General features: G+C 49.1%; 2 protein-coding genes across 5 annotated transcripts; both read right to left on the minus strand.

Moving 5' to 3' along the window:
- Positions 1 to 2,760: 2,760 nt before the first annotated feature.
- LOC119974744 (sialic acid-binding Ig-like lectin 14) lies at positions 2,761 to 76,614 on the minus strand. 4 transcript variants are annotated; one of them, XR_005462569.1, is made up of 6 exons: positions 76,529 to 76,614; positions 76,048 to 76,129; positions 64,322 to 64,690; positions 63,283 to 63,576; positions 58,925 to 59,160; positions 48,396 to 49,476 (listed from the first exon to the last, which is right to left on the minus strand). XR_005462569.1 is itself a non-coding variant. In XM_038813934.1 (5 exons), the coding sequence occupies exons 2-5, from the start codon at positions 76,085 to 76,087 to the stop codon at positions 2,853 to 2,855; spliced, it is 822 nt and encodes a 273-aa protein (XP_038669862.1). In that variant the 5' UTR covers positions 76,088 to 76,129; positions 76,529 to 76,614; the 3' UTR covers positions 2,761 to 2,852. The 4 variants fall into 4 exon arrangements, 3 of the variants coding, with proteins under 3 accessions (XP_038669862.1, XP_038669859.1, XP_038669861.1); XM_038813934.1 differs by lacking the exons at positions 48,396 to 49,476; positions 58,925 to 59,160 and adding an exon at positions 2,761 to 2,971; XM_038813931.1 differs by lacking the exon at positions 58,925 to 59,160.
- A 10,287-nt stretch (positions 76,615 to 86,901) lies between these two features.
- On the minus strand, positions 86,902 to 126,701 carry LOC119974743 (sialic acid-binding Ig-like lectin 13). Its single transcript, XM_038813930.1, has 7 exons — positions 126,617 to 126,701; positions 113,531 to 113,612; positions 106,824 to 107,189; positions 94,535 to 94,828; positions 91,169 to 91,450; positions 90,261 to 90,357; positions 86,902 to 87,142 (listed from the first exon to the last, which is right to left on the minus strand). The coding sequence occupies exons 2-7, from the start codon at positions 113,568 to 113,570 to the stop codon at positions 86,974 to 86,976; spliced, it is 1,248 nt and encodes a 415-aa protein (XP_038669858.1). The 5' UTR covers positions 113,571 to 113,612; positions 126,617 to 126,701; the 3' UTR covers positions 86,902 to 86,973.
- Between the last annotated feature and the right edge of the window lie 2,370 nt (positions 126,702 to 129,071).

Below are 129,071 nucleotides of genomic sequence, written 5' to 3' on the forward strand. Positions count from 1 at the left end.
CCCATAACTCCTGATCCCCTTATTAATCAAGAACCTATCTATCTCAGTCTTAAAGACACTTAGTGAATTAGCCTCCACAGCCTTCTGCGGCAAAGAGTTCCACAGATTCACCACCCTCTTGGCTGAACAAATTCCTCCTCATCTCTGTTTTAAAGGATCATCCCTTTAGTCTGGGATGGTGTCTTCTGGTTCTAGTTTTTCCTACAAGTGGAAACATCACATCCACTCTATCTAGGCCTTGCAGTATCTTGTAAGTTTCAATAAGATGCCCTCTCATCCTTCTAAACTCCAACGAGTACAGACCCAGAGTCCTGAAACGTTCCTCATATGACAAGTTCTTCATTCCAGGGATCATTCTTCTGAACCTCCTCTGGACCCTTTCCAAGGCATGCACATCCTTCCTTAGATACGGTGCCCAAAACTGCTCACAATAGTCCACATGTGGTCTGACCAGAACTTTATACAGCCTCAGAAGTACATCCCTGGTCTTTTATTCTAGCCCTCTTGACATGAATGCTAACATTCCATTTGCCTTCTTAACTGCCAACTGAACCTACACATTAACCTTAAGAGAATCGTGAACAAGGACTCTCAAGTCCCTTTGTGCTTCTGATCTCCAAAGCATTTCCTCATTTAGAAAATAGTCTATACCTAAATTCCTCCTTCCAAAATACATAACCTCACACTTTTCCAAATTGTATTTAATTTGCCACTTCATCACCCACTCTCTTAGCTTGTCCACGTCCTTCTGCAGCTCCCTTGCTTCCTCAATACTACCTGTCCCTCTACAGACCCTTGTATCATCTGCAAATTTAGCAACAGTGCCTTCAGTACCTTCTTCCAGATCATTAATGTATATTGTGAAAAGTTATGGTCCCAGCACAGACCCCTGAGGCACATCACTAGTCATCGGCTGCCATCCTGAAAAAGACCCCTTTATTCCCACTCTCTGCCTTCTGCCAGTCAGCCAATCCTCTATCCATGCCAGGATCTTACCCTTAATACCATTGACTTTTAACTTATTTAACAGTCTCCTATGCGGCACCTTGTCAAAGGCCTTCTGGAAATCTAAATAAATCACGTCCACTGGTTCTCCTTTGTCTAACTTCCTTGTTGCCTCCTCAAAGAACTCAAACAGATTTTCAGACACAACCTCCCTTTGACAAAGCCGTGCTGACTCAGTCCTATTTTACCATGCACTTCCAAGTACTGGGGGAGTGCTGCACTGTCAGAGGGTCAGTACTGAGGGAGACCTGTGCTTTCAGAGGGTCAGTATTGAGGAAGTGTTGCACTCTCGAAGGATCAGTATTGAGGGATTTCTGCACTGTCAGAGATTCAGTATTGACGGAGTGCTGCACTGTCAGAGGGTCAGTCCTGAGCGAGTGCTGCACTGTCAGAGGGTCAGTACTGAGGGAGTGCTGCACTCTCTTATAAACATAGTATGCACACACAAGATGGCACCTGCCTCCAGTATCTTCACAACATCATGTCCACACGTAGAATACCTCTTCCTGTATCAGAATGGGAAGGCTGTGGTGACATAGCACCACCACTGTCAGGAAGGTGTAACAACAACGTGACATGTTAACATGGGACATTTCCATTGTCAAGGTTTGCACTGGAATTGATATCATGGGGAAAATATGACAACAGCAATATTTGAGCCAAGAGCTTTGCATCAAAATAAGAAGTTTAACATGTAAGTATCCAGAGAACAGCCTGAGCATTTCAATCAATTGTGTAAATAAATGTAATATTGTTCATAACCCAAATGCTTCATGAAAAATGTGCAGCATTCAGAAAGCACATTCTGATTTGATTACAAAGTTCGGTGACGTCACATTTCTGTTCATTGCTATTCGACCCTGTTGGCTGCACACAGTGAGACAATGCCTTGGTTATGATGTTTCCACACAGCGGGACTGGGGAGCACCAGGGACCAGGAATAGTTTCAGCTTGCTGAGGAGGAGAAGGAGAATCTCTGGTTCCAGGTTCCTCTCCGTACATTAAGAAGCAGCATGCCGATGTTTCACTGCCCTCTGTCTGCTGATGATGCTCTGCTTGTAAATTGCTATTTATGCTGATAGAAACAATAAGCTTTTCAGAAACAGACGGACAGTATTAAAACAGGGAGGTTATGCTGAACATTTACAAAGCTCTGGTTAGGTCACAGCTAGAGTATTCTGTCCAATTCTGGTCACCACACATTCAGAAGGATGTGAGCATCCTCGAGAGGGGGCAGAGGAAGATTTACCAGAGTGGTTCCAAGGATGAGGGATTTTAGCTCCAAGGCTTGAGTTGGAGAAACTGGGGTTGGTTTTCGTGGAGAAAAGAAGATTGAGGGGCGATTTGATCGAGGTGGACAAGATGATGACAGGTTTAGATAGATAAAGACGGCTGTTGCCCTTAGCTCATGGCAGAAGTACTGGGGGGGGGGGGGGGGGGGGCACAGAGTTAATGTTTTGGGCGAAGGGGTGTGTGAGATTGAACTTTTTTTACACAGCGTGTGGTAATGACATGGAATCTGCTGCCCACGATGGGGGTGGAAGTGGAGACGATGAACGATATCAAAAGGAATTTGGACAGAGACTTGAGGGAAATTAACTTGTCGAGATATGTGGATAGAGCAGGGGGCATGGGACTGACTGGATTCATCTACACAAAGAGATAGCATGGACTGGATGGGCTGAATGGCCACCTTCGGTGCCGGAATGACTCGATGACACTAAAGTAATTCTAACCATGAACATTGACTGGTTTCATTGTAACTTAACCCAACACCACACGGTATTTGGCTGCACTGACAGATGAGATTGTTACTGCACAAAGCTTTAAACAGACTGAGGACTTCCTTAAACTGTTCGTCTCTCCCAGACACAAATCCCAGCGACAGTGATAACGACAACTACAATGAATATCACAGCTCGTATTCCCAGGATCAGGATCACGTCCAGATTCTCTCCTCCACTGTCTAGAAAACACACAGAAATAAATCATCATTTACTCTCTGCTTTCAATCTCTCACTCTGGCTGAACAATCCAACTGAATATCACTGCGACATTTGCTGTAATGTCGATCCATCCACTGGGATTAAATGGATCCTGAATGTTTTCAATGTAAACACTCTCAGAGTGGACAATCTGAACTTTCACCTTAGTGTGGAACATTGTGAGAATGGTTCATTGTCCACAAGTAGAATACCTCCAAACCACACACGCCGGCAGTCTGCTCGCGCCATACCCTGCAGCACATGCCAACACCCATACCCCCCCCCCCCCCCCCCCCATGGCCGGGTGCCCTGCATACCCAGGCCACTAGCTGCCCATCCCCTGTGTTGCCTGTGCCTGATTGCCTCAGAGTGCGCATTTCCTGTAGCCTCTTCCCCCCCCCCCCCCCCCCACCCCTCTCCAGGAGAAGGCAGCGCAAAACTGCAGAGGGAGGGAGAGCAGACGGAGGGAGTCCGCCGGACCTGCGGCCCTTCACCACTGTGGAACGACGGGCATTGGTCCTGGTTGGTGGGCCTGGAGAGTGGGCAGTCACCGAGGCGGAGGTCAGCATCGGGGAACCAAGTAAGCCCCAGCTGAGTTGTGGTGTCCCTACGGCACACGTGGCATCACCCGCACACTGCTTCCCCCCACCCCAGCACCCCATACTTCCACATCACCCCTCTAGCACGCAACCCCAGCACCCCACATCTCCACACCATTCCTCCACCACCCCACCCAGCACCCCACATCTCCACACCATTCCTCCACCACCCCACCCAGCACCCCACACCTCCACCCCACCCAGCACCCCACCCCACACCTCCACACCATTCCTCCACCACCCCTCCCAGCACCCCACACCTCCACCCCACCCAGCACCCCACCCCGCATCTCCACACCATTCCTCCACCACCCCACCCAGGACCCCACACCTCCACACCATTCCTCCACCACCCCTCCCAGCACCCCACATCTCCACACCATTCCTCCACCACCCCACCCCCGCACCCCACAGCTCCACCCCACTCCTAGCCCCACTCCTTTCCCACCCCCACACCCCACACCTCCACCTCCTCCACACCACCCCTCCACCACCCCACCCCACACCCCACACCTCCACCCCACCTCCTCCACACCACCCCTCCACCTCCCTACCCCCACACCGCACACCTCCACCCCGCTCCTCTCCCACCCCCGCACCCCACACCTCCACCCACCTCCTCCACACCACCCCTCCACCACCCCACGCCAGCACCCCACCTCCTCCACACCACCCCTCCACCTCCCCACCCCCGCACCCCACCTCCTCCACACCACCCCTCCACCACCCCACGCCAGCACCCCACCTCCTCCACCCCACTCCTCCACCCCACTCCTCCACCACCCCACCCCCACACCTCCACCCCACCTCCTCCACACCACCCCTCCACCTCCCTACCCCCACACCCCACCACCTCCACCCAACTCCTCCACCTCCCCACCCCAGCACCCGACTACCTCCACACCATCCCTCCACCTCCCTACCCCCGCACCCGACTACCTCCACACCACCCCTCCACCTCCCTACCCCTGCACCCCACCTCCTCCACCCCAATCCTCCACCTCCCTACCCCCGCGCCCCACACCTCCACCCCACTCCTCCACCTCCCTACCCCAGCACCCCACCTCCTCCACACCACCCCTCCACCTGCCTACCCCCACACTCCACCTCCTCCACACCACCCCTCCACCTCCCCACCCCAGCACCCCACACCTCCATCCCACTCCTCCACCTCCCCACCCCTCCACCCTACCTCCTCCACCCCACACCTCCACCTCCCTACCCCCGCGCCCCACACCTCCACCCCACTCCTCCACCTCCCTACCCCCGCACCTCACCTCCTCCACCCCACTCCTCCACCTCCCTACCCCAGCACCCCACCTCCTCCACACCACCCCTCCACCTGCCTGCTCCCACACCCCACTTCCTCCATACCACCCCTCCACATCCCTACCCCCACACCCCACAGCTCCACCCCACCCCTCCACCTCCCCACCCCAGCACCCCACACATCCACCCCACTCCTCCACCTCCCCACCCCAGCACCCCACAGCTCCACCCCACCCCTCCACCTCCCTACCCCCGCACCCCACCTCCTCCACCCCACCCCTCCACCTCCCTACCCCCACACCCGACTACCTCCACACCACCCCTCCACCTCCCTACCCCCGCACCCCACCCCCTCCACCCCACTCCTCCACCTCCCTACCCCCGACACTCCACCTCCTCCACACCACCCCTCCACCTCCCTACCCCCACATCCCACACCTCCATCCCACTCTTCCACATCCCTACCCCCACACCCGACTACCTCCACACCACACCTCCACCTCCCTACCCCCGCACCCCCCCTCCACCCCACCCCTCCACCACCCCACCCCAGCACCCCATACTTCCACATCACTCCTCCAGCAAGCAACCCCAGCCCCCCACCTCCTCCACACCACCTCTCCACCTCCCCACCCCCGCACCCCACCTCCTCTACACCACCCCTCCACCTCCCTACCCCCACACCCCACCTCCTCCACACCACCCCTCCCCCTCCCCACCCCAACAGCCCACCACCTCCACACGTGCAACGGTATGTCAGGTGGAGGTGGGAACCCCCGAAGGAGCAGATGGTAAGAGGGCGGGTCGACCCTAGGGACTAGCTGCCGTCCAGACCCGTCTCGTGCTTCTGGAGACAGCGGTCATATCGATGCTGGAGCTGTAGTCACAGAGCCAATGACTCCATGACTATTCAGTGCCTGCAGGGACAGGAGGTGGTGCCAACAATGCAATGCCACCCAGGACAACACTAAATGGGGGGCGTCCCCGGTGGAGGTCTTGGGGGTGAAAGCATCGGCTATGGGACAGGATGCCTGGGCCACTCTGTGCGGGTGGCGGGCAAGGCACATACCAGAGCAGCCCTGTCACATGCAGCCATGTACCAGGGCCACCTGGACATTGCAGCGGCGCTCCAGAGCTTGGAGCAGTCACAGCAGGTCATGGCTGTGGGTGTTGATGGCATTGCTCGGGCACTGGCTGACCTGAGCCATTCACAGAGGGATGTGGCACTCGTATTGTGCTCTAAGGCCCGGAGCATTGAGACTCTGTTTGAGACAAGTGCGGCCTCGAGAAATGGTAGTGCCAGGTGGCGGGAAAGCCCCCGGAGCTCGCTCTGGCTGCACCCTGTCCCATGGAGTAGCCTGGGGGGGCCATTCGGATCCCTGAGGGAGGAGGAGGTGATGGGGTCTGTGCCGGTGAACCCCGCAGGAGAGGTGCCAGAATACCGCAGCATCTCTGAATCCCCCCCCCCCCCCCCACATGTCCCTGGTGCATCTGAGGGGCAGCAGGCAGGACAAGGTGGCACCACGCCACCTGGGACACCTGAGAGACTACAGGGACCATCCAGGCCCTGTGCTCCGGAGGACGGTTGCCAAAGGGAGCCCAGGTCACATGGTGGGAATCGCAGCAGGCTGCCTCTACTCCTGATGTACCACCTGTGTAACCGCCCAGATGTAGCGTTAGGGCCCGTAAGGCCAGAAAGTTAGACACTAACTAAATTGGCACAGGTGTAGCACACAGGGTAGCGTTAGGGGCTACGGCACAAACCTGTAGAAACTAATTCACCTGTTCAAAATAAACACCTGGCCACAAACATTCCAACCTGCCTTGGCATTATGTCAGATGGCCATGAGGGCTGGGCTGGACTGGCTGCCCATAGGGGAGGTCGGATGGTGGGGCTTTGGGTGGTTGTTGGAGAGCCCCACGATAATCTACCACACATTGCCCAGGTCCCCCGGTACCCCTCCCTCTCCACCCTCCACCAGACCCTGTCCCCACCTCCACCACACCGGCAGCGGGATTCCCCATTCACCCGGCCGGCCAATGGGGCTTCCCATTGTGGACTACCGCACGCTGTTGGGAAACGCACGGGCGTGGGTGCACTGCTGGAGCGGCGAAGGATCCCACAGCATAGCTTTTATAATTATGAAAATAATATTAACATTTGATTATTAATACGGACTCTTAAAGTGCTGTGGGAATAAGAATCTTGCATGGAGTAATACAGTACAGAAGAGGCCCTTCAGTCCGAGTCTGCACTGACACAACTACACCAGTCCCACTTTCTAGCACTTGGCGCATAACCCCGGATATTACGACATTTCAGGTGTCCATCCAAGTACTTTGTAACGGTTGTGAGGTTTCCCGACTCTACTACCCTCCCGGGCAGTGCATTCCAGACTCCCACCACCAAAAAATGTTTCCTCAAATCTCGAAACTTCCTGCCTCTCACTTTAAAATTATATTCCCTTGTTGCTGACCCTTCAACTGAAGGGAACAGCTGCTGCAATCCTCCCTGTCCATACCCATATAATCTAAGACTCCTCAATCCGGTCCCCCTCTCAGTCTCCCCTGCTCTAAAGAAATCAACCAGAGCTTATCCAGCTTCACTTCAAACCTAAAATGCTCCAGCCTAGGCAACATCCTGGTGAATCTCCTCTGCATGCTCTCCAGTGCAATTACTTCCTTCCTGTAGTAAGGCATCCAGAACTTCCCACAGTTTTTACAGCTGTGGCCTCCCCAAAGTTTTGTGCAGCTCCATCATAACCTCCCTGTTCTTATAATCCATGCCACAACTGATAACCGCAAACGTCATGTATGCCTTCTGAACTACCCCATTAACCTGCCTTCAGGGATTTGTGGACAAGCACCCCAAATCCCCCTGTTCCTCTGAGCTTCTGAGTGTCCTGCCATTCATTGAGTACTCCCTTATCGTGTCCCTCCTGCCAAAGTACATCAACTCAAACTTTTTCAGGGTTAAATTCCACCTGCAACTGATCTGTCTACCTGACTAAACTGTCTATATCTTGCTGCAAACTAAGACCTTCTTCCTCACTGTTATGTTCCAGTACTCTGACAATAATTGAGTCGGCACACCAAAGAACATCTCGTTCTAGACTAGTCAAATGTATTATTGCATAACAAACTGTGGGTTGGAAACCAATCTTAAGAAACTGGAACAATCACAAATACAACTATCCATGACAACTTCTCCCACAGTCCCCCCCCCCCCCCCCCCCCCCCCCCCCCCGAGGTTACAGTGTCACATGATATAACTTGCCTGCCACCCAGCGGTCAAACATATTTACATGTACAATTGCTTATGCATATCACTAAACTCACTATTAACCACCCTGCCAATCTTCGTGTCATCTGCAAACTTATTCATTATCCCACCCACATTCTTATCTATATGGTTCATATATATCATGAACAATAAGGGATATAGCACGGATCCTGTGGTATGCCACTGGATACTGGCGTCCAGTCACTCAAACAGCCTTCTTCCTCCACTCTCAGTCTCCCACCCACAGCTGAGCCAATTTTGGATCCACCTTATCAAGTTACCTTGTATCACATCTGCTTTTATCATTTTTAGCAGTCTCCCATGTGGGACCTTGTGAAAGGCTTTGCTAAAATCCATATAAACTACATTACCTGCACTACACTCATCTACACACCCGATCGCCTTGAAATATTCAGTCAAATTTATTAGGCATGACCTCCCTCTGACAAAGCCATGCTGATGGTCCCTGATCAAACCTTGCCTCTCCAAGTGGAGATCAATTCTCTCCTTCAGAATTTTCTCCATAGTTTCCCGACCACTGATGTGAGACTCACTGGTCTTTAATTCCCTGATTTATCTCTACCACCCTTTTGAAAAGTGGAACCACATTAACTGTCCTCCAATCCTCTGCCACCTCTCCTTTGGCCAGAGAAAAATTAAAAGTTTGGGTCAGAGCCCCTGTACTTTACTCCCTTGTCTCCCACAGCAGTCTGGGATACAACTCATCCGGACCTGGGGATTCGTTCATTTTAAGCAGGCCAAAACATCCAATACCACCTCACGCCCTCTGTCAAACTGTTCAAGAACATCACAGTCCCTCTCACTGCATTCTTTACCGACATCCTCCTGCTCCTGATTGAAGAGAGGTGTGAAGTATTCCTTCAACCCTGACAAATGTTCAATGGCTCCACACACAGATTGCCTCCCTTGATCCTTCCTGGGCCCTACTCATTCTCTGGATATCCACTTTCCCTGGATATACTTACAGAATATGGTGGAATTCTCCCGAATCTAATTCAAGCGCTTTCTCAATTCCCCTCTTTGCTCTCCTAATTACTTTCTTCAGTTCCCCACTGTACTTTCTGTTCTCCACGCAGACATCCATTGATTTGTTCCCTTTGTATCTGCTAAAAGCCTCTCTTTTCTTTCTTATCCTGTCCTAAATATTTGTAGGCATCCACAGTTCCCTGGGCTTATCGGTCCTACATTTCACTCCAAAGGGAGCATGTTGGGCCTGTATGCTCTCTATTTCCTTTTTCAGTGCCCCCCACTGCTTTGCTGTGATTTCCCCCAAGAAGCTGCTCCCAGTCTTCCTTAGCCAGATTCTGCATTATCTTTATAAAATCTGCCTTCACCAGTTCAAAACCATTTTTTGCAGACCAGCTTTTTCCTTTTCCATAACAAACTTAATTTGTACTGTCTTGTGGTCGCTATCGCTGAAATGCTCCCTCATTGCCATACCCACTTTGTTCCGCAGAATTAGAACCAGCACTGTGTCGCCCCTTGTTGGACCTTCTACATATCTCTCCAATGTGGGGAAACATCCTCTCAGTATTTTCTGTGTCAATCCCCTTAAGAATCCTGTATGTTTCAATGAGATCACCTCTCATTCTTCTAAATTCCAGCGAGTAGAATCCCAACCTCTTTAACTTTTGCTCATAAGACAATCCCTCCATAGCCAGGATCATCCCGGTGAACCTTTTCAGGACATCCTCCAATCAAATAGTCGGTGCGATCTACTGCTGTGTTGCACCAGAAAGGCAGTGCCGCGTTGCCGGTAGATGCTGGGAGACTCCTCTTCCGGGATCCATCTGACTTACAACACCTGGTAAGATCTAATGTGATCTCGCGAGATGTTGCAATCTAAATCCCACCCATTATGGATAGGATCAGTATTTTGCAAATTACCATATTAGAATGAAACAGCTGGTCTCACTCTAATATGCACTTCACTGATCTACCCGAGGCGTTGGGATCTAAGCCCTTCAACTCTGAGACCTCAAGCAAGATCTGTACAGTGCTGGTCCCCACATGGAGGGACCAGATGAATGGTACTTCAGAGGTCTCCCAGGGGATTGAAGGGCCTCAGGTGCTGGTCCACTGTGCAGGGTGGCACCCTGCACTGATGGTGCAACCTGGGTACCTTGGCACTGCCAGGGTGCCGGGTTGGCATTTTTCCTGTGCCGGGTTCTGGCCCTGGGGTGCCCTGCGCATGTAAGGTAGGATGTAGGGGGCCCCTAGGACCCCACTGCAAGTGAGTTGGGGCTTTGTGAGAAGGTTCGGGGGTCAAGTTGGGGGGGGTCAAGAGATTGAGACGACTGACTCTCGGTGAACAGAGTTCCTCAGTGCAGGAAACCAGACAACATGCAGCCTCGGTAGGGCATTCCCCGCTGAGGTCCCGAATTGCAACAGCGTCCTAATCGATAGTGGGGTGTTTCTCAGTGTTGCGAACGCCAAGAAACATCCAACTAAACACACTCATCACGGGACCCTGTTGCACTTTGGTTCGATTGCGCCAATACCTTTCCCTAAATAAGGGGATCAAAACTGTTCACAATACTCCAAGTGTGGCCTTTCCAGTACCTTGGACAGTTGCAGCAAGACATCCCGACTCTTATACTCCAGCCCCCTTGAAATAAGGGCCAACATTCCATTAACCGTCCTGATTACCTGCTGCACCTGTGTGCTAGCTTTCTGTGTTTCGTGCACAAGTATCCCCCAAGTCCCTTTGTGCTGCAGCTTTTCTCCATTTCAATAAAACACTGCTCTTTTCTTCCCCCTTCCAAAACAAACAACTTCACATTTTCCCGCATTCTAATCCATCTGCCAACTTTCTGTTCACTTACTTAACCTATCAATATCTCTTTGCAACACTGTTTGTATCCCTATCACAAGTTGCCTTTTGTTATTACGCCCTGGGTGAGTGCAAAGGCAATTCCAGCCCCACAGATCCAGGAGTCACAACACAAGTGAATTGACCAATAATTTGTATGAAGTTTCTGAGATCTTTGGACCTTCGCTATTCCCATTAACTACAGGCACCAGATTTGTAAGTTAAACACAACTGTTTATTTATAACAGACATAAAGATGAAATATGCAATGATATCATGGAATAACGGCCTGCTAATCTGCTACCCCCTTTTCTGTCCTACCCTCTATCCAAGCACACACAATACAGACTATCACAGAGGGAGGGGAAGGGGTAAAATAATAGGAATTGAAAGGAAATGAAAGAGGAGTGTCCTTGCTTCCGATGGCAAGGTCATTTTTGCAGCAGGCTATCCTCCTAGGATATGGAGTGATTGAAACCAAAGGTGTATAGTTACAGATGATCTCTTGGCAGGTGCATTCAGTCAATATTCTCCGCTGTAGGATTCCCTCTGGGGAGTCACTTTAATTTGAATTAACCTGGGACTTCACACAGAAGATCCTCCTTGGGCTTGTTTAATTCTTACTTGTTTCCAACTCCACCAGAATTACCAACGGTCCTTCTGACTAATAAGAACAGTGTTCCTCACATGAGATTTTTAACAGTGTTTTTAAATAGCTGACCCTGCCTTCAGCTGCTGCTGGCGTGGATTTTCCTGCACTTCAATCTGGTTGTGCAGAGAGGAAGCCCTTGGGCGAGATTCTCCGCAAATGCGGAGAATCGTAAAGGCTGCCGTGGGACTGGCCGTGACCCACGCCAGCCTTTACGGCTACTTCCGGGGCCGATTCTCCCCCCTGGGCGGGGCTAGGAGCGCGGCCCCGTGCATCACGGCGGTGCGGCCTTTACGACGGTCGTCAAGGCTGCACGTCAATCGTCATGGCGGCTGATGCGGCCGATGACGTCAGCCGCGCATGCGCAGGTTGGACAACGCCAACCCGCGCATGCACAGTTGCCGTCTTTCTCCTCAGCCACCCGGCAAGATATGGCGGCTTGATCTTGCTGGGCGGCGGAGGGGAAAGAGTACGTCTGTTTTGGACGCTGACCCGACGATCGGTGGGCACCGATCGCAGGCCTGTCCCCTCCCGAGCACAGTTGTGGTGCTCCTGTGCCAATCGGGCCTCTAGATGCCCCAAACGGGCATCTGGCGCCCGTTTCACGACGACAGCAAGCAGGTGTGTTTGCTGCCGTGTTGAAACGGGCGTGAAGGCCCGGCCGCTCGGCCCATCGGCCTCGGAGAATCGCCGCTCGCCATAAAAAACGGCGAGCGGTGATTCGTGGCGTAGGGGGGGTGTAATAGCGGGAGGGCGTGAAAAATGTCGGGAGGCCCTCCCGCTATTCTCCCACTTGGCGTGGGGGCGGAGAATCGCACCCCTTTACTTTGGATCTTTCGACAGAATCCATCAGATGAGAGAGAGAGGGAGGGAGACAGAGAGAGATGAGGGCTGTGACCCTCCAGCTTCTGACAAAAATGAAAACTAAAAGCTAAAACAGTCTTGCAGAGGAAGGAACATTCCAGGGAAAACCTTCACCAATCACTGCCTGTCCTTGAGAAGAACCTGGCTTATGGGACAGCTCATTGGCCACCAGTCAAGTCCATCAAGATGTATCATCACTTATGTCAGACCAAACCGCACATCCTGCTGGAAATTCCTGTTTTAAATTAAAGGTAAGCTGCTTGGCTTTAAAGCCATTAACCAGCCATGGACCCAGACCAAGAGCAAAATAGCTTGACAGAAATTAAAAGGAGGAAAGGGAAACAGACAGGGGTTCTGTGTTGTCTGTAAATTTGGCTACAGTGTATTCGCTTCCTTCCTCCAAGTCATTCATACATATACATAAAAAAACAGTTTAGAAAATAAATAATTAGGGTTTAAAAACCAAATTAAAAACTAATTAAATAAAATAGACATCATGAGAGCAGGTGATGTGTTTCTGCAAGATTTGGGAGCTGGTGGATCCCATTGTGGTTCTGTAGTAAGTGTTGGTTGCTTGAGGAACTCCAAATCAAAGTTGATGAGCTGGAGTCTGAGCTTCGGACACTATGACAGGGGGAGGGAGAGAGTTACCTGGACATGTATTCCAGGAAACAGTCACACCCCTGAGAATAGCTAACTTAAATTCAGCCAGTGATCAAGGACAGGAGGGTGTGGCTGCGAGTGAGGCAGGTAGAGGGATCCAGGAGGTAGGGTTGCAGGAGACTCAGACTTTATCCCTGTCCAACAGGTTTAAGCATCTTTCTCCCTTCTCTGTGAACAGGGTTCAGAATCCTGAAGGTTGTGTTGCGTACGTGGTGCTCGGGTTCAGGATATCTGATCTGGGCTGCAGAGGAACTTGGAGTGGGAGGGTTTAGATCCAGTTTCCGTGGTCCATGTTGGTACCAACGATATAGGTAGAACAAGGACAGAGGCTCTGCTAAGCGGGTATGAACAGCTAGGAGCTAAATTAAAAAGCAGAACCAAAAAGATAATAATCTCTGGATTACTACCTGAGTCACGAGCTAATTAGCACAGGTTCAATACGATTAAGGAGGTAAATGCGTGGCTCAAAGATTGGTGTGAAATTAGCACCAGTACGGAGGAAGGGGGGCCTGTTCCGAAGGGACGGTTTTATCTGAATCACGCTGGGACCAGAGTCCTAGAGAATTGCGTAACTAAGGTTGTAGATATGACTTTGAACTAAATATAGGGTGGGCGGGGGGAGGGTTCAGTTGTCGGGGAAAGAGGAAAACCCAATTTAAAGGATAAGAGAAGAGTGCAGGTTAGCAATGTGGTGGATGGTGACCAGAAAATAAAAGTGAGGGATAGAATAGGTGAATGTCTTTATGCACCAAGAAATGAAAGAAGAGTAGGGAAATCTAACATAAAACAAATTTTAAAGCTTTGTACCTAAATGCAATAAGCATTCGTAACAAACTTAATGTACTAATGGCGCAAGTAGAAACAAAAGGTTATGACTTGGTGGGTTTACTGAAACATGGTTACAAGGAGACCAGGGCTGGGAATTGAATATCCAAGGGTACGCACCATTTCGGAAAGATAGGTTTAAAGGAAAAGGAGGTGGCGTAGCCCTGCTGGTGAGGAAAGTCCATGATGTGGAGATGCCGGTGTTGGACTGGGGTGAGCACAGTAAGAAGCCTTCAGTTTCTTCAGGCTTCACTAGCTTTCGGAGTACTGCTCCTTCCTCAGGTGAATCATTTACCTGAGTAAGGAGCAGTGCTCCGAAAGCGAATGATTCGAAACAAACCTGTTGGACTTTAACCTGGTGTTGTAAGGCTTCTTATGGTGAGGAAAGGGATCAGCGATGTAATGAGAAATGACATTAGCACTGGAAATCAAGCTGTCGAATCAGTCTGGGTAGATATAAGGAATAACAAAGGGAAGAAGTCCTTGCTATGAGTAATCTATAGGTCCCCAAACAGCAGTTCTACAGTGGGGCACAGTATAAACCAGAAAAGTCTGGGGGCTTGCAAGAAAGATACGGCAATAATAATGGGTGATTTTGATGTGCACATAGACTGGAGGAATCAAACTGGCAAGGGTAGCCTGGGGGCAGAGTTCATTGAATGCATCAGAGATTGTTTCCTGGAGCAATATGTTGGGGAACCAACCAAGGAGGAGGCAACTCTCGATTTGGTATTCTGTAATGAAGAGGGATTAATTAATGACCTCATAGTTAATGATCCACTGGGGAATAGTGACCATAGTATGGTAGAATTCAAGATTCATTTTGGGGGTAAGAGTCCCACACTTGCATTCTGGAATTAAAAAAAGGAAATGACATAGGCTTGAGGACAGATTTGGTCCATATAGACTGGGCAGGAAGGCTACAAGGTCGGACAACTGATGATCAGTGGCAGTTGTTCAAGGAGATACTCAATTCCTCACAACTAAAATATATCCCAGTGAGGAAGAAAGATGGGAAGAGGGGTAAAAACATCCATGGCTAAACAAGGAGGTCAAGGACATTATAAAGACTAAAACTAAGTTATATCATATTGCAAAGGACAGTGGCAGGCTGGAAGATTGGGAAACGATTATAAATAAACAGCATGGTAGCATGGTGGTTAGCATAAATGCTTCACAGCTCCAGGGTCCCAGGTTCGACTCCCGGCTGGGTCACTGTCTGTGTGGAGTCTACACGTCCTCCCCGTATGTGCGTGGGTTTCCTCCGGGTGCTCCGGTTTCCTCCCACAGTCCAAAGATGTGCGGGTTAGGTGAATTGGCCATGCTAAATTGCCCGTAGTGTCCTAAAAAGTAAGGTTAAGGGGCGGTTGTTGGGTTACGGGTATAGGGTGGATACGTGGGTTTGAGTAGGGTGATCATTGCTCGGCACAACATTGAGGGCCGAAGGGCCTGTTCTGTGCTGTACTGTTCTATGTTCTATGTTCTAAAAAGGATACTAAAAAAGTAATTAAAAGAGCAAAGGTAAATATGAAAAAAAACCTTGCACAGAATATCAAAAAGGATGCCAACGTTTCTACAGGTACATAAAAGAGAGTCACTAAGGTGAATGTTGGCTCCTTGAAAGATGAAACTAGTGAGTTAATAGTGTGGAACACAGAAATGGCAGAGATGCTAAATCAATACTTTGCCTCAGTTTTCATGGTGGAGGACAGCACAGTGGCACAGTTGTTAGTGCTGCTCCTTCACAGCGGCAAGGTCCCAGGTTCCATCCTGGCTCTGGTTCACTGTCCGTGTGGAGTTTGCACATCTTCCTTGTGTTTGCATGGGTTTCGCCCTACCACCCAAAGATGTGCAGGGTATGTGGGTTGGCTACGCTAAATTGCCCCGTAATTGGAAAAAATGACTTGGGTACTCTAAATTTATTTTTAAAAAGTTTTCACGATACATTAGTACCATTCCTGTAGGAGCAGGCAATTCTGAGGTAATAGAAAGGGTGGAATTTGGAATAATCAGCATCAATAGGGAAACGGTGCTCAACAGACTCTTGGGATTGAGGGCAGATAGGTCCCCAGGGCCTTCTGGCCTACATCCTAGGGCGTTAAAGGAAGTGGCAGCAGAGATAGTGGATCCATTGGTAATGATATTCCAAAATGTCATGGATACGGGAAAGGTTCCAGTGGATTGGAAAAATGTTAACGTAATGTCCTTATTCAAAAAGGGAGGGAGGCAGAATGTGGAAAATTACAGACCAGTTAGTTTAACATCTGTTGTTGGAAAATTGTTAGAATCAACAATCAAGAACGTAATATCAGGATATTTGGAAAGCGAAAACACTATCCATCAGAGTCAGCATGGTTTTATGAGTGACAAATCAGGTTTGACTAATTTGCTTGAGTTTTTTGAAGGTGTAACAAGCAAAGTGGATAATGGGGATCCTGTAGATATAGTGTACCTGGACCTCTGGAAGGCATTCAATAAGGTTCCGCACAGAAGGGTGAGATCATATGGGATTAGTCTCGATGGGTCGAATGGGCTAAATCTGCTCCTATATCTTCTGAACTTACTGGAAACAGTTGCGGACCCTGTGGAATCCCATTGGTTACAGTTCCCTGAAAAAGAATCCCTTATACCCAGTTGCTATTTCCTGCCCATTAGCCAATTCCTTATCCATGCAAACACCCTGAGCCCTTATCTTATGACTTATCTTTTTTTGTGACGTGCCTTGTTGATCACTTTCTGGAAGTCTAAATACAACACATCTATTGGTTCCACTTGTGATAAATGGACGATTTTAGGAATATTGTGTCATAATATATACACATGTATATGATGGTGCACAGACAGGCATTGATTGACACACAGGATGACTAGTGAGCACACAGAACACAGCAGCCAATCACCAGACAGGACACGGCCACTATAAAGCCAGAGGGCACTAGTTTTCCCACTCTCTTGAGATCCAGCCTCTGAGACAGTCAGAGCCCATTAACAACAACTAGAACATCCACCATGTGGTAGTAAGATAATCTGGTCAGGTTAGCCTCAGGTCTCCAGTCAACTCAGCATAGTGTCAACCCACAGTTAAAGTATGTATGATAGTTATGAGTTCAATAAAATTGAGTTGCATTTCTTTGAGTGTTGGAAGCCTGTCTCTCTCACTGCTGCAGTAAATGCAGTCCTTGCAAACCCAGTTTACCCATCACATCACATTGGATTCTAGATTAGGAGCAATTTAAGGGCTAAAAGCTTGGCTTATAGTGTGTTTAAATGTAGTGGTCATATTTTTGAAAAAAAAATTGTTTTTGCAGGACCTGGAAGCTTTTAGGAGCCAGAAGGTGAAATTAACAAAAGAAATGGTGTTTGTCATTCTGCGCTAAGGCACTGATTTGACTGTGGAAAGTCCCTGGGGAGTTAATGTGCCTCAGGCTGCAGAGTTGATTTGTCTTTCAGCTTGGGGAGATGAGGTCATTGCTGAGTGGAGCTAAGCAATACAGAGAGACATTTTGGAAAAAAAGCTTTGGAAGGAAGGGTTGAAGTCTGATCTGTCCACAATTCTCTCACAGCAGGATAGTTATAAAAGAGTAATAATATTTAAAGCAGAGCAGTCTTGTCTGAGGGCGAGGAAGTAGCCGAAACAAGCCAGGTGAACAAGCTTTTTGAAGATATTCAGCCAGTGTCTGAAGAGGTTCTAACAGGAGTCCAAATCTGTTTTGTAAAGCAAGTATTAGTCTCAGCAATGCTGATTTTAAGATGGGTTGAAAGCTTTATGTTTCTTTTGTCGTTGTTTCATGTGAAATTGAGTAGTAGTATTGAGGGACAATTATAAGCTGTTCTTTTCAGGTGTGAAGTTAAAGAGTTTAATATTGTATTTCTATTACAGTTATGTTTTTAATATATAAAATCCATATTTCGTCATGCGATCACCTCTGCAACAAATCATTCCTTCTGCATAGTCTTACAAATAAACTAGAATATTGGGGTTTTGGTCCAGCGTCCTGGCCTCTGTTGGGGTCTGGTCTTACATCACAATACTCTCTATCCACTCTGGTGAGACTTTTTCAAAAAAATTAGTCAGACCACAATTTCCCTTTCATAAAGCCATGCTGACTCTGCTTACTTAGATTATGATTTTCCAAATGTGCCACTATTAGTTCCTTAATAATTGATTTCAGCATTTTTCCAAAAATAGTATGAGGCTAATTGGCCGATAGCTATAGTTTTTGCCTCCCCTCATCCATAGGGGAGTCATATTGGCAGTTTTCCAATCCTCCAGTACTTCTCCAGAATCCAAGGATTTTTAGAAAAGTACAACCAATGCATTCACTATCTGAAATGAAATGAAAATCGCTTATTGTCACAAGTAGGCTTCAAATGAACTTACTGTGAAAAGCCCCTAGTCACCACATTCCGGCGCCTGTTCAGGGAGGCTGTTACGGGAATTGAACCGTGCTGCTGGCCTGCCTTGGTCTGCTTTCAAAGCCAGCGATTTAGCCCTGTGCTAAACAGCCCCTCTGTATCTCTGTAGCTGCTTCTTTTAGGATCCTAGGCTGCAAGTCATCAGAGCCAGAGGACCTATCAGCTTTTGTCCCATTAGTTTATCTAAAACTACTTGTCTAGTTATGGTGATGGTATTTCATTCTTCCCCCATGTTCTTTGGTTTTAATGGGATGTTCAAAGTATCTTCCACCGTAAAGACTGATGCAAAATATCTGTTTAATTCCGCTGCCATTTCCTTGTTCCCCATAACTATCTCCCAAGCTCATTTTCTAAGGTGTCAATCTTCATTTTCACCTCTCTCATCCTTTTTATATATTTAAAAAAGCTCTTGTCAGTTTTTATTTTCCTCGTGGGTTTGCCCTCATAGTTTTCTTCCGCTCTTTATTATCATTTTAGTCCCAAATGCTGGATTCAGAATTTTTTGCAGCCTTCAGGGAGATTACTGGTCAGTATTGAGGGAGTGATGCACAGTCTGAGGGTCAATGCTGAGGGGAGGCTGTACTGTGGGATGTTAAGTTCTGGGCGGCGCTGCAGTGTCAGATGGCCAGAACTGAGGGAGTGCTACACTGTTTGAGGGTCAGCACTCAGAGAGCATTGCACCGTTTGAGGGTCAGTACAGAGGAAGTGCTTTACTGTTGAAGAGTCAGCAATGAGGGAGCACTGCACTGTCAGAGTTTCAGAACTGAGGGAGTGTTGAACTGTTGGAGGGTCAGTACTGAGGAAGTGCTGAATTGTTTGATGATCAGCACTGAGAGAGTGCTGCACTGTTGGAGGGTCAGTACTAGCTGGTGCTGCACTTTCGGAGGATCAGTACTGAGGGAGTGCAACACTGTCAGAGGTGTAACAATATATACATTGTATGGGAGAGAAAGTGTTATCAGTTTAATGTTATTACTTCTTACCATTAGAGGTTGATCAAGTGAAGTCACATATATATCACGTGATGACCCTTGTTTCTGGGAGAAGGTGTTTAGGTGTGAGATAGAGTAGTTCTGTATTCGAAATTTCTGCCATTAGAGTTTAACATAGTTCATTTTAGCAACCTTACACTTAGGAATACGTTTGAATCTTTAGAAATGTTCCTAAATCAACTTTGTTAATTTACTTAACTTGATGTTCTTCGTTCAACACTATGCATTCAAGACATCCAGACAAACAAAACAGAGAACATCACATGCTGCCAGGTTGTGGTTCCTAAAGTACAATAGTAAGGTTGAGATAGAAAGAAAAATTCTCCGTTCGAAAAAAAACCTGTGAAGATCAAAATAAAAAAATCTCAACCAGACTCCGATCGGAACAACTTTGTGGAAGCCAGCAGCGTCAAAAAAGAAACTGCCAGGTTGCAGCTTCATGTCAGGTTTGCAGACTCCAAAGCAATTCAAGACATCAGTCAAACTAATTATAAATTGGCAAAATTTGAAACAACAGTTTGAACTTTATATCTTAGTCTCAGACCTCAAAGTGGCCAGTGATCACTGTCGGAGGGTCAGTGCTGAGTGAGTGCTATACAGTCAGAGGGTCAGTACTGAAGGAGTGCTGCACTGTCGGAGGGTCAGTACTGAGGGAGAGCTGCACTGTCAGAGGGTCAGTACTGAGGGTGTGCTGCACTGTCAGAGGGTCAGTACTGAGGCAGTGCTGCACTGTCAGAGGGTCAGTACTGAGGGAGTGCTGCACTGTCAGAGGGTCAGTACTGAGTGAGTGCTACACAGTCAGAGGGTCAGTACTGAGGGAGAGCTGCACTGTCAGAGGGTCAGTACTGAGTGAGTGCTGCACTGTCAGAGGGTCAGTACTGAGGGAGTGCTGCACTCTCGGACGGTCAGTACTGAGGGTGTGTTGCACTCTCAGAGGATATGTACTGAGGAGTGCTGCTCTGTAAAGGAGTCAAAATTGAAGGAGTGCTGCACTGTTCGAGGGTCTTAACTCGGTAAGTGCTGCAATGTCAGAGGGTCAGTCCTGAGGAAGTGTTGCACTGTTGGAGGGCCATTACTGAGGGAGTGCTACACTGTCAGGTGCTCAGTGATGGGAGAGCTCTGCTATATCGGAGGGTCAGTCCTGAGGAAGTGTTGCACTCTCAGAGGGTCAGTACTGAGGAAGCGCTGGACTGTCGGAAAGTCAGTACTGAGGGAGTGCTGAACTGACAGAGAGTCAGTCATAAAGAAATGCTACCATCTCGGAGGTTTAGTACTGAGGGAGCGCTGCACTGTCCGAGAGTCAGTACTCAGAAAGTGCTCTACTGTCAGAGGATATATACAAAGGGAGTGCTGCACTGCCAGAGGTTGAGCATTGGGGAGCACTGCACATTTGGAGGGTCAGTACTGAGAGAGCGCTGCACTGTCAAGGATCAATACTGAGGGATTGCTGCATTATCAGAGTGTCAGAACTGAGGGAGTGCTACACTGTTGGAGAGTCAGCACTGAGGGAGTGCTGCACTGTTGGAGGGTCAGCACTGAGGGAGTGCTGCACTGTTGGAGGGTTGGTAGTGATTTAGCATTGCACTGTTATGGGGTTAGTACTGATGGAGCGTTGCATTGTCAGAGAGTCAGTTCTGAGGGAGTGTTGCACTGTGAGATGATCAGTTTTAAGGGGGTGCTGCACTGTCAGAGGGTCAGTACTGAGGGAGTGCTGTACTCTTGGAGGGTCTGTCCTGAAGTTGTACTGAGCTGCGGTATGGTCAGTGCTGAGGGAGTATTGAACTCTCAGAGGGTCAGCACTGATGGAACACTCACCTGGCTGAGGGTCAGTAACTGAGTGAATGCTGCTCCAGCAGAGTGTCACTGAGGGAGTGATGCACTGCCAGAGAGTCAGTGCTGTGGGAGTACTGTATTGTGATGTTCAGTACTGAAGGTGGGCTGCACTGGGCTGTGGTCAATACTGCATGAACGATGCACTGTTGGAGGGTCAGTACTCAGGGAGTGCTACACTGCCAGAGGGTCAGTACTGAGGGAATGCTACACTGCCAGAGGGTCAGTACTGAGGGAATGCTGCACTGTCAGAGGGTCAGTACTGAGGGAGTGCTACACTGCCAGAGGGTCAGTACTGAGGGAGTGCAACACTGCCAGAGGGTCAGTACTGAGGGAGTGCTGCACTGTTAGAGGGTCAGTACTGAGGGAGTTCTACACTGCCAGAGGGTCAGTACTGAGGGAGTGCTGCACTGTCAGAGGGTCAGTACTGAGGGAGTGCTGCACTGTCAGAGGGTCAGTACTGAGGGAGTGCTGCACTGTCAGAGGGTCAGTACTGAGAGAGTGCTGCACTGTCAGAGGGTCAGTACTGAGGGCGTGCTGCACTGTCAGAGGGTCAGTACTGAGGGAATGCTGCACTGTCAGAGGGTCAGTACTGAGGGAGTGCTGCACTGTCAGAGGGTCAGTACTGAGGGAGTGCAACACTGCCAGAGGGTCAGTACTGAGGGAGTGCTGCACTGTTAGAGGGTCAGTACTGAGGGAGTTCTACACTGCCAGAGGGTCAGTACTGAGGGAGTGCTGCACTGTCAGAGGGTCAGTACAGAGGGAGTGCTGCACTGTCAGAGAGTCAGTACTGAGGGAGTGCTACACTGCCAGAGGGTCAGTGTTGAGGGAGTGCTGCACTGTCAGAGGGTCAGTGCTGAGGGAGCAGTACATTGTCAGAGGGTCGGTACTGAGGGAGTGCTGCACTGTCAGAGAGTCAGTGCTGAGGGAGTGCCGCACTGCCAGAGGGTCAGTGCTGAGGGAGCAGTACATTGTCAGAGGGTCAGCGTACACCATGAACTTATTGATGCTTCTGAAACTATGACTCAGCCTCCAGCATTGGCAGCAGGATGAGCAGCATCAAGCTTTGCAGCTGGTGTTGTGCAACCTCCAACTAAAATAAAATCCAGAAAACAAAGAACCCCGTCTCTCGTTTGGGAAATGAAACGTAGCAGACAGCTGCAAGAAAATATAAAGAGGACCTAGATTGGGACGGATGAAACCTCTCTGAACAATTTGACAGAACGAAACTGTAAATGAGCGCAGTTGCTAAATTTGATCTTCTTTGTTACAGCTATCTGAATTACTGACAAAATGAAATTGAAAATACGACTGGGAATATATAATCTGATAGCCATTATCAATACCTAGTCGATCCATCAAAGTGATACCTTCAATCAAGAAGGGAGATTGCGGTATACTCCAAAAGATGTAGGAAACTGTGACCAGGGACAACTGAACTTGACTATAGGAATGTTTTTTAAAATAAATTTAGAGTACCCAATTCATTTTTTCCAATTAAGGGACAATTCAGCGTGGCCAATCCACCTCGCCTGCACACCTTTGGGTTGTGCGGGTGAAACCCACACAAACACGGTGAGAATATGCAAACTCCACATGGACAGTGACCCAGAGCCGGGATCGAACTTGGGATCTCAGTGCTGTGAGACTGCAGTGCTACCACTGTGCCACCGTGCTGCCCGACTATAGGAATGTTTGCAATATTCGGATGTACGAGTGGACAGATAGGAAGTGTGAGAGGGAACATAACAGTGAGGTGGTTCAACACTAATAGAAAGAATAATAAAGACTTCCAGCTTGACATAAATGGAAAGTGGCTGTGTGGAGAATTCAGTGTCTTTCCGGCTGATGATGATGATTCCCCCAGCACTGAGCACCTGATAGTGTTGCGCTCCCTCAGTATAGGCCCTCTGACAGTGTAGCACTCTCTCAGTAATGACCCTCCAACAGTGCAACACTTCCTCAGTACTGACCTGTCATGATATGCAGACATGCAGATAATAATATACAGACAGGCACAGACAGGCAGCTAATGACACAGAGAACAGGACATGACCAATGAGCAGGCAGGGCACTCAGGGTCGGTATCTCACTATAAAAGGCACGAGGCACTCACACTCCACCTCTTTGAGGCCTCTTGAAGTAAAGTTTCAAAGTTGCAGGAGTGTACCGGCAGGAAGGAAGGTGGTCTAATGTGTGTCTACTTCAATGCTAGGAGCATCCGGAATAAGGTGGGTGAGCTTGCGGCATGGGTTAGTACCTGGGACTTCGATGTTGTGGCCATTTTGGAGACATGGATAGAGCAGGGCGAGGAATGGTTGTTGCAGGTGCCGGGGTTTAGATATTTCAGTAAGCTTAGGGAAGGTGATAAGAGAGGGGGAGGGGTGGCATTGTTAGTCAAGGACAGTATTACGGTGGCTGAGAGGACATTTGATGAGGACTTGAATACTGAGGTAGTATGGGCTGAGTTAAGAAACAGGAAAGGAGAGGTCACCCTGTTAGGGCTTTTCTATAGGCCTCCGAAAAGTTCCAGAGATGTAGAGGAAAGGATTGCAAAGATGATTCTGGATAGGAGCGAAAATAACAGGGTAGTTGTTATGGGGGACTTTAACTTTCCAAATATTGACTGGAAACACTATAGTTCGAGTACTTTAGATGGATCCGTTTTTGTCCAATGTGTGCAGCAGGGTTTCCTGATGCAGTATGTAGATAGACCAACGAGAGGCGAGGCCTTATTGGATTTGGTACTGGGTAATGAACCAGGACAGGTGTTAGATTTGGAGGTAGGTGAGCATTTTGGTGATAGTGACCACAATTCGATTACGTTTACTTTAGCGATGGAAAGGGATAGGTATAAACCGCAGGGCAAGAGTTATTGCTGGGGGAAAGGCAATTATGATGCGATGAGGCAAGACTTAGGATGCTTTGCCTGGAGAGGAAAACTTCAGGGGATGGATACAATGGAAATGGGGAGCATGTTCAAGGAACAGCTACTGTGTGTCCTTGATAAGTATGTACCTGTTAGGCAGGGAGGAAGTGGTTGAGTGAGGGAACCATGGGTTACTAAAGCAGTTGAAACACTTGTCAAGAGGAAGAAGGAGACTTGTGTGAAGATGAGACGTGATGGTTCAGTTGGGTCGCTTGAGAGTCACAAGTTAGCTAGGAAGGCTCTAAAGAGAGAGCTAAGAAGAGCCAAGCGAGGACATGAGAAGTCTTTGGCAGGTAGGATCAAGGATAACCCTAAAGCTTTCTATAGGTATGTCAGGAATAAAAGAATGACTAAGGTAAGAGTAGGGCCAGTCAAGGACAGTAGTGGGAAGTTGTGCGTAGAGCCCGAGGAGATAGGAGAAGTGCTAAATGAATATTTTTCGTCAGTATTCACACAGGAAAAAGACAAAGTTGTCGAGGAGAATACTGAGATATAGGCTACTGGACTAGAAGGGCTTGAGGTTCATAAGGAGGAGGTGTTAGCGATTCTGGAAAGTGTGAAAATAGATAAGTCCCCTGGGCCGGATGGGATTTATCCTAGGATTCTCTGGGAAGCTAGGGAGGAGATTGCTGAGCCTTTGGCTTTGATCATTAAGTCATCTTTGTCTACAGGAATAGTGCCAGAGGACTGGAGGATAGCAAATGTTGTCCCCTTGTACAAGAAGGGGAGTAGAGATAACCCCGGTAACTATAGACCAGTGAGCCTTACTTCTGTTGTGGGAAAAGTCTTGGAAAGGTTTTTCAGAGATAGGATGTATAATCATCTGGAAAGGAATAATTTGATTAGAGATAGTCAATATGGTTTTGTGAAGGGTAGGTCGTGCCTCACAAACCTCATTGAGTTCTTCGAGAAGGTGACCAAACAGGTGGATGGGGGTAAAGCAGTTGATGTGGTGTGTATGGATTTCAGTAAAGCGTTTGATAAGGTTCCCCACGGTAGGCTATTGCAGAAAATACAGAAGCATGGGATTCAGGGTGATTTAGCAGTTTGGATCAGAAATTGGCTAGCTGATAGAAGACAAAGAGTGGTGGTAGATGGGAAATGCTCTGACTGGTGTCCAGTTATTAGTGGTGTGCCACAAGGATCTGTTTTGGGGCCGTTGCTGTTTGTCATTTCTATAAATGACCTGGAGGAGTGAGTAGAAGGATGGGTGAGTAGATTTGCAGATGACATTAAAGTCGGGGAGTTGTGGACAGTGCAGAAGGATGTTACAAGTTACAGAGGGACATAGATAAGTGCAGAGCTGGGCTGACAGGTGGCAAATGGAGTTTAATGCAGAAAAGTGTGAGGTGATTCATTTTGGAAGGAATAACAGGAAGGCAGAGTACTGGGCTAATGGTAAGATTCTTGGTAGTGTGGACGAGCAGAGAGATCTCGGTGTCCATGTCCATAGATCCCTGAAAGTTGCCACCCAGGTTGAGTGGGTTGTTAAGAAGGCGTACGGTGTGTTAGCTTTTATTGGTAGAGGAATTGAGTTTCGGAGCCATGAGGTCATGTTGCAGTTGTACAAAACTCTGGTGCGTCCGCATTTGGAGTATTGTGTGCAGTTCTGGTCGCCACATTATAGGAAGGATGTGGAAGCATTGGAAAGGGTACAGAGGAGATTTACAAGAATGTTGCCTGGTATGGAGGGAAGATCATATGAGGAAAGGCTGAAGGACTTGAGGCTGTTTTCATTAGAGAGAAGAAGGTTAAGAGGGGACTTAATTGAGGCATACAAGATGATCAAAGGATTAAATAGGGTGGACATCGAGAGCCTTTTTCCTCGGATGGTGATGTCCAGCACGAGGGGACATAGCTTTAAATTGAGGGGAGATAGATATCAGACAGATGTCAGAGGTAGGTTCTTTACTCAGAGAGTAGTAAGGGCGTGGAATGCCCTGCCTGCAACAGTAGTCAACTCGCCAACACTAAACGCATTCAAATGGTCATTGGATAGGCATCTGGACGATAAGGGAATAGTGTAGAGGGACTTTAGAAGGGTTTCACAGGACGGTGCAACATCATGGGCCGAAGGGCCTGTACTGCGCTGTAATGTTCTATGTTCTATGTTCTTTCCACTGATGAACATCTGCAGAGTGAGCCAGGGTGTATGTACCGTATCACACCTCCAGCACGTGGCTAAGAGCTAGTCTGGTTCAGTCAGACAGAGTAACCACACTTAGGTTAGCAGAGAGTCAAACTCATAGAGAATTGTGCTAACTGTGCTACTAGTTCAATAAATCAGATTGAACTAACTTCAAGGTCTGGAGTATCTTTTGGTTAAAGCTGCATCCAGTTGCAGCCTGTGTTATCCCAGAGTACATAACATGACACTGGGGAAGTGCTGCATTGTTGGAGGGCCAGGACTGAAAGTGCTGCACCGATGCAGGATCTTTTGGCAGTGGTTCAAGGTAACTTTCAGTAACCAGGGAAACAGACTCAAGTCACAATCTAAAGCTATCAGCACAGTAAGGAATGAAATATTTGAACAGTGTGGTGGTATGATTTGCATAGCTGTCTGCCATTGGAGCAGAACACCGGCTTACCATTGGCCTTGGTCAGTCATGTGCCCCTCGACCGATTGGTTGAGACCAGTCATGTGACGGCTCTCCGACTGGTCGAGAGGCTGAGTTAACCACGCCTCCATACCAAGGTATAAATAGTCAGAACGCCTGGCGGTCGTCCATTTACTGTAGTCGACCGCAGGGCTAACTTCTAGCTTATTAAAGCCTAACCTTTGTACAGCAACTCGTCTCGCGTTCGATTGATGGCTCATCAAACAGTTTGTTAAAAAAACGTTTCTGTGATTAGCTCATCCTCTCAATTTCCCTTAACTAAATCCTAATTTAAATCATCAGCTGTTATTCTGATGATCTTACTCACTGTGTCAGTGTGTCAGTGTGTGGTTAGTAACTGAAACCTATTTTCACTATTGTGCAGCCACAACAGTTTCAGTCTTGGTCACCTCATCTGCACATTCTGTTCCCTTCAAATTCTGCCCCAATATCTCCTTCTATCCCCTTCTCTCCTGCTCTCCTTACCTTCTCTCTCTGCACCACCTTCTCTCTGTTCCCTCTCCCATCATCACCCATTCTCTCTGTCTCTCTTTTTTTCTCATTCTTCCTCAATATAAATCTCTGCTTCTCTCTGTATCATTCACTCTCTCTCTCCTTCTCCCCTTCCTCCCTCTCTCTCTGAATCACTCCCTTTTTGCTCCTCCAAGAGTCAGTGTCTCTGTCACTCCTTCTCCCTCACTCCTCATTGTTTTCTTATCTATCTCTCTCTGACTCTCTTTTTGCTCCCCTATTGTCTGTGTATCTTTCACTCTCTCTTTCCCAGTCTCCTGCTCGTCACCTCCAGTCATTTTCTCTGTTCCACCCTCTCTCACTCCCTCCTTCCCTATTTCTATCTCTCTGGTTACCGAGATGCCTGCCACTGGAAACTCGTTATTGACTCTATCCAAACCCTTCATCATTTTGAACGTCTCAATTCAATCTCCTCCTGAACATTCTCTGCTGTAAGGGAAACAATCTCAGCTTCTTCCAGTCTCTCCACATGAACTAAGGTCTCTCATCCCTGGCAGCCATTCCAGTAAATCTCTTCCGTACCCTCTCCAAGGCCCTGACATCCTTCCTATAGTGTGAAACGCCCAGAGTTCGACACAGTTCTCCAGCTGGTATTGAACCATGGGGAGAAAGAGAAAGAGACAGTAAAGAAGAGATGGTGACAGAGACATGAGAGAAAGATGGAGAGAGATGGAAACAGAGACAGGCTGAGGGACAGAGAGGTAGAGAAGAAAACAGTGAAATGATTATCGGCAATATGAAGGGCCTATCTATCAGTTCATAAAACCATAGAATCTTACAGCACCAGAGAAGGCCATTCGGCCCATCTAACCAGTGGCAGCTCTTTGAAAGATCTATCCAATTAGTCCCAACACCTTCTAGATCATAACAACTCGCTGTGTGTAAAATAAAAATTCACATCTCCCTCCCTCTGGTTCTTTTCTCGATTCTCTTCAATCTGTGTCCCCTCTGGTTACCCAGCCTCCTGCTGCTGGGAAACACTTTCTTCTTATCGACTCCATCCTGCACGATCGTATCAACTGTACATAAAATGTGAATCTGTCACTTACCTGTGTTCGGAGCAATGGGGCTGCCCTCACTGTCGAGAGGGCGTTGGAAACATCAACAACCCAAACTCAGGATGATATAAAACAGCGCGGAGATATGGGTGCACTTTGGGATGTCTAAGTCCTGCCTGGAGCTGAACTTCAGGCTGTGCGTTCCGTGGCAATGGGAGATGGGGGGGAAGTGAGAAGTGGAAGTTACTGATTTAAATATCTCGGAAGAAGCTGTCACTTTTATCGAAGTACAGATGAGGTACATTGACAGTAACGGTCACATTGAGAAGCTAACTACACTCACATCACTGTGTAGTCAGAGACTAATGTTTTCCACAAGATCATTGAGTTTTAGATATTAATTAACAAGTTGTGAAAGTATTTAATGTCTAACTTACCTACTCCACCCCTTACCTATCATTGGCTTTATTGGACAAATAGGAAAATCAAGATAGACCATTCAGCCCCGAAGCCCTACGACCCTCCCTATTTTCTAGCCCATTCAGTGCTCTCTATCTCTGTTACCTCTTCCAGCCTCTACAACCCTCCCTATCTCTGCTGTCTCATCCAGCCCCATTCAATACTCTCCATCTCTGTAACCTCTTCCAGCAATTACAACCACCCCTATCTCTGTAACATCCCCAGGACCTACAACTATCACTATCTCTGTAACCTCTTCCAACATCTATAACCATCCCTATCTCTGTAACCTCTTGCAGCATCTACAACCATTCCTATCTCTATAGCATCTCCAGGACCTACAACCATCACTATCTTTAACGTCTTCCAAACAATATTACCCTTCCAATCTCTGTATGTTCTTCCAGACCCTGCAACCAACCCTATCTCATTTACGTCTTCGAGCCCCTACAACCCTCCGAGATCTCTGCACTCCTCAATTCCGGTCTCTTGAGAATCGCCCAACTCCCATCACTCCACTATTGGTGGCCGTGCCTTCAGCTGTCTGGGGTCCCGAGCTCCAGAATTCCCTCCTTAAACCTCTCCACCTCACTCGACATCCACATCAATCTTGGACAGAGTTTCAGTATGTTCAGAGGAGGAATCTGCGACATTGTGAAGTGATGTGAACAGTGCAGATAATATCGACAGGGAAGAGGTTGCGTTGAATATTAGATCTTAAGGAGGCCATTCAGCCCTTTCCTTCTTTTAACATTTCATTTACATGTTTGCTGATGTGTATCTTGACACAATGTCCCCACCTTCATCCCATATCTCTTAATATCATGATCCAACAAAACTCCATGCATCCCAGATTTAATATGAACAATTTGGCAGAGTCTCGATTTCCGTTTGGGAAGAATGCCCCAGATATCTCTCATCCTTTGAGTTTTGAAATGTTTCCTAATTTCACCCCGGAAGGGTCCACCTCTCATTTTTAGACTCTGTCCCCAAGTCCGAGATTCCCTCAATCAGCGGAATACTTTATCTCTGTTGACCGTATCTGTTGGAGCAATAGAAACTGACATAAGATATTGCACAGGGAGACCATTCAGCTCATCGTGTAAATGTTGGGAGGGAGTGCTGCACTGCCGGAGGGTCAGCACTGAGGGAGTGCTGCACTGTCAGAGGGTCAGTACTGAGGGAGTGCTGCATTGTCAGAGGGTCAGCACTGAGGGAGTGCTGCACTGTCAGAGGGTCAGTACTGAGGGAGTGCTGCACTGTCGGAGGGTCAGTACTGAGGGAGTACTGCACTGTCAGAGTGTCAGTACTGAGGCAGTGCTGCACTTTCAGAGGGTCAGTACTGAGGGAGTGCTGCACTGTCAGAGGGTCAGTACTGAGGGAGTGCTGCATTGTCAGAGGGTCAGTACTGAGGGAGTGCAGCACTGTCAGAGGGTCAGTACTGAGGAAGTGCTGCACTGTCAGAGGGTCTGTACTGAGGGAGTGCTGCACTGTCAGAGGGTCAGTACTGAGGGAGTGCTGCACTGCCAGAGGATCAGTACTGAGGGAGTGCTGCACTGTCAGAGGGTCAGTACTGAGGGAGTGCTGCACTGTCAGAGGGTCAGTACTGAGGGAGTACTGCACTGTCAGAGGGTCAGTACTGAGGGAGTGCGGCACTGTCAGAGGGTCAGTACTGAGGGAGTGCGGCACTGTCAGAGGGTTAGTACTGAGGGAGCGCTGCACTGTCAGAGAGTCAGTATTGAGGGAGTGCTGTACTGTCAGAGGGTCAGTACTGAGTGAGTGCTGCACTGTCAGAGGGTCAGTACTGAGGGAGTGCTGCACTGTCTGAGGGCCAGTACTGAGGGAGCGTTGCATTGTCAGTGGGTCAGTACTGAGGGAACGTTGCATGGTTGGAGGGTCAGTACTGAGGGAGTACTGCACTGTCAGAGGGTCAATACTGAGGGAGTGCTGCACTGTTGGAGGGTCAGTGCTGTTATGTTCTTGTACAGAGACATTACTGACTCGCCGTACTAAATAACACCTCGTTCAAGACTAGCAAAGGAACCGATAGAAATAGGTGAAATTGTGTCAGTTCCTTGGCAAAAGGTTGGGATAATCTTATTCTACCTTGATGGTAAAGAATATTTGGTAGTGGTAGGTTATTACTCAAATTATCCAGAGATAGCACAATGAGCACATTGTGTAATCATGCAGACCTGAGGTAGTAATGTTTGGTAATGGAATGTGCTCCAACAATAAAGAATGGCAGGAATTTGTGCAGCACTATGACTTTAGACAAGTAACATCAAGTCCATTATACTCGCAATCAAATAGCAAAGGAGAAAAAGGGGTTCAGATAGTCAAGCAATTACTGAAGAAGGCTGTGGACAAATCGAACATCTTTAATATGTGGTTTATCGCCAGCAGAAATGTTGAGGAATCGGAAACTACGAACAACTCAGCCATGCCGTACCAAGCAAAGGCTGAATGAGAAGATAACAAATAGAATCTCAGGAGAAACAAAAGGAATATTATGACAAGTCTATTATATTACGTGATCGTAATATGTTGTAACTCTTTGCTTTACTTCCAGAATGGTCTGATGGTTAGGTTTCAATGAAACTACCAATCTTCAATTTAAAGCAAATTAGATTTAATGAATAACGAATATAAATATTAATGAGTTTTTTCACTCTACAGAACTATAACTGATGATAAAGTAAATCAGAAGAAGTAATAACTATGTTTAACTACACGTGCCAACTAAGCTATATCTCTCTCACACTCTGCTCTCGAGTCACTCCTGGTTCGAAGAGGCCCAAGATCCTCTGAGTTCACTAACATACCTGAATCGAGTGCCGCCATCTAGTGGTTGTCTAACACTATGATGTAGTTGTTAACCCTTTACATACCAGCAGACATACAAATCACTATAAAGTCTAGCAGGAGTCTGAAACTTTGAAACCAGGTGACATGGTGAAAGTGGATAATGCTGATGGCTGGTCAAAACGTGCAACGTATTGCAGAAAACAGGTCCAAGATCCTAGACTGAGATAACTGAGTGTGGACAGGTTTTAAGGAGGAATAAACAAGCACTCATAAAAGTGAAACAACCTGTTGCTGAACAGCAAGACGAGGATGTATAAGTTTACATTCATCGAAACCACTGAAAGGCTCAGAGTAATTTTGATAGGTGGATAAGGGCTTTGAAAATAGGCCAAATGTATGAAGCTCTCAGAGAAATTATACTTTTGGAGGAGTTTAAAAATTCAATTCCTGATGTAGTGAGAATTCACGTGGAAGAGCAGAGGGTTAAAACTGCGAGATTAGCAGCAGAAATGGCAGATGATTATGAATTAGTTCATAAATCAAACATTGGTTTCTGACATCAGTTTCAGCCGGTGAGGGATAGCAACTGGGGACATGAGAAATACTCAAGTGGTAAAGGTAAAGGTGATCTGATGGGAGACAATAAAGAGAGTGTACCTCAGATTAAAAAAAAGAAATCCAGAAGGGTGGAAAAGAGGTGAAAAGTTTCAAATGTTTTCACTGTAATAAACTAAGCCATGTAAAGTCACAGTGTTGGTGGTTGAAGAAAAGCACTGGGAAGCCTGATGTGGTAAAATAGGATAAGACAGTGGGATTTGTTAGAGTGGTAAAGGAAAGCCTAAGTGAAGCGAAGGAGGTGCAAACGATTGTACAGCCTGTTCAAGAAGTAATTGTAAAGAAAGTGCCAGATGTCTTTAAAGAATTTACTTGTGTGGGTAAAGTTTACTCATGTGTATCAGGCGGAGCAGGTAAAGAAGTCACAATTTTAAGAGATACAGGGGCTGGCCAATATTTAATGGTAAGAGATGAGGAATTACGTAGTTTGGGAAGAATGTTGCCAGAAAAGGTGGTGATATTCAGGGTGAGAGGAGTAGCGTTCCATTATTTAAGGTAAGGTTGGAAAGTCCAGTGAAGAGTGGTGAAGTGGTAGTAGGAGTAATAAACTATCTTGTCCAGGAATACAGTTTATCTTGGTTAATGATATAGCTGGATCACAGGTGGGAGTGATGCCTACTGTGGTTGATAAGCCAGTGGAAAATCAGACAACTGAAGGACTGAAGAACGAATATCCTGGGATTTTTCCGGATTGTGTAGTAACCCGGTTGCAAATAGATATGGACTACCCACAGAAATTCAATCAGATCAAGGATCGAATTTTACTTCAAAGTTATTCATAGAAGTTATGGAGAGCTTAGGAATAAAACAATTTAAATCAACTGCATACCATCCAGAATCGCAGGGAAAGTTAGAAAGGTGGCATCAGACATTAAAAACAATGTTGAGGGTGTATTGTCAAGATTATCCAGAGGTTTGGGATATAGGAATTCCATTCATATTGTTTGGAATTAGGGATGCACCTAATGAGTCTACCAAATTTAGTCCTTTTGAACTAATTTTTGTTCATGAGGTAAGAGGACCACTTAAATTGATTAAGGACAAATTGGTGGGTGAGAAATCGGAAATTACACTATTGGATTGTATGTCAAATTTTAGGGAATGATTAAATAGAGCAGGTGAATTGGCTAGACAACATTTGAAAGTTGTACAAAACGTGATGAAACGGGTAGAGGACAAGAAATCCAAAGTTCGTGGTTTTGTCAGTGGGGATAAAGTTTTAATGTTGTTACCAGTGGTAGGTGAGCCTTTAAAAGCTAGGTTTTGTGGACCGTATCAGATTGAAAGGAAATTAAGTGAGGTGAATTATGTGGTAAAAACACCAGATAGAAGGAAGACTCACCGAGTGTGTCATGTGAATATGCTTAAAAGGTACTTTGAAAGGGAAGGGGAGAAAAAGGAGGTTTTGATGATTCTAACTCAAAATGATGAACCAAATCTAGATGACGGTGAATTTGACAAACCTCAAATTAAATTGGAAATGTGGATGTTCTTAAAAAATGGGATGAATTGTTAAGTTAACTTCTAGAGGAAAAACAAACTGACTTGAAAGAGTTATTGATATCACATGGGCAAGTTTGTAGAGATAAATTGGGAAGTACTAAAATGGCTATACATGATGTAGATGTGGGAAATGCTGTTCCGATCAAACAACATCCATATAGACTTAATCCTTTAAAATTGGCACAGGTTAACAGAGAGATTGAGAGTATGCTGAAAAATGGCATAATTGAAGTGGGTTGCAGCCAATGGAGCTCATAGTGATGGTACCTAAACCAGACGGTACCCAACGGTTGTGTGTGGACTATCGAAAGGTGAATGCAGTTACAAGAACGGACTCTTACCCAATCCCACGTTTGAAGGATTGCATTGAGAAAGTGGGACAATCTGCTTTTATTTCCAATTTCCAGACCTGGAAAGGACATTTAAAACACCATATGAAGTTCTTCAAACAATTTCAGGAGGCGGGTTTGGTGATGAACCTAGCCGAAAGTGAATTTGGAGAAGCCCGAATCACTTTCCTTGAGTAGTTTCCGATACCCTCAAGATGAAGGGAAATAATGCGATTTCTTAGCATGAGTGGATTTGATCGAATCTTTGTGCAAAGGTTTTGTGGCGTGATTACTCCACTGATGAACTTGCTGAAGGAATGTCAAAAATTTCAATGGACAGCGGACTTTCAACAGGCATGTGACTGCCTGAAAGCTGTGATAACCGATGCTCCTGTATTGGAGAATTGCAAGGGACTCTGTGATCAGATTGAACTGAAGTATCTAACTTTAAAGAGAATTGCTGAGGCGTAGAGGAATGGATGGATCATGCATTGACTTTCTTGATCAAAGAGGCTGTCAATCGAGAAGGATTTTGGATGGAGGAAGAAGAACCGGAAAGATGGACTTTATTATTATGCCTGTTTGTGTGTGTTGGGTTTTTTTGTGAAACAATAAAGTATATTTACTGTCTACATTTCTTACTGGATGGTGCAAAACTGAAAAATGAAACCATCTTGAAGTTGATGGTTTATTTATTTTTTCTTGGGGGGAGGTGTCCTGTGAGAGTGCCTTTAAGAAATGGATGTTTAAGCAATGTACCTTTAAGAAATAGAGCACCTCATATTACTAAAGTGATGTCAAAGGGGGAGGGGGCAGCTGAGCTGAGCTCACTTCTGGTTTTGGTTTCAGTTTTGAAGAAAAGAGCTTGGGTGTGTCTGGGTTTGCAGTGAGACGGATGCGCTGTGATCTCTGCCATGAAAGACTATCTCTGAATCATTTGGGCGATTTAAACTCATAATAGTAATGTCTTTAACCTGATGTGTTTCTGTTTAAAGGTGTTAAGTCTCTTGGATGTCTAAAGGAACATTTTGAGGGATTATTTAGTGTTGTATTATTTTCGGGGTTATCTTTGAAGTAAGGGGTGTTAGGTGATCCAATGTTTATTTAAAAGGTTAAGTTGAGTTCATGGAATAAACATTGTTTTGTGTTTAAAAACTCACGTGTCCATAATTGTAATACCACACCTGGAGAACAAGCCTTGTGCTTCAAAAGCAACAATCCATTAAAGGTGGGGGTTGGTTGAACTCCATGATACATTTTGGGGTTCTGAAAATGCCTCTCCCATAACACCAGGACACCACTACCCAGGGCACCCCTACATAGGACACCCCTACCCAGGACACCCCTACCCAGGACACCCCTACCCAGGACACTGACACACATGACACCAAAATACAGGACACTGACACACAGTGGTCAGGTGGAGGCGAACCGCCACCCCAGAGTACCATAGACTCTGAGTCGGACAATGGGCACGACACAATGCCACTGCTATCTCCAACACCCTCCACCATCGCTGAGACCCTCACCTAGGTTGGGCACTTTAGGGATGAGGCATCTGGTACACTCACTGGTGCGCACAACACAGCCGTACCGGTACAGCAGGTGGAGGTAGGAGCAGCAGAGGGGCCGGGAGGTCGGAGGGCATCCTGGCGAAAGCGAACATCTGCCGCCCAGACGGGTCCCGGGTTCCTGGAGGTACCACACCCACCCATAGACCCGATGCAGCCACCAAACCTGGGACGAGGGAAGAGGATGATGGCTGGCCTGCAGCGGCTGCAGGTGGAGGAGTGCGCCCGCGTCCAGGAGCTGGGAGTGGTGCCGGTCATGCGTGCCACCCAGGCCAAAACCGCATGGGTGGCACCCGCGGTGGAGGCAATGGGTGTGACAGTGTCAGACATGGGGAGCAGGGTGCGAGGCCTGGGGCGTTCCGTGAGGGCGGCGTGTGTGGCCCAGGACATGGCTTCCCTCTCACAGGAAGCCATGAGCCAAAGCCAGCGGCAGATGGCAGAGGCGCTCAACACCATGGCCCAGTCCCAGCAGGCCATGGCGCAGTCTCAGCAGGCCAGCGCTGAGGGCATCGGCACCATTGCCCAGATGCTGGTCGGAGTTGCCCAGACACAGACAGGGATGGGCAACTTCCTGAGTTCCATGGCTGCAAACCCGCAGACCCTTGTCGATACCAGCACGGGCCTCCAGGACTGGGAGTGCCAGGTGTCGGGGGGGACGTCGGATGGCCGGTCCGTTCGCACCCCTGACCCATGTAGAGGCCCCGGGGCCATCGGGCACCCCGAGGGAGGACGAGGTGCTGGGACCCGTCTCGGGTCCCCCTGTAGGGGAGATCCAGGAACGCAGCACCTCAGACTCCCCAATTCCATCCCAGGTGCATCTGGTGGCAACGGGCAGGACAGGCTGGCAGCTCGCCATCCCAGTTGCCCGAGCCGCAGCCTGGCCCATCTAGGCCGGGCCAACCTAGGAAACGGCCGCCAAAGGGATTCCGAGTCAGAGGGCTGGAATCGCAGGAGTCCACCTCCAGTTCTGCTGTACCATCCGGGGAACCACCTCGGCGTAGTCAAAGGGCCCGTAAGGCCAAACAATTAGACACTGAATAAGTTGGCATGGGTGCAGGGCACAGACAGGTTTTAGGGGCTCGGGCACGTGTGTGGGCTGTTTGTTATTAAAATCACTTTATCACCGACAGAAGCTGTCTTTGTGCTCTGTCCGAAGCGTGTGGGGGTGTCATGTATGTTGAGCGCATGTGTGTGTGTGAGTGGTGGTCTTACGTCGGCCCCAGGTGAGTGTGCCCCCCCCCCCCTCCACCTGGGCAGCCCTCGCCATCCCCCCAGGCAGAGGAGGGGACCGTGTGCTGCAGTGTCACGGCCGCATGCAGGGATGGTCCGGGTGGAGGGTGGTACTGTGGCCATGGGTCAGACATTGTCCAATGATGTGGAGCCAGGAGCTCAGCGCAGAGCGGGTCATCATCATCCTCCATGGCCTGCAATAGACACGCTTCCACCGGCGACCGTGTGAGCCCGGCCCGTCGTTCCGCAGGTGGATCTGCAATCGAGGGGTGTCGTGCATGCGGGTGGGGTGGGTGTGGTTGGTGGGTGGGTGGGGGGGTGAGGGTGTTGGTGCTGGGTAGGTGAGGGGGGCGTGAGGGTGGTCGGATGTTGCCATGGTGTGCGGTATGTGGCCATACTCGCAGATTCCCACGCCCCCTAGTCAGTGAACTGGGCAGCCATCAGCCTGTCCCGTGCCCGCTGGCCCAGCCGGTAACAGTGGGCAGCCACCCGCCCATGTCCAGCCCGTCTGTCCTGACCATTGCCGCCATCCCCCTCATCTGGGGAGATCTGCGCCTCTTCCTGCTGCTCCTCCCCTTCCCCCTCCTCTGCCTGCGGCACATCGCCCCTCTGCCGGGCTATGTTGTGCAGGACGCAGCACACCACGATGATGTGGCTGACCCTATCTGGCGGGTACTGGAGTGTGCCCCCAGAGAGATCCAGGCACCTGAAACACATTTTAAACACGCTAAAGCACCTCTCTATCACGCCCCTGGTCGCTGCATGGGCATCATTGTAGTGTTTCTCCACGTCACTCTGCGTCCTCCGTATAGGCGTCATCAGCCACGACCGCAACAGGTCACCCCCGTCGCCCAGCAACCAGCCCCTCAGCCGGGGATGGCGTCCCTCGAACATGCCGGGGATGTAAGACCGCGACAACACGTATGAGTCATGAACACTTCCTGGGTACCTGCCGCAGACGTGCAGGATAATCATGCGGTGGTCACAGACCACCTGGATGTTCATGGAATAGGTCCCCTTCCTATTGGTGAACACGGCCCTGTTATCCGCAGGTGGCCACACGGCGACGTGCATCCCATCGATCACCCCCTGGACCATGGGAATACCGATTGCCGCAACAAAGCCTGCTGCCTGGACATCCTGGCTGCACAGGGAACTGGATGTAGCGGTCCGCAATGGCATATAGGGTGTCTGTCACTGCCCCGCTGCACCGATGCACCGATGCCTGCGAGATGCCGGACAGGTCCCCACTCGGTGCCTGGAATGACCCCGTGGCATTAAAGTTCAGGGCCACCGTAACCTTGACAGACACGGGGACACGGGGAGGGAGAGGATGTCCTCCCCCAGTGCAACGCGGTGCCATGTGTGCCAGCAGATGGCAGATGTGTGCCACGGTTTCCCGGCTCATCCGGAGTCTCCTCCTGCATTCCCGGTCCGTGAGCTCCTGATACGACGAGCGTTCCTCTGCAGCATGTTCCCCTGCGGCATGATCCTCTGTGGCATGTTCCTCTGCGGCAGCCAGCACTGCTGCGGCATGTTCCTCTGCAGCATGTTCCCCTGCGGCATGATCCTCTGCGGCATGTTCCCCTGCGGCATGTTCCCCGCGGCATGTTCCTCTGCCGCCTGCCCCTCTGCAGCATGATCCTCTGCGGCATGTTCCTCTGCGGCATGTTCCTCTGCGGCATGTTCCTCTGCCGCCTGCCCCTCTGCAGCATGTTCCTCTGCGGCATGTTCCTCTGCCGCCTGCCCCTCTGCGGCATGTTCCTCTGCGGCATGTTCCTCTGCGGCATGTTCCTCTGCGGCATGTTCCCCTGCGGCATGTTCCTCTGCGGCAGCCAGCACTGCTGCAGCATGTTCCTCTGCGGCATGATCCCCTGCGGCATGTTCCCCTGCGGCATGTTCCCCTGCGGCATGTTCCTCTGCGGCATGTTCCCCTGCGGCATGTTCCTCTGCGGCATGTTCCTCTGCGGCATGTTCCTCTGCAGCATGTTCCTCTGCGGCATGTTCCCCTGCGGCATGTTCCTCTGCGGCATGTTCGTCTGCGGCATGTTCCCCTGCGGCATGTTCCTCTGCGGCATGTTCCTCTGCGGCATGATCCCCTGCGGCATGTTCCCCTGCGGCATGTTCCTCTGCGGCATGTTCCTCTGCGGCATGTTCCTCTGCGGCATGTTGCTCTGCGGCATGTTCCTCTGCGGCTTGTTCCTCTGTGGCATGTTCCTCTGCGGCATGTTCCTCTGCGGCATGTTCCTCTGCCGCCTACCCCTCTGCGGCATGTTCCTCTGCGGCATGTTCCCCTGCGGCATGTTCCTCTGCGGCATGTCCCTCTGCGGCATGTTCCCCTGCGGCATGTTCCTCTGCGGCATGTTCCTCTGCAGCATGTTCCTCTGCGGAATGTTCTTCTGCGGCATGCTCCTCTGCGGTATGTTCCTCTGCGGCATGTTGCTCTGCGGCATGTTCCTCTGCGGCTTGTTCCTCTGCGGCATGCCCCTCTGCGGCATGTTCCTCTGCGGCATGTTCCCCTGCGGCATGTTCCTCTGCGGCATGTTCCCCTGCGGCATGTTCCTCTGCGGCATGTTCCTCTGCGGCATGATCCTCTGCGGCATGTTCCTCTGCGGCATGATCCTCTGCGGCATGATCCTCTGCGGCATGTTCCTCTGCAGCATGTTCCTCTGCCGCCTGCCCCTCTGCGGCATGTTCCCCTGCGGCATGATCCCCTGCGGCATGATCCTCTGCACCATGTTCCTCTGCAGCATGTTCCTCTGCGGCATGTTCCTCTGCGGCATGTTCCCCTGCGGCATGTTCCTCTGCGGCATGTTCCCCTGCGGCATGTTCCTCTGCGGCATGTTCCTCTGCGGCATGATCCTCTGCGGCATGTTCCTCTGCGGCATGATCCTCTGCGGCATGATCCTCTGCGGCATGTTCCCCTGCGGCATGATCCTCTGCGGCATGTTCCTCTGCGACATGTTCCTCTGCGGCATGTTCCTCTGACGCATGTTCCTCTGCGGCATGTTCCTCTGCGGCATGTTCCTCTGCGGCATGTTCCCCGCGGCATGTTCCTCTGCGGCATGTTCCTCTGCGGCATGTTCCTCTGCGGCATGTTCCTCTGTGGCATGTTCCTCTGCGGCATGTTCCTCTGCGGCATGTTCCTCTGCGGCATGTTCCTCTGTGGCATGTTCCCCTGCGGCATGTTCCTCTGCGGCATGTTCCCCTGCGGCATGTTCCTCTGCGGCATGTTCCTCTGCGGCATGTTCCTCTGCGGCATGTTCCTCTGCGGCATGTTCCTCTGCGGCATGTTCCCCTGCGGCATGTTCCCCTGCGGCATGTCCCTCTGCGGCATGTTCCTCTGCGGCATGTTCCTCTGCGGCATGTTCCTCTGCGGCATGTTCCTCTGCGGCATGTTCCTCTGCGGCATGTTCCCCTGCGGCATGTTCCTCTGCGGCATGTTCCCCGCGGCATGTTCCTCTGCAGCATGTTCCTCTGGGGCATGTTCCCCTGCCGCCTGCCCTTCTGCGGCATGTTCCTCTGTGGCATGTTCCTCTGCGGCATGTTCCCCTGCAGCATGTTCCCCTGCGGCATGTTCCTCTGCGGCATGTTCCTCTGCGGCATGTTCCTCTGCGGCATGTTCCCCTGCCACATGCTCCTCTGCGGCATGTTCCTCTGCGGCATGTTCCTCTGCGGAATGTTCCTCTGCGGAATGTTCCTCTGCGGCATGTTCCTCTGCGGCCTGCCCCTCTGCGGAATGTTCCTCTGTGGCATGTTCCTCTGCCGCCTGCCCCTCTGCCGCCTGCCCCTCTGCGGCATGTTCCTCTGTGGCATGTTCCTCTGCCGCCTGCCCCTCTGCCGCCTGCCCCTCTGCGGCATGTTCCTCTGCAACATGTTCCTCTGCAGCATGTTCCTCTGCGGAATGTTCCTCTGCGGCATGTTCCTCTGCGGCATGTTCCTCTGCGGCATGTTCCCCTGCGGCATGTTCCTCTGCGGCATGTTCCTCTGCGACATGCTCCTCTGCGGCATGTTCCTCTGCGGCATGTTCCTCTGCGGCATGTTCCTCTGCGGCATGTTCCTCTGCGGCATGTTCCTGTGCGGCATGTTCCTCTGCCGCATGTTCCTGTGCGGCATGATCCTCTGCGGCATGTTCCTCTGCGGCATGTTCCTCTGCGGCATGTTCCTCTGCGGCATGTTCCTCTGCCGCATGTTCCTCTGCAGCATGTTCCCCTGCGGCATGTTCCTCTGCGGCATGTTCCTCTGCGGCATGTTCCTCTGCGACATGCTCCTCTGCGGCATGTTCCTCTGCGGCATGTTCCTCTGCGGCATGTTCCTCTGCGGCATGTTCCTCTGCGGCATGTTCCTCTGCGGCATGTTCCTCTGCGGCATGTTCCTCTGCGGCATGTTCCTCTGCAGCATGTTCCTCTGCCGCATGTTCCTCTGCCGCATGTTCCTCTGCGGCATGTTCCCCTGCGGCATGTTCCTCTGCGGCATGTTCCCCTGCGGCATGTTCCTCTGCGGCATGTTCCTCTGCGGCATGTTCCCCTGCGGCATGTTCCTCTGCGGCATGTTCCTCTGCGGCATGTTCCTCTGCGGCATGTTCCTCTGCAGCATGTTCCCCTGCGGCATGTTCCTCTGCGGCATGTTCCTCTGCGGCATGTTCCTCTGCGACATGCTCCTCTGCGGCATGTTCCTCTGCGGCATGTTCCTCTGCGGCATGTTCCTCTGCGGCATGTTCCTCTGCGGCATGTTCCTCTGCGGCATGTTCCTGTGCGGCATGTTCCTCTGCGGCATGTTCCTCTGCAGCATGTTCCTCTGCCGCATGTTCCTCTGCCGCATGTTCCTCTGCGGCATGTTCCCCTGCGGCATGTTCCTCTGCGGCATGTTCCCCTGCGGCATGTTCCTCTGCGGCATGTTCCTCTGCGGCATGTTCCCCTGCGGCATGTTCCTCTGCGGCATGTTCCTCTGCGGCATGTTCCTGTGCGGCATGATCCTCTGCGGCATGTTCCTCTGCGGCATGTTCCTCTGCCGCATGTTCCTCTGCGGCATGTTCCTCTGCGGCATGTTCCTCTGCGGCATGTTCCCCTGCGGCATGTTCCTCTGCGGCATGTTCCTCTGCGGCATGTTCCCCTGCGGCATGTTCCTCTGCGGCATGTTCCTCTGCGGCATGTTCCTGTGCGGCATGATCCTCTGCGGCATGTTCCTCTGCCGCATGTTCCTCTGCACCCCGGCACTCTCCCCTCCTTCCCTGGCACTCGCAATGTCCCATCCTCACCGGCACTCGCATTCAACCCCCCCCCCCCCCCCCACAGAGCCCTCTCCTTGCCCCCTCCTTGCCCCCCAAACCCCCGCCCCCACAGCCCCCGCCCACAGCCTTCCCCCCCCCCCCCCACAGCCACTCCCCTACACACACTTCCCTCCGCCACACACACAGACTGCGGCCACGCCGTCACTCTCATAATATACACACAAGTATATGATGGTGCACAGTCGGACATTGATTGACACACAGGATGACCAATGAACACACAGAACACAGCAGCCAATCATCTTACAGGACACGGCCACTATAAAGTCAGAGGGCACTAGTTTTCCCACTCTCTTGGGATGCAGCCTCTGAGACAGCCAGAGCCCGTGAGCAGCAACATGGACATCCACCATGTGGTAGCAGGATAGTCTGGTTGGTTAGCCTCAGGTCTCCAGTCAACTCAGCATAGTGTCAACCCAGAGTTTATGTATGTTTAACAGTTGGTCGTTCAATAAAATAGAGTTGAATTTCTCCAAGTGTTGGAAGCCTGTCACTCTCACTGCTGCAGTAAACACAGTCCTCACAGACCCAGCTTACCCAACACATCAGTCACCTCTCCTGTGGCCACCCCCCACGCCGTGACCAACCTCCACGCTGTACGGTGTCAACCATCAGCACTGGTTGATGCCGTTACATAGGTGTTTTGATTTATGCCGACGTGACCCGTGGTCGCATCGGCGGGACTTCGCCCCATCCGGCTGAGAGAATACGGGCAGCCCCAGGGTCCGTAGTGTCGCGCCGGCCCCCGCCATTCTCCGAGGCGTGCGGCGCGATTGACGCCTCACCGACTTTTCAGCGTTTGGAGACTTGGGGAGACGGCGGGGGCAGGATTCACGCCGGCCCCCGGCGATTCTCCGACCTGGCCCAGCGTGGGGGGGGGGGTCGGAGAATCCCGCCCCTGATTACAGAGTTCAGTGATCTCACATTTCTGTTCATTGCTATTCAACCATGTTGGCTGCACACAGTGAGACAATATGTTGGTTATGATGTGTCCACACAGCAGGACTGGGGATCACCAGGGATCAGGAATCAGGAATAGTTTCAGCTTGCTGAGGAGGAGAAGGAGAATCTCTGGTTCCAGGTTCCTCTCCGTACATTAAGAAGCAGCGTGCCAATGTTTCATTGCCCTCTGTCTGCTAATGATACCCTGCTTGTAAATTGCTGATGGAAACAATAAGCTTTTCAGAAACAGACGGACAGTATTAAAACAGGGAGGTTATGCTGAACATTTACAAAGCTCTGGTTAGGTCACAGCTAGAGTATTGTGTTCAGTTCTGGTCACCACACATTAGGAAGGATGTGAGGATCCTCGAGAGGGGGCAGAGGAAGATTTACCAGAGTGGTTCCAGGGATGAGGGGTTAGACAGATTGTTAATCAGTAATGGGTTGAATGGTTATGGAGAATGGGTAGGATGGTGGAGTTGAGGCTATGATAAGCCACGATCGTATTGAACGGTGGAGCAGGCTTGAGAGGTTAAATTGGCTTCTCCTACTCCTTGTTTTTAAGTTCTTATGTTCGAAGAAAGAATTACTCTGTCTCATTCCACCTTCCAGCTCTTGGTCTATGATGGAACCATCAACTTAACGACCACCATCTCTCTCCAGGGACTATTGCTGGCCTCTATAATCCCCTCACTGAGAAGCCTTCAGACCTCTGATCTAACAAATACCCTATCCTGCAGGCTGTACCGCCTGCGACGAGTGGCTACAGGTTTACAGTCCTTTGTGAGATTGGCGAAGAGAGGAGGGGGGAAGATTCGCAGCGTAGCGAGGCTGCAGATAGTGAGTGGGGGCAGGGGCCCGCCGAAGCTGAGGGTGAGGCTCTTAAGGTTCACTGAAAATCTAGACCTAATGAGAGTGGCGTGCAGAGGCCGGGCAAAATGTAGAATTGAAATTTTGCATAGCTAGCGCCTCGGATTGTGAGTGTTGCGGCGGTGCGCCCCGGATCTGGACAGAATGGGAGCCTGAAGCGAGCTAGATAGTTTGCCGCACGGGGAAAACGGGGAGCGAACAGCATCTTACCAGGTCTGGGTGTATGAAGCTCTCAGTGATCCCAGAGTCGAAAAGAGGGTTGGAATATAAAAGCAGCGATGTGCTACTGAGCCTTTATAAGGCTCTGGTTAGGCCCCATTTGGAGTACTGTGTCCAGTTTTGGGCCCCACATCTCAGGAAGGACATACTGGCACTGGAGCGTGTCCAGCGGAGATTCACACGGATGATCCCTGGAATGGCGGGTCTAGCATATGAGGAACGGCTGGCGTTCCTGGGATTGTATTCATTGGAGTTCAGAAGGTTAAGGGGAGATCTAATAGAAACTTACAAGATAATACATGGCTTAGAAAGGATGGACGCAAAGAAACTGTTTCCGTTAGGCGAGGAGTCGAGGACCCGTGGGCACAGCCTTAGAATTAGAGGGGGTAAATTCAAAACAGAAATGCGGAGACATTTCTTCAGCCAGAGAGTGGTGGGCCTGTGGAATTCATTGCCGCAGAGTGCAGTGGAGGCCGGGACGCTAAATGGCTTCAAGGCAGAGATAGATAAATTCTTGATGTCGCGAGGAATTAAGGGCTATGGGGAGAATGCTGGGAGGTGGAGTTGAAATGCCCATCAGCCATGATTGAATGGCGGAGTGGACTCGATGGGCCGAATGGCCTTACTTCCACTCCTATGTCTTATGGTCTTATGGAAAAGGCATGGCATGTTGTACCCGTTGATTTGGACCTCTGCCATCGAATTTCGCAGATGCTTCGGGCGCGATTGGTCCAGGATGACTGCGCCGAGTTGCGGGCCACGTGACGAACGCCCGGGGAGGTTGTACTCTTCCGATGAGTTGTCCGAGCGTGGAGATGCAGGTCGGGCCCGTGGATCGCACGTAGCGGGCGGCGAGGAAGATGGTGTCCAAGATGGCGGCCCCCATGAGTCGCACGTGGCCGGCCGCGTGGTGGAGGTTTGCCAAGATGGCGGCCCCCATGGCTCGCACGTGGCGGGAAGGAGCAGGGTCGGGGCATAGGCCACAGTGTTTCGGGCCCCGTGGGGAGCGATTACTTCGTGCCGCTGGGGAGTTGGAAGCTGGGGCCCTTTTTGCGAGGCACACTCTCGCGTAATGGCCTTTCCGCCCGCAGCTGCTGCAGGTCGCGTTGTGGGCCGGGCAGTGCTGCCGCGGGTGCTGATGCTGGCCGCAGAAATGGCAGGCTGGAGCAGCATAGCGGCTGGCTGGAGCAGCATGGTGGCTGGGCGGCCGCGTGGCACAGGCCTGGGGGAGTCGCTGGTCGGGGGCCCATGATTGAGTCACGGGGTCCGCGGGGAACGAGGTGAGGCTGCGGAAGGAGACCCCCATTGTGGTAGCAATTTCCGCAGTTGTTTCTAATCTTGGGCCCCCTTTTCCAGCAGTCATTGGCACACATAATTAGACCTGAGGCTCGCTACAAAAACATCGCGTACAGCAAGTTCTCTATGTTCAGCCGCGGTAACCGCTTGATAGTTACAGTCATTTGATAGATTATTGAGCTCTCTTAAAAATTCGGCGAGTGATTCTGTAAGCCGCTGGCGGCGCGTCGTGAACACATGGCGTGCGTAAACTTCGTTAATGGGCCTTACATACATCTTATCGAGTATCGCTAGCGCTGCAGTATATGAACCGGCTGAGTTTAGTTGCGTAGAGCTTCTGTGGCTCACCCTCGCGTGCAGTGGACTTAACTTCTGTTCCTCTGTTGTTTCGGCTGTGCTCGCTTCTGCCAGGTAGGCCTTAAAGCACCGCAGCCAGTGGGAGAAGATTTCTTTTGCCTCTGCATCCTGTGGGTCGAGTTCCAGGCGTCCAGGCTTGAGGGCTGTTTCCATGATCGATCCTGATTGTTCTTAAGTAGATTAAATTGATGGAACCATCAATTCACTAGACACGTGCTTTAAGATATGAACAGTGGTTTTAATCTACTTACAACAGAGCCAGCCTGTTACCCGTCGAACTCTCGATGAACTGCAGGATGGCTCTGGACAAGGGTATTGATACAGTAGTCCAGGGGGAGGAGTCATGGGCGGAGCCAAGGGTGGAGCCCTGTACAAACTCCTGAGCATTCCCAGAGCTACACCCCCTAGTGGTCGGATAACGGATGCGCTTACAATGGTATTGGTAAATACAGTGTGAATTACTAAGTTACATTCACCACAGTCTATACCCCTGTTGGTAACAGCACCTCAAGTACAAATAAAGAACAAAGCAAATTGCAGCACAGGAACAGGCCCTTCGGCCCTACAAGCCTGGACCGATCATGCAGCCTGTCTGAATTAAAACCCCTTCCCTTCCTGGGACCACACCATCTATTCCCATCCTATTCATGTATTTGTCAAGATGCCCCTTAAAAGTCACTATTGTGTCTGCTCACTACCTCTCCTGCAACGAGTTCCAGGCACCCACTACCCTCGGTGTAAAAAACTTGCCTTGTACATCTCCTTTAAACCTTGCCCCTCACACCTTAAACCTATGCCCCCTAGTAATTGACTCTTCCACCCTGGGAAAAAGCCTCGGTCTATGCCCCTCATTATCTTGTAGACATCTATCAGGTCACCCCTCAACCTCCGTCGTCCCAGTGAGAACAAACCAAGTTTCTCCAACCTCTCCTCATAATTAATGCTGTCCATACCAAGCAACATCCTGGTACATCTTTTCTCCTTCTGGTAGTGTGGCGACCAGACTTGAACATGATATTCCAAGTGTGACCTAACTAAGGTTCTATAAAGCTGCAACATGACTTGCCCATTTTTAAACTCAATACCCTGGCCGATGAAGGCAAGCATGTTGTATGCCTTCTTGACCACCTTCTATACCTGCGTTGCCACTTTCAGTGACCTGTGTACCTATACACCCAGATCCCTCTGCCTGTCAATACTCTTAAGGGTTCTGCCTTTTACTGTATATTTCCCATCTGTATTAGACCTTCTAAAATGTATTCCCTCACATTTGTCTGGATTAAATTCCATCTTCTATCTCTCTGCCCAAGTCTCCAACCGATCTATAACCTGCTGCATCCTCTGACAGTCCTCATCACTATCCACAATTCCACCAACCTTTGTGTCGTCTGCAAAATTATTAATCAGACCAGTTACATTTTCTTCCAAATCGTTTAGATATACTACAAATAGCAAAGGTCCCAGCACTGATCCCCGAGGAACGCCATCAGTCACAGCTCTCCATTCAAAAATGCACCCTTGCATCTTCTATGACTAAGCCAGTTCTGTATCCATCTTGCCAGCTCGCCTCTGATCCCACGCGACTTCACCTTCTGTACCAGTCTGCCATGAGGGACCTTGTCAAAGGCCTTACAGAGGTTCATGTACACAATACCCTACCCTCATCAATCATCTTCATCGCGGCCTTGAAAAATTCGATCAAGTTAGTGAAACATGACCTCCCCATCACAAGACCATGTTGCTCTCGCTAATATGTCCACTTTTTTCCAAATGGGAGCAAATACAGTCTCGAAGAATCCCCTCCAATAATTTCCCTATAACTGAGGTAAGGCTCAGTGGCCTGTTATTACTTGGATTATCCTTGCTACCCTTTTTAAATAAATGAACAACATTGGCTATTCTCCAATCCTGTGGGACCTCCCCTGTAGCCAATAAGGATATAAAGATTACTCTCAAGGCCCCAGCAATTTCCTCCCTTGCCTCTCTCAGTATTCTGGGGTATATGGCATCAGGCCCTGGGGACTGGTCTACTTTAATGTTTTTCAAGACCCACTATACATCCTCCCTTTTGATCTCAACATGACCCAAACTATCTACACACCCTTCCCCAGACTCATCGTTCAACAAGAATGGTATTCTTGATTAATAAGGGGGTTTCTTGATTAATAAGGGGAACAGGGATTATGGGGAGAAGGCAGGAGAATGGGGATGACGAACATACCAGTCATGATCAAATGGTGGAGCAGACTCAATGGGCAGAACGCCCTCATTCTGCTCCTATATTTTATGGGGGATTTTAATTCCAAGGTTAGGTTTGGAGAAGCTGGGATGCTCTCCTTGGAGCGAAGAAGTTTGGGGAAAGATTTGATCGAGTAGGACAGGATGATGACAGGTTTAGATAAAATAGAGAAAAAAAAGCTGTTGCCATCAGGAATTTCGACCTCGCGTGACTGTCTGTGCAGAGTCTGCACATTCTCCCCGTGTCTGCGTGGGTTTCCTCCGGGTGCTCCAGTTTCCTCCCACAGTCCAAAGATGTGCAGGATTGGTTGATTGGCCATGCTAAATTGCCCCTTAATGTCCTGAGGTTAGGTGGGGTTACAGGGGTAGGGCGGGTGTCGACTAAATTATAAGTCATCACTTCGAGTTTTCGCCAAAGGTCGTTTAATTAAACACAAAGTTCATGGGGGGGTTGGAGAGACCACAGTCATTCCAATTGTCCCCGCTTTACAGAGGTAAAGGCAGGCAATTTATATGATACAGTAAGCAATATTTAGGACAGAAAGCATTCTTTAGATTAGCAAGAGACAGAAAACCGAGCAGGCCGGAGTTAGATTTTAATGACAGGCCTTGGGTTCCTTGCCTAAAAAAAATTATTATTATATGCTGTCAGCAAAACAATGTGCAGCTGTATGCTTGTTTACATTCTATGACCTACTGACTATTTCATACAGAACTCTTGACTGAAATAAGGCTAAATATTCATCATGCTTTGCCAAGTGCCTGTTTCCATGAAATATAGGCAAGCAGCTGGTTAAAATGAATACAGGGTATTAAGGCAACTAATACACCAACTAAAGTCCCTTCTACAGCGGGGGAGTGTGTCTAGCTGAGGTACAGACTTGATGGGCTGAACGGCCTCCTTCTGCACTGTAGGGATTCTAAAATTAGCTGATTGAGCAAGGACCAGGGAGAGGGACACAGATTTCAGGTTTCAGGCAGCGGGGTGATGTGTGGAGGAACTTTTTTACACAGTAAGTATTAATTACCTGGAACTCACTGCCTATAGGGTGGACGGAAGTGGAGACGATGAATGATTTCAAAAGGAAATTGGACGGAGACATGAGGGAAACAGACTCACAGAGATACGGGATAGAGCGGGCGGAATGAGCCTGGTGGGATTGATCTCCACAGAGGGTCAGCATGGATTGGATGGGGTGAATGGCCACCTCTAGTGCTGGAACAACTCGATGACGCTAAAGTGATTCTAACCAGGACCAGTGTCTGGTTTCATTGTAACTTAACCCAACACCACACGGTATTTGGCTGCACTGGCAGACAAGATTGTTACTGCACAAAGCTTTAAACAGACTGAGGACTTCCTTGAACTGTTCGTCTCTCCCAGACACAAATCCCAGCGACAGTGATAACGACAACCACAATGAATATCACAGCTCGTATTCCCAGGATCAGGATCACGTCCAGATTCTCTCCTCCACTGTCTGAAAAACACACAGAAAGAAATCATCATTTACTCTCTGCTTTCAATCTCTCACTCTGGCTGAACAATCCAACTGAATATCACTGCGACATTTGCTGTAATATTGATCCATCCACTGGGATTAAATGGATCCTGAGTGGATAATCTGAAATCTCTCCTTAGCGTGGAACATTGGTGAGAATTGATCATTGTCCTGTTTGACTCCCTGGCGTTGAGCCGCCCGGAAGGTGCGGAATCCTCCACACCTTCTGGGGCTAGGCCGGTGCCAGAGGGTTTGGTGCCACGCCAGCCGATATCAAAGGGCTTGGCGCCACGTCAACCGGCGCCGAAAGGCCTCCGCCGGCTGGCGCGAGTTGGCGCATGCGCGGGAATGGCAGCGTATGCTGGCGTCATCCCAGTGCATACGCAAGGGGGTTCGTCTCCGCACTGGCCATGGCGGAGGTCCACAGCAGCTGGTGCGGAGTGAGAGTGCCTCCACGGTACCCCCCGGGGCCAGATTCCCCCCGCCGGATGGACCGGCCTAAAACGGGCAGCCGCTCAGCCCATCGTGGGCCGGAGAATTGCCAGGGTGGGCCGCTGCCAGCGGCCGCCCATTCCTACCCCCGCCAAAACCCCGGCACCGGATAATTCGTCAGCCGGCGAGGGCAGGACTCACGCCACCCCCCCGGTAATTCTCCGGCCCGGCGGGGGGGTCGGAGAATTCCGCCCCTGGTTCATGATGCAGAGCGAGGCCAGCAGCGTGGGTTTATTTCCCATACTGGCTGAGGTTATTCACAAAATAATGTCACTGAACAGCTTCAGGGCATTCTGGAGAGGGAGGGAGATAAAACAGAGGTCATGGTACATGTTGGTACCAATGACATCGGAAGAAAGAGGGCTGAGGGGTTACATCAAGAATTCAGGGAATTTTCATGATATGCAGGCACACACACACACATAATGATATACAGACAAGCAGCTAATGGACACAGTAAACAGGACATGACCAATAAACAGGCAGGACACTCAGGGGTGGGATCTGACCATAAAAGACACGAGGCACTCACACTCCGCCTCTTTCCACTGATGAACATCTAGAGAGTCAGTCAAGAATGTTGTTACAATCTCACACCTCCACCACGTGGCTAAGAGCTAGTCTGGTTCAGTCAGACAGAGTAACCACACTTAAGTTAACAGAGAGTCGAACTCACAGAGAGCTGTGCTAACTGTGCTATTAGTTCAATAAACCTGATTGAACTAACTTCAAGGTCTGGAGTATCTTTCTGATCTAATCTGCATCCAGTTACAGCCAGTGTTAGACCAGTGTACCTAACGCAACATGAATTAGGCAATAGACCTCTCGGGTTGTAATCTCTTGATTACACCCAGTCCCACGTTCTAGTGAATACAGAAATAGGAGAATAGCACAGATGAATGCATGGCTTAAGAGTTGGTGCAGGAGGGAAGATTTTAGATTCCTGGATCATTGGGACCGTTTTTGGGGAAGATGGGACCTGTACAAGTGGGATGGTCTGCACCTTGTGGCGCTAACAATTGCACACAAAAGACTCGATACGGTACAAGAGAGGCTTTATTACAGTGAGAAGCTATTCCTTCGGCTGCAGCTGTAGAATGGCTTCTCAGGGAAACTTATGAATATTTATACTGCTCCCTGTGGGCGGAGCTAGCCGGCAGGGGCTTACCGGAAAACCTGTAATACAGGTACTGTCGTACATCCCCTAATGCAAGCACACACATATATACAGTGGTAGAGATCACCACATTCACCCCCTGTAAAAAATGAGTCCGGCGGGGGTGACGTGAAACTATAATACATAAACGTGATCTATTTACAGAGGGGGGGGAAAAAGAACCAAGAGTCCATCGGGCAACCCAGTGCCCGTCACAGGTTGAGTCGGACCGGCGGTCGGACGTTCCGTTGCGAGCGGCGCAGCAGTGGTGGCGACGTCTGCACAGGCGGTGTCGGCGTCGACGGCGTAGGTGCTGACGGTGTTGGCACTGGCAAATGGCGCGATGACTCCGGGAGCGAGACAAAATCTTCCATGTCCTCTCGTGTGGGCAGGGGAACGAGGGATGGACCTGGTGGGGCGGAATTCGGGGGTGCTGGGGAAAAGGAGAGTGGCGCGTGGGTAGGGAGGAGTGTGGGCATGGGGTCGGCACCCGAGGGAGCCAGGTCCCTGAGCGAGACTGTATCCTGGTGGCCGTCGGGGAACTCCACGTCGGCATACTGGGGGTTCGCGTGGGGCAGGCGTACCTTATCCACCAGAGGGTCTGTCTTGTGGAGTCTGACATGCCTACGAAGAAGGACTGGCCCTGGAGTAGCGAGCCAAGTCGGGAGCGACAACCCGGATGTAGACTTCCTAGGGAAGGCAAAAACACATTCATGGGGTGTACTGTTAGTTGCGGTGCACAGTAGCGACCGAATGGAATGGAGCGCGTCAGGGAGGACCTGCTGCCAGCGAGCGGCTGGGAGGTTCCTGGACCATAGGGCCAGCTGGACGGCCCTCCATAACGTCCCGTTCTCCCTCTCTACCTGCCCCTTTCCCCGGGGGTTGTAGCTGGTCGTCCTGCTGGAGGCGATATCCCTGCTGAGCAGGAACTGACACAGCTCATCACTCATGAATGAGGATCCCCTGTCACTGTGGATATATTCGGGGAAACCTAACAGAGCGAATATGGAATCCAGGGCCTTGATGACGGTGGCAGACGTCATATCCAGGCATGAGATGGCGAAGGGGAACCTAGAGAATTCATCGACCACACTAAGGATGTACGTGTTGCGGTCGGTGGAGGGGAGGGGCCCTTTGAAATCCACGCTGAAGCGTTCAAAGGGGCGGGACGCTTTCACCAGGCGCGCGCGGTCTGGCCGGTAGAAGTGCGGCTTGCACTCCGCACAGACCTGGCAGTCTCTGGTGACTGTCCGTACTTCCTCGACAGAGTAGGGCAGATTGCGGGCTTTGACCAGATGGTACAACCGAGTGACCCCCGGATGGCAAAGGCTCTCGTGCAAGGCACGTAGCTGATTCACTTGTGCGCTGGCACATGCACCTCGGGAGAGGGCATCTGGGGGTTCGTTGAGCTTGCCAGGGCAATACAAGATCTCGTAATTATAGGTGGAGAGCTCGATTCTCCACCGCAAGATTTTGTCGTTTTTGATCTTGCCCCGCTGCGTGTTGTTAAACATGAAGGCTACCGACTGTTGGTCAGTGAGGAGAGTGAATCTCCTGCCGGCCAGGTAATGCCTCCAGTGCCGCACCGCTTCAATGATTGCCTGGGCCTCCTTCTCAACAGAGGAGTGTCGGATTTCGGAGGCGTGGAGGGTGCGGGAAAAGAATGCCACGGGTCTGCCTGCCTGGTATAGAGTGGCGGCAAGGGCGCCATCTGAAGTGTCGCACTCTACTTGGAAGGGCAGTGTCTCGTCTACTGCGTGCATCCCGGCCTTGGTTATGTCTGAGCGAATACGAGCGAAGGCCTGTTGTGCCTCGGCCGTGAGGGGAAATTGTGTGGACTGGATCAGTGGGCGGGCCTTGTCCGCGTATTGTGGGACCCACTGGGCATAGTAAGAAAAGAACCCCAGGCAGCGTTTGAGAGCCTTGAGGAAGTGGGGGAGGGGAAGCTCCATGAGGGGGCGCATGCGGTCGGGATCGGGCCCCAGTAGTCCGTTTTGGACTACGTAGCAGAAGATGGCTAAGCGGTCTGTGCGGAACACGCACTTCTCCTTGTTGTAAGTGAGGTTGAGGAGAGATGCGGTGTGGAGAAATTTAGCAAGGTTGGCGTCGTGGTCCTGCTGGTCATGGCCGCAGATGGTGACATTGTCTAAGTACGGAAACATGGCCCGCAGTCCGTACCGGTCAACCATTCGGACCATTTCTCGCTGAAATACCGAGACCCCATTAGTGACGCCGAAGGGAACCCTAAGAAATTGATACAGTCGACCGTCTGCCTCGAAGGCAGTGTAGGGACGGTCCGATTTACAGATGGGGAGCTGGAGGTAGGCGGATTTCAGATCAATTGTGAAGACCCGGTACTGTGCAATCTGATTGACATATCAGATATGCGAGGGAGTGGGTATGCGTCGAGCTGCGCGTACTGGTTGATGGTCTGGCTGGAGTCCACGACCATCCTGTGTTTCTCCACCACCACTTGGGCCCTCCAGGGGCTATTGCTGGCCTCGATAATACCCTCCCGAAGCAGCAGCTGGACCTCGGACCTGATGAAGGACTTGTCCTGGGAGCTGTACCATCTGCTCCTGGTGGCGGCGGGCTTGCAGTCTGCAGTCAGATTGGCAAAGAGGGAGGGAAGGTCAACCTTGAGGGTCGTGAGGCCGAAAACGGTGATGGGAGGTAGGGGTCTGCCGAATTTGAGGGTGAGGCTCTGGAGGTTACATTGGAAATCCAGGCCCAGTAAGAGTGGCGCACAGAGGGTGGGGAGAACGTACAGGCGGAAACGGTTGAATTCAACGCCCTGTACGGTGAGTTTGACCAGACATAAGCCCCGGATCGGGACAGGGTGGGATCCGGAGGCCAGGGAGATCTGCTGGTTGGCAGGATGGACCGCAAGGGAGCAGCGCCTTACTGTGTCCGGATGGATGAAACTGTCCGTGCTCCCGGAGTCGATGAGACAGGAGGTCGCGTGGCCGTTGATGAGCACCATCGTAGAAACGGTGGCCAGGTTGCGAGGGCGGGATTGGTCGAGCATCATGGAGGCGAGTAGCGGGCGATTGACCGAAGAGTCCAACGAGTCCGATGAGTCGCGGCTGCGACCCGGGTCCCGTGGTCCCGTTCCAAGGGGAGGACAAAATGGCGGCGTCTGGAGTACCTGCGGAGAAGAAGATGGCGGCGCCCATGCAGCGCACGTTGCAGGGGCGGGGCAAGATGGCGGCGACCATGGAACGCACACGGAGTCGGAGGATGAAGCTGGCAGCACCATGGTGCGCACATGGCGGGGGCGGCGAAAGATGATGGCGCCCACTGATCGCACGTGGCCCCGGGGGCAGCGGACGGCAGGGCCCATTGCACGATCGGCTGCGGCGAGGGGGGGAGTTTGGGCGCGATAGCGGCAACTGCGCGGGACTAACACACCGCTGCAAAGTGGTCTTTCTTGCCACAGGATTTGCAGGTCGCGGTGCGGGCTGGGCAGCGCTGGCAGGGGAGCTTCTGCTGACCGCAGAAGTAGCAGCGGGGACCCCCAGGGTGCGTGGTGCGGCGAGCAGCGCAGGTGTAGTGCGCGGGGGAGGCTGCTGGGGGGGGGGCGGTTGCGGGGTTCACGAGGGGTAGGATGGGTGCGCCGCACGGCTGGCGGGGTAGGATTGCACATTACGGGAAGTGGCCGTCATTGAGAGCGCTAAGGTCTTTGTTGCCACAAGATCGAAAGCGGCCCCTTCCAGCAGTCGTTTCCGGATGGGGTCCGATGCAATATCCGTTACAAATACATCCCACATGAGTAGATTCAAATGTTCCATGGCCGAGACAGCCTGGCAGTCACAGTCCCGTACTAGAGGGATAAGAGCCCGCCAGAAGGCCTCAATCGACTCACCCGGTCGTTGAACGCGAGTGGCAAGTAAATGTCTCGCAAACAGAGTGTTCGTCGATTGAGCGTAATTCTCTTTGAGCAGTTCCATGGCCCGGGCGTAGGTAGGCGCATCCTGAATCAGCGGGAACACGCTGGAGCTCAGCCTTGAGTATAGGAGTTGTCCCTTCTGAGCCTCCGATGGTGCAGGGTCCGCTGAGGAGATGTAGGCCTCGAAAACAGCCAGCCAGTGGTTAAAGTCTTTCCTGGCGTGTGGCGACTGCTGATCCATCTGCAGGCGATCAGGCTTGATTCTGATGTCCATGATGTTGGAAAATCTCACTGTAATAAATTGAGGCCCTAACAATTGCACACAAAAGACTCGATACGGTACAAGAGAGGCTTTATTACAGTGAGAAACTATTCCTTCGGCTGCAGCTGTAGAATGGCTTCTTAGGGAAACTTATGAATATTTATACTGCTCTCTGTGGGCGGAGCTAGCCGGCAGGGGCTTACCGGAAAACCTGTAATACAGGTACTGTCATACATCCCCTAATGCAAGCACAGATATATACAGTGGTAGAGATCACCACACACCTAAACCAGAGCGGAATCAACGTTATTGCAGGTGGGTTTGCTGGTGCTGTTGGGAAGAGTTTAAACTAGTTTGGCAGACTGAGAGCAGAATATGGACACAGTGTAACATAGAAAAGCCAACAGGTCATAGGGAATACAGCGGCAGTAAGTTTCAAGAGAGTACAACAAGGCTGGAGTATTACAGGTAAAATAGATGAGATAAAGGTGATGATTGACACATATAATAGAGATCACAGAGACATGATTCAGTGAGGAGCAGGATTGAATATCCGGGGAAATAGTATCTTCAGGCAAGAGAGAGGAGGGGATAGAAGAGGAGGAGGCTTTGCATTATTAGTCAAGGAGGCAGTTACTGCGGTAAGGAGGGATGATATCTTGAAGGGGGCATCAAATGAAACTTTGTGGGTAGAGCTAAGGAATAAAAAAGGGACAGCTATGTTGCTCGGCGTTTATTATAGACTTCCAGATAATCAGCATAAAATTGTGCGCAATTCACAGAGGGTTCTAAAAATAATAAGTGGGTAATTATATTAGGTGATTTCAACTTGCCCAAAATTAATTGGGATAGCCATCATATTAAGGTCTGAGGTGGAGTAGAGTTCTTAAAATGTATACTGGAGAACTTTTATTTCAATATGTAGAGGATTCAACAAGGGACGGTGTAGTGTTGGACCTAATTCTGGGGAATGAAGCCAGACAGGTGGTTGATGTGTTGGTGGGGGAGCATTTTAGTGATAGCGACCTTAATATGGTGCAATTTAAATTTCTTATGGACAAAGAAATGGACAAGTTGCAAAAAAAGGTTTTGGATTGGGGGAGAGCTGATTTTAACAAAGTAAGGCAGGATCTGGCCAAGGTAGACTGGAAAGCGGTCCTTTTAGGGAAATCTGCAGATGAGCACTGGGGGGGGGGGGGGGGGGGGGGGGGGGGGTTAAGATGAAATGGGTAGGGTACAGGCCCAATAAGTTCCTTCAAGGGTAATGGGGAGGTGTAACAAGCCCAGGGAACCATGGGTGACCAGAGACATTCAGGATACGATGAGAAGGAAAAGAGAGGCTTTTAACAAGTACAAGGGAAGCAAATCAGCAGAGGCAATAGTGGAGTATAAAAAGTGCAAGATGGAGCTTAAAAAATCAATTAGGAGAGCAAAGAGGGGATATGAGAAAGCTCTAGCTGGTAAAAGTAGGACAAATCCCATGATATTCTACAAGTATCTAAATGGGAAGAGGATAACCATGGAAAGAGTGGGGCCCATTAAGGATCAAGGGGGAAATCTGTGGGTGGAGCCAGAGGACGTTGGTGGGGTGTTGAACAAATATTTCATATCTGTCTTCATCCAAGAGAATGAGGAGGTAGGAATGGAACTCGAGGAGAGAGATTATGAGGTTCTTGAGCAAATTGTCAGAGGGAGTGCAAAAGTACTGGAGGTACTGGCGGGCTTAAAAGTGAACAAATATCGAGGTCCGGATGAATTGTGTCCCAGGCTGCTGTGGGAGGCGAGGGAGGAGATTGCCGGGGCTCTGACCCAGATTTTTAATTGCTCTCTGGCCACGGGGGAGGTGCCAGAGTACAGAAGAACAGTTAATGTGCTCCCACTATTTAAGAATGGTTGTCGGGACAAGCCAGGGAACATCAGACCAGTGAGTCTCACGTCAGTGGTTGAGAAACCACTGTAGAAGATTCTGAAGGAGAGGTTCTATCTCTAATTGGAGAGGGAAAGTTTTATCAGGAATATCAGCGTGGGCTTTGTCAGAGGAAGGTCATGCCTAACAAACTTGGTTGAATTTTTTGAGCATGTAACCAAGTGTGTCGATGAGGGTAGATGTAGTTTATATGGATTTCAGCAAAGCCTTTGACAAGGTCCCACATAGGAGACTTATTAAGAAGGCAAATGCACATGGGATACAGGATAACTTGATACGGTGGATTCATAATTGGCTTAGTGGTAGGAGATAGAGGATGACGATTGATGGCTGCTTTAGTGTCTGGAGTAAGAAGTCTTACAACACCAAGTTAAAGTCCAACAGGTTTGTTTCAAACACGAGCTTTCGGAGCACGGCTCCTTCTTCAGGTGAATGGAAAGGCTTGTTCCTTTCAGGTTCCTTCAGGTGAATGGAAAGGCTTGTTGGAACAAGCCTTTCCATTCACCTGAAGAAGGAGCCGTGCTCCGAAAGCTCGTGTTTGAAACAAACCTGTTGGACTTTAACCTGGTGTTGTAAGACTTCTTACTGTGCTCACCCCAGTCCAACGCCGGCATCTCCACATCATGATTAGTGTCTGGAAGCCAGTGACCGTGGCGTACCACAGGGATCTGAGCTGGGCCCCCACCTTTGTCATTTATATAAATCAGTGAGAAGTCTTACAACACCAGGATAAATTCCAATAGGTTTATTTGGAATCAATAGCTTTCGGAGAGCAGCTCCTCCATCAGGCGAGTTCAATTCACATCATTCGGGACTTGTGGGAGGAAACCGGAGCACCTGGAGAAAGTCCACACACAGACACAGGAGAACATGCAGACTCCATGCAGACCTTATCAATTGGGGCTTGACTACAAAAGCAGGGAGGTCATTATGAAGCTGATAGAACTTTGGTGAGGCCACAGCTGGCGTACTTTGTGCAATTCTGGTCACCACATTATAGGAAGGATGTGATTGCACTTTAAATGGTGCATAGAATATTCACCAGAATGTTGTCTGGATGCAACATTTAAGTTATAATGAGAAGTTGGATAGGAAACGCAGGAACGAACAGCCACGTCTGCTTGTTGCTTTTGATGGTTGCGCCACGTACATCATGCGCATGCGTGTGGGGAGATGGGGAGAAGCACCATTTTCTCTAGACAGAAAGGGTACACCATGTTAAAGGAATAAAGGAATAAAGGGATAACAACTGCCTCTGCAGTGCGGTGAGCCTCCAAAAATTGATTTATCACCGCTGAAATTTTAAAATTACTATCTTATTTCCTTCTCTGGGGCAGCACGGCGGCCTAGTGGTTAGCACAACCGCCTCACGGAACTGAGGTCCCAGGTTCGATCCCGGCTCTGGGTCACTGTCCGTGTGGAGTTTGCACATTCTCTCCGTGTCTGCGTGGGTTTCGCCCCCACAATCCAAAAAATGTGCAGAGTAGGTGGATTGGCCACGCTATATTGCCCCTTAATTGAAAAAAATAATTGGGTAATCTAAATTTTAAAAAAATAAATTATCTCCTTCTCTGATTGGATGCCCCCATCCAATGGATGCCCGGGGCCAATGCACCGTCGCCCCCCCCCCCCCCCCCCCCCCCCCCTGCACTGTCTGGGAGGATGGTAGAGGCGGGTTGCCTCACATTCTTTAAAAAGTACCTGGATGAGTACTTGGCACGTCATAACATTCAAGGCTATGGGCCAAGTGGTGGCAAATGGGATTAGATGGGCGGGTCAGGGCTTTCCATGCACCACTGCAGACTCGATGGGCCGAAGGCCCTTTTTCTGCTCTGTAGTAGTCTGTGATTCTGTGATGAAAGACCACCTTCTTGACCTTGCGACTCGCCCGAGGTGTGGTGATCCTCAGCTTCAATCACAATCAGTCAGTTCTCCCCCTCAAAGAGAAAAGAAGCCTATCGTCAACAGGGACTATTACGTAGAAAAATTCATAAATGTTTAATGCAGGGTGGAAATCCATCTCAGACATCTATGCCGATTGGGCAGGATCACAATGGTCCCAACCTCCCTATGGTTGGATTTACCTTCCCTACTTAATAACCAATTCCTATCTTTACCCAAAGAGTCAGGAGAATCCGGAATTCACTCCCACAAGGAGTGGGGGGAATGTGGAACTCACTCCCACAAGGAGTGGGGGGAATGTGGAACTCACTCCCACAAGGAGTGGGGGGAATGTGGAACTCACTCCCACAAAGAGTGAGGGGGAAATTGGAATTCACTCCCACAAAGAGTGGGGTGAAACTGGAATTCACTCCCACAGGGGGTGGGGGGTAATGTGGAATTCACTCCCACAAGAAGTGGGGGGAATGTGGAATTCACTCCCACAAGAAGTGGGGGGAATGTGGAATTCACTCCCACAAGGAGTGGGGGGAATGTGGAATTCACTCCCACAAGGAGTGAGGGGAAACTGGAATTCTCTCCCACAAAGAGTGGGGGGAATGTGGAATTCACTCCCACAAGGAGTGGGGGGAATGTGGAATTCACTCCCACAAGGAGTGGGGGGAATGTGGAACTCACTCCCACAAGGAATGGGGGGATGTGGATTTCACTCTCACAAGGAGTGGGGGGAAACTGGAATTCACTCCCACAAGCAGTGGGGGGAAACGGGAATTCACTCCCACATGGAGTGGGGGGAATGTGGAATTCACTCCCACAAGGAGTGGGGGGAATGTGGAACTCACTCCCACAAGGAGTGGGGGGAAACTGGAATTCACTCCCACAAAGAGTGAGGGGAAACTGGAATTCACTCCCACAAGGAGTGGGGGGAAACTGAAATTCACTCTCACAAGGAGTGGAGTGGAATGTGGAATTCACTCGCACAAGGAGTTGGGGGGGGGGGGGGGAATGTGGAATTCACTCCCACAAGGAGTGGGGGGAATGTGGAACTCACACCCACAAGGAGTGGGTGGAATGTGGAACTCACTCCCACAAGGAGTGGGGGGAATGTGGAACTCACTCCCACAAGGAGTGGGGGGAATGTGGAACTCACTCCCACAAGGAGTGGGGGGAATGTGGAACTCACTCCCACAAGGAGTGGGGGGAATGTGGAATTCACTCCCACAAGGAGTGGGGGGGAATGTGGAACTCACTGCCACAAGGAGTGGGGGGAAACTGGAATTCACTCCCACAATGAATGGGGGGAATGTGGAATTCACTCCCACAAGTGATGGCTCGCTCACCACAACTGAGAAGTGTATTGGGGCAGCAGGGTAGCATGGTGGTTAGCATAAATGCTTCACAGCTCCAGGGTCCCAGGTTCGATTCCCGGCTGGGTCACTGTCTGTGTGGAGTCTGCACGTCCTCCCCCTGTGTGCGTGGGTTTCCTCCGGGTGCTCCGGTCTCCTCCCACAGTCCAAAGATGTGCGGGTTAGGTGGATTGGCCATGCTAAATTGCCCGTAGTGTCCTAATAAAAGTAAGGTTAAGGGGGGGGGGTTGTTGGGTTACGGGTATAGGGTGGATACGTGGGTTTGAGTAGGGTGATCATGGCTCGGCACAACATTGAGGGCTGAAGGGCCTGTTCTGTGCTGTACTGTTCTATGTCTATGTTCTATGTATTGCGGAGGGCCTGGTATTCAACAGGACAAAGCACAATCCAACAGGCAGTGGTAGTGAGAAGTGACTGAGGAGGATTCTGGATGAAGTAAGCTTGCTCACCACAACTGAGAAGGGATTGCGGAAGACCCAGTGTCAAATACATTTAGATTAGGAGAATGAGCAGGTTGCATATTACCTCAAAAATATGAATCTAAGTGGAGAAGAGGAACAACATGATCTGGTGAAACAAGTACACAAATCACTAAAATTAGTGATACAGCTGAACAAGGTGATTAAACAAACAAAACAAACACTCGCAATTATTTCAAGAGTGAAATAATCAAAAGTAACAGCCAAGCCAGCGGAGACCACCTCCTTTGAATGAATAAAAGAAAATGTTGAAGAAGACTTCTGGAGAACCTGCCATGTCCTGAGCCAAGCATCACCTTAAATGTGTCATTTAATCCTATTCTGAAATAATAAGGTCCTGCATCTTTCTGTGTGATATTGGTTATAGTCAGCGAGCAGTCACCATCTTTCAGGCTTCCAGACAGCCGGGCCCGATGGCGGAAACATGGCACGTCGTGATTGTGATCCTCGGAGTGAAAGGCTGCAGTTGACGTGTCTCCTTTCTTGTTATTACACCAGACTCCAACTTGAGATTGGTTTCGCGTATTTGATGGACTACTGCAATTACATGGAATCTGTACACACATCTGAGGGAGTGCTGGACTGTCAGAGTGTCAGTACTGAGGGAGTGCTATACTATCAGACGGTTAGTACTCAGGGTGTGCTGCACTGTCAGAGGGTCAGTACTGAGGGAGTGCTATACTGTCAGAGGGTTAGTACTCAGGGAGTGCTGCACTGTCAGAGTGTCAATACTGAGGGAGTGCTGCACTATCGGAGGGTCAGTACTGAGGGAGTGCTGCACTATCGGAGGGTCAGTACGGAGGGAGTGCTGCACTGCTAGCTGGTCAGTACTGAGGGAGTGCTGCACTGTGAGAGGGTCAGTACTGAGGGAGTGCTGTACTCTCAGAGGGTCAGTACTGAGGGAGTGCTGCACTGTCAGAGAGTCAGTACTGAGGGAGTACTGCACTGTCAGAGGGTCAGTACTGAGGGAGTGCTGCACTGTCAGAGTGTCAATACTGAGGGAGTGCTGCACTGTCAGAGGGTTAGCATTGAGGGAGTGCTGCACTTTCAGAGGGTCTGCATTGAGGTAGTGCTGCACTGTCAGAGGGTGAGTACTGAGGGAGTGCTGCACTGTCAGAGGGTCAGTAATGAGGGAGTGCTGCACTGTCAGAGTGTCAATACTGAGGGAGTGCTGCACTATCAGAGGGTCAGTACTGAGGGAGTGCTGCACTATCAGAGGGTTAGCATTGAGGGAGTGCTGCACTGTCAGAGGGTCAGCATTAAGGTGGTGCTGCACTGTCAGAGGGTCAGTACTGAGGGAGTGCTGCACTGTTAGCTGGTCAGTACTGTGGGAGTATTGCATTGTTGGAAGGTTAGTATTGAGAGAGTGCTGCCCAATTGCAGGTTCTGCACAGAGTGAGTGCTGGACTGTCGGAATGTCAAGACTTAATGACTGCTGCATTGTTGAAGTGTCAGTACTGAGGGAGCATTGCACTGCCAGAGGGTCAGTATTGAAGGAGTATGTCACTCTCAGAGGGTCAATATTGAGGGAGTGCTGCACTGCCGGTCGGTCAGAACTAAGGGATTTCTACGCTCTGGATGGGTGAGTACTGAGGTAGTGCTGCACTGTCGGAGGGCAAGTACTGAGGGAGCACTGCACTCTCAGATGATCAGTGCTGCGAGGGTACTGCACTGTTGGTGAGTCAGTGCTGTGGGAGTGCTGCACTGTCGGAGGGCAAGTATTGAGGGAGCGCTGCACTGTCAGATGATCAGTGCTGCGAGAGTACTGCACTGTTGGTGAGTCAGTGCTGTGGGAGTGTTGAACTGTTGGAGGGTCCTATTGAGTCATAGACTCATGTGTCATCTTTGTTACAAGGGACTTTCAGATATTTCCACTACCAAGTCTGTTAATAAACTCTACTCACTATTGTACCTTATATTAACCAGTACAATACAGTAAGAGGCTCTCCATAGAATTATCTATCTTCATTCTTTGTTGTCACGTGATCTTATTTAATTTCTGATGTATACCATTTATTTATATATTTACTCTTCGCACTTTATGTTATATTTCCCCCGAAGTCTCTGACACCTTAAGATATATGTACATTATTTACCTTATCCTCTTTCATAGTGGATGTTAAATCTGGGTCCCTTCCGCTCCCTCAGAAGGAGATAAATATTCCCAAGGCACTTTGCAAGGAGAATTCACACTGGAAATATTTCTCACTGAGAAGGACAATTTTTGTCTTCAGCACATTGCTGTTTGAGGGTTCATGCTCTGCCCTCTCTAAATTAATACAGCTCATATAGAATTCATTTTGTCCCTACTTACATTGCACAGTGAGTATGAGGGTCCGCTCCGATGAAACAGATGGATATCTCAGTCTACAGGTGAGAGTTTGTCCGTGGTGTCTGAGTGATGGGATCAGGGTCAGAACAGAAGTATAGGTCAGAGTGACGCCATGCTGAGTTACTGTATTTGAGACTGATCCAGGTACGTCAGTGGGAGTGTCCCAGGTTAAGGCAGGTGCTGTTCCGTTGCATGTTGTGTTGAAGGTGCAGCTTATGTCCACACGCTTTCCTGCAATAATTTCAGCCAGGAATATCCTGGGTTTATCTGTGAAATCTGACACACAGAGAATGGATATTTTTAGATAAATATAATGTGACGAGCAGTTCAAATAGAAATCACAGTCCCACAAGTGAAAGCCCCTTTCCAAAGATGGTATGAGAACAGAAAGATTACAATGATCAATAAAGTATTTCCCATTTTCTATCATAGAGGAGTGTCTGTCCTCAGGTTCATGCCCTTTGACTCTAAGACCATTGAATTGAGATTCCTTCGTGAGAGGGGAGGAGTTCAGGCTGAACTGGCTCATTACTTTACAGAAATCTGACAAATTAAAATTAAATCTGGACTAGAGCAAAATGGAAACTATCTGAACCATCACCTGCAACAGATGAGCAAATTATTGATCACATGGCTGTTTCTGGCATCACAGCAGAGACTTCATTTCAAGAATTATTTCACTGTGAATCGCTTTGGGATGTTCGGAGGGGGTGAAAGGCGCGCGAGAAACATGAGTCTTTATTTTGTCGATATGTAAACTTTTAAACAAGATTCGAGAGATCGATGGGAGTGGATAACCTGATAACATTGGTGAGCACAATCAATCAATTTAATTATTGATATTAAAGAGAGTATTAAAGGTTGCTTTAGGACTGAAGTGGAAATATCACCAGGTTATTGATAATCAGACACTGTGTTATAATAAGCTGTTTTTTGTGTTAATGTGTAAATGTCACAGTTTGTGATCTTTCCCATTGAGTATTAGATGTGAATTGTTGAGTAATTATAATACAGCACTTACCAGAAACATGAAGCCGTGTTGCAGGATAATAGCTATAGCCGAGACCGCTGTCAAATTCTATCCTGAAAAAATAAGGTCCCGTATCTTCCCGCCTGATGTTGTTTATTATCAGGGAACAGTCTCCGTCTTTCAGGTCTCCAGACAGCCGGGTCCGATGACGGAATTTTGGTGACTCATGATTGTGATCCTTGGAGTGGAAGGCTAGGGGAGCCCAGGGAATCTCTTCCTCAGTATTAAACCAGAGTGCACCTCGCGGTTGAGTTGCTAAATGTGACGGATAGCTGTAATGACATGGAATCTTCACACATGAACCTTCCTGCGCTGTCACCTCTCGTGGAGTGTCACCTTTCCACTCTTGTGACAGTCCAACTGGGGAGAGAAATATCAATATTTAACACTGGATGGTTTGTAGATCCACTAGACTCGATATCCACCCCCTCTGTCTCTGGTGCCCAGTGGCTGCAGTGTGGACCGTCTACAGGAATCACAAGAGGAATCTACAGAACTCCCCAATGTTTCACAATGGAGTTAGGAGAATCCTGGACACAGGAGTGGACAAGCTCATTCTACATTGGCTCACGATCCTCAGGATCCTGTTTAGTGAAGCCTGTCTGCTACAAGACATGTCCATTGAAGTATATTCTGTGCTGATTTGCAAAGCAGGAAAGGGCAGTCGCCGGGGTGGAGGTCAGCATTGGGCGAGGAAGGGAGAGCCCACTCATTTGTGGTTCCCCATGACATGTGTGCCACCCCCATCCTCGACCACCAGCCTTACACCCTCCCTCCAAAACACCCCCCGTCCCTCCTCCCCAACACCCCCCCCCCCCCTCCAGCATCCCCAATCTGCCCCAGCCCATGATACAATTGTGCGTCTTGTCTTGAGTCTTGCAGGAGCTGCTGGTGATGGGACGTGCTCCTCTGATATCCCCTGCCCCTGATCCCAACCATGGACAGAACCTCAGGTGCCGACCAGAGACAAGGACGGCACCGACATGGAGAGGAGCCAGTGACTCCAATCCCAGGACTTCCCAGAGTTTGTGTCCGGGAATAATACAGATTTCTCATCACAGCTGTCTCCAACACCCTTCACCATCCCCAAGGCACTCACCTTGGTAGCACATGTTAGTGAACAGGCTACTGGGGCACTATGTGGTGCTCACCACACGTATGTTCCGGTACAGCAGGTGGAGGTAGGAACGCCCGAGGGGGCGGGCGGTTGGAGGGCGGGCCGATCCCAGGGACTAGCTACCACCCAGACGGGTTTTGGGCTTCTGGAATGGACGGTTCCATTGATTGTGGAGTTGCCGTCACAGAGCCAGGGACTATATGAGGGGTTTTTGGCGAGCATCCAGTACCTGCAGGTGCAGTTGGACGAGTCCAACTACCTGCAGGAGCAGGAGGTGGTTTCGGCCATACGTGCCACCCAAGCCATGGTTAGCGTCCATGGTGGAAACCTTGGGGTGAAGGCTTTTGCCATGGATCAATATGTCCATGGCCTGGCGCACTCTGTGCAGGGGTTGGCCAAGACCCAGGACAGGGCTGCCCTGTCACAGGCAGCCATGTTCCAGGGCCACCTGGACATTACAGCGGTGCTCCTGAGCATAGCCCAGTCACAGTGGATCAAGGTTGAGAGTGTGGGCGTCATTGCCCAGTCGCTGGCTTACGTGGCATAGACATAGGAGGTGGCCCACTCCCAGTGGGAGATTATGCAGTCACTGGCTGATGTGGCACAGATACAGAAGGTGGTGGCACAGAGACAGCGTTATACCGCTCAGTTCCATACAGAGGTAATCCACTCCCTGTGCTCAATGACCGCGAGCATGCAGAACCTGATGGACATAGCAGTGGGCCTCCAGGAGTGGCAGTGGCAGTTGGCGGGAAAGCCTGAGGCGTTAGCTCCGCTCACACCCCTGTCCCTTGGAGTAGCCCGGGCACCATCGGACACGCCAGAGGAGGAGGTGGTGCTCGGGCCCGTGCAGATGACTCCTGCAAGGGAGATGTTGGAACACCGCAGCACCTCTGACTCCCCGCCCTCTTGTCCCTGGCACATCACATGGGCAGTGGGAAGAATAGGGTGGCACCATGCCACCTTGGACAGAAGCCAGGCTAATCTAAGTCTGGTCACCCCCAGAAGACAGCGGCCCTAGGGGATCCAGGCCGCAGGGTGGGAATCACAGCAGGCTGCCTCTACTCCTGATGAACCATCTGGGGATTCTCCTCGGTGTCGCGTTACATCCCGTAAGGCCAGAAAATTAGGCACCAGTTAAGTTGGCAGGTGTTCAGAGTACTGTTTAGCAATAGGGGCTAGAGCATGAATCTGTACATATGTTTTCACATTAAACCCCTGTGCACAACACTGCTACCTGCCTCGGTGCTCTGTCAGAAGGGTGTGAGCGGTAGGCAGGCCGCATGGGGGCACTGGGGCGGGGGCGGGGAAGAGGGGGGTGGATGGGCAGATGTTGGCGGTGGGCTTGGCCCAGGGACCGTGGTTCAGCCAGTGCTCACCGTTCCGGTGTGATACCACCTCCCCGCCACTGTCCCCACCTCCACCTTCAGCCCCCCCATGGATTCGATGGGACTGTGTGATGGAATGGCCAGCTCGCAAGCAGGGATCACCCAGGTGGACGGTGGAAAATGCTGCTGTGGGCAGGAGTCAGTCATTGTCAAACGAAGCGGAGCAGCAGAGCTGATCACAGAGCAGGTCGTTTTCACGCTCATGGACCAGACCCGCTGTTATTGCCTACCCAGGACCCAAACCCTATTGTGCAGCAGGTATGTATCACGGGGGGGTTGCAGGCGGAGGGCTGACCGGGAATGCGGGGAGGAGGGGTTGTGGGGGTGGGATGTGGTGTCCATGCCTCTGGCCAGTCCCCCTTCCCCCAGTCAATGAACCTGAAGGCGATTAGTGCATCCCGTGAGCCTTGGCCCTGATGTACACATTGTGCAGCCTCCCATGCCTGCCCGGGCCCCATGTCCTGCCCATCCTCGCCTTCCCCTGCATCCTCCTCATCAGACAAGGACTAACGTTCACCCTTATCCTCCAGCATGTCGCCCCTCTGCTGCGCAATGTTGTGGAGGACACAGCAGGTCACCACGATGAGGGAGACTCCCACCGCTATACTGGAGGGCCCATCCAGGCCCGTCCAGGCACCCGAATTGCAACTTCTGGAGGCTGAAGCACTGCTCGATCATGTTCCTGATTGCTGTAAGGCCGTTGTTGTGACAGGTCTCTGCGTGGGTCTGTGGCCTCCAGATAAGCATCATCAGCCACGACCGCTGTGGCTAACCACTGTCGCCCCGGAGCCAATTGCCAGATGTGGGGGAGGGAGTGGGGGGGCACCACGAAGAGGCCAGGAACCGTTGAGTGTGCCAGGGTAAAGGTGTTGTGCCCTCTGTCTGGCTATCGGGCACAGGCGTCCATGATGAGTATCTGATGGCCATACACCATCTGCATGTTCATCGAGTGGAACCCCTTTCGGTTTGTGAAGACTGGCCTGTCATCTGCAGGTGCTCGCAGGGGAACATGCATCCCGTCGATCACCCCCTGGACTCAGGGCATCTCGGCAACAGCGGCGAATCCTGTTGCCAGGGCATCCTGGTGGATTCGGTCCATATGGAAATGCATGTATCGTGCCAACTGGGCATAATAGGGCCTCCATGACGGCACAGATGCAGCTGTGCACCGAGCTCGGAGAGGTCCCCACTCGTCGCCTGAAAGGAGCCGTGGTGTATACATTCAGGCCGACTGTCACCTTGACGGCCACCGGGAGTGGGTGTCCTCCCCCATTCCCCCACGGTGCCAGGTGCACCATGATCTGGCAGAAATGTCGCACTGTGTCCCTGCTCAGCCAGAGTCTTCGACGCCATGCCCGGTCCGGCAGGTCCTCGAATGACAGGCGCCGCCGGTAGACGCGAGGCCTCCTGCAGCATCTCCTTTGCAGCTCCTCCTCCTCGGCCTGTTGAGCAGCTGGTTCTCCATCCTCAGTGGTTGTCTCCTGTTCCACTGGGACAGGCTCCGCTGCTGCAGCTTCCCCCTCCTCGGCAGCTCCAGCTCGTAAAGCCTCTGTGAATCCCCCAGAGTTGCAATGACTAGGAGGAAGGCCATCATTGCTGGTTTTATTCGAAAAACCATTGTCTGCAGGGGTGAAAGGCTGACATGTTGGCATGGTCATACTCCCATGCCCATCCAGGTCCACCAGGCTTCACAATGGCCCTGGTTGGCACCGCGAATCCTGCTCCGCACTCCTCGTCCTGTCCGTGCCCGGCACCGTTGGGACCCCTGGCCGTGGCGCCCAACCATACTGCCAGGGTACCATTGGATGGTGCGCCCCATGCTAGCAGTATGCTCAATGCCCCTGTCCGGCACCCCCTGTAGGGGCTGATGTGGGCGTTGCCCTTTGGCCTCGGCAGCGGGTGGCGACCGGTCGGGGGGTGGCATGGTGGAGGGTGGGGTGGGGGCTGGGGTGCAGGAGTGGTGGGGTGGGGGCTGGGGTGCAGGAGTGGTGGGATGGAGGGTGGGGGCTGGGGTGAAGGGATGGTGGGATGGGAACTCCCATATGGTTGGTGACACTCTGCAGAACCAGGGGCTGAAGTGTGTGGTCAGAGGGGTTTGCAGCAAGGTGGCTGCCTTTGCAGGCTGCGGCTATGGCGGTTCATGCCTGGACACTCCAATCCCCTGGGGGGCCAACCCAGCCCCATGGCCCAGTCTGCTGTCACCCACCCTGAGGCACTGGCAAGCCCCCCTCCCAGCACAGCCAGCCTGGCCAGCGTCAGGGCTTGCAGCCCACAGGCGTGCATCACCGTGTCCTACCTCCTCTCTCTCACCGTGATCAGCCACAGCGCCTGTTTCCTGATTTTTATAAGCAGAAGTGAACCTTGCCACCAGGAATTCTCCCAAGTGGAGGAGGAGAATCGCGGAGGCCCCGGAGAATGCTGGATCAGACCCGCTAATGATATGAAAATGCCGTCTACCGTAGGAACGCATTGATGCTGCTGTCGAGGGACCAAGAATTGCAATTTGCCAAGAATTCGCCGTCCGCCACGATATTGCCGTCAAAGCCGATTCTCTGGCCAATCGCGTTTCCCGATTCCGGCATGGCCAACGGAGAATCCCGCCAACAATCTTTTGAGCTGGGGTTCCATTCTGGAATCTTCCCGTTCACCAATAGGGATCGTCACACCCTCAAGAGGAAACATTCTCTCTGTGCCCACTCGATCAAAACCTTTGAGAATTTTGAAGGCCTCTGATAGATCACGTACCCCTCAGCCTTCTTTTCACAAGAACAAAGACCCAGCCGGCCAATCCTTTCCTGATAAAGGACACACAGGACAGAGAAAAACAGCAACAGTCGGATTCTTTCCATCCCCTCCCCCCCTGCTCCGCCCGTCAATTCAATCCTGCTGATATTGACAGTGCCGATGTGGAGAGGGTGTTTCCTCTTGTGGGAGAATCTGGAACTGGGGGTGGGGAGGGGGTCACTGTTTAATCACAAAGTGGTCGCTCATTTAAAACGGAGATGAGGAGAAATAGTTTCTCCCAGGGGGTCGTGAAGAAAAGGTGGTGGAAACGGAGGCCAAGTTTTCTGGCCAGCTTGCTGGGATGATCTGGTTCTGTTGACGGTGTACATGGAATGGGAATCCTCATTGTGGCTCCCACCACCATCCAATGGTGGGCTGCCTCCACTGGCAGTGAACATCCGGTGAATGGCACGGAAAATTCCGTCCATAGTCTGTGAACATTTTTAAGGCCGAAGTGGAGAGGATCTTGGGAAGCAGGAGTAGGCGATTGGTTATCGAGGGGTGGTGGGCAGGATGCAGATTTTCCACCAGGGAGGTGGAGGCATAGTGGTATTGTCATTGCACTAGTAATCCAGACACCCAGATTACTGCTCTGGGATCCCAGGTTCAAATCTCACCACTGCAGATGATGAAATTTGAATTCAATAAAAATCTGGTATTAAAAATCCAGTGATAACCATGAAACCATTGTTGATTGGTGTAAAAAGACATCTGGTTCACTAATGTCCTTTAGGGAAGGAAATCTGCCAATCTTACAGGGTCTGGCCTCTGTGTGACTCCAGGCCTGCAGCAACGTGGTTGACTCGTAACTGCCCCTCAAGGGCAATTAGGGTTGGGCAATAAATGCTGGCAAAGCCCACGACGCCACGTTCCATGAATGAATGAAAAAAAAAGTACCTTCAGATCAGTCATAATGGCCCTGTGTTTACATTTTCGTATGATCTACATCTAAACTCCATCTACCCGTCTTGGTTCCATAATCGTTAATCAGCGCAACCAATTCCAAGCAAATGAGCATTGGTTAGCACTGTTGCTTCACAAGGTCTCGCGTCGTTTCCCGGCTTGGGTTACTGTCTTTGCTCCGGTTTCCTCCCACAGGTCCCGAAAGACGTGCTTGTTAGTTGAATTGGACATGCTGAATTTTCCTTCAGTGTACCCAAACAGGCGCTGGAATGTGGCAACTAGAGGATTTTCACTGTAACTTAATTGCAGTGTTAATGTCAGCCTACTTGTGACACTAATACAGATTATTGTATTATTGGTATTATTATACAGCCTCCTGAAGTGCAGTGGCCAGAACCTGAATGGGTGGCCTTGTCGGGTGCTCTTTCAGAGGGTCGGTGCAGACACGATGGGCCGAATGGTCTCACTCTGTACTGTAGGGATTCTATGATTCTAGTTGCTTCAGATGCGATCCAACCAGAACTTTGTATAACCTCAGCACAACTTCCTCCCGTATTGATTCACTATTTCCTTGCCTGTCTTTTTGAAGAGTCATGTACAAGAGTGTCACCTCTGATAAAGAGTCCATTCCCACTCCTACTGATTCATATAGGAGGGGGGGGGGGGTATAGTGGTTAGCACTACTGCCTCACAGCACCTGAGCCGTGGGAAACGTGGGTTTCCTCCAATTGCTCTACGTTCTTCCCACAATCCAAAATGTTTGCAGGTTAGGTGGATGGGCCAATCTAAATTTGCCCCTTAGTGTCCAAAAGATGTGGAGCTTAAGTGGGGTTTCAGGGATAGGGTAGGGTAGTCGGCATAGATAGGGTGACTTTTTGAAGGGTCCGTGTCGACTCAATGGGATAAATGGCCTCCTTCTGCTCTGTAGGAATTCTATGGTAAATCTATTGTAATGTTTACCTCCACATTTCTGGGATCATCCTTGTAAATCTTCTCTGCACCATTTCCAAAGTCTCTATGACCTTTTTATAGTTTGGTCTAAAGAAGGTTTGATACAGGTTTCTAATAATAATAATGTTTATTAGTGTCACAAGTAGGCTTACATTAACACTGCAATGAAGTGGCTGTGAAAACCCCCTCCACTGCGGCGCCTGTTCGGGTACACTGAAGGGGAATTCAGATTGTCCAAATTACCTAACAAGAACGTCTGTCAGGACTTGTGGGAGGAAACCGGAGCACCCGGAGGAAACCCAGGCAGACACGGGGAGAAAGCCAGGAAATCGAACCCGGGTTCCTGGCACTGTGAAGCAACAGTGCTAACCACTATTATGCCGCCCACAACTTCGCTCCTTTTCAATACTATCCCTCCAGAAATAAAGTCTAGTGTTTGGTTTGTTTGTTTACAGCTTTGCTAAACTGTGATGTTCATTTTAACAATGATGTGACTGTATCCAAATATCCTGATTCTTCCACCCAACCTTATTCTGAAACCCTGGTTAACCTGGACATGGTGATGTCTGAAAAGAGGAGACCCAGACAGGAGACAAGGTGAGGCAATAGCAAAAGGACCCAAAAGATGAGTCTCAGACAGGGGACAGGAAGAGGGGACAGGATACAATCCCAAGAGAGGATCCCCAAACAGGGGACCGAGGCAGGGTACAGGTGGGGTGCTAGTCAAGTAGAAAGACGAGAAGACGAGCAGAGAAAAGAGCTCTAAGAAAAGCCCGAAGATTGAAGAAGGCAGCAGAATAGTGTTAATTCCGTGCTGTGGGCTGTTGAGACTCGATGGGACAAATGGCCTCCTTCTGCTCTGTAGGAATTCTATGGTAAATCGCCTTTGGACATAGACATAGACATAGAATTTACAGTGCAGAAGGAGGCCATTCAGCCCATTGAGTCTGCACCGGCTCTTGGAACGAGCACCCTATCAAAGCCCATACCTCCACCCTATCCCCATAACCCAGTCACCCCACCTAACACTAAGGGCAATTTGGACACTAAGGGCAATTTATCATGGCCAATCCACCTAACCTGCACATCTTTGGACTGTGGGAGGAAACCGGAGCACCCGGAGGAAACCCACGCACACACGGGGAGAACGTGCAGATTCCACACAGACAGTGACCCAAGCCGGGAATCGAACCTGGGACCCTGGAGCTGTGAAGCATTTGTGCTAACCATTATGCTACCGTTCTGCCCTTTAAAACAACAGGTAATTCGTGCACGATAAACCCCCAATCTTAATAACAGCCATGGGAATGGCTGGAGCAGTCATATTGAGCTGAAGTTAGGCTTGTGAGCTGGTGCTTGAGTTCATATTGGAATTCAGGAGGCCCGAGTCTTGGTAAATGAAAATGAAACCCTGTGATGCAGGCTTTCATTGAGATTGTCTGAGTGGTAGTGAATTTTAGAGAGAAATTCATGGTCAGATCGTCGGAGGTGAAGACTGGAAGCCCTCATGAGTGAGACAGACCTTAGAACATAGAACATAGAGTGCAGAAGGAGGCCATTCAGCCTATCGAGTCTGCACCGACCCACTTCAGCCATCACTCCCGTCCTAGCTCCGTAACCCAACAACCCCTACTAACTTTTTGGATACTAAGGGCAATTGAGCATGGCCAATCCACCTAACCTGCACAGTTCTTTGGACTGTGGTAGGAAACCGGAGTACCCGGAGGAAACCCACGCAGACACGGGGAGAACATGCAGACTCCGCACAGACAATGACCCAGCGGGGAATCAAACCTGGGACCCTGGCGCTGTGAAGCCACAGTGCTGGTCACTTGTGCTACCGTGCTGCCATTGATAAATACCTTCAATGAGATAGGTTTACTGAAGATATTTATTAATGCCTGGGTGGATTGCCATGAGGTCCATGAGATCTGCCTTGGTCCCATTTACTGTATAATTTGAACTGTGGGTACGAGACTACAATTTGCCAATTAATTCACATGGACTTATATGTTAGAGTATAAGGTAGGTATTGTAAATTGTTTTATCCTTCTGACCCTGAATAGTAACGTTTATTTTTGTTTGTTCAATCCCCGTGGAAATTTGGGGCTTTATTCTCTTAGCAATTGTTGTGAATCTGAAACTTGGTCAACTTTAAACAAAACTGAACTAACTGAAACTTGCCAAACCTTTGGGGATCTGGTCGAGGATCGTGACAATCTAGACTTGAACCTTCCAAGTAATACGTTTTTAAAAAATATATCCTCTAAGGAGAGCTGGATGTATGTTTGAAAGTGATGAATTTAGACGGCTAGAGAGATAGGACTGGGGAATAGGACAAGCTACATAGCTCTTTCAGGAGATGGTTCAGCCAAGATGGGCTGACTGGCCTCCTTCTGTGCTTTTAAATTCTATGATTCTATGTGGGCAGTGTCTGAGGAATCTCTTTAGATCCTCATTGTCTGAGGAATCTCTTTGCAGTCTCAATGTTTCAGTCTTCTCTTCGATCCTCATTGTCCAAGGAATCTCACTCGATCCTCATTATCTAAGGAATCTCTTGGACCACCGTTGCCGAAGGAATCTTTTTGGATCCTCATTGTCCAAGATATCTCTATGGATCCTTATTATCCGATTAACCTTTCTGGATCCTCATTGTCTAACATATTTCTTTGGATCCTCACGGTCTAAGGAATCTCTTTCTATTTTCATTGTCGAAGGGATTATTTCTGATCAAAACCCCACATAGTTGGACTGTTGATTCTGATGCAGCATTGGAGACTGACATGTCCCCAAACTCAGCACTGACCCCACTCCAGCAGACACTGTGAAACACACAAACAAAGTGCCTCTAGCCTGAGATCTGCGAGTGTCGGAGGTGTCTGCTTGTTGGATTATTAACCTTCACAGATTGTCTCACTGTGTTTTGTTTAAAACTGAACTGGGCCCCACACAAAATGCTGACACCAGAAACCTTGGCCGGGATTCTCCCCTACCCGGCGGGGCGGGGGGTCCCGGCGGGACGGAGTGGCATGAACCACTCCGGCGTCAGGCCTCCCCAAAGGTGCAGGAATTCTCCGCACCTTTAGGGGCTAGGCCCGCGCCTGACTGGCTCCCGTTCCGCCGGCCAGTGCGAGCGGCCTTTGGCGCCATGCCAGCCGGGGCCGAAAGGCTTTCGCCGGCCAGCGGAAGTCCATGCATGCGCCGGTGCGTCAGCGGCTGCTGATGTCATACCGGCACATGCGCAGGGGAGGGGGTCTCTCCCGCCTCTGCCATGGTGAAGGCCATGGCGGGGCGGAAGAAAAAGAGTGCCCCCACGGCACAGGTGGGCCCCCGATCGCGGGCCAGGCCACCGTGGAGGCACCCCACCAGCACCAGATGTGCTTCCCGCCGGCGGGAACGGCCTGTCAGCGGCGAGACTTCGGCCCATCGCAGGTCGGAGAATCGCCGCGAGGGGCCTGCCGACCAGCGCGGCGCGATTCCCGCCCCCGCCGATTCCCGGGTGGCGGAGAAATAGGGCCACGGCAGGGGCGGCATTGATGCCGGCCCCGGGCGATTCCCCGAACCCCGGGGGTCGGAGAATTCCGCCCCTGTATTCTCTGTTCTTCTCAAATATCCATGATTTCAGGAGGAAACCAAAATATTGCTGAGCAAGGAACAGTGATCATCAGATTGTAGAATTAACCAGCACACACATAGGCCATTCAGCCCATCTAGCTGTTTGAAAGATCGATCAAATTTGTCCCCACGCTCCCCTTGCTCTTTATCCCCATAGTGCTGCTATTTTTATCCTTCAGTTATTGTACCAATTGGCCTTTTAAAAAAAAATTCAAGTACCCAATTCATCTTGTTCCAATTAAGGGGCAATTTAGCGTGACCAATCCTCCGACCCAGCACATCTTTGGCCCACGCAATCATGGGGAGACATGCGCCGTGCTGCCCTCATCCAATTGGCCTTTTGAAAGTTTCTGTTGAATCTGCTTCCAGCACCTTTCGGGCAGTGACTCAGTGGTCTCCTTCTGAGCTGCAAAGTTCAGAGATTCTGAGAAATGTAAACTTTGCAGCAGATCAAAGATAATCATGAGAACTGGAAATATTTCACACCCTTTATACACTGACTGCTCTGCCTTCCTTCTCTTTTTCAGTTATCTTTCACCTTTATTGAAGTTTCCAGCGTGTTGAGAATGGACAGGAAGTATCCTAGCAGAGTACCAGCATCAGGAGAGACATCACCCTCCAGTTTCTGTGCCAGATTCTCTACTCAAATTATCAACCCCTGTCAATGACCTACTTACAGCAACAACACAATTTAAAAATTCTCCTCTAGTGCCACAACCCTCCCTATCTCTGTAATCTCCTCCAGTCCCTACAACTCTCTGAGATCTCTGTTCTCCTCCAATTCTGCTGTCGGATAGGGAATCAGTGTAAACAAGTGACCAAAGGGGTGATGGGTGAATGGGACTTAGTGTGGGTTTGTCCACTGGGTCACTGCTGTATTGGTTCCCAATCAGAGCTCAAGAATGATCTTTTACAAAGAATATTAACCATAAATCTGACCAAGCTGATGATGGTATTACCTTGAAGAAGTGACATGAGGAAGTAAGATTTCCCGATCATTGTCCACCTGCAGATATTTCATCAGCTTCTCACTCTCAAGCTCTGGAAGAGAAAGGAGTTAATGAGACCTCACCTCTTGTCTGACAGCTCTCGAGAGATCAGAGCTGCTTTCCGACAATGTCTTCACAGACTAATTTGATCCTGTGTGGGATGATAGGTGCTCAGCCGAGAGTTACAATGCTTTAAGAAAGAAAAACAATGAAGGACCTACATTTCTATAGAGTCTTTCACAGCCTCAGGATGTCTGAAAGCTGACTCTGCAAGTCACTAGTCCCTTGAAAAGAAAGAAGTACTGTTTGACAGACCTGAGCCTCACATCTTGTTGAAATAAGTAGAAATCTTTCAAAGGCATCTTTCATTGGAATCTGTCGTTATAAAGTCGCAACTTCAACAAAGAACAACGCTGTTCGTGGAAGTCAATCCAATCGTTACATTACTTACCTAGGACCTGCTCGACTGCCAACTCGCTGTTCAAGGGCTGAATGAGCTCTTCCTGTGCTGCTCCCTTTGTGTGTTTAATTAGAAAGAGTTGATGTGTGACTGTGAGTCAAAATGAGGAAGTTGGGTCAAAGTGAGAAAACAGCACTTTGCTTTGCCCTATCAGCAAACCCTGTGGCTCAATAACAATATAACAATATAATGGGATCAGGGGATGGCCATTCAGCCCCTCGGGTCTGCTCTGCTATTCTATAAGACCCTGGCTGGTCTGACTGTGGCCGTAACTCGATTTGGGTTTATTGTCGCGTGTACCAAAGTACAATGAAAACTATTGTTCTTTTACTCCACTCTTCTACCAGCCCCTCATCCCTAATCACTCAAAGGTTCACCTCAGCCTTGAATATACTCAGTGAGCCGCAGCCTCTGCTGCTTTCTGTGAGAGATAATTCCACAGACTAACAACCCTGTGGGATAAAAATAAATCCTCCTCATCTCTAGCTTCTCCTACAGGGGAAACATCCTTTCAGCATCCACCCTGCCAAGACACTTCAAATTCTTATATGTTTCAATAAGATCACCTCTCATTCTTCTAAACTCCAGTGAGTACAGATACAAATTCTCCTTACTTGAGAAAGGACGTACTGGCGCTGGAGGGTGTGCAGAGGAGATTCACTAGGTTAATCCCAGAGCTGAAGGGGTTGGATTACAAGGAGAGGTTGAGTAGACTGGGACTGTACTCGTTGGAATTTAGAAGGATGAGGGGGGATCTTATAGAAACATTTAAAATTATGAAGGGAATAGATAGGATAGATGCGGGCAGGTTGTTTCCACTGGCGGGTGATAGCAGAACTAGGGGACATAGCCTCAAAATAAGGGGAAGTAGATTGAGGACTGAATTTAGGAGGAACTTCTTCACCCAAAGGGTTGTGAATCTATGGAATTCCTTGCCCAGTGAAGCAGTTGAGGCTCCTTCATTACATGTTTTTAAGGAAAAGATAGATAGTTTTTTGAAGAATAAAGGGATTAAGGGTTATGGTGTTCGGGCCGGAAAGTGGAGCTGAGTCCACAAAAGATCAGCCATGATCTAATTGAATGGCGGAGCAGGCTCGAGGGGCCAGATGGCCTACTCCTGCTCCTAGTTCTTATGTTCTTATGTTCTTATGTAAATGGTTCAACCTTTCCTCATTAGACAATCCCAGAGTTCAGCCTCATGAACATTCTCTGAAATGCCCCCAATACAAATATATGTGTCCTTATGTAAGGAGAGATAAGCTGTGCACAGTGCTCCAGGTATGGTCTCCCCACTGCCCTATACAGATGGAGCAAGACTTCCTTACTTTTATAGCCCATTCCATTTTCCATAAGAGCCAAATTTCCATTTGCCATCCTAATTCTTTGCTGCACCAGCCTTGTAAAATTTTGTGATTCATATACAACGACACCCAAACCCCTCTGTACTGCAGCATTCCGCAGTCTCTCTGCATTGAAATTATATTTTGCTTCTGTCTCTTTCGCACGAAAATAGACAACTTCACACTTTCCCTCGTTATTTTCCACCTGGCAACTATTTTGCTTATTGACTGAAACTATTTATATCCCTCTACAGCCTGTGTCCTCCTCACAACTTGCTTTCCCACCGAGCTGACATCTTTCCCACCTACCTCAACAATACAGTCAGAAACTCTGCAGACAGTACAGTCAGTCCCTTCCTCCGAGTCACTCGTAGTTTGTAAATAGTTGAGGCCACAGCACTGATCCCTGTGGCACTCCCTTAGTTACAGTTTGACAACCTGAAAATGACCCATTTATCCTGACTCTGGTTAGCCAGTCCTCTGTCCATTCTAATATTTCACCCCAAAACCATCACATTTTGCCATGTATCTTTCGTGTGATACCTTATCAAATGTCTTTTGGAAATCCAAATACACATCTACTGGTTGCCCTTTATCCATCCTGCTTGCTACATGATCAGGGAACTCTAATAAATTTTCCAAACATGATATCTTTGCTCTAAAACCATTCTGACTCTGCCTGAGTGTGTGATGATTTTATAAATATTCTGCTACTGCCTCCTTGATGAATTACCAGACGTTTCCAGTGACAGATGTGAGCTAACTGAGCTCAAGCTTCCTGCTTTCTATTCCCCCCCCCCCCCCCCCCCCCCCCCCCCATTCTGGAATCGAGGTGTTACATTGTGGTCTTCTAATCCGCTGGGATTTCCATAATCGAGGGACTTTGGAAGATTGCAGCCAATGCTTGCACCACCCCTTCAGTCATTTCCTTTAAGACCCTCGGATTCAGGTCACCTAGCCCATGTGATTTGATAACATTTATTCCCATTAGATTTCCTCGTTTTTTTTCTTGTGATAGTGATTATTTTATTTTATATCCTATATTTGTCCCTTAATTTTCTACTGCTATGGGGATGGTTTTCGAGATGTCAGCCGTGAAGTCAGATATAAAATACTTGTTCAAATTCCCTGTAATTTCCTTATTTCCCATTACAGTATTAATTCCCCATTTCCATCCTCTATGTGTCAAATTTTTATTTTAGCTATTCTCTTAATTTACTGTTGGCGTACGACTAAACTCCACAACACAAGGATTTATTGTTTGCAATTTTATCCCATCCTTAGTTAACCATAGATTATGGGCGGGATTCTCCGACCCTCCGTGCTGGAATCAACTTGAGCATTTTAATTCCCTACGTTAATAAATGTAATATTATACAAAATGCAAACATTTTTTGCAATCCATCATGGAATGAACAAGCATTTAGAAAACTCTTTCAGATCAGATAACAAAGCACAGCAACATCACATTTCTGCTCATTACTATTCGACCATGTTGGCTGCACACAGTGAGACAGTCGCTCGGTTATGATGTGTTCATACAGCAGGACTGGAGTGCATTGGATTCAAAGGACATAATTATTAATTGACATACAATATATTTACTGCATGTCTGCTGCACATGAGCCCTGTCAAAGGAGCTTCCATGGTTCCATTCTGAATCGATGCAGATCAACAACAACTAGCAATTATATAGCGCCTTTAATTTAGTTAAACATGCCAAGGGTCTTCACAGGATATTTGTTTTAAAAACATTTTCTTAAGGTATTTATAATTTTATAATAATAACAGTAAACAGGACAAATACAAATATAAACATAGTACATAAACAATCTCCATCCCTAACAAATCCCACCTACCCTAACAGAAAATAGCCTAATCCCAGCCACCTACCCCACCCTCCCCTTTTTCTTATTGCCTCTGCTGACAGTTAGTTTTCCCAGAAGAAGATGACAAACGGCTGCCACCTCCGCACGAACCCTGGCAATTACCCTCTTCAGGCGAACTTAATTTTCTCAAGTCTGAGAAACCCACTATGTGGCTAACCCAGATCTCTGATTTTGGGGGCTTCGAGTCCCTCCACGCTAGCAATATCCGTCCCTGGGCTACCAACGAGGCAAAGGCCAAGACGACAGCCACTCTCGCCCCCTGGATTCCCGGATCTTCCGACACTCCAAAAATCGCCACCTTTAGACTCGGCACCACCTTTATATTAGCACCGTGGACGTGACATCTGTAAAATCCTGCCAAAGTCCCCTCAGCTTCAGACATGCCCAAAACATACGGATATGGTTTGCTGGCCCTCCCGCACACCTCATACACCTGTACTCTACCCCAAAAAAACCTGCTCACCTGGGCCACCGTCATGTGTATCCGGTGTACCACCTTGAATTGTATCAGGCTGAGCCTGGCACATGATGAGGATGTGTTGATTCCGCTCAATGCATCCGCCCACAGACCTGCCTCTATCTCCCCCCTAGCTCATCTTCCCATTTGCACTTTAGCTCCTCTATCTGAGTTACCTCCGACTCCATGAGTTCTTTATAGATATCCGAGACCTCCCCTCTCTCACCCCCATTCTAGAAACTATCCTGTCCTGTATCCCCCATGGCGCTAGGAGCGGAAAGGTCAAAACCTGCCTTCGCAAAAATTTCCGTGTCTGAAGATATCTAAACCCATTCCATCATTGGCAATTCAAATTTTTCCTCTAAATCCTCCATATAGGGAAAGCTGCCATCTATGAATACATCTCCCATCCTCTCAATCCCTGTTCTCTGCCATCCCTGAAACCCTCCATTTAGCCTCCCCGGGACAAACCGGTGATTGTTACAACTTGGAGCCCAGACCGATGCTCCCTCCACTCTCATATGCTTCCTTCACTGCCCCCAGACTCCCAGGGCCGCCATTACCACCGGGCTTGTGCGGTATCGGGCCAGCGAGAATGGCAGAGGTGCCATTATCAATGCCCCCCGACTTGTGTACTTACACAATGCCACCTCTACTCGCTCCCACTTCAAGGCCTGTGACATTATTGGGGGAAGAACACCCCTCTCCATTGCCTCATTAAATGCCCTCACCAGCAGCGGGCCCAGCATCTCAGAGAACGTTTTGTAAAATTCCACTTGGTAGCCATCCGGTCCCAGGGCCTTGCCCGACTGCATGGCCTACAGCCCCTCTGCTATTTCTTCAATCTCGATCGGGGCTCCCAATCCCTCCACCAATCCTTCCTCCACCTTCGGAAACTTCAACTCTCCCAAAACTGCTTCATCCCCATCCCAGCTGGGGGCTCCGACTATGAAACTCCTTAAACACCCCATTCACCCCTGCTGGGTCCAAGACGGTATTCCCTCCTCTGTCCTTCACTCTCTCTATCTTCCTGGCCGCCTCCCTTTTCCTGAGCTGGTGCGCAAGCATCCTACCGGCCATCTCTCCATACTCGTATATCGCCCCCTTCGCCTTCCACAATTGCTCCACTGCCTTCCCTGTAGACAACAGAACAAGTTCCATCTGTAGATTCTGCTGCTCGTTCAATAACCCTGAATCCGGGGCCTCCGAATATCTCCTGTCTACCTGGAGTATTTCCCCAATCAACCTATCTACCTCTGCTCTCTCCACCTTCTCCCTATGGGCCCGTATCGATATTAGCTCCCAGTGCTTCCCAAACCGTTGCTACCTAAACTTTCCTCGTATCATTTATTTCCAGATAGTTCTGGATGGACTCCCTTTCACGCCCGCACACCCCCTCATCCGCTAACAGTCCTACGTCCAATTTCCATTGCGGGCACTGACCACTCTCCTTGCTCACCTGTAAATCCAGCCAATGTGGGGCATGGTCCTACACAGCAATCGCTGAATACTCAGTATCAACCACCCCCGCCAGTAAAGCCCTGTTCAAGATTTTAAAAATCGATCCGGGAGTATACTTTGTGCACATGGGAAAAGAAAGAAAACTCCTTCGCTCTTGGTCATCCGAATCTCCATGGGTCTACTCCCCCATCTGCTCCATGAACCCCTTTAGTTTCTTCGCCACTGCTGGCAACCTCTCTGTCTTTGACCTTGACCTGCCCAACCTTGGATCAATGACCGTATTAAAGACCCCACCCCCCATGATCAGCTTATGCGAGTCCATGTCCGGGATCTTCCCTAACACCCGTCTCATAAACTCCACATCGTCCCAGTTGGTGCGTAAATATCCAGGAACACCACCGACATCCCCTGCAGCTTCCCGCTCACCATGATATACCAGCCCCCGCATCCGCAACTATTTTCCCTGTCTCAAATGACACCCGATCAGGATCACAACTCCACCAGTCTTAGGATCCAACCCCGAGTGAAATACTTGCCCAAACTACCCCTTCCTCAATCTAGTCTGATCTATTACCTTCAGCTGTGTCTCCTTTAACATTGCCACGTTTGCCTTCAATCCCCTCAAATGCGCGAACACGTGAGCCCTCTTAAACGGCCCATTCAGCCCTCTAATGTTCCATGTGATCAGCCTGGTCGGGAGGCATCCCGCCCTCCCGTCCCTGCTGATCAACCATCACCCTTCTTAGGCCAGCCTCCAGCTCGCATCCCACGCCTCCGTAGGCCCGCCCTCGGGCCCCCACCGTCCTCGACCTCCCATTTGTCTCCCAACAACAATCCCTCCCCTGTCAGCAGAGCAATTCCCAAGCATAACTTCTCAAGCATACTTGTCACATATGCCCCAGCATCCAATCCCTCGCTGCCCTCCGGGAGGCCAAAGATCCTCAAGTTCTGCCTCTGGGACCTATTGTCCAGGTGCTCCAATTTCTCCTGCAGCCTTTTCTGGGGGTCCCTCATCATAAGAACATAAGAACTAGGAGCAGGAGTAGGCCATCTGGCCCCTCCAGCCTGCTCCGCCATTCAATTAGATCATGGCTGATCTTTTGTGGACTCACCTCCACTTTCCGGCCCGAACACCATAACCCTTAATCCCTTTATTCTTCAAAAAACTATCTATCTTTACCTTAAAAACATGTAATGAAGGAGCCTCAACTGCTTCACTGGGCAAGGAATTCCATAGATTCACAACCCTTTGGGTGAAGAAGTTCCTCCTAAACTCAGTTCTAAATCTACTTCCCCTTATTTTGAGGCTATGCCCCCTAGTTCTGCTGTCACCCGCCAGTGGAAACAACCTGCCCGCATCTATCCTATCTATTCCCTTCATAATTTTAAATGTTTCTATAAGATCCCCCCTCATCCTTCTAAATTCCAACGAGTACAGTCCCAGTCTACTCAACCTCTCCTCATAATCCAACCCCTTCAGCTCTGGGATTAACCTAGTGAATCTCCTCTGCACACCCTCCAGCGCCAGTACATCCTTTCTCAAGTAAGGAGACCAAAACTGAACACAATACTCCAGGTGTGGCCGCACTAACACCTTATACAATTGCAACATAACCTCCCTAGTCTTAAACTCCATCCCTCTAGCAATGAAGGACAAAATTCCATTTGCCTTCTTAATCACCTGTTGCACTTGTAAACCAACCTTCTGTGACTCATGCACTAGCACACCCAAGTCTCTCTGAACAGCGGCATGCTTTAATATTTATCGTTTAAATTATAATCCCGTTTGCTGTTATTCCTACCAAAATGGATAACCTCACATTTGTCAACATTGTATTCCATCTGCCAGACCCGAGCCCATTCACTTAACCTATCCAAATCCCTCTGCAGACTTCCAGTATCCTCTGCACTTTTCGCTTTACCACTCATCTTAGTGTCATCTGCAAACTTGGACACATTGCCCTTGGTCCCCAACTCCAAATCATCAATGTAAATTGTGAACAATTGTGGGCCCAACACGGATCCCTGAGGGACACCACTAGCCACTGATTGCCAACCAGAGAAACACCCATTTATCCCAACTCTTTGCTTTCTATTAATTAACCAATCCTCTATCCATGCTACTACTTTACCCTTAATGCCATGCATCTTTATCTTATGCAGCAACCTTTTGTGTGGCACTTTGTCAAAGGCTTTCTGGAAATCCAGATATACCACATCCATCGGCTCCCCGTTATCTACTGCACTGGTAATGTCCTCAAAAAATTCCACTAAATTAGTTAGGCATGACCTGCCTTTTACGAACCCATGCTGCGTCTGCCCAATGGGACAATTTCTATCCAGATGCCTCGCAATTTCTTCCTTGATGATAGATTCCAGCATCTTCCCTATTACCGAAGTTAAACTCACTGGCCTATAATTTCCTGCTTTCTGCCTACCTCCTTTTTTAAACAGTGGCGTCACGTTTGCTAATTTCCAATCCACCGGGACCACCCCAGAGTCTAGTGAATTTCGGTAAATTATCACTAGTGCATCTGCAATTTCCCTAGCCATCTCTTTTAGCACTCTGGGATGCATTCCATCAGGGCCAGGAGACTTGTCTACCTTTAGCCCCATTAGCTTTCCCATCACTCCCTCCTTAGTGATAACAATCCTCTCAAGGTCCTCACCTGTCATAGCTTCATTTCTATCAGTCGCTGGCATGTTATTTGTGTCTTCCACTGTGAAGACCGACCCAAAAAACCTGTTCAGTTCCTCAGCCATTTCCTCATTTCCCATTATTAAAACTCCCTTCTCATCCTCTAAAGGACTGATATTTACCTTAGCCACTCTTTTTTGTCTTATATATTTGTAAAAACTTTTACTGTCTGTTTTTATATTCTGAGCAAGTTTACTTTCATACTCTATCTTACTCTTCTTTATAGCTTTTTTAGTAGCTTTCTGTTGCCCCCTAAAGATTTCCCAGTCCTCTAATCTCCCAGCAATCTTTGCCACTTTATATGCTTTTTCCTTCAATTTGATACTCTCCCTTATTTCCTTAGATATCCACGGTCGATTTTCCCTCTTTCTTCCGTCCTTCCTTTTTGTTGGTATAAACCTTTGCTGAGCACTGTGAAAAATCGCTTGGAAGGTTCTCCACTGTTCCTCAACTGTTCCACCATAAAGTCTTAGCTCCCAGTCTACCTTAGCTAGTTCTTCTCTCATCCCCTTGTAATCTCCTTTGTTTAAACACAAAACACTAGTATTTGATTTTACTTTCTCACCCTCCATCTGTATTTTAAATTCCACCATATTGTGATCGCTCCTTCCGAGAGGATCCCTAACTATGAGATCATGAATCAATCCTGTCTCATTACACAGGACAAGATCTAGGACCACTTGTTCCCTCGTAGGTTCCATTACATACTGTTCTAGGAAACTATCGCGGATACATTCTATAAACTCCTCCTCACGGTTGCCTTGACCGACCTGGTTAAACCAATCGACATGTAGATTAAAATCCCGCATGATAACTGCTGTACCATTTCTACATGCATCAGTTATTTCTTTGTTTATTGCCTGCCCCACCATCTCGTTACTATTTGGTGGCCGATAGACTACTCCTATCAGTGACTTTTTCGCCTTACTATTCCTGATTTCCACCCAAATGGATTCAACCTTATCCTCCATAGCACCGATGTCATCCCTTACTATTGCCCGGATGTCATCCTTAAATAACAGAGCAACACCACCTCCCTTACCATCCACTCTGTCCTTCCGAATAGTTTGATACCCTCGGATATTTAACTCCCAGTCGTGACCATCCTTTAACCATGTTTCAGTAATGGCCACTAAATCATAGTCATTTACGATGATTTGTGCCACCAACTCATTTACTTTATTCCGAATACTACGAGCATTCAGGTAAAGTACACTTATGTTGGTTTTTTTTAACACCTCCGCCTCCGCCTCCAGCACGGTTACCTGGTCCTCGTGCTCGGCCACCTTCTCCTCCGCCTTTTGGATCACCAGTCCGTGGGCTTCAGAACCCTGTTCCACCCGGTCAATCGAGACATGGACCAGAAGTGGTCTTATAAGAAGAAATAGCCGAGCAAAGAAGGCGCGTGCCAAACCTACAGCACAGGAAACCATGGCAGAGGTGTAGGATCCTGGCTTGGTGGCCCAGTGGTCAACAGTACAGTTGGTTAAATTCATTCAGGAGAGCTTCGCCAAGCAAAAGAAGGAATGTTTAGACCCGATCAAGGCACACGTTTATTAATCAGAGAGAAATCTGACCTGAGCCACATTAGGAAATGTTAGGTACAGGTGACCAAAACTTGGTCAAAGAGGTCAGTTATTTCAGAATGATTCATGGAAGAGATAAAGAGAGAGAGATGGAGAGGTTTAAGGAGGGAATTACAGAGCTTAGAGCCCCAGGCAGCTGAAGGCATGGCTGCCAATGGTGGAGCAATGGGAATAGGGGTAGTTCAGGACTGAATTGAATCACAGAGTGATGAAAATCTGGGACTGCGTATTTATCTGGGATTGGGGGGGGGGGTGAGAAGCATTGGAGTAATTCAGAAGTCCAATATGACTCTTCTTCCGGACATGGAAATTCAAACCGTTTCTCCCTGAGGGCGACGGAGAGAGTTCCCCTGACCACAGCTCTGCCACATTTCAGAAGGACAATCTTACTTTTCGCTGGAGTCTTTCACCGCTCCAGGACACCCCAAAGTGATTCACAGCCAACAAAGGACTTTTTTTTCTGGCTTTGTCAATGTTGTAATGCTGGAAATGTGGCCAGTCAGTTGCACACAGCAATGTCTGAGCAACATTGTAAACGTGGTCGGTAAACCTGCACTGGCTCACTGTCGCTAAACAAAATCGTTAACATGAACAAAGTGCTTCTCTCAGCTGACACTAGGTATTGCCAACATTGCAAACACAGCAGAAATGTACTTGTGGCGCAAATATATATGGCACATCGGAATTTCCCATTACAAATGAGCACACAGGATTTTAAAGTTTGTGAAGGACATATATGACACCAGGAAATGATGCTTTGAAGTTAGGAATTGCTCACTGGAATATATTACATTTTTTAAAATGTTTAAAATTGTCTGAGCATTTTAATTGCTTGTATTAATAGATATATTATCCAGAAATAACAAAGCTTTTCACAAACTTTGAAAGCATGAATGCAGCATTCAGAAAGCATCTTCAGAACTGATACAAAAGTTGTGCAATATCCTTTTTTTATTACGATTTGACCGTATTGTCTTCACACACCCCACATCCCCTCTCCCCGTTTCAGTTTCTCTGGAATCTGATCTCTGCGTATTCCATGACCTCGCTCCTGTGGACAGTCCTGTCACCATTGGGCCCCTTTGAGAAGTTGATTGTGGCGTAGGGAAGGTTATCGGGTTTGTCGGTGTGCCCTTGCGAGTGAAAGCAGCTGCAGCGACTCTCGTCCCAGGTACTGGAGGAGAAGGAAGGTCAAAGAGACATTGTCAAACTGTCATCTGAATTCCACAGTTTAAATTGGATTGCAGCTGACTCAAAACGATTAAACAGCATACAGAGCTCTGATTTCTAAATTCTCTTATATCTGAACCAGACAAGCAATCAATAAAAATTCGACTCGCAATTGGGAATGAAGGTCTACACAGGGTGGAAACATCAGGAGCTGAAGGATCCCTAAAATAAATGGACATCTTTGGAAGACCAGTTGAGATTCAGGTTAAAATTCTGTATTGATCAGTTAGATTTCTAGTAATTTCAACAACAACCTATAGAATCCATTGACCACTTTGTCAGCAGATATAGAGCAAAGGGTATGTACTGTGATTTTGCAAATGCAGAGCTAGCAGACAGAATTGGTGAGTTGGTGATCGCATCCACTCCCATGTAAGTTGTCCAGAAAGATCTGCTGGACAAGCCCAAAGCATATAACATCGAAGAGCTACTCAAGGATGAATGTATGTGTCAAGTGATAGTCGCGAATCAACACAGTTTACAGCTTTGGTGTTCAACCATCTGAGATGTGACATCAACATGCAGGAGATCAATTTCTTCAGCTTTATTTCTTCGAGTGCTGGCATATGTCCCAATCGGAGTGAAAGAGAGGATATTGAAGTCTGGCCAAGTCCTCAAGATAAGGACAATCTTCAAAATTGTTGAGGTCTTGTTAATTTCTTGTTTCCATACATTCCCAATTTTGCTCAAAATACATTTTTGCGAAAGTGGTTGCTGAGAAATGATGTGTTGTTCCTGTCGCACGAAGACCACCAATACCTCGCTAGGCATCTGCCAGAGAGTCATTATTAAAGGCAGCCAGGTCACCATACTGGGATATTGGTGACCTGATATTCTTCAACATCATCACTCACACATGGGCATAGATTAGACATGAAGACTCACAGGAAAGGCAGTCTCTTCATTGGGTATGAACCTTGATATAGGAGACATGTCAAGAACATATGCCAGGTCAGGACAAAGAACCACTGATTCCACATGCAGTTCCTACCCATTTTGATACAAAACCCCATCTGGCATCTTTCATGTCTATGGCACTGACCTCATTTTCATTTGTTTCTTCCTTTACCAAGAACCCATCCTGTGCGCACTGGCGATCAAACACCAATCTATTCTAATATATCAGCAACATCTGTTCTGCACAGTCTCAGTGCTAATTTCCGTTTATTTCATTTGACTCGAGAGATCATTACAGATAACAGTCCATAAGTTATTGGGAATGCATTTCAGGATTTATGTGGTCAGTGGAATATCAATCAGACTACTTCTTCTCCTTCCCCTAGATCTAATGCCTTAGCTGAATGAATGAGTTGTGTGGTGAAATATCTAATTCACAAATGTAGAGCAAGCAAGTTCTAGACATCGTAATGTTATGTGCGAGACTAATGCCTTCATGTACAACTGTTCCATTGCTGGCACAACTCATGTTTGGGAGATAAGTGTGTACAAATTGACCGACTGTTACACATTCTACTGTTTCAGAAACTAAAGAACAACTTTTAAAACCGCACCGACCTCCTCAGAAGACAAACACGGGACACAACTGACAGAGTACCCTTCGTCGTCCAGTACTTTCCTGGTGCAGAGAAACTACGATATCTTCTTCGTAGCCTTCAACACATCATCGATGAAGATGAACATCTTGCCAAGGTTATCCCCACACCCCCACTACTTGCCTTCAAACAACCACGCAACCTCAAACAAACCATTGTTTGCAGCAAACTACCCAGCCTTCAGAACAGCGACCACGACACGACACATCCCTGCCAGGGCAATCTCTGCAAGACGTGCCAGATTATCGACATGGATACCACCATTACACGTGAGAACACCACCCACCAGGTACGCGGTACACACTCGTGCAACACGGCCAACGTTGTCTACCTCATACTCTGCAGGAAAGGATGTCCCGAAGCGTGGTACATTGGCAAGACCATTCAGACGCTGCAACAACGAATGAACGGGCATCGCGCGACAATCACCAGGCAGGAATGTTCCCTTCCAGTCGGGGAACACTTCAGCAGTCAAGGGCATTCAGCCTCTGATTTCCGGGTAAGCGTTCTCCAAGGCGGCCTTCAGGACAGGCGACAACGCAGAATTGCCGAGCAGAAACTTATAGCCAAGTTCCGCACGCATGACTGCGGCCTCAACCGGGATCTTGGATTCATGTCGCATTACATTCACCCCCCACCATCTGGCCTGGACTTGCAAAATTCTACCAACTGTCCTGGTTTGAGACAATTCACACCTCTTTAACCTGGGATTACCCCTATCTCTGGATCTGTAAAGATTTGATTACCTGCAAATGCTCGCATTCCAAGCATTGTCTGGCATCTTTGACTTTGTCTGTATATATGTTTCTGGAACATATCTCTTCATTCACCTGAGGAAGGAGCAGTGCTCCGAAAGCTAGTGTTTGAAACAAACCTTTAGGACTTTAACCGGGTGTTGTAAGACTTCTTACTGTGCTCACCCCAGTCCAACGCCAGCATCTCCATATCGTAATAAATGAACCCATAGCATGTGAACCCAATCCCCTCCAAATGATGTATGTCTCATGTCTTGCGCAACACATAAATCCAAGGTATTATATCACTATAATAACAAGACATTTGTTATTGTAGTTAATTGGTCTCAACCAAGGACTTTGGCTATTTTAAATGGAATCTAATTTCCCACTGTGTTGTGACTCTGGGTCAAGTGGGAGTGGAACTAACTGCACACTAGCCCAGGGTGTTGTGACACTCCATGGCTCTACAATTTATTTTCCATTCAGCTACTTATTCAATTCCCCATTTAAAAGTTCCTATTCTATCTTTCCACCGTCCTTTCAGGCAGCACATTCTCGATCACAAGAATGATTAGAATTAGAATTCAGTTATTAGAATTCATCTGGATACAGGGCAATGAAAGACATACTCCCGATCATGAGGGAAAAAGCGATCTCTTGCAGGCATAAGGGGTGGCACATAATCCAAGGAAACTGATTACTGATTTATGCAAGATTGAAATAAATATTGAGAAATATTGAGAAAAAGATCAGCTTAAAGCTTCACACTTACTTTCTCACATACACGAAGATTAACATTCCAGCCAGGAAACAACTCAAGATGATCCCAGCCGTGATCAATCCTACTGTCCAGTTTTTAGAGTCTCTACCTGTAAAAACAGCCATTAGTTACTGTGTTACAGTTTCAGAATGATGCTCCGATGTGTCTCAGCAGCGACGCACTAACTCCATTTTTAAATATTCCTTCTTGGGCAATGCCAACGTTTATTGTTCATCCTTAGTTTCCCCTTGAGAAGGTGGTGGGGAGACTTTCTCCTGAACCACTGGCTTGAAACAAACTGGGAGACCCAGTCAGAGGGCAGTTAAGAGTCAGCCCTGTTGGTGTTTGAGACTGGAGTCACATATGCACCTGTTAAAATGGGCAGGATTCCTTTGTTTAAAGATTCATCAGTGACCTATTTTATATTTATAATCTCTATTTACAGATCGACCCAACACATTAAAATAATTGATTGTCAGATCACTATCACATTGTTGTTTGGGATCTTGCTGTGTGCAAATTGGTAGCCAATTTTCCCCATCACAACATGATTACCTGTCAAATGTATTTAATTGGCTGTAAAGTGTTTCTGGACAACCTCGTCATTATATAAATGCAGGTCTTCCTTTTAAATGTGACATTTACACAAAATTTTGATCAGTGTAATATATGAATATTAATCAAACTCCCAATTTACTCTGGACTGAAACCTGTTAATACACCGAGTCACAGAGGAGATATTCGGGATGGATGACCAAAAGGTTGATGTAAAGAGGTGTGTGTGTGGGTGCATGTGTGTATACGCATATGTGTGTGCATATACACACGTGTGTGTGCATGTATATGCACGTGTGTGTACGCACATTTGTGTGTGTATGTGTGTCTGTGTTTGGGAGATGTTGAAGTCTGTGTACACTCACGTTCCACAATGATGGTTATGGACCCCTCCACTGCTCCATGTTCATTCTCTGCTGCACACTCATAGTCTCCAGTGTCCCTGGATGTAACGTGAGGAATCACCAACCACAGCTCATTGTTGGAACTTGTTCTGTTCATTGTGACATTGAGATGTCCCCACGTCAGGTTAGAAGCTGGGAAGCTCGCGACAGAGCAGATTATCACTGCAGAGTCACCCTCAATTATATTGATGGATGAAGTGTAAATCATATCAAAAGAATTCATTGATAGATTCTGTGGTGCATCTAAAATTGAATAAAAATCATTCAACTTACATTGACTGTGAAGACATTTGAGAGACCATGAGGAAGCAAAAGGTGTGAAATCAAGATAGGTTCCTTCACCACAAAGCACATACTCCAGACAGACACTACGGTTCAGTACTGAGAGAGTGCAACACTGCTGGAAGGTCAGTATTGCAGGAGTGCTATCCTATCAGAGGGTCAGTACTGAGCGAGCGCAGCACTGTCAGAGGATCAGTACTCAAGGAGTGCTATCCTATCAGAGGGTCAGTACTGAGCGAGCGCTGCACTGTCAGAGGATCAGTACTCAAGGAGTGCTGCAGTGTCAGAGGGTCAGTACTGAGGGAGCGCCGCACTGTCAGAGGGTCAGTACTGAGGGAATGCTGCAGTGTCAGAGGGTCAGTTCTAAGGGAGTGCTGCACTGTCAGAGAGTCAGTACTGGGGAAGTGCTGCAGTGTCAGAGGGTCAGTACTGAGGTGGTGCTGCATTGTCAGAGAAGAGTCAGTACTGAGGGAGCGCTGCATTGTCAGAGAGTTAGTACTGAAGGAGGGCTGCACTGTCAGAGAGTCAGTACTGAGGAAGTGCTGCAATGTCAAAGGATCTGTACTGAGGGAGTGTTGCACTGTCAGAGGGTCAGTACTGAGGGACTGCTGCACAGTCAAAGTCAGTACTGAGGAAGTGCTGCATTGTCAGAGAGTCAGTACTGAGGGAGGGCTGCAATGTCAGAGAGTCAGTACTGAGGGAGGGCTGCAATGTCAAAGGACCTGTACTGAGGGGAGGCTGCACTGTTGAAGGGTCAGTACTGAGCAACTGCTGAACTATCACAGGGTCAGTACTGAAGGAGCGCTGCGATGTTGGAGCGTTAGTACTGAGGGATTGCTGCACTGTCGGAGGATCAGAACTCAGGGAGTACTGCACTGACAGAGGGTCAGTACTGAGGGAGTGCTGCACTGTCAGAGGGTCAGTACTGAAGGAGCGCTGCACTGTCAGAGGGTCAGTACTGAGGGAAGAAGCACTGTCAGAGGGTCAGAACTGAAGGAGCGCTGCACTGTCAGAGGGACAGTACTGAGGGAGTCCTGCACTGTCAGAGGGTCAGTACGGAAGGAGCGCTGCCCTGTCAGAGGGTCAGTACTGAGGGAGTGCTCCACTATTGGAGGGTCAGTACTAAGGGAGTGCTGCACTGTCAGAGAGTCAGTACTGAGGGAGTGCTGCACTGACAGAGGGTCAGTACTGAGGGAGTGCTGCACTGTCAGAGGGTCAGTACAGAGAGTGTGCTGCAAATTCGAAGGGTCAGTATTGAGGGAGTTCTTCACTGTCAGAGGGTCAGTACTGAGGGAGTGCTGCACTGTCAGAGGGTCAGTACTGAAGGAGTGCCGCACTGTCAGAGAGTCAGTACTGAGGGAGTGCTGCACTGTCAGAGGGTCAGTACTGAGGGAGTGCTGCACTGTCAGAGGGTCAGTCCAGAGAGTGTGCTGCAAATTCGAAGGGTCAGTACGGAGGGAGTTCTTCACTGTCAGATGGTCAGTACTGAGGGAGTGCTGCACTGTCAGAGGGTCAGTACTAAGGGAGTGCTGCAATGTCAAAGGATCTGTACTGAGGGAGTGCTGCACTGTCAGAGGGTCAGTACTGAGGGACTGCTGCACAGTCAGAGTCAGTACTGAGGAAGTGCTGCATTGTCAGAGAGTCAGTACTGAGGGAGGGCTGCAATGTCAAAGGTCCTGTACTGAGGGGATGCTGCACTGTTGAAGGGTCAGTACTGAGCAACTGCTGAACTATCACAGGGTCAGTACTGAAGGAGCGCTGCAATGTTGGAGCGTTAGTACTGATAGATTGCTGCACTGTCGGAGGATCAGAACTCAGGGAGTACTGCACTGACAGAGGGTCAGTACTGAGGGAGTGCTGCACTGTCAGAGGGTCAGTACTGAAAGAGCGCTGCACTGTCAGAGGGTCAGTACTGAGGGAGTGATGCACTGTCAGAGGGTCAGAACTGAAGGAGCGCTGCACTGTCAGAGGGACAGTACTGAGGGAGTCCTGCACTGTCAGAGGGTCAGTACTGAAGGAGCGCTGCCCTGTCAGAGGGTCAGTGCTGAGTGAGTGCTCCACTATTGGAGGGTCAGTACTGAGGGAGTGCTGCACTGACAGAGGGTCAGTACTGAGGGTGTGCTGCACTGTCAGAGGGTCAGTACTGAGGGAGTGCTGCACTGTCAGAGGGTCAGTACAGAGTGTGTGCTGCAAATTCGAAGGGTCAGTATTGAGGGAGTTCTTCACTGTCAGAGGGTCAGTACTGAGGGACTGCTGCACAGTCAGAGTCAGTACTGAGGAAGTGCCGCACTGTCAGAGAGTCAGTACTGAGGGAGTGCTGCACTGTCAGAGGGTCAGTACTGAGGGAGTGCTGCACTGTCAGAGGGTCAGTCCAGAGAGTGTGCTGCAAATTCGAAGGGTCAGTACGGAGGGAGTTCTTCACTGTCAGATGGTCAGTACTGAGGGAGTGCTGCACTGTCAGAGGGTCCGTACTGAGGGAGTGCTGCACTGTCAGAGAGTCAGTACAGAGTGTGTGCTGCAAATTCGAAGGGTCAGTATTGAGGGAGTTCTTCACTGTCAGAGGGTCAGTACTGAGGGAGTGCTGCACTGTCAGAGGGTCAGTACTGAAGGAGTGCCGCACTGTCAGAGAGTCAGTACTGAGGGAGTGCTGCACTGTCAGAGGGTCAGTACTGAGGGAGTGCTGCACTGTCAGAGGGTCAGTCCAGAGAGTGTGCTGCAAATTTGAAGGGTCAGTACGGAGGGAGTTCTTCACTGTCAGATGGTCAGTACTGAGCGAGTGCTGCACTGTCAGAGGGTCAGTGCTGAGGGAGTGTTGGACTGACGGATGTGCATTCTTTCAAATGAAATATGAAACCTTGAATACTGTGCCGTCTCAGGTGGATATAATTCATCCTAAGACATGATTTAATGGAGGGCTCACACTTGACACGATTGATAACTGAAGGCAGTTGTCCCAGTTCAAACCACTGTGCTGTTTGCAGGATTCTTGCTGTGAAAAATGGAAACTATTACACCTGATATAGAATGAAAGATACCCATACTTACATTGCACAGTGAGTATGAGGGTCCGCTCCGGTGAAACAGATGGATCTCTCAGTCTACAGGTGAGAGTTTGTCCGTGGTGTCTGAGTGATGGGGTCAGGCTGAGAACAGAAGTATAGGTCAGAGTGACGCCATGCTGAGTTACTGTGTTTGAGACTGATCCAGGTACGTCAGTGGGAGTGTCCCAGGTTAAGACAGGTGCTGTTCCGTTGCACGTTGTGTTGAAGATGCAGTTTATGTCCACACGCTTTCCTGCAATAATTTCAGCAGGGACTATCCTGGGATTATCTGTGAAGTCTAACACAGAGAGAATGGATCCTTTTAGATAAATATAATGTGACCATTAGTTCAAATAGAAATGACAGTCCCACAAGAGAAAGCCTTTTTACAAGGATGATATCGGAATAGAAAGATTACAATGATCATTGAAGAATTTCCTATTTTTAGACTTGATGAAGCTCTGTCACTCAGCTGAATGCACTTTCACTCAGTGACCTTTGATTTGACCACACTGGGTGAGGGCGGATAAACAGCTCACAGCTCGGGGAGAACAGGTTCATCACTTTGTCCAAAATCTTCCAAAGTTAAATTGAAACCTGACCCCAGCAGGACAGGAACAATTTGAAACCATCTCCAAAACAGCAGCTTAAACAGAATAAGAGTTCTCTTGAACCGGAATTATCAACTCTGTTTCTCTCCACACAGACGCTGACAGACCTGCTGAGGTTTTCCAGAATTTTCTGGGGGGTTTTCAGATCTCCGACATCTGCAGTGTTTTGCTTTCACTGGAATCAGGTGATCAGGTTATTGATCACATTGCTGTTTGTGGGATCTTGCTGTGCATCAACTAGTCACAAATCAATCCAGTCGGAAATCAGAAGGTATTTATTTACCAGAGTGTTCCGAATGAACATTCAGGAATTATTTCACTGTCTGTGAATCGATTTGGGATGTCCTGAGAAAGGTGCTGCAGAAATTTGATTCTTTTGTCGATATGTAAGACTTTTAAACAGGATTAGAGAGATCGATAAGAGTGCATAATCCGATAACATTGATATGGACTCTCAATACATTTAATTATTGATATTAAAGAGAGTATTAAAGGTTGCTTTAGGACTGAAGTGGAAATATCATCAGGTTATTGATAATCAGACACTGTGTTATAATAAGCTGTGTTTTGTATTAATGTGTAAATGTCACAGTTTGTGTTATTTCCCATTGAGTGTTGGATGTGAATTGTTGAGTAATTATAATACAGCACTTACCAGAAACATGAAGCCGTGTTGCAGGATAATAGTTATGGCCGAGACCACTGTCAAATTCTATCCTGAAAAAATAAGGTCCCGTATCTTCCCGCCTGATGTTGTTTATTATCAGGGAACAGTCTCCGTCTTTCAGGTCTCCAGACAGCCGGGTCCGATGGCGGAACCGTGGCAATTCGTGTTTGTGATCCTTGGAGTGGAAGGCTAGGGGCGCCCAGGGATTCACTTCCTCAATATTAAACCAGACTATTCTTCGCGGTTGGTTTTTCAGACACAATGGATAACTGCAATGACTTGGAATCTTCACACACGAACCTTCCTGCGCTGTTACCTCTCGTAGAGTTTGGCCTTTCCACCAGAAACGGCCCTAGGGTTGCTGGCACCCCGGGCAAGCTGAACTTCGGCGCCCTTCGGTTGGGGGGGGGGGCTCCGTTCACCGAGGGAAGGGGGGGGGCGCCGGAGTGACCTGGTACATGATCGGGACCCACCGATCGGCGGGCCGGTCTTTCTGTCGGCAGGCCTCCTTTCTTCCACCGGCGTGCCTGGATCCATCCGCCATGTTTGTGCGGGGCGGCCTGGGGGAGGGCGGCCACCGCGCATGCGCTGGTTGGTACCGGCCCAACTGCGCATGCGCGGGACCCGAGTCTTTTACGCGGCGCCGGGTCTCTGACGCCGGTCACACACTCCTTGATGGCGCCCCCTAGCACATGGCGCCCCGGGCGACTGCCCGAGTTGCCGGTACCTTGAGCCGGCCCTGCTTTCCACTCTTGTGACAGTTCAGCTGGAGAAAAAGATATCAATATTTACCACTGGGTGGCTTGTAGGCCCACGAGACTCAAAATGTATCTGAATTAGGGAGAAAGTCAATACTGAGGAAGACTGTGATCGCTGACTTTGGCAGGAAAAATAAAAAAGCTGAATATTATTTATTCTTTTATTTTAAAAGAAGAGGGACTACAGAATGTGGTGTAAAGGGATCTGAGTGTCTTTGTACATGAATTACAAAATGTTAGTATTCGTCTAGAGCAAGTGATTGGGAAGGTAAATGGAATGTAGGCCTTTATTGAAAGGGGGATGGAGTATAAAAGCAGGGAAATCTTGCTGCACCTGCACAGGGTGTTGGTGAGTTAACATTGAGAGTACTGAGTACAGTTCTGGTCTGCATGCTTAAGGAGGGATATTCTTCCATCAGAAACTGTGAATGTTCACTATGCTGATTTCTGTGGCTGGTGGGTTATCTTATGGGGAAAGGTTGAACTCATTGGAGTACTGGCCTGGAGCAGGTGGATCTGTCCATGGCAGCATCAGTAGACGTGATCGCTGTATAGTCCTTGTGGAGACAATGTCCCGTCTTCGCATTGAGGATACCCTCCATTGTGTTGTGTGACACGACCACCGTGCTAAATCGGATAGACTTCGAACAGATCTGGCAATTCAAGACTGGGCATCCATGAAGTGCTGTGGGCCATCAGCAGCAGCAGAATTGTACTCAACCACAATCTGCAACCTCATGGCCCAGCATACTTCTACACTTTCTGGGTCCGTATCCCTCTATTCTCATCCTATTCATGTATTTGTCAAGATGCCCCTTAAATGTCACTATCGTCCCTGCTTCCACCACCTCCTCCAGCAGCGAGTTTTAGGCACCCACTACCCTCTGTGTAAAAAAACTTGCCTCGTACATCTCCTCTAAACCTTGCCCCTTGCACCTTAAACCTATGCCCCCTAGTAATTGACCCCTCTACCCTGGGGAAAAGCCTCTGACTATCCACTCTGTCTATGCCCCTCATAATTTTGTAGACATCTATCAGGTCACCCCTCAACTTCCGTCGTTCCAGTGAGAACAAACCGAGTTTATTCAACCGCACCTCAAAGCTAATACCCTCCATACCAGGCAACATCCTGGTAAATCTCTTCTGCACCCTCTCTAAAGCCTCCACATCCTTCTGGTAGTGTGGCGACCAGAATTGAACACTATACTCCAAGTGTGGCCTAACTAAGGTTCGATACAACTGCAACATGACTTGCCAATTTTTATACTCAATTTCCCGGCCAATGAAGGCAAGCATGCCGTATGCCTTCTTCACTACCTTCTCCACCTGTGTTGCCCCTTTCAGTGACCTGTGGACTTGTACACCTAGATCTCTCTGACTTTCAATACTCTTGAGGGTTCTACCATTCACTGTATATTCCCTACCTACATTAGACCTTCCAAAATGCATTACCTCACATTTGTCTGGCTTAAACTCCATCTGCCATCTCTCCGCCCAAGTCTCCAAACAATCTAAATCCTGCTGTATCCTCTGACAGTCCTCATCGCCATCCGCAATTCCACCAATCTTTGTGTCGTCTGCAAACTTACTAATCAGACCAGTTAAATTTTCCTCCAAATCATTTATATATACTACGAACAGCAAAGGTCCCAGCACTGATCCCTGCAGAACACCACTAGTCACAGCCCTCCAATTAGAAAAGCACCCTTCCATTGCTACTCTCTGCCTTCTATGACCTAGCCAGTTCTGTATCCACCTTGCCAGCTCACCCCGATCCCTTGTGACTTCACCTTTTGTACTAGTCTATCATGAGGGACCTTGTCAAAGGCCTTACTGAAGTCCATATAGACAACATCCACTGCCCTACCTGCATCAGTCATCTTTGTGACCTCTTCGAAAAACTCTATCAAGTTCGTGATACACAGCCTCCCCTTCACAAAACCATGCTGCCTCTCACTAATACGTCCATTTGCTTCCAAATGAGAGTAGATCCTGTCTCGAAGAATTTTCTCCAGTAATTTCCCTACCACTGACGTAAGGCTCACCGACCTGTAGTTCCCTGGATTATCCTTGCTACCCTTCTTAAACAAAGGAACAACATTGGCTATTCTCCAGTCATCCAGGACATCACCTGAAGACAGTGAGGATCCAAACATTTCTGTCAAGGCCTCAGCAATTTCCTCTCTAGCCTCCTTCAGTATTCTGGGGTAGATCCCATCAGGCCCTGGGGACTTATCTCCCTTAATATTTTTCAAGACGCCCAACACCTCATCTTTCTGGATCTCAATGTGACCCAGGCTATCTATACACCCTTCTCCAGACTCAACATTCACCAATTCCTTCTCTTTGGTGAATACTGATGCAATGTATTCATTTAGTACCTCGCCCATTTCATCTGGCTCCCCACGTAAATTCCCTTGCCTATCCTTCAGTGGGCCAACCCTTTCCCTGGCTACCCTCTTGCTTTTTATGTATGTGTAAAAAGCCTTGGGATTTTCCTTAACCCTATTTTCCAATGACTTTCCGTGACCCCTTCTAGCCCTCCTGACTCCTTGCTTAAGTTCCGTCCTACGTTCCTTATATTCCACACAGGCTTCGTCTGTTCCCAGCCACTAGCCCTGACAATTGGCTCCTTTTTCTTTTTGACGAGGCCTACAATATCTCGCGTTATCCAAGGTTCGCGAAATTTGCCGTATTTATCCTTCTTCCTCACAGGAATATGCTGGTCCTGAATTCCTTTCAACTGACATTTGAAAGCCTCCCATATGTCAGATGTTGATTTACCCTCAAACATCCACCCCCAGTCTAGGTTCTTCAGTTCCCGCCTAATATTGTTATAATTAGCCTTACCCCAATTTAGCACATTCACCCAAGGACCACTCTTATCCTTGTCCAGCAGCACTTTAAAACTTACTGAATTGTGGTCACTGTTTCCGAAATGCTCCCTTACTGAAACTTCTATCACCTGGCCGGGCTCATTCCCCAGTACCAGGTCCAGTACAGCCCCTTCCCTAGTTGGACTGTCTCCATATTGTTTAAGAAGCCCACCTGGATGCTCCTTACGAACTTTGCCCCGTCTAAGCCCCTAGCACTAAGTGAGTCCCAGTCAATATTGGGGAAGTTGAAATCTCCCGTCACAACAGCCCTGTTGTTTTTATTCGTTTCCAAAATCTGTCTACCTATCTGCTCCTCTATCTCCCACTGGCTGTTGGGAGGCCTGTAGTAAACCCCCAACATTGTGACTGCACCATTCCCATTCCTGATCTCTACCCATATTGCCTCGCATCCCTCTGAGGTGTCCTCCCACAGTACAGCTGTGATGCTCTCCCTAACCAGTAATGCAACTCCTCCACCCCTTTTACCTCCCACTCTGTCTCGCTTGAAACATCTAAATCCTGAAACGATTAGCTGCCGATCCTGTCCTTCCCTCAACCAGGTCTCTGTAATGGCAACAACATCATAGTTCCAAGTACTAATCCAAGCTCTAAGTCCATCTGCCTTACCTGTTATACTTCTTGCATTAAAACATATGCACTTCAGGCCACCAGTCCCACTGTTTTTGGCAACATCTCCCTGTCTTCTCTTCCTCAGAGCCATAATGGCCCTATTCCCTAGTTCTCCCTCAATGTTTTCACCTTCTGACCTATTGCTCCGGTACCCACCCCCCTGCCATACTAGTTTAAACCCTCCTGTGTGACACTAGCAAATCTCGTGGCCAGGATACTTATGCCTCTCCAGTTGAATCTCGCTGGCCAGGGAGAACAGAAGTTGCAAATGGGAAGGACACTTCATTAGAATTTACGAGGACATCAGGGCAGACCTCGCCAGGAGACGGGCCGAATTTAATAGAGCGAAAGCAGCTCATCACAAGAGCAGAGTGCGTTTTGGTATGCTGTACCCAGCGAAACTCTGGGTCACATACCAAAAAAGAGAATACTTCTTCACAACCCCCGCCGAAGCAAATCAGTTTATTGAGGAACCTGGGCTGGAAAAACAACAGCGAGGGTAGAAATACGGGGCCCCAGGTAAGGGGCACCCCACCCCTATCAGGGCGAGCGCACCCTGATCAAAGAGAAAACTGCTACCTGAGGGATCACCACAGGTGGGAGACCAGGCCCCAGCATGAGAGAACGAGAGCAGCGGAGAAGGGAGAGCAAGCGAAGAGAGCGCAGAGTAGGATGGGGGAAGAGCAGACAGAAAAAACGCAGAGGCTGGGCAAAGGAGAAGCGAGACAGAAATTCCCGAGAGGGGGGTCACCATACTAGCAAGAAAGTTAACGCTGGGGACATGCAGCAAAGCAGGGCCGCAGCGTGCCCCCAACAGGGGGGAAGGCGCCAGGCAGGGACGGGGGGGGGGACCACTCAACAGAGGCGGGAGAACAAACGCGGATAGGAGCAGGGGAAAGAGGGACAAAGGAGGGATATACGGGAGGGGGGGGAGAAAAGGGGGGAAAGATAGGGACCGGGTAGGAGGGGGCACAGGAAGGGAAGGACCCGGGGGGTGGGGAACGCAGGGACAGTGGGACAAACAAGGTTAGAAAAGGAACAACAATAGGGCTACAAAGTGCCACAACAGAGGGATCGGAACAAGGAATCGCCGCAAGCATCCACCCAGTACGGTCGCTGGGCGAAGGGAGGCCCCAGAGCGCAGGGGACTACCTGCGTGGCAGTCGCACAGCGGGCGGCCATGTCGGGTGCCCCCTGGGCGAAGGGAAACCCCGGAGCGCAGGGACCCGACCGCATGGAGAGAGCAGCGACAACGGCCATCCTGGACGGCCCCCAAACAAAGGGGAACCCCGGAGGGCAGGGGCGCGTCCACCAGGTAAATATGGTTGACCCCGCAGGAGCGAGGGGACAGAAGCCCCCCAACAGGATAGTCACCTGGAACGTAAGGGGACTCAACGGCCCAGTGAAAAGATCCAGAGTCCTCACCCAATTGTTCCGGGACCTGTCCGTGGCCAATAAACAAGCAGAAGAGCAGCCAGGTAGCCAAGAAACGGGAAAGTAGCCAAAGTATGAGAGGGAGAGATAGACCGGGAGAGGGGGGGAGGGACAGCTAAATCTAAGAGGAAGGAAAGGTGAACCACAGCGCTAGGGGGGGGGGGGCGGGGCGGAGGTCAGAAGCGGGGAGAGGGGGGGGCAGAGGGGAGAGACAGGGAACAATAGGGGAGAGCCAGGGAAGGGGAGGGGGGAGGCAGGAAAACGTTAACAAACTTGGCATCCACAGGAACAGAGAAAATGGGGAAGACGGGAGAGCTGCAGAAGCGGAAGTGCGCACGAGACGACAACGTCAGTGAAATCCGTTCGGAAGAAGCAAGGATGCACGAACGGATGCCTACATATGTGTGTAAATAACTTTGCCAAGGGTACAGAGCTGCCGCTGTTGAGCGGAGGCACAATACCGTCTGCTGACTTCGCGGGGAAAATTAACACTTCAGCAGCAGCAGCGACCCATGGGGGGGGGGGGGGGGGGGCATTTCATTTCCTTTTTGTAAGGGGCGCATGCTCTATCCTGTTTTGAATTTACTGTTCATTTGCTAAACTGTTTATCGTTTAGAGGGTTAAGTTGTCCTGTTCTGTTGGCATGTTGCCCTTCTTTCTTTGTATTATTTTCCTTTTTGGAGGGTTTTGTAAACTTATTGAAAACTCTCAATAAATACATTTTTAAAAAATAAATAAATACAAATCACTTACCTTCCCAGGTTCTCAGATGCTCTCTGGTTCTCTCCTTGCACACATTACAGGCCAGAAGAAAGAGAGCGAACAAAACAGTAGGGAAAAAGCACCTTCTCCCACTCTACACCAAATTATCAAGTTGCAATTCCCACTCTGCGTCTCACTCTGGCTGTGTCTCCTTGATCTGCGCAACGCTTACTGAGTGCGCTTTCTGTCTGTCTTTTATACAGACCTCAGCTAACCAGGGTGACTCACACTACTTAAGTTTCAAAGAGAAGAATACAATGTGCATCTTTGTGCCCCTAAACAGGCCTCAGGTGACTGACAGATAACTGCCTCTCAGCAATTAGGGTGGGGGCAGCTTCAGCCAATCAGACACAGAGCCACACACTGCACTTTTAACTGAAAAACAGCAGAATTAGACTTACCACTTACCTTTCCTGATTACTTCACTGCACCAAATTACCAAATTACCAATGTGAGAGTGACTGCTCTTGACATCAAGGCAGCATTTGAGTATGGCATCAAGGAGCCCCAACAATACTGGAGTCGATGGCAATCAGGTGAAAAACTCTTCATTGGTTTGAGTCACACCTGCCACAAAGGAAGATGGTTGTGGTGGTTGAAGGCTAATCATCTCAGCTTCAGGTCATCACTGCAGGAGTTCCTCAGGGTAGCGTCTGAGGTTGAACCATCTTCAGCTGCTTCATCAATGACTGCCCTTCCATCATTTAAAAATAAAATTTGGAGTTCTCAATTTTTTTTCCCAATTAAGGGGCAATTTAGCGTGGCCAATTCACCTAACCTGCACATCTTTTGGGTTGTGGGGGTGAAACCCACGCAGACATGGGGAGAATGTGCAAACTCCACACAGACAGTGACCCGGGGCCGGGATCAAACCTGGGTCCTCACGCCATGAGTCAGCATGCTAACCATTGTGCCACTGTGCTGCCCCTTCCTTCCATCATAAGGTCAGAAGTGGGATTTGTTGCAGATGACTGTACAATGTTCAGCACCATTTGCAATTCCCCAGATACTGAAGCAATCCATGTCCAAATGCAGCAAGACCTCGACAATATTTAGGCTTGGGCTAACAATTGGAAACTTACATTCGTACCAGACAAGTGCTAAGCAATTACCATCTCCAACATGAGAGGATCTAACCATCATCCCTTGACATTCAACGGCATTACCGTTGCTGAATCCCTCACAATCAACATCCTGGGGATTACCATTGATCAGAAACTGAACTGGACTAGCCATATTAATACTGTGGCTACCAGAACAGATTAAAGGCTAGGAATCCTGCAGTGAGTAATCCAACTCCTGAATCCCGAAGACCGATCCAACATCTACAAGACACAAGTCAGGAATCTAATTGGATACTCTCCACTACCTGGACGACAGCAGCTCCACAACACTCAAGAAGCTCAACACCATCCAGTACTAAACAGCCCGCTTGATTGCTCCCCCTTCCATAAACATTCACTCCCTTCACCACCGACGAACAGTGGCAGCCGTGTGTACCATCTACAATATGCACTGCAGGAACTCACCAGGCTCCTTCGGCAGCACCTTCCAAACCCATGACAACTACCATCTGACATATACCTGGGACCCACCACCTGGAGGTTGCCCTCGAAGTCACTCACCACCCTGACTTGGAAATATATTGGCCGTTCCTTCACTGTTGCTGGGTCAAAATCCTGGAACATCCTCCCTAACAGCATTGTGCGTGTGCCTACATGTCAGGGATTGCAGCGGTCCAAGAAGGTAGCTTACCACCACCTTAAGACGGGCAACTGGGGATGGGCAATAAATGCTGGCCGACCCAATGGAGCCCACATCACTTAAATAAATGATTTTAAAAAGTTTAGAAGAATGATAGGTGATCTTATTGAACCATGTAATATTCTGCGGGGGTTTGACAGGATAGATACTGAGAGGATGTTGCTCATTGTGAGAATCCAAAACCGGGGGGGGGGGGGGGGGGGGGGGGGGGGGGGGGGGGGCTGAGATTCAAAATAAGGGGTCAATAAATGAAGACAAAGACGAAGAGGAATTTTTTTCCCTCAGTGAGTCATTAGTCTGGGTAACTCTCTTCCCCAGAAAACAGTGAAAGTTTTGGGTCATTGAAGATATTTTAAGCTGATTTAGAGCTTTGATCAATGAGGGAGTCAAGGGTTACGGGGAGACTGTCAGGAAAGTCGAAGTTGAGACCACAACTAGATTAGCCATGATCATATTGAATATTGGGGTATGCTCGAGACGTTGACCTGCTAAGCTAAATTTTCTCATTGCCAAACAGGTTCAGGAGAGGCCCGGGCCCTGGACAGCCAACCTGTGGGGCCTCAGTATAAACCTATTACCGGCAAGATTCCCCCCGACAGACTAAAAGGGGACTGGTCATCTTGAACTCAGTAAATATGGAGAAGGTTAAGAAATAAACAGCAGTGAATTGGGTGACTCTGGTTTATGGAGGGGAGAATGTGCATTTGAATAGTGAAGCCTGGTGGTAAGGAAGACATGGATGAGAGTTTCAGCAGCAGATGAGCAGAGACAGGGTGAAGTTGGGCGATATTCCGGAGGTGCAAATCAGCGGTCTTGTGATGGCACGGATATGAAGTCAGAAAATCATCTCAGGATCAAATGATGATCTCACTTTTATGACAGCTTAATTGCACCTTTTGCTGCCACAAAGTCTGTTTGTCTTTTGAACCAGTTTCAAAAGAAAATCACTGCACAGGATGCATACACATCCTAACACAGGCTTTTAAAACATTACTGCAATAAATATATATAATATAATATAGGTCAAATTTCTTACATCCATCACAACACCTCATTAAAAAAATGAACCAGCAATATGAAAAGATGGCTTCATTTTCCAAAGCCTTTTAACTTTAAACATTACTAAGCATCACTAATGCTCTATTAGGTACACATATTATTATATTTCGGCATGCAAATTTAAACATGATCTATTTCAGTCTCCCTTTTCTAACTTTGAACATTCCATTCTTTTCACATCTCAAAGTCATGATAAAGCAGCTGAAATTACATTTTCCCTTCCTGTAAAATGTACAATTTTTAAGTTGAATGGTTGGAGCAATAAATTCCATCTAAACTCTCTTGCATTTCGATCCTTAAACTTCTCCAAAAATGTTAATGGATTATGGCCGATATATACAATTGTCTCCAATGAAGTGTTAGCAGCATTAATGCCAAAATGTTGCAATGGCGTGGAGCAACCACACTGCTAAAATGTGGCAAGAATTTCCTGTAGAAATCACTCATTCCCAAAGATCTCAGAACTTCTCTTCTCGTTGACGTTATTGGCAACTCCAAATAGCTTTCATTTTCACATTCTATGGGGGCATCTGACCATGTCCAACTGTACGGCCTAAGAATGTGAATTGAGCACTCTCAAATTCACTTTTAACCAAGGTTGTCACCAAACCAACCACTTGCAGTTGATCGAACCTTTAAATATTCAAAATGCTCCTTCCACATTTGACTAAACACCATCAGATGTCTGTGTATCCTGCACAATTCTTTCATCTAGAAATGACCTTTTTGGTTAGTCTTTGGAATGTTGTTGCAACAGTCTTATTCTAAATGGCATAACTTTAACTTGATACCATTTGGCGTTACGAAAGCCGAAACTTCCTTTGCCCTGTCTGATGAAGGTACTTTCCAGTATCCTTTAAGTAATTTAAGTTTGATAATGAAATTTGCATGTCCCACCTTTTCACTAGTCTTCCAAATGAGGAATAGGATACAAATCTGACATTGTAACTGCATTGACGTTTTGACAGTCCACACACAATCATTACCTTCACTCTGGTTTTGGTCAAGCAAAACCCATCACAGTACAAAAATTACTTAAATAAAGTTATAAAACACAGGGTTAATGCCATTCTCTGGCAAGAGAATTTTTTTGGAAGACTGCTTAAAGAGAGAGAGAGAGATTCTTTGCATAAAAAGGTTGCAGATCCCTATCTGTCAGACTAATGCTGAATCTGACAGTCTACAAAAGCTCGATCTTAGTGACAGAGAATCCATGAGTTGTCAGCAGGCGGAGCTCTTTGAGGAGAATGTTTTCTCTGCGGACATCAGGAGGAGAGTGAACTCACAGGAGAGAGAGCACGATGAGTTAAGGTGGAGACTGAGTGAGTGGAACAGTGAAGATATCCCAGTGGGAACGTTGTTATCGTCTCTGGGAGGACAATAGAGAAGGGGATTTTGAAAGGGAGGTGAGAGGGTGGGACGCAGTGAGATGTTCAAAAGAGGAGAAAGTGACAGACGAGTCGGTGGGGGTGGGGGGAGGTCAGGCCAAGATGTGATTTGGACATAAACACCACACAAGGTCCATTCCCCTTAGATAGAGCTATGTTAAAACTATGATGTTGATTCAATCAAACACAGTAAACTAATGGATCTGGAAGTAGAAATAGAAAATCATTAAAAACAGTGATGCTGGTTAACATGGCCACAAATCCAGAAAATCAAACATTGGGATGTGTTACTACCCATTGAGTGTTGGATGTGAATTGTTATGTAATTATAACACAGCACTTACCAGAAATGTGAAGCTGGGTTCCAGGATAATAGTTGTAGCTATTTTGGCTGTCAAATACTATTCTGAAAAAATAAGGTCCTGCATCTTCCAATTTGATGTTGTTTATAATCAGGGAACAGTCTCCGTTTTCCAGGTCTCCAGACAGCCGGGTCCGATTGCGGAACTGCAGTGTCTCGTGATTGTGATCCTTGGAGTGAAAGACGATAGATGATGGTGACTGTTTCTTGCTTTTGTACCAGATTCCGACTCGCAGATGGTTTGCCAAATGTGATGGGTGTGTGTAATGACATGCAATCTGTACACACAAACCTTCCTGCGCTGTCACCTCTCTTGGAGTGACATAATTCCACTCTTGAGACAGTCCAACTGGGGAGAGAAATATCAATGTTTAACACTGAATGGTTTGAAAATCCATGAGACTCGATTTACACCCCATCTATTACTGGTGCCCAGTGGCTGCAGGGTGGACCATCTACAGGACACAGAAGGAACTCCCCAACGTTTTACAATGGAAGGAGGAGGATCCTGGACACAGGAGTGGACAACTTCATTCAACATTGGCTCATGGTCCAGATGAGTGATGTCAGTCTTCCACCCAACACAGAATCTACAATACAAACCAAGTGAGATACATTCAGTGCCTCTTTAACAATGCAGGAGAATGGATGAGGAGCCCTCGGAACTCCCAAAATTATCACCATCATGAGTCATTGATGAGCCTCACCTTCCTGGATCCTCACTGTCTCAGACAGAGGTTCTCATTGTAATACCCCTTTCAGGGATAGCAGCATGACATCAATAGAGAGGAATTGTGTCATTTGATCCAGACTCAGTATCACTTTGGCCTGTGAGCAGAACACAGCACACACAGCTCTGCCGCTGGTGTCTTCAAGCTTTCCATCCTGTCTTATCAGTTGTCAGGTGCTTAGTTTTTAAAAATAAATTTTGAGTGCCCAATTCATTTTTTCCAATTAAGGGGCAATGTAGCGTGGCCAATCCCCCTAACCTACACATCTTTGGGTTGTGGGGGTGAAACCCATAGAAGCACGGGGGAGTGTGCAAACTCCTCACGGATAGTGACCCAGAGCTGGGATCGAACCTGGGACCTGTGCTAACCACTGGACCACCATGCTGCCCTCTCAGGTGCTTAATTTAAATAAATCAACCCACAACATATTTACACAATCCCTTATTGGTGCATTTATATCATCTTAAAAACACATGATGTTCACTCGTGGTCAAACATTCTGGCAGCAAGAGACAGTACAGGTACGACACGGTGAACAGCCTGAGTTCACTTACATCGCATGAGACCACCCTCGACACTTTGGTCAGACCTCAACAGAATGGCAGTATCAGAGAGTGTTGAAATCACAGCCTGGCTGACTGTGGAGGAAATCTCTGAGGACAGAAACATGGACATGAAGCCACTAACAAACCAAAACATGACCGTGATGTGCCCAGTGAGATGATGAGTGACATTTCACTTTCCAGGCTTATCCTCAAATGGCTGAAGAATAAATGGAAGATGTAATGATTTCTCTCGGCACACCAGATAAATTAAAATGTTAGAGTTTGTGCAACAGTTGTGCTTGATAATTATTGGGCAATTGTTGAACAATGTCACATGTTTCAAACTGTCCGTCTCATGAAAACTTAGATATCTTCAAACCATCCAAAGTGTTTGCCAGGATTTGAATCAGCTGTCCTCAGAAAGTATTTGCTATTTGCCAAGATTGACACAGTGCATGCACCAACATTCAAACCCTGTGAATTCTACAAAATATGTATCTGCAGACATGGAAGGTCATGGCGAAACAAACTGATATGAAACTTTCAGTGAACAGTGGTTCACTAACTCCATGTGCATGTTCCATAGTCCTGGGTTGCAAGTACCATCAATTCTACTGGGTGTCAGAAATATTCTACACTGTACAGACTAATGGCCCAGTGATCAAATGTCCACCAGCATTTTGCAAAATGCAAATTCCAGCAACTGCAAGAAGAAAAGACGAAAGATACAATACGACAAAAACTTAATTCCTTTATTTCCCATTTCTTTTACTTTGTTGTTATCATTTATTATCCATGGATATTTAATGGAAATGTAGCTTTAAGTCAAGCAGAGGAAGTGAACAACTCAAAAGTTTCAAATAGCACACTGTGCTATGAGGGTTTATATTTTGAACAGAAGAGCTCAGACTTTCTGGCACCTGAGAGTTGGGAGGCATTTGGATTGAAAGGTTGGCTTGTAGCCAATGGATTGGCTAAGGGCCGTATTCTGCCCGGTGACATTGTTTCAGCCAGGTGGGGGTTATCAGAGGACACAGAGAGAACGTTCTAGACTCCGAGTGAAAAATATGTGAGTTGTTCTATCTCAAACAAAATGTTTCTTGGCTGATGTTTCTGAGCCTGCAGTGAGGTTTTGGGATCCTGATAAATCTACAGTGAAAACCATTATAGACTGAAAGCAAGACAATCCAACCGTAAGCCGAAGCTAAAAGACTCACTGGAAGATGTTCATCTGAAACAGAGACTTTTATCCTTTCACTATTCGTAACATTCCTTTTTACACCCCTCCTTCCCTCTGTGTTTGTCTGTCTTGTGTGTGTGTAGAGGACAGGGAGTGTCAAAGAAGGGAGGTTAGGAATTAGACAATAATTAACCAGCTGTATTTGCTGTCGATTTAATTATAACTATTGTAATTAATAAAAATTAATTGTGTTTGAATTTATAAACCTTGTGATTGGACAGCTAAAGGCCAAAGTCTGTGGGTATTTTCTTAGAATTAATTGTTAATTTCAATTGTGTTGTGACTCCGTGTCAAGTGCGGCTCAAATTGACCGTGCACTAGCCCAGGGTGTCATAATAGTGTCCACAGTCATGTGACCCCATTTTGGCCATATTGGGATAATTTAGGAATCTCCCAGGAATCCTTTTGAAGGAAGACAGACCATCATTCCGGAATCTTCATGACCTGATATTTTTGCACAACTTGATCACTCACACATGGGCATAGATCAGACATGAAAATCGCAAGAGAGACAGCCTATTGGCCTGGTTTGCCCAATAACATTGAGTCATCATAGAATTTACAGTGCAGAAGGAGGCCATTTGGCCCATTAAGTCTGCACCAGCCCTTGGAAAGAGCACCCCACTTAAGCCCACACCTCCACCTTATCCCCGTAACCCAGTAATCCCACCTAATGTTTTGGACACTGAGGGAAGTTTAGCATGGCCAGTCCACCTAACCTGCACATCTTTGGACTGTGGGAGGAAACCGGAGCACCTGGAGGAAACCCACGCAGACACGGGGTGAACGTGCAGACTCCGCACAGACAGTGACCCAAGCCGGGAATCGAATCTGGGACACTCTGTAGCTGTGAAGCAACAGTGCTAACCACTGTGCTACCGTGCCCCATCATCAAGAAGTATGAGGCACGTCAGTACCATATGGGGCCTCACGGTAGCATGGTGGTTAGCATCAATGCTTCACAGCTCCAGGGTCCCAGGTTCGATTCCCGGCTGGGTCACTGTCTGTGTGGAGTCTGCACGTCCTCCCTGTGTGTGCGTGGGTTTCCTCCGGGTGCTCCGGTTTCCTCCCACAGTCCAAAGATGTGCGGGTTAGGTGGATTGGCCATGCTAAATTGCCCGTAGTATAAGGTTAATGGGGGGATTGTTGGGTTACGGGTATACGGGTTATGTGGGTTTAAGTAGGGTGATCATTGCTCGGCACAACATCGAGGGCCGAAGGGCCTGTTCTATGCTGTACTGTTCTATGTTCTATGTTCTATATGGCAGGTCAGCACAAAGAACCATTGGTTCCACATGAGGTTCCTACCCAACCTCTGCCCAAAACCGGATCTGAGTTCCTTTGTGTTCAAGGTACTGACTTCACCGTCATCATCAAGTACTTTGCGAAGAATCCCATTATTCAACAATAAGTCAAGCACAACTGTTACACACACTTTAATTGCTATCTTCAATTTATTTAGTGTGTCCAGAGAGACCATCACATAAAACAGTCTGCAAAATATTGGTCAGCCAATTCCGGATTTGATTGAGTATTGGAATATCGATTACACCAACTCTTCTTCTCATTACCCTCGATCTAATAGCCTAGCAAAATGAAGGATTCACCTGGTGAAGTCACAAATTCTCAAATGTAGACCGAGATCTACACATTGTAATCCTACACCCGAGAGTGACACCTTTAAGCGCAACTATTACATCGCTGGTGTTACGACATCCTGAGCAGTGCACAGTAAATTCCATGCCCCCTTGACCTGGAGACTCAACACTATTGAATTAACCAATAATTCTTCGAAAAATACCCGCAATCTTTGGCCCTTGGCTGCCCAATAATTACAGTCACCAGGTTTGTAAATTTAAACACAATTACTTTTTATTTATAATAAGAACTATAATGAAATATTCAGAAAATACAACTGGTTAACTATTTTCGAATTCCTAATCCCTAATCCGCCAATTTAACTTGCCCCCACCCTCAACATGCGCACTCACACACACACGGCAGACAGACACAGGGCGGAGAAGAGGGGTGTAAAAATAATAATGAAAGGGATAAAAGTATTTTTTCAGATGGTTGCCTTATAGCACATCTTTCTTAAATTTAGTCTTTCAGTTTGAGGTGTTCACTGTGGAGTCATTCATTCAGATTATCTGTAGGTTCAGAAATAAAGCAGCTCAGAGAATTTCTGGAGCAAGATAGAGAGAGGAAGGGAGGGAGGAAGGGAGAGAGAGAGCGAGAGAGGGAGAGAAGAGGGGGAGGGATGGAGAGAGGGAGAGAGAGAGAGAGAGAGAGAAGAAGGGGAGGGATGGAGAGAGGGAGAGAGAGAGAGAGAGAAAGAGGAGGGAGAGAGCAGGCATTCACTGCTTCCTTGAACGTCCAGGGCCAACTCTGCTTTTCTTTGGTCTCTGGAATTCATCCCGCTCAGGCAGGATCCAATCACCACCTGTTACCGGGTAGAATACTACCATTTCGGCAATTCACTGGCCACCAGCCAACCAATCGAAGCAAGTCACACCCCATCTCGGGTGCCACTAAGTCTGAGTTCTGTTACTCGAAAACTAGCACTATATGCTGTGTTGCAACTTTTAGAACTCATAAATCTCTCTGCTGTTTCACTTAAAAAAAACATGGCCATTAAGCATCCATATATCAAAATGATAATGGCACAAAAAGAGTGGGGAAATGAGGGAATCAGCAGGAAAGACCCTTATGTTGGCAGAGCACATTTTTGATAGTGCGCACCAATTTACATCCTCTTACTCATTCTACTGTCTCAGAAACTAGAGTATAACTTATAAAACTGCAAGAGAAGGTAGCCAACGTGCATGATAACAATGGAGCTACAGAACTGCCACGTTTACAACTGGGGCAACAAGTTAACGTCCAGGATCCCACAGAAGGTTAGTGATAACCAGCTGAGGTGACAAAGATTTGTTCAGAACCAGGGCCCTATGAGATTATCACGCACAAAGGCAATGAGCCGTAAGTGAGGAGGAACCAGATCCATTCCAGCTCCTCAGCCAGCGTACAGTCCTAACGCATCGAGGACAAGATACCAAATTAAACCAGGAACAACCTCCGATAATGACAATCCCACAGATTACTGAGTGCAATGAAAGAAACCTCCAGACAAGGTCTCCATTACAAGATCTGGGCATAGCAGCAGATTTCCTCAGCCCTTTGGAGACTCATAGATTCATTGGCTCGACACATTTCTGTAATGGTAAATAAACATGAACAAGATCCCAGAAGCCCCTTGTTTCCTGTCCTTCTGAAACATCCATGACTTCAGCAGGAATCTGCAGAGCTTTTGATGTGGGTCTTAAATCATCAGACAGAGGCCATTCGGCCATCATGTCTCTGCTAGCTCTTTGAAAGATCTATCCAATTAGACCCCCTACCCCCTGTCTTTCCCCCATAATCCTGCCAATTTTCCCCTTCAGTTATTGATCGCATTGGCCTTTTGAAAGATTCTGTTGAAACTGCTTCCAGCACCTTTCGAGCAGTGAGTCAATGGTTTCCTCCTGAGCTGCAAAATTCAGAGATTCTGTGAAATGTAAACTTTGCAGCAGATCAGAGATAATCATGAGAACTCGAAATATTTGACACCTTTACACACTGACTGCTCTGTCTTCCTTCTCTTTTTCAGTTATCTTTCACACTTATTGAAGTTTCTAGCAGGGTGAGAATGGACAGGAAGTGTGACGCTAAGCAGCCCGTCTCTTCTCAGAGCTGCTGTGTTGTTCTCATGGGGAATTCTGACTATAATCAGAAAAAGACACCAATTTCAGTCCATTTGCTATCGGAGTCCTGACATCAGGATAGAGTTCACCCCCCCAGTTTACATCTCAGATTCTCTACTCAACCCATTACCCCTGTCAATCACTGACCTACTAACAGAAACACTTTGACTTTAGGATTCTTCCATAACCCCTGCAAACCTTCCCATCTCTGTAACATCCTCCAGTACCAACAACACTTGGAGATGTCCGAACTCTTCGCTGTCACACAGGGAATCAGTGTACATCAGATAGCACAGGAGTGATGGGTCAATGGGACTTGCTGTGTGTTTGTCCACTGGGTCACTGCTGTATTGGTTCCCAATCAGAGCTCAATAAGAATGATCTTTTACAAAGATGATTAACCATAAATCTGTCCGAGCTGATGATATTACCTTGGAGAAGTGTCAGAAAAAAGTAAGATTTCCCGATCATTGTCCACTCCCAGATATTTCATCAGCTTCTCACTCTCAAGTTCTGGAAGAGAAAGGAGTTAATGAGACCTCACCTCTTGTCCGACAGCTCTCGAGAGATCAGAGATGCTTTTAGACAATGACTTCACAGACTAATTTGATTCAGTGTGGGATGATAGGTGCTCTGCAGAGAGTTACAATGCTTTAGGAAAGAATTATCTCACTCAACTCAGAAGCAGTAAGTCCGGATATCGAGTTCCCAATCCAGAGCCTCGACTCCCATTTGCCTGCTCAACACACCCTGGAAACGTAACGGAGACAGCACTGCACTGTCAGAGGTCCAATAGTGAGGTGAACAAGACTGTTGGTGGGTCAGTACTGAGAGAGTGCTGCACTGTCAGAGGGTCAGCACTGAGGGAGCACTGCACTGTCAGAGGGTCAGCACTGAGGGAGCACTGCACTGTCAGAGGGTCAGTACTGAGGGAGTGCTGCACTGTCAGAGGGTCAGCACTGAGGGAGCACTGCACTGTCAGAGGGTCAGTACAGAGGGAGTGCTGCACTGTCAGAGGGTGAGTACTGAGGGAGCGCTGCACTGTCAGAGGGTCAGCGCTGAGGGAGCACTGCACTGTCAGAGAGTCAGTACTGAGGAACTGCTGCACTGTCAGAGGGTCAGTACTGAGGGAGTGCTGCACAATTGGAGGGTCAGTACTGAGGGAGTGCTGCACTGTCAGAGGGTCAGCACTGAGGCAGCAGTGCACTGTCAGAGGGTCATTACTGAGGGAGTGCTGCACTGTCATAGGGTCAGCACTGAGGCAGCACTGCACTGTCAGAGAGTCAGCACTGAGGGAGTGCTGCACTGTCAGAGGGTCAGCACTGAGGGACTGCTGCACTGTCAGAGGGTCAGCACTGAGGGAGCACTGCACTGTCAGAGGGTCAGTACAGAGGGAGTGCTGCACTGTCAGAGGGTGAGTACTGAGGGAGCGCTGCACTGTCAGAGGGTCAGCGCTGAGGGAGCACTGCACTGTCAGAGAGTCAGTACTGAGGAACTGCTGCACTGTCAGAGGGTCAGTACTGAGGGAGTGCTGCACAATTGGAGGGTCAGTACTGAGGGAGTGCTGCACTGTCAGAGGGTCAGCACTGAGGCAGCAGTGCACTGTCAGAGGGTCATTACTGAGGGAGTGCTGCACTGTCATAGGGTCAGCACTGAGGCAGCACTGCACTGTCAGAGAGTCAGCACTGAGGGAGTGCTGCACTGTCAGAGGGTCAGCACTGAGGGACTGCTGCACTGTCGAGGGTCAGTGCTGAGGGAGCACTGCACTGTCAGAGGGTCAGTACTGAGGGAAAGCTGCACAATTGGAGGGTCAGTACTGAGGGAGTGCTGCACCGTCAGAGGGTCAGTACTGAGGCAGCACTGCACTGTCAGAGAGTCAGTACTGAGGGAGGGCTGCACTGTCAGAGGGTCAGTACTGAGGGAGTGCTGCACTGTCAGAGGGTCAGCACTGAGGGAGCACTGCACTGTCAGAGGGTCAGTACAGAGGGAGTGCTGCACTGTCAGAGGGTGAGTACTGAGGGAGCGCTGCACTGTCAGAGGGTCAGCGCTGAGGGAGCACTGCACTGTCAGAGAGTCAGTACTGAGGAACTGCTGCACTGTCAGAGGGTCAGTACTGAGGGAGTGCTGCACAATTGGAGGGTCAGTACTGAGGGAGTGCTGCACTGTCAGAGGGTCAGCACTGAGGCAGCAGTGCACTGTCAGAGGGTCATTACTGAGGGAGTGCTGCACTGTCATAGGGTCAGCACTGAGGCAGCACTGCACTGTCAGAGAGTCAGCACTGAGGGAGTGCTGCACTGTCAGAGGGTCAGCACTGAGGGACTGCTGCACTGTCGAGGGTCAGTGCTGAGGGAGCACTGCACTGTCAGAGGGTCAGTACTGAGGGAAAGCTGCACAATTGGAGGGTCAGTACTGAGGGAGTGCTGCACCGTCAGAGGGTCAGTACTGAGGCAGCACTGCACTGTCAGAGAGTCAGTACTGAGGGAGGGCTGCACTGTCAGAGGGTCAGTACTGAGGGAGTGCTGCACTGTCAGAGGGTCAGTACTGAGGGAGTGCTGTACTGTCAGAGGGTCAGTACTGAGGGAGTGCTGCACTGTCAGAGGGTCAGTACTGAGGGAGTGCTGCATTGTCAGCGGGTCAGTGCTGAGGGATTGCTGCACTATCAGAGGGTCAGTACTGAGGGAGTGCTGCACTGTCAGAGGGTCAGTACTGAGGGAGCGCTGCACTGTCAGAGGATCAGTGCTGAGGGAGTGCTGCACTGTCAGAGAGTCAGTACTGAGGGAGTGCTGCACTGTCAGAGAGTCAGTACTGAGGGAGCGCTGCACTGTCGGAGGGTCAGTACTGAGGGAGTGCTGCACTGTCAGAGGGTCAGTACTGAGGGAGTGCTGCGCTGTCAGAGGGTCAGTACTGAGGGAGTGCTGCACTGTCAGAGGGTCAGTACTGAGGGAGTGCTGCACTGTCAGAGGGTCAGTACTGAGGGAATGCTGCACTATCAGAGGGTCAGTACTGAGGGAGAGCTGCACTGTCAGAGGGTCAGTACTGAGGGAATGCTGCACTATCAGAGGGTCAGTACTGAGGGAGGGCTGCACTGTCAGAGGGTCAGTACTGAGGGAGAGCTGCACTGTCAGAGGGTCAGTACTGAGGGAATGCTGCACTATCAGAGGGTCAGTACTGAGGGAGGGCTGCACTGTCAGAGGGTCAGTACTGAGGGAGGGCTGCACTGTCGGAGGGTCAGTACTGAGGGAGTGCTGCACTGTCAGAGGGTCAGTACTGAGGGAGTGCTGCATTGTCAGCGGGTCAGTGCTGAGGGAGTGCTGCAATGACGGAGGGCCAATACTTAGGGGCTGCTGCACTGACGGAGGGTCAGTAATGAGTAACTTCAGTGGAGTTTTAACATTAAGGAGAGAGTGTGGAAATATCTCTTCATGGAGTTGGTTTTGAAAAATATTTACAGGATGTAGGTATCACTGGACCAGCATTAATTACCCACCCCGAGTTGCCCTTGAGAAATTGTTTGCGGCTGCTTTCTTGTACTGCTTCAGTCCCAGTGTAGGTGCATCCACCGTGCTGTTTGAGAGGCAGTTCCATGATTTTGACCCAGTGACAGTGAAGGAGTGACTGGTATATTTCCAAATCATGACGCTGAGTGACTTGAAGGGGAATCTCCAGCTGGTGTGGTTCCCAGGTATCTGCTGCTCTTGTCCTAATAGGCGGCAATGGTCCTGGGTTTGGAAGGTGCTGCCTCAGGAACCTTGGTGAGTTACTGCAGTGCATCTTGTAGATGATGCACACGGCTGCCACTGTTCGTCAGTGATGGAGAGAGTGAATGTTTGTGAATGGGGTGGCAAACAAGCGGGGCTGCTTTGTCCTGGATTGTGTTGAGCTTCTTTTTAAAAAACTTTTATTGAAGACATTTTCAAATATATACATAACAAAGAATCACAAAAGCCAACTGTGGCAATGGGAAACAACACCCCACCTGGTTACACCCCCCCTCCCCCCAACAAATACTCCCCACTCTCCCAGCTGCCACCCTGGCACCTTTTCTAGTTTTTCACACAAACCCCCAGCCCAAACAGAAAAAACAAAACCCCTTCTCCGTTAACGACTTCATACCCCTTCAAGAAGTCGATGAACAGCTTCCACCTTGAGGTGAAGCCCTCCACTGCACCTAGAATGATGAACTTAATCCTCACCAAATACAAAAGCTCTGCCAAATCGCTGACCCATTTCCCTGCCCTCGGCAACTCTAAGTCCCGCCACGCAACAGAATCCGTCTCGGGGATATCAGGGGGGCAAAGGCCAACATGTCGGTCCCTCTGCCCACCTGTACTCCCGCATTGTCCGACGCTCCAAATATCGCCACCTCCAGACTAGGAGCTACCTCTACCCCCAAAATCTTTGACATTACATCCGCAAATCCCATCCAAACCCCCTCAACCTCGAACATTGCTCAAAACATATGGACAGGTATTCGCCACCCTCCCCGCGCACACCTATCTACCACCCCCAAAAGGAACTAACTCATCCTGGACGCCGTCATGTGGGCCCTTTGCCACTTTAAACTGGATGAGGCACATGGCGAGGACACATTAATCCTCCGCAAGGCTGCACTCCATATTCCAGCCCCAGAGCCCCACCAAGCTCCTCCTCCCACTTTCTCCTAACCTGCTCCAAGGGAGCACTCTCTATCTTCAATACCCTATATACCTGAGACCTTGCTCTCCCCTATCTCATCCTCGGACTGGGGTTTATCCTGCAGCACTGGGAGTGGCAGCATTGGAAACAAAGGCACCTCCTTTCCTCATGAAGTCCCTAACTTGCAGAAACCTGAACCCAATCCCTCTTGGCAACTCGTACTCCTTCTCCAGCTCCTCCAGGTCTGCAAACGTCTCTCCGACAAACAAACCCCCAAAATATTCTATCCACACCTGCCGCCACTCCCGGAACCTCGCATCCACCCTCGCTGCTGCAAACCCGATTATCGCAAATCGGCGCCCGCAGGGACATACCTTCCATTCCAAAATGCTGCCGACACTGGCTCCACACCCTCAGTGTTGATACCACCACCAGGTTCGTGGAGTACCTAACCGGCAAGAACAGAAAGGGCACCAACAACAGTGCCCTCAAACTGGTCCCCTTACATGAGGCCTCCTCCATCTGCCCCCAAACTGACCACTCCTGTACCGTCCATTTCTTAACCGTTGCGATGTTTGCTACTCAATTTTAGTTTTGCAAGTTTCTCAACTCTACTCCCCACCCCCACCCCCCTCCCCCCACCCCCACACACACAGCTCCCTCTCCAGGAACACCCTCCTAACCGACGGAGGCTTCCCCACCCACACAAACCTCAAAATCACCCCATTAATGTTCCTAAAAAAGGACTTGTCAGGAGGTTCTGGAACACAAACAAAAATTTTGGCAGTACTATCAGCTTTGCCTTCTTGAGTCGGCCTGCCAACGGCAAACGCAGCACATCCCACCTCTTAAAGTCCGCCTTCATTCCCGCCACCAGCCGCTCCATGTTCAGCCTGTGAAGTGGGCCCAACTCTGCACCACGTGTATCCCAAGGTAACGAAAACTCGTCCCTACCAATTGGAGTGGCAGTTTTACCAACCTCCTCTCGTGTCCCCAAGCATTCAATGGGAACTTTTACCAATGTTAAGCCCATACCCCGAAAAGTGGCCGAACTCCCCCAAAATCCCTATGATCCTGTTGAAGCTCCCAACCGGGTCTGAAATGTACAACAGGCAGGAGATCATTCTCATACAAAGAAACTTGATACCCGACCTCCCCCCTCTCACTCACCCCCCCACCCCTTCGAGCCCCTAAGCGTCATTGCCAACTGCTCAATCGACAGGGCAAAGATCAGTGGGGAGAGGGGGAAGCCCTACCTTGTCCCCTGGTGCAATTCAAAATATCCCGAGTTGACCTTGTTAGTCTGAACACTTGCCTTAAATGCCTTATACAGCAGCTGAACCCAGCCCACAAATCCCCGGCCAAACCCGAACCGCCCCAGTATGGCACTCCACCCAATCGAAAGCTTTCTCCGCGTCTATTGCCACGACCACTTCAACTTCTCTACCCACCGGGGGCATCATAATTACATTAAGTAACCTTTGTACACTTGGTGGCAGCTACTGCCACTTCACAAATCCCGTCTGGTCTTCACCTATCACTTCCGGAACAGAATCCCCTATCCGCATCGCTAGCACCTTCGCATCTACATTCAACAGCGAGATTGGGCGGTACAATCCACATTGCACTGAGTCCTTGTCTTTCATTAAAATAAGTGATATTGAAGTCTGAGACTGCAGGGGGGTGGGGGGGCTGGACGGGAGTGGGGGGGGGGGGGGGGGGGGGGGGGGACGGAGTTCTCCTCTCTCCATCAACTCATTATACATCCTGACTAGTAGGGGCCCCAGCTCTGACCCAAATGTCTTATAGAACTCAACTGGAAACCCATCTGGACCCAGGGCCATCTCTGCCTGCATCGACCCCAAACAGTCCATCACCTCCCTCAACACGATTGGGACCCCCCAGCCCCTGCACCTTCGCCTCCTCCACCTTTGGAAACTCCATCCCATCCAAAAGCCGTCTCATCCTTTCATCCCCACCGGAGGCTCCGAGCTGTACAATTTCCAGTAGGAAGTCTCAACAACCCCCCCACCCCCCCACCCACCTCCGGCCCTGATACCACCGTGTCCCTATTGTCTCTCATCCTCCCAATCTCCCTCACCATCGCCTGCATCCTCATCTGGTACGCAAACATCTGGTGGCTTTCCCCCCGTACTCATAAACCACCCCCACCCCCCCACCCCCACCCCCCCCCCCCCCCCCGACCCCCCCCCCCCCCCCACCCCAGACTCTATTCAATTGTCCCACCACCTTTCCCATGGACACCAACCCAGACTCCATCTGAAATCTCTGCCTCTCCTTTAGCAGCGCCTCCTCAGGCATTGCTCAGTAACTCCGGTTCACCCCAGAATGACCTTCACCAATCTCAACCTCTCAGCCTGCTCCACGCTCTCCTTCTGCGCCCGAATTGAGATAAATTCTCCACTTACCACCACCTTCAGTGCCTCCCACAGCGTAGAGGCAGAAACCTCCCCCATCTTATTTTGCTCCAATAATTCCGGATGGCCACCCTCACCCTTTCGCAAACTCCCTTATCAGTCAATAGCCCCACATCCATCATCCACTGCAGCAGCTAGGCATCCCCCTTTGCCAATGCAGTGCATGGTCTGACACCCCAATCACCGAATACTTTGATCCAACCAGCCCCACCATCACACCAGATCTAAGACAAAGAAATCAATCCAGGAGTATACCCGGTGCACATGTGAAAAATACGAAAGCATCTTCACCCTCGACCTCTCAAACCCCCTATGAGTCTGAAGGCCCCCCCCCCCCCCCCCCCCCCCCCCCCGCCGGTGCATTTCATAAACCCCAACAGCTCCTTTGCCATGGTGGAAACCTTCAGGAACCTAGGCCGCAACTGGTCCAACCCAAGATCCGGAACCGTATTAAAATCCTTCTCATTATTAGCCGGTGCGTGTCCAGGCCAGGAATCTTCACTAAAACCCACCTCAGAAATTCTACATTGTCCCAATTTGGAGCATATGCGTTCACCAGCACCATGGGCAACCCCTCCAACCTTTCACACACCATCACAAACCTACCGCCCGGGTCAGTCAGACCACCCACCTCAAAAACCACCCTCTTATTGATCAACACTGCCACCCTCTCGTCTTCATATTCATCCCCGAATGGAACACCTACCCCAGCCAGCTCTTCCTCAGCCTCGTCTGATCCCCCAACTTCCTCTCCTGAAGAAATAGAACGTCCGCCTTCAAATCCCTTAAATGCACAAAAATGCGAGACCTTTTAATCAGGCCATTCAAACCCCAAACATTCACATAACCAACCGGGTGGGGGGCTCTCTGCTCACCCCTCCCTCTCCGATCAGCCATAGCCCCTCTTTAACCAGCTCGCACAGGTCCACACCTTGCTCACCCTGGGCTCTCCCCAAGATGTCTGCTGCCATCTCCCCTTATTGAAATGTGCCACATGAACTCCACCCACATCGGCAGCCCCCCTACTCCCCTCCACCCCCCCCCCCATAAACAAAGAAAAAGAAAACCCAGCACTTCCCCTCCCCCACTCCCTCCACAGCTTGACCTCCCACTTCACGCACGTTAACTAGCCAACTAGCTAGCATGGTGGCTCCTAATCAAACTGTCGCCTACCCCCCTTTCTCCCAGCCACCATTCACTCGCACTTCCCCAAGACACCCTTTACCCCCACTTACCCACTCAGCATCCAAACACAGTAAGTACAACAATCTGCCCGGCGTACACACCCACAATCCCCAAAGTTCAATGCCCTCACACTACTCCCAGTCCATGGTCTCATAAATTCACTTACCTCCTCCAGTGAGTAGGTATCTGTGCCAGATGACAAATTCTCTTCTTTTTCTTTAGATTCCGCACTATGAACATTAACCTGTCTAGACGCCTGTTTGGCAGATTTAAATGCGAGTAATGATCTGCACTGAGCAGCAAAATAGTTTAAGTTGCCACATTGTGAGCATTGTTTTCCTCTGGCAGGTCATTTGTTTTGGAAGTGGGAGGTTCCACACCTTGAATACGTCATGACGTTGATGTCATTACGCACAACACATCTTCGCGCATGCGCAGATCGCCTCTCATCAGTCTCGCATTTTTTTCACAAACTGTGCATGTTCAGTGTTTGAGTCCGCGCCCGCAAGATGGCTGCCAACCGAAACGTGCATCTTCTTCAACTGCGACACCGCTTTTACACACTCAACCTCATGGTGGATTTTCGCGCCCATTTCATGGACATAATACTCTTGGTACTGATTCTTGCATTGTTGATGAGCAAGGCATTTTTCGATTGCTATTTCTAACGTTAAATCTTTTTGTCTCAGTAATCTCTCTCTCTGAGGTGCTCATCATTGATACCAAACACTATTTGGTCCCGAATTAAAGAATCATGCAGTGCTGGAAAGTTCCAGGATTGTGCAGCAGTCTTAGATCTGTTCCAAAGCTGTTGAACAATTACCCCTTGTTTTGTCATCTTTTTATGAAAAATTAGGCGTTCAAACGTCTTATTAGTCTGCATCTTACAGTGGTCGTCGGATTTACATCAAACTTCGTTTTGTCCTGACCCACAGAGTATTGAAGGGCAGCACGGTAGCATAGTGGTTAGTACAATCCAGGGTCCCAGGTTCAATTCCCGGCTTGGGTCACTGTCTATGCGGAGTCTGTATGTTCTCCCCGTGTGTGCGTGGGTTTCCTCCGGGTGCTCCGGTTTCCTCCCACAGTCCAAAGATGTGCAGGTTAGGTGGACTGGTCATGCTAAATTGCCCTTAGTGTCCAAAATTGCCCTTAGTGTCATGTGGGGTTACTGGGTTATGGGGATAGGGTGGAGGTGTGGGCTTGAGTAGGATGCTCTTTCCAAGAGCCAGTGCAGACTCGGTGGGCCGAATGGCCTCCTTCTACACTGTAAATTCTATGAAAAGAGTTGTAAATTTCTATTGCATTTTGACCAGCCATAGATAATAGCAGTGTAATTTTGCAAGCATCGTTGCATTAGTTAAATCAGTTGGTTCCAGGTAAATTAAATTTGAAATTGCTGTTTAAACAGCCACCAGTTTGAATTCAAATTACTGGTTATCCTTAGGTGTCGAGGAGCTTGAGTTTTGCCCATCAAGTCATTTGTCTTCGAAGGTCTTGTTTGTTGATGCTTCTCGAGTCGAATAGCTGCTGAGGTTTCTTCTTTTTCTGATCTTACTATATACCAGCCAAAACCTGGTACCATGTTATCGTTTCTTTTTGCTTTATGTTTCCAGAATGATCCGATGGTGTGATTCTCAAGAAACCACCAATCTTTAACTCAAAGCAAAATAGGTTTAATGAATAACGAATTAAATAATGTTAAGTTTGTTCGCTCTTACAGAACCACAACTAGTGAATAAGTAATTCAGAATAAAGTATTAATTATATTTTACAACACGTGCTAACTATGCTATCATCTCTCTGACACACCGCTGTCTAATCACTCCTGGTTCGAAGAGACCCAAGATCCTTTGAGTTGACATATTTATACATGAATCTAGTGCTGCCATCTAGTGGGTGTATTCTATATGTACATATCACTAAACAGGGCAGCCTTGACCTGATTCAACCCAGCCTGCCGCTTGGCTAACTCCGTAGCCAAGCCCTGGTAGATCAGCAAGTACACTTCCTTCCTCGGTGCACTTTCTCATCTCCTTCGCCCACCTCAGAAACTTCTCCTTATCAAGAAAACAATCCAATTGCACCACCATCGCCCTCGGCTGCTCCCCCACCTTTGGCATTCCCCTCAATGCTGTACGCTCGATCCAACTCGGGGGGGCTGGTCAAAGACACCCTCCCCCACCAAGTTCTCAAACCTATTCACTGCATACTTTGTGGCCTGCATTCCCTCAACCCTTTAAGGGAGCCCCACAATCGGGAAATTCTGCCTCTTGGAGCGATTCTCCAGGTCCTCCACCTTCACCCCCAGCCGCTTCTGCCCCTCTTTCACTAGCACCACCTCTGCCTCCAATGAGGCCAGCCAGTGCTCATGTTCCACCATCAACTTCTCCACCCTCTGGAGCACTGAACCCTGCACCTCCAGCCTCTGCTCCATCCTCTCAATAGCCGCCCACAGTGGCTCCACCACTTTAGCCAGGTCCTCTGAGGTTTCCTGCCTGTGCTGCTGCAACTTTGCATTCAAGAAGTCCACTAGTTGCTCAGTAGATCGCATGGGGGTGCAACAACATCCCAGATCTCTCCGTCACCTTTCCCTCTGTTGTACTTTAAAAGAACCTCCCGGCCAGACTGCTGCTCTTGCTCGTTACACTCCTCGTCTGATAAGCCATAAATCGGCCACATCGGAGGAGCACTTCTATCCCTCAGTGTTCACACACCTCACACCAGCAGACACCCCTAAAGTGGATGAAACAATTCGTCCTCGAGCGGAAACCACCAAATCATAGAATCATAGAAACGTTACAGCACAGAAGGAGGCCATTCGTCCCATTGTGTCCACAACAGCGCTAGGATACCCAGGTGCCCTTTCTAATCCCACCTTCCTGCACCTGATCCAGAGTCCTGTGGCTTAGAGCACTTAAGGTGAGTTGTGAAGAGCTCAATTTTGTCCTGAGTCCTGTGAGGAATATTTGTTTTTAAATTTAGAGTACCCAATTCGTTTTTTCCAATCGAGGGGTAATTTAGAGCGGCCAATCCACCTAACCTGCATATCTTTGGGTTGTGGGGGCGAAACTCATGCAAACATGGGGAGAATGTGCAAACTCCACACGGACAGTGACCCAGAGCTGGGATCGAACCTGGGACCTCGGCGCCGTGGGGCAGCAATGCTAACCATCCTGTGAGGAATATTCAGGCAGGAAGTAGTTGAAAAGCACTCTCTCTCAGCTCTCTCTCCCAGGCGATGTAAGAGGCCCCTAGCCAGATCTGTGGAAGGCATTCCTATTTAAAAGACGGCTGGCAATAGCCAGACCTGTTAAGGGGAACACTGGAATGAAAGACTACGAGCAAGTTTTCTCACCAGGTCTGGAACAGTTTCATCCTCTGCCTGAATGGCTGGGAAAAGCCAAGTCTGAGGACTATCTTCACAATACAGTCAGAGTCTCTGCGCAGAGATCAGACTAGCAGAAAAAGCTGTAAATCTCAGGTATGGAGCTCCAGTAATATCTCAGTGAGATAGGGGCTGCATCTGGTGGTCGAAGGATAGAATTGCACCAACATGAATCTGTGTAATTCGATGACCCAGAGGATCGCATTAGGAGAAGACGGGAGCTAGCAGAGACCACAACATCAGCAGCGAAGATTCAACTCAAAACCATTCCTTCAATTCCCATTTAATCCATCCCGCACCTCTGCACCATGTGTCTGGGTGCACGGTGGGATGGGGTTTGGGGAATAGTTAGCCCATTGTTCCGTTATTTCTATTATATGTTCATCTTTTACTCTTGTTCTAAGTAAACAGCTTGTTAACGTTTCACTCATAAATCTGTAACTCATTGGAGCAGTCAAGAGTTAAAGATCTCAGGAAAATACACAAATTATTGGTTAATTCACTTCTGTTGGGACTCCGGGGCATGTGGGGTTGGAACTGACCGTGCACCACTCACCCAGGGTGTCATAACACAGGGCAACACTCTCCCGACTGGATACAATTGTGCCACCACCTCTGCTGGGTCTCTCCTGCTGGTGGCACAGGACATACCCAGGGATGGTGATGGCGGTTTCTAGGATATTATCGATAATCTGATTCCGTGAGTATGTTTACATCAGGCTGTTGCTTGACTAGCCTGTGAGGCATCTCTCCCAATTTTGACACCAGCCCCAGATGACAGTAGGAAGGGCTTTGGAGGGTTGACATGGCTGGGTTTGCCATTGTCATTTTTGGTGCCCCAGTCAATGCCAGGTGCACCACCTGGTTTCATTTCTTTTTGTTCCATTTGTAGCGGTTGAATGGGTGTAAATTCCAGGAATGCGGCAGGAGGGAAGGGCTGAGAGGAGTGGCTTGGAATTGCTTTCGGAAGGAGCAATCACAGAGATGATTGGTTGAATAGCTTCCGAAATTGCAGTAACCACTTTCGTTCCGAGAATTTTTGTCAATCTCAGCCCCATCAGAATGTTTCTGGTAAGATGTAACGGTGGAAGAAAGAATTTGAGGAACAAACACTGTTTCTGAAAGTTTATATATTTAGTTCATCAAATTGAGAAGTTTGCATTTCATTTCATTTTTCTTTCTCATTCCCACTTCCTAATTTAGACAATGGTCAGGATTGCAGTAATTTGCACAGCACTCGGAGTGTTAGTACTGAGGGAATGTTGCACTGTTGGAGGGTCAGTTATGAGGGAGATCAGCACTGTCAGAGGGTCAGCACTGGGGGAAATCTGCTCTGTTATAGGGTCATTCCTGAGGGAGGTCAGTTCTGTCGGAGGATTGGTACAGAAGATGATCTGCACTTTCGAAGGGTCCATACCGAGGGAAATCTGCATTGTCGGAGGGTCAGTACTGCAGGAGATTTGCACTGTTGAAGGGTCAGTACTGAGAGAGTGTTGGACTGTCGGAGGCTCAGTACTGAGGGAGATCTGCACTGTGCGAGGATCAGTACTGGGAAATTACTACAATTGACAGTGTCAATACTCAGTAGTGTTGCACTGTGCATAGAGTGATAAGACTTTTAGGAAGAAAAAAAATGAAGAACGTGCATTTCTCTAGCACCTTTCACCACATCAGGACATCCCAAAGTTCATGTCTCTTCCTCGGCTCTTGAACTAGAAAGACGTTCTGTACGACAGACTTGAGCCTCAGACCCAGATATCAATACTAAGTGGAAACCGTTCAAAGGCATCAATCATTGGAACCTGTCTTTATAAATTTGCAACATCAACAAAGGACAATGTTGGTTGTAGAATTCCAATCATTATGTTACTTACCCAGCAGCTATCTGACTGCTCGCTTGTGGATTAATTTACGACACGCTCTTCCTGGTCTGAATGAGCTCTTCCTGTTCCGCTCCCTCTGTGTATTTAATTGGAAAGTGTTAATGCGTGACTGTGAGTCAAAATGAGGAAGTTATCACAGTGATGAAACAGCATTGTTCTCTCAGGAAGAAAATCCCACAGACTAATAACCTTTGAAATAAAAAATCCTCCTCACCTCTGTCTTACATGGGAGACCTGACATTTTGAATTTGTGCCCCCTTGTTCTAGATTCTGGGGGCGACAAGGGGTACAGTGGTTAGCACTGCTGCCTCACAGTGCCAGGGACCCAGGTTCAATACTAGCCTTGGGTGACTGTGTGGAGTTTACATATTCTCCCCGTGTCTGCGTGGGCTTCCTCCGGGTGTTCCAATTTCCTCCCACAGTCCAAAGATGTGCAGGTTACGTGGATTGGCCATGATAAATTGTCCCTTAGTGTCCAACGGTTAGGTGGGGTTATGGGGTTACAGGGAGAGGGTAGGGGATTGGGCCTAGTAGGGTGATCTTTCAGAGGGTTGGTGTCGACTCAATGGGCTAAATGACCTCCTTCTGCACTGTACGGATTCTATGGTTTCAGGACGAGGGGAAATATCTTCTCAGCATCCACCCCTCTTCAGACCACCTCAGAATCTCCTATGTTCCAATAAGATCACCTCTCATTCTTTTAAACGCCTGTGAGTATAGACCCAACTTGCTCAACCTTTCCTCATTAGATGAATCCCCTTCATCTCCGGAACCAGCCTAGTAAACATTCTCTGAACTGCCTGCAATGCAACATAGAGGAATAAGAGCGATAATATATGCAGCTGGGGTCAAGGCATTGGGGGCAACGGCTTTAGCTATGGATCTGCATGTCCAAGGCCTGGGGTATTCTGTGCAGGTGGGGTCCCAGGCACAGGACAGGGTTGCTGCCTCACAGGCAGCCAAGTGCCAGGGCCACCTGGTCGTTGCAGTGGCAATACTGAGCGTGGCCCAGTCATAGCAGACCATGGCTGAGAACATTGGCGACATTGGCCAGGTACTGGCCGACATGGTGCAGACACATAGTGAGGTGACCCAGTCCCAGAGGGAGATGGTGCAATCACTAGCTGATGTGGCGCAGTCCCAGACGGAGATGGTCCACTCTCTGTGCTCCATGGTCACAAGAATGCAGACCCTGGTCCAAACCTGGGCTGGCCTCCTTGCCATGCAGTGCGAGTTGTCAGGGGAGCCTCAGGGGATAGCTCCACTCGCACCTAGTCCCATGGAGTAGCCCAGGGGTCATGGGGCCCCCCGATGGAGGAGGAGGTGATGGGACCCGTTGCTGTGACTCCCGCAGGGGAGGTGCTGGAACACTGCAGCACTTCAGACTCCCCCTCCATCCTGTCTCTGGTGTATCTGGTGGGCAGCGGGCAGAGCAGGTTGGCACCACGACACCCAGGATGCCCGAGCAGCATCGGGGCCCATTCAGGCCCGGTCTCCCCAGAACACGGCCGCCAAGGGGGAACACAGGGCGGGAATCACAGCAGACTGCCTCCACTCCTACTGTACATTCTGGGGATTCACCAAGACGTAATGTTAGGGCCCGTAAGGCCAGGAGGCTTGACACCAATTAAGTTGGCACGGGTGCAGGGCACAGTTTAGCTGTATGGGCTGAGGCACTAACCTGTAAATTCCTTGTCACATTAAACACCCGTTCACACTGTTATAACCTGCCTTGGTGTTCTGTCAGAATGGTGTGGAGGCGGGCCGGTCTGGGCGGCCAGAGAGGAGATGCAGTGGTGGGGGAATGGGTGGACGTTGTGGGTTGCCTGGTCTCTCCACCTTTCCCACCCCCCTCTCCCCCACTCTCCACCGTCACCCCAGGGGTCCGATGGCACCGTGTGATGGAATGGCCAGCTCGCATGCAGGGACCACCCAGGTGGATGATGGAAAGTGTTACCGTGGGCAGGAGCTTATCGCAGATAATGGACCCTCCATCTAATGGACCAGATCCAGTGTTACTGCCAACCCAAGGCCTGCATCTGTAGTGTGGAGTGGTGTATCATGGAGGGGGTTTCAGGCGGGGGGAGGGTGTGGGGATGGGATGCGGTGCCCAGGTGTACGTGCTCCTGTCCAGTTTTCCCACCCCCGCTCCCCCACAGTCGGTGAACCTGGAGGCGATCAGAGCGCCCCATGTGCATTGGCCCAGGCCCACACAGAATGCCTGCTTCGGCCCCATGTCCTGCCCATCCTCCCCCTCCCCTGCATGCTCCTTGTTGGACGAGGCCTGGCGTTAATCCTCCTCCTCCAGTATGTCGCCCCTCTGCTGCGCGATGTTATGGAGGGCGCAGCAAGCCACCGCGGTGGGCGACCCTCTCAGCATCATACCACATCTTCAGGAGCCCGAAGCATCGCTCGATCATGCCCTGGTTGCAGCTTGGGCGTCATT

The sequence above is a fragment of the Scyliorhinus canicula genome, chromosome 12 (assembly GCF_902713615.1).
Source record: "Scyliorhinus canicula chromosome 12, sScyCan1.1, whole genome shotgun sequence".
Classification (NCBI taxonomy): Eukaryota; Metazoa; Chordata; class Chondrichthyes; order Carcharhiniformes; family Scyliorhinidae; genus Scyliorhinus; species Scyliorhinus canicula.

Bases quoted from the DNA above. Each gene is read 5' to 3' on its own strand.
- LOC119974743 (XM_038813930.1), bottom strand. From the start codon at position 113,570: ATGATCGGGAAATCTTACTTTTTTCTGACACTTCTCCAAG. The intron at 91,451-94,534 runs GTAAGTATGGGT...ATTCAATTTTAG, and splicing joins CCTCATACTCACTGTGCAAT to ATGCACCACAGAATCTATCA. The intron at 90,358-91,168 runs GTGAGTGTACAC...CTGTTTTTACAG, and splicing joins CATAACCATCATTGTGGAAC to GTAGAGACTCTAAAAACTGG.
- LOC119974744 (XM_038813931.1), bottom strand. From the start codon at position 76,087: ATGATCGGGAAATCTTACTTCCTCATGTCACTTCTTCAAG. The intron at 64,691-76,047 runs GTAATACCATCA...TTCTCTCCCCAG, and splicing joins CCTCATGTCACTTCTTCAAG to TTGGACTGTCACAAGAGTGG. The intron at 49,477-63,282 runs GTAAGTAGGGAC...TGTGTTTTTCAG, and splicing joins CCTCATACTCACTGTGCAAT to ACAGTGGAGGAGAGAATCTG.